The 121,896-nt window shown below is 43.3% G+C and overlaps 1 long non-coding RNA gene and 1 pseudogene across 2 annotated transcripts; one reads left to right on the top strand and one right to left on the bottom strand.

Moving 5' to 3' along the window:
- Positions 1 to 643: 643 nt before the first annotated feature.
- Positions 644 to 4,314, bottom strand: LOC131277401 (thyroid receptor-interacting protein 11 pseudogene; annotated as a pseudogene).
- Positions 4,315 to 70,116: 65,802 nt separating this feature from the next.
- LOC131277396 (uncharacterized) lies at positions 70,117 to 120,844 on the top strand. 2 transcript variants are annotated; one of them, XR_009184572.1, is made up of 4 exons: positions 70,117 to 70,171; positions 76,196 to 76,291; positions 117,652 to 117,728; positions 120,417 to 120,844. It is a non-coding gene; the product is annotated as an uncharacterized lncRNA (long non-coding RNA). The 2 variants fall into 2 exon arrangements; XR_009184571.2 differs by lacking the exon at positions 70,117 to 70,171 and adding an exon at positions 75,556 to 75,757.
- Positions 120,845 to 121,896: the final 1,052 nt, after the last annotated feature.

Below are 121,896 nucleotides of genomic sequence, written 5' to 3' on the forward strand. Positions count from 1 at the left end.
GTGTCATGAAGTTACTGAGTATGTATCGATCAGAGTGAGAACGGTGATGTGGGGTATTCCTAGGAGAAGAAACAGGGCCCTGCCAGTAACCCCTCTCTCTCATCCCACTCTTCCATCTGTCCTCGCTGGCCTGTAGCCTGGATGTCAGCACCCTTGTCCTGCACTGGGAGCCAGGCCTAATGCATAGAATACTCAGGAGTTCTTCTTGCACTTTTAATTCAAGCAAGTAAGTCATAATAGAGGTTTATTTAGCATAAAACTTACGTTTCTGAAGATATGAACTGTGCAATTCGGTGCACCAGCCGAGGTGCTTTCTCACATTGTCAACCCCTGGTGATCCTCAGGTCCTGCCCCATGGCACAGCTGGCTGCCTGTCTCTGCCGAGATCCCTGCCTTCCCCTCCAGAGTCTACTGTGTCCTGGAGATGTGCTGTGGGCAACCAGGCATAGGGCTTGTCTCTCATAAAATAATCAGAGAAGGAAATGAAGAGCTGCTTTATGGATGTTTGCATTTCTTTTTTTTTTTTGTCAATTATGGTAAAAGAGAGACAATTAAGTTTGAAAGGGTTTAAATCAGAGGGGAAAAAGGGAGATTATATGGCACACTTGTTCTATGACACCTGCAATTTCTACAAGTATAAAGATAGATAGTTTTATTAAATATAAGGACAGTACAGGTACAAACGAACACCTGACTTCTTCTACAAGGTGACATTATGATAAAATATATACATATATACACACAATTGTTAAGGGTGGCTTGCCTGTTTCACAGTGGTATAGTTATTTCTGGCTTGATTGCCTTTTGCTTCAGAGTCTTTCAGTATAATTGCAGCGGTGTTGTCAGGTAGCATGGCAGAGCTGTAAATGTGGGCAGCACATCTGAGACGGGTTTCAAAAGAAGATTCCCAGGCCCACCAGTCCCGAGTCTAGCAAGGCTGATTAGAGGCACCGCTGCAGAGCAGGGAGCTAAGAATGGATTCTCAGGTGCTCTTGTACTGGTTCTGGACGCTGCTGTATATTTACAATGTGGTGGTACATTTGTGGCTCGTTGGGTCCTTCCTGGTGGATCTTGGAGATTCATATCATGAGCAGAAAGTTTTGGTGGTGGCACAGATGGATGAGACTCTGTTTGTAGAAATTTCAGAAAATGTTCTGAGAAAGAACTATGAAGTACACGCTGTCGACTAGGTTTCAGAGATGTATTGGGAACACTTTTTGATCCTCCTCCAAGCCAACCACTCATCCACCTGGTAACTGCACCCTGGCCATCAGTGAACAACTCTTCCATTTCCTCCTTTTTCATACCCAGACTGCTTCCCATTAATCTTAATACCTCAGAACGCTTGGTTTTTGGTGCCTGAAAGTATCTAATAAAGAGCTTTCTCATTAGGGCTTTGTCCACTTTTCCTTCCGTGCTCTTTAGTACTTTCGTCAATTTCTTTTGTACCTCATCCAGCCTTTCTTCTTGGTATGCATTTTGTGTTTTAAGATTTTTAACTTGTTCTTCCTTCAGAGTTAACTGTTCTCTCAGTCTTGTTGCTGAGTCCAATGCAGCATTCGCCTCATCCAAACGTTCCTGTAATGATGAAAGTTTTCCTCCCAGATTTTCTGCCTTTGTCTTCCATTCCCCCAGAAGGTTGTTTTGCTTTGCTAGTTTGGCAGAATACATGGCTTTTTCCTCTTGCTGGAAACGGTCTAGTACCCCCTGCAGGTTGGCTAAGGAGAGAGCATACTGCTTTACTTGTTCTTGTGAGATGGAAAGCTGCTGTGCAGTTTCATCCCTCTGTGCAGAGACTGCATTCAGTTGGAGCTGCAATGATGCTACCTGCAAACTGGCTTGACGCCTTGCGTCCGTCATTGCATCAGAGGATGAAAGTAGCTTGTCTTCCAGTGCTGTGACTTTCTTTCTTAGGCTGTTCTCCCTGTCTTCTGCAGCCAAAGCTTCACGAGTAGAAGAGTCTTGTGATTCTAAAACATGCTTATGCAGGCTCGCTAGCTCCCAGTTTAAGTGTAATTCCTTGTTATGTAAATGTTGTAGCTCATTCTGCAGGGCACTGTTTTCCATTTGTTTCTGTTTCAGGGCCAACAGGACTTGATCTCTCTCCTGTTGAAACACAGCTGCCTTCTCCTGCATGGATTTCACTGCATTTAAAAGCTGATCTAACTCCCCAGTCTTGTCGTGTTCCTTTCCTTTGAGTAGTTGTTCCAAAACAAGAGCCTTCTCCTTCATTGCCTGGCACTCAAACTCCCTTTCTTGCAGCATGATTGAAATCATGGTATTAGCCTCTTGTAATGCTTGATGTTCTGTTTCCTTTACCCTGGATGTTTCTGCTATTTTTTCATTTTCCTCTTTCAGTTTAGAAATGTCCATTTCTAAAATTAATATTCTCTCCTTCAGGTTTGTCACTGCCTGCCTTAAAAGTTCATTTTCCTTCACTTTGTTAGTGAAATTCTCATTTAACGAAAGGAACTTGGCACTGTTGGCTTCGATTAAGAGGTCTTTTTCCTTAAGTAACTTTTTAAAAACATCTTGTTTGTCCGTTATCTCCTTAACTTCTGGATCATTTTGTTCATGTTCTTTTCCTTCTAGCTCTGGGGTGGCAGCAATTAAATGACATAATCTGTGATTCTTTTCCTGTAGAGTTCTGATTGTTCCATCTTTTTCCTGCAGTGATTTTCTTAACTCTTGTAACTCTTGTTGAAGTAATTTAGAAGGCTCCCTCAGTACATCAGATTTAGTGTCCCTAAGAGATTCTGCTGACTGTGAAACAGGTGATGGTCCAGAGGAGAGCTGTGGTAAAATGATATCAAGTTTTCCTAAAAGAAGATCCTTGGTGTTGCAAAGCTGCCCTAGGCTGTGCTGAACTTGTGCTAATTTCTTCCCAAAATTTTTGAGTTTGCTTTCGTTCTGCTTGTACCGTTGGATTAGTTCAGTACGCTCTCCTTGGAATCTACAGTTATTTTCACTGTCAACCAAAACCTGAGCCTGAATTTGATGAAATTCCTCCTGTACTTGGGTTGACTCACAGTGTATGTTTTGTACTGTGGTCATCACTTGCTGTTTCCACCCTTCCATTTCCTTTACTTGTTGCTTTAATTTATCCCGTTCCTGCAGTATCTCCTCAAAGTGATGACTGTTAACACCTCCGTCCTCGTTACCAGTGCTGGATGCATGTAAAACAGTCAGTAAAGTCTGACATTTCTGACTCAATGCATCTATTTCAATGTCTTTTTCTCGAATGATATATGATAAATTATGCACAGTTTCTCTAAACATATTCTGGTCACTACTTTCAAATCGAGTGCACAAGGTTTTATTTTCTTCTTGCAGCTTCCTAAGGACTGCTTCTTTGTCAGAGACTATGTCCACCATTTTGTGGTATTCTCTTTTTAGGTGGCTATTTTCCCTAGTCCTCTCACTGAGAACAGCTAATACGTGTTCTCTCTCCAGGACAAAGGCCTGCATTTGCTGTTGGAGATAAGCAGCATCCTGGGTGTAGGGAGCTGAAGAGGTTCTTGCATGAAGAGCTTGTATTTCCGAATCTTTCTGCTGGATTATGTGAGTTAGTTTCACAAGCTCCTCTTTGGACAGCTGATCAATCTGCTTTCTTAAAGATATATTCTTTTCATTTAGAATTTTAATCTCTAATTCCCTTTCTTTTATCCCCTTTACTAACATTTTAATTTCACCTTTAGATAAATCAAGCCTTTCCCTTCCATATTCTATTTTAAGGCTCTCAACTTTCTTTTCAACAGAAATATCCAAATTTTCTGTTTGAAGTCCCTGTCTTCCTTCCTGCATCTGGGTTCTGGCTTGTTCAATAGTGTCTTGCAAATTCCTTGTTTCCTCATCCTTCTCTAAGCAAAGCTGGGTCTGTGAGGTATTCATTTGCTCATGCTGGTATTGAAACTCATCCCTTTCCTTTTTGTGCTCCTCTAAAAACTGAAGCACTTGAATCTCACTCTGGTTTTGATCTTCAGTTGTCTTCTGATGATGTTGTGTTTCCTCTTGAAGATCACCCTTTACCATATACAGTTGAGATACGTCAGACTCAGTGGCTGGCTGCCGATTCTGCACCTGCTCCTGTAGCACAATCTGTCCTACTCTAAGATGACTGATGTCTACATCTTCCTCTTGTAATTCATTTTGGTAACTTGTAGATCGCTGCTTGACTTGAAGCTGTGAGGCTTCATGCTGCTCTTCTAGGTCTGCACAGTGTTTAAGTCTCTCATTCGCTGATTTTAAGGTTGAATGGATGGATTCGCTCTCCTCTCTGCTTGAGTTAGGTAAAGCTGCTTCCACGTCCTCCATGCCTTCCATTAGCAATCCTGTTGTCAAGTTTGACCTCTGTCCAGTGAGAAAAGCCAGGCTGCCCCTCACTCTGCCCAGAGTTTGTCCCAAGCTGGAGCCGAGGTCACCAAGCCAGGACGACATCGCTGTGGGTCAAGGACCTACACGGTCTGCTCTGAGTGAAGCAGCCAATGTGGTCAGTCTCTCCCACCAGGTGTCCTCCAACTGCTGCCTTGACGGAACTAGTCCAAATCTAAGCACTCAGGATTCCACAGCACAGTGAGGGGTTGCTGGGCAACACCAGCTTCAGGGGCTCCCCCCAGCTGCCCGGCTCTGCCCAGAAACACCAAGACCTGGCCTGGGACTTGACCACAGGCCTCCACCAGTGACTCAGTCAGGTCCACGGAGCCTCCGCTCCTTCCCACACCTTCCCCCCACCCGAATGGGCTTTTTCTTCCTCTGCTTTCCTGACTTTCCCCGGTTCCACGGGCAATTCCTGCCGCCTCCACCCCAGTGCAGGGACACCTGCCCTGAGAGCAGCAGTGGCTTATTGGAGTCCAATTTTATGACAGTTGATTTTTAGTTTGTTTTCTCTACATTTTAATCTGTTTAGGGCAAGAATATGCCTCGTACTTATTTCTCTTAGAAGTATATTTTTTATTCAAAAATAAATATTTTGTAATACTTGGAAAGGAAAAAGTGAAAAAATAGAAAAAATGGAATTCATTTCAAATTTTTAAAATGTGTGTTCACCTCTTTTAGAAATGCGCAGTCTCGGGCAACATCCCAGATCTGCTGATTCAGAAACAACGTTTAAGAAGATAAGCAGGTGTTGTGCTCATTAATGTGTGAGAAGCTCAAAATTGTAACGATTTTAAGATGCAGCATTTTAATTATGGTATTTATTGACTGTCTTATTTTAGTACAAGTGCTGGACACTTTGCCTAGTGCTTCGTATGCATTTTCTCATTTAATTCTCACACGGGCTGTTCTAGCTCTCTTACCTTTTCTTACCAATTTTAAAATAAACTTGTCAATTTCTCCAAAAAATCAGTGCAATTTTCATTGCAGCCGTTCAGTTTATAGATTAATTCAGAATAAACTGACATAACATTAAGGTTTCTAGCCCATCAAAAAGGTCTATCTCAGGCAGCGGACTTGGCCAAGTGGTTAGGGCATCCTTCTACCACATGGGATGTCCGTGGTTCAAACCCCGGACCTCCTGGACTCGTGTGGAGCTGGCCCATGCGCAGTGCTGATGCGCGCAAGGAGTGCCCTGCCACACAGGGCTGTCCCCCTCGTAGGAGTGTCCCCCGCATAGGGGAGCCCCATGCGCAAGGAGTGCGCCCCGTAAGGAGAGCCGCCCAGCACCAAAGAAAGTGCAGTCTGCGTAGGAATGGTGCCGCACATCCGGAGAGCTGACACAGCAAGGTGACAGAAACACGGATTCCAGCCCCTCTGTCAACAAGAGGAGCGGACAAAGAAGATGCAGCAAACAGACACAGAGGAGCAGGGTGGGCGGGAGAAGGAGAGAGAAATAAATAAATGAATAAATCTTTTAAAGAATTTTTTTAAAAAGAGAAAGTTATATCTCTCTGTTCATCTAGGTAGTCTATATTTTTCATTTAGGTTCTCTTTTATTTCTCATAGAGATACTTTATAGTTTGTAATTTTTTGAAAAAATATTTCCATTAGAAATTTGTGGTTTTACAGGACAGTCTTACATAAAATTAAGGATTTCCAAGTACTACCTCATCACCAAGCCATTGTGTTGGTATAGAAGTTTTGTTAGAATTCATGATAGTTACAATTAAGGAAAGAGTAATGAATTAATACATCTCCTTCAGTAAATCAGACTGAGATAAATTTATAGTTTTTTCACACATCGTCTTCAGCCCCTATTATTTTTGAGATATTCAGATAGTTGTGCGTGATATTGTAATGACATATACAAGCCATTGTACAGTTGTCAAAACATAGGTAATTGTGTGGTCCAAAATGTAAAGCGTAACGTAAACTATACACCACTCTTAGCAGCAATGCTTCAATCTGTGTTTATTTATTTATTTTTTAATTTTTTAAAAATTGATTTTGTAAAAATATTACATTAAAAAAATATGAGGTCCCATTCAACCCTGCCACCCCCACCGCACCCCTCCCCCCCCCCAGCAACACTCACTCCCATCATCCTGACACATCCATTGCATTTGGTAAGTTCAATCTGTGTTTATTAATTGCAACCAATATACCATATTGATGAAAGATGTTAATGGGTAAAAGTGTAGAAGCAGGAAGTTTGGGGTATATGGGAATCCCTGATATTTTTGATGTACCATTTATATAATCTAAAGCCCCTTTTATTTTCTTGTTACAATGTCTATAACCCATCATGTACCATAAGGTTCACTGTGTTGACATACAAGCCTTTGTGCAAAATGTCCACTTTCCTAGGATTCTCATGATGAACCTTCTTTAAAGCCTTTACCCCAGTGAAAACACTATTATTTTAGAATTCCCTGTTCATGTTTCACTCTTTGCTGCCACTGGACCTTTGCACATGTCATAGAACCTACCTGTCATATTCTTTATCCGGTCATATCTTGTGTTGTTTTTCTTTATTGATCTCTGTCCCTTTATGTTTCCTATCTCACTTGGAATCCCCTTCCTTTCCAGAACTTGCTCTTCCAGAAAAGCAACTCTCCTTCCAACTCTGACCATTCCCTTGCAGTTTGATCCCCTTAACAATTTATTCAATTTATAACATTCATAGATCTTGTATAATATATGAATCTTAATTCAGCAGTCCTGTCATCATATAGTGATTCCATTAACAAAAATGTTGTAGGTTGTACGTAAATGTAATATTTCTTTAAAAGGTTTGCATTATGCATTGGCAGTGATTCAACTCAATGAATTTGGATTTTTTTCCATGCTATATTTTAAGGAACATTATTATGCAAGTTGAGTTACATCTATAATTTGTTGGCAGTCAGGATGTTCTGGTGGATTCCTAAGAATGGTTCCCTAGACTGGTTTGGGTATGTTACTTTGGCCCTATTTCTATTCTTCCTTAGTATCATGTATTAGGTACAACAATCAATAAATGCTAAGAGTGGTCAACCATGTGTAAGATCAGATGCCTTTGATTTAAAGATTGTGTGCCTTTGATTTTCCTGGTTTAGATTCCTGTTTTTAAAATACTTTAGATCGTTTTGAAGAGAAGCTGTATCCATTTTCATGGTTGGCATCTAATTCAATGCGTAGTCAAAGAGTGACTCATTCTCGTTGCATATTTCCTGTTAAATCAATGTATATATGCCAGTCTTCCACTCACTAACCAAATATTTCTTCCCATTAGATGTATATTTTCATGTCGTTGGACTCAAAGCTTGGTACAATCACAGAATATTAGATATGGCATCAAGTCGTGGCTTTGCTACTCAGTAGCTGGGTGAACTTGACCATGCCATTTAATTTCTGCATTCCTGTTATTTTATCTGTGAAATGGGGGTGATATTTATTTCGCCACCTGCCACATATGATTATTGTAAGGATCAAAATGAAACTGAAGTTAATGTGACCTGAAGAGACTTGAGTGACTGAATCCTGAGGTTGCACAGCCAGGAGAGCAATAAAGCCAGGACTGAGCTGAGGGCTGCTTGTGCCTTGGTGACTGTTTCAACACAACTTTGTTCTGTACCTTGGTAGATAGTCTCTGTGTGAGTTTGTTGACATAAGCTTTGTGAAAGTGCTTTGTAAACTAGAAAGGACACAACCAATCCACGGTTCACAGGATGGAGGAATAGAATATGGATTAGAGTGGACTTACTGATATTCTATTCATGAACTATTGTGATTAGTAATGGAAGAAAATGTGGCATTGGTGTGGAGAAAGTGGCCATGGTGGCTGCTGGGTGTGGGGAATGAGAGGAAGAGATGAGATGTGGAGGTGTTTTAGGGACTTGGAGTTGTCCTGGGTGGTGCTTCAGGGACAATTACCGGAGATTGTATGTCCTCCCATGGCCCACTGGATGGAACGTGGGAGAGTGTGGGCTATGATGTGGACCATTGACCATGAGGGGCAGCGATGCTCAGAGATGTATTCACCAAATGCAGTGAATGTCTCATGATGACTGAGGAGAATGTTGCTATGGGGGGAGGAGGGCGGTGGGGGGTATATGGGGACCTCATATTTTTTGAATGTAACATTAAAAAATAAAGACAAAAATAAAAAATAAAAAAAGAAATAAATGTAAGTTGATAGTTTCTTATATGTCTGTCAAAGAATTTTGTTATTTTCCAAATGTTTGTCTAAATTCAATGATGTCCATCATAGAGAGGTTCTTTATTTTAATCTACTTAAAAAAAAACATACAAGTGTTTTCCCCTTCCCCTCCCTACCTTCTCCTGCCCTACTTTTTTTTTTTTTTTAAATCTGTATTCTTCTGTATCTATTTCTCTCTCTCTTTCTCTTTTTGTCTTTTCTTCTCGTTTTTTCTCCTCTAGGATTCTTTGGGATTCGCTTCTGGGGACCTCTGATGTGCAGAGAGGTTCCCTGTCAGTTGTGGCACTTCAGTTCCTGGTTTTTTCTGTGTTTCTCCTTGACTCTCCCCTCCATCTCCCTTTTTTTTCTTGTTGCATCATCATCTTGCCGTGTGACTCACCCGTGTTGCCACTGGCTCACCATGTGGGCACTTGGCTCGCCACGTGGGCACTCACATAGGCACTTGGCTCGCCACGTGGGCACTCACACAGGCACTTGGCTCGCCACGTGGGCACTCACACAGGCACTTGGCTCGCCACCTGGGCACTTGCGTGGGCACTCGACTTGCCACAGCGGCACTTGGCTCGCCACGTGGGCTCTCGTGCAATCACTCAGCTCACCACACAGGCATGCTTTCTCTTCTTTTTCACCAGGAGGCCCCAGGGATCAAACCCAGGTCCTCTCACCTGGTAGGCAGAAGTCCTATCACTTGAGCTACAACTGGTTCCCCCGAGTGTTTTTGTTAAGTTAGCAATATCTAAACAATTTATTACTTAACACATCTTGGAACTTACAAAAAATATATTCTATGCTTCCCTGAGTCTATCGAGTTTCTTATCTCAATATGTTTACCTTAAACATGGTCCCCCAAATAATGTATGTATATTCTTCCTAATTATATCATTCCTTCAGTGGAAACAGTGAAAAGATAAGTTCTTCTCAGTATGTTAACCTTAAAAGATAAATACTGTATGTATATCCTGCATATCTTCATTGGTCTTTCAGTGGAAACAATGGAAAAATAACTGGACTGGCTTAGCTTGTCTACATTCATCTTGGTAGTGAGTCTGTCTGCCTTTCTACAGATCCATTGTTATGGTGTATCCTTTTTCCCGGGTTCACTGTCAGCCAAATTTCAACACAGTCTTCTCTTTTTGGTCAGTTGTACTAGGCTGCTTGATAGTACATGTCCATTCAGTGAGTCTCAGTGGATGTCTTTTTGGGTTTTTTCCATCTACTGAAAGTAGCTCAACATTTCTACCTGATATATTCTTACCTTGTGATTTTTAGGTAGAGGATATTTCACCAAATTACAAGTCAATGACTTGTGTCTGAAGTTAGCATTTGTACTAACCATCCCATTTCCTCAAATTCTTTTAAAAAATTATTTGTATTGTGGCAACCTATGTAACATAAATTTTGTCATTTTAACCATGTTTATGCCTGCAATTCAACAGCATTAATTACACTGGCAATGTTATACTGCCGTTACCACTATCCATTACCAAAACTTTTTCATCACTTCAAACAGAAATTCTGTGTCCACTAAGCAATGACTGCCCTTTCCATCTCCCACTGGCCCCTGGTAACCTCTACTCTTCTCTTTTTCTCTATGGCTTGGTTTACTTTAGCTGTTTCATGGTAATGGACTCAGAATATTTGTCCTTTTATGCCTTGCTGCTTTCATTTAACATAATGTGTTGAAGTTCCTTCCGTGTTAGAGCATAAATCAAAACTCCTTTTTATGACTAAATAATATTCAACTGTATATGTGTACCACAGTCTGTTTACCCATTCACCTGCTGATAGACATTTGGGTCATTTTTACCCTTGGCTATTGTGAATAATGCTCTTCTGAACATTGTTGTCCAGTTATCTGAGTCCCTGTTTTCAGTTCTTTTCAATATATACCTAGGGACAGAATTTCTGGGTCATATGGTAATTGTATGTTCCACTTTTTGAAGAATGGCCAGATGGCAGCATTTTACATTCCCACTGTCAATTCAGGAGGGTTCTGTTTTAGTTTCCGTGCTGCTAAAACAAACACCTTGCCAGGGTGTGACTAACAACCGGAATTTATTGTCTAAAGACTTCGGAGCCTACAAGTCTTGCTTCTTCCTGGGGTTGGTGTCTTCTAGCTGTCCTGCAGTCTCTGTGGTTCCTTGATTTTCCATCACATGACAATGCACATAGTAACGTCTTCTGTTTTTCTGTTCCAGTTTCCTTTGATTGTTGGCTTCTGGCTGTTCCCCGGGGCTGCTTTCCGTGTGTCTAGTTTCCTTTGCCCATAAGGACTTCAGCTACATGGATCTTCATTCATTTGAGCACACCTTAACTAATAACATCTTCAGGGTTCCTGTTTACAAATGAGATCATACCCATGGGACCAGGGGTTGGGACCTGAACGTGCCTTTTGTCATAGCTATGATTCAATCCCCAACAGTCCTCCCTTGCTACCTACCACCAAAGGATATGCTCTTCACAAATGCAAAATACGTGAGTTCCTTCACAACATCCCCAAAACCTTATGCCATTTTAGAACAATGCTAAGAATAAACTCTCAAATAAACTCTCAGCAAAATCTGTCACGGGTATGGTCCATCCTGGGGCAAAATTCCCCTTTCAGATGGACGTGGAAACCTGGAAAACCACTTATCGGCATCTAATGTACAATGGTGGAGCAGGCGTAGACCAAATATTCCCATTGCAGAAAGGACAAATTAGCAGGAAAACAGAGGTCATGGGTTCCATACGATTCTAAAACCAAGCAGGGCAAACTCTATTAGCTCTCAAGATCTGAAAGCCACCTGTGGCTTGATGCTTAGTCCATTGTGCCTGATAGAGCAGCAGCCCACCTCTTCTAAGCCTTTGTGTAGAGGCCCTGCTCTCCCCAAACACTGGTTCCACACTCTCCGAGCATTGGAATGGTGGCCCGGTTCTCCATTAGTACCCAAGTCCAGCGCACAGCCCCACGATCTCCAAGCTCTGGGTGGTGGCTCTCTCCTTGAACAACATGGCACAAGACTCACCATCTCTAAGCACATCAGTTCAGGCCTTCTCTGTTCCCCTCAGTCCAGGCTGGCAGTGGTTCCACTCATACAAGATTGGAGAAAACCTTGTTGGCTTTGCGTGTGGTTCAGGGGGAGCCACACCATCAGACAATAGAACAGTCCACAGATCCTGCCTGGGCAAGTGCATTTCCAGTCCTGACCTCCACTGAAATGGCCGAGTGGACCCCTGTTCAGCCACACCTTCTTTAGCGTAGGGTGTTGGGTTTCACCCTTACCTGGACCCTGTCTTCTGGGAACTCTCTGAAAGCTCAGGAAGTCTCTGATAGAGCCATTTCTGACCCTAGTTTCAGAAACATTATCTGGATAAACTGAGAATTTTTCAAATCATCAATCACTGTTTTATTTGTTTATGTGTATGTGCTTAACAATTCAATCCTCTGTTTCTCTCTTTCCTCTCTGATTTCACTACGAGCTGCGAGGAGAAACCAGGCTGTACCTTCCACATTTAGCTGGGATATCTGTCTCCTCAGCTTAATGTCCAAGTTCATCACTCTAAAATTCTGCCTTCCATCCAACATCAGAAACTCAGTTTTACTAAGTTCTCTGCTGTTTAGCAAGGATTGGGTCTTTTCAAACTTCCAATGCCACAGTCATCATTCTCTTCGAAGGCCCTGCCGGTGGTACCTTTAACATCAGTTCTACTCACATTTTGTTCATGATGAATTACGCATTCTCCAAGATGATAACAAACTTTTTTTCCAGCTCTCACTCATTTTTTGAATGCTCACAATTCTTCTAGCCTTTACTCCATACCTATTACAAAGCTGTTCCCATATTTTTAGGTATTCGTAATAGGAGCACCTCACTTTCCGTTCCCAAAAACTCCTTTAGTGTCTTGGCTGCTAAAACAATTCCCATGAAGTCATTTGCCTGAACAGCAGGAGTTTATTGGCTAAGACTTTCAGAGACTGGAAGGCTGGCTCCTTCCTGGGGTCAGTGTCTTGTGACTGGCTGTGTTCTGTGGTTCCTCGGCTTTTCTGTCACATGACAAAATGCACAGGGTGGCATCTTCTCTTCCCTCTTCTGGACCCATTGACTTCTAGCTGCTGACTGCTCCCTGTGGCTTCTCTCCCAGTTTCCAGTTTCCTTTGCTTAGAAGGACCTCGGCCAAATTGGATTAAGGCCCACCTTCATTCAGTTTTGACACACCTTAGGTAATACCATCTGCAAAGGTCCTATTTACAAATGGGTTGACACCCGCAGGGCCCGAGATTGGGACCTGATCATGCCTTTTGGGAAGGGGAGGGCATAATTCAATTCCAACAGGAATTTCTCCACATCCCCATCCACACTTGTTATTTTCTGGAGTTTTATTTTCTTTCACTAATAATCATTGAGTATGTGTCAAGGGGTATCTCATTGTGGTTTTGATTTGCATTTCCTTAATAACTTATGATGTGGAGCATCTTTCCATGTACTTATTGACCATTTGTATGTATTCTTTGAAGAAATGTCTCTTGAAGTCCTTTGATCATTTTCTTTTGGGTTGTCTTTTTATGGTATTAAAAACTTTCTTCGTATGTTCTGGGTAATAAGCCCTTATTGGAAGTATGATTTGCAACTATTTTCTCCCATTCTGTAGTTATCATTTCATATTCTTGATAACACCCCCACATTTTTTTTTTTTTTTGGATGATGTCCAGTTATCAGTGTTTCTCTTCTGTTGTTCAGGCTTTTGGTATCATATCTAGGAATCCATTACAAAATCCAAGGTCCTGGAAAATTTCCCCTTTACTTTCTTCTAACAGTTTTATGTTTTAGCACTTGTATTAAGGTCATTGATCCATTTGGCATTAATTTTTGTGTATGATGTGAGTGCCTTAACGGTAGGCCCTATTTAGCAATTTGTCCTCCTGTGATGGAGTTAGACTCAGATATGACTTTCTACAATGCCTCTTCTGTCCCTTTTTATTGAACTTCTGGTGGATGCTGGGTTTGCTGTATGCCCAGGAGACTTCAATCTCTGGGCTGTCCAGGTTCCACCTGAGCCCTAAGTCTCAGTGGTATTGCTGCACCACCTACACTCCACTTCATTGGACTTACCCAGGTCAGCTGAGAGGGAGATGAGGATGGACAACAACCACACCAGGGAACCAAGACAGTCTATGGCTGTGGGCACGAGAGTCACATCCACCAGCCATGTGGGAAAGAAGCCCCTTCTCAATCGAGAGAAGGAGTGAGCATCGCCATCCCAGGGTCCTAGGGATAGACAAAGAAAATATGGACTAGAGTGGACTTAATGGTATTCTACAACAGAATTATTTTTACTCTAGCAATAGGAGCAATTGTATCATTGATGTGGACACAGTGGCCTCTGGAGTTGCTAAACGCAGGGAAAGGGAAAAGGAGGTGTGATGCAGAGGCATTTTCAGGACTTGGAGATGTGCTGATTGATATTGCAGGGACAGATGCAGGACATGACATATCCTACCAGAATCCACTGGATGGACTGAAGAGAGTTTAAACTACACTGTAAGTAATAGCCCATGCTGTGTAGCGGTGCTTCAAAATGTATTCATCAAATGCAATGCAAGTACCACACTAATGAAAGAAGTTCTTGATGTGGGATAAGTGTGGGGTGCGGGGTGGGGCATCGGGACCTCCTACCGCTTTTAATGTCACATTTTGTGTGATCTACGTATCTTTTGAAAGTAAATAAAAATATATATCTAGGCAAATTATGTTCAGATAGTATTAGTTTTGAAAGGATTGAAAGAAGTCAGTTAAATTAAAAAAAGGATTACCTATATAAAAACAATGAGGGCGGCGGACTTGGCCCAGTGGTTAGGGCGTCTGTCTACCACACGGGAGGTCCGCGATTCAAACCCCGGGCCTCCTTGACCCGTGTGGAGATGGCCCATGTGCAGTGCTGACACGCGCAAGGACCACCATGCTACGCAGGGGTTTCCCCGCATAGGGGAGCCCAACCCGCAAGGAGTACGCCCCGGAAGGAGAGCTGCACAGCGCAAAAGAAAGTGCAGCCTGCCCACGAATGGCACAGCACACACAGAGCACTGACACAACAAGATGATGCAACAAAAAGAAACACAGATTCCCGTGGGGCTGACAACAACAGAAGCAGACAAAGAAGAACACACAGCAAAACAGACACAGAGGACAACTGGGGTGGGGGAGGGAGGGGAGATAAATAAATAAATAAATAAATAAATAAATAAACCTTTAAAAAAAGAAGACACCAGTCACGAATTCCAAGAAGAGAGCAGAATACAAAGACATGGGACTCTTTCCTCCTCCAGAAAAGTATCTGCAGGACAGGCTGAAACAGACTGGAAAAAGATCTCTAGGCTTTAGGACAGCAGGTGAAGGCTGAACCCCACCCAGAACAGAGACGGACAAAGGAGGGGAATCGCGGCAGAAGAACTGTGACTGGAAAGCAGCAGCTACTGCTCCTGGCACCCTCCCTGACTCTAAGGACTTCACAATACTCAGGCCTCTCAGCCAACTTTAGACAAAGGGGTCTCCAGGGATCCACAGCCCCTGGAAAGCGGACGGAGAGGGACACCATCTAAGGCTGCACATTCTAACCCACACAGCTGGTCTGCTGTGTCCCCACCAGCCTTTCCAGGCCAGGTGGGACCCCTCAATCTCACTCTCTTATAGCCAGGACTGAGTGTGGAGGACTCGCCTCTGCAGCAAAGAGGAGAGAGAGGGACACAGCCTAAGGCTGAAAACTTTGAACCCACAAATTTGGTCTGCGGAGTCCCAGGAGCTCTACCGGGCTGGGCAGTACCAGCCCATTGTTTGCCTTGGGAGCCTGCAAAGGACTAAGGAGATCTGACCCTCTCAATCTCCTACTCTACTAACCTGGAATGACTGTGGAGGACACAGAGGGGAGTGGAACCATTTCCTACCCAGGAAAAGAGAGGCGGTTGCTGGAGAAGTCTGACGAATTCTTTCTGAGAAAGTTTAAATTACAAGGCTCTTCATCTCCAGGCAAGAACCTCTACCACACTGTTCCAGTCTGTGTCACAGCAAAAACGCTCCAGCCAGGCACTGACCTGAAAGGGCTGCCAAAGAGTACCTTCCAGGAGCAGAACTAGGTAGAACACATGAGTAAATTAAAAATAAATTGCAGAGGCTTCTGCTAGCCTATATGGCTTCCCTCCGAAGGCCCCAGGAAGCAAGTCTGCAACCCATTACTGGGCATAGCAGTTTGATATTACTGATGAATTCCAAAAAGAAATATTGGATTAGGCTCATAAATTGGTCTTTTCCTCAGGGTATAGTACATTATCTTGGATTCAGAGGTTTATGTGATTAAATAATGATCAAGGCTTTGATGGGGCCACATCAGCAGGACGTTGTATCCCTGCCCCTTGGTGGATGGGACTCACAGAGAAAACAACATGACAAAAGAGATGGCTGGAGTTTTTGAGCTGTAGCCCAGGAAGTGAACACACAGGAGATCATCGCCAGAGGAACAGAGAGAGCTCTTTAGACACAGCTGAAGCCCAAGGGAGAGGACAGATATATTTGCCTGATACTCTACAGCTGACTTCGTAGAGAGAGGCAAAGCCTAGAGAGCCTTCTAGTCTAGAGCTGAACTTGTGGTGAACAGACAGGAGCTGGACGTGGAGAGAATTGAACCCCAGGAAGAGAGGAACCCAGGAAGCCTGAACCCTGGCACACATCGGCAGCCATCTTCCTCCAAATTGTGGCAACAGACTTTGGTGAGGGAAGTAACTTGCACTTCAGAGTGTGGTAAATAAGCTTCTACCCCAAATAAACACCTTGTATAAAGGCAACAGATTAATGATATTCTGCATCAGCACCCCTTTGGCTGACACTGGGTGCGGAGCCCTGTTTTGAGCAAAGAACAGGGACAAGACAAACCATCCAGGAGGAACACAGAATCAAAGAGCAGCAATAACACACAGCCTCCCACCACCAAAGCCCAACAACAGAGAAAGAAACTGAGCATCTGAGGAAACTGCATCCTAATCAGATGCCTAGCATCAGCAAAAATTTACAAGCCAGACTAAAAAAATGACAGACATGACCCAGGAAAAGGAATATAACAAAGCCTCAAAAGAGACACAGGATTTGAGAAAACTAATTAGATGCATACACAGTTCCAAAATCAAATTGAAAGAAAATGAAAGAAAAATATGGCTAAAGAAATGAATGAGATCAAGAAGATACTGAACAAGCACACACAAAAAACGTGAAACCCGAAATAGAAAAGTAACAGAGCTAATGGGAAGGAAAGACACGATAGACATACAGCAAACTCGAAATGAAAGAAGAAAGAATAAGTGATACCAAAGACAGAAGAGCTAAAATTACAGAGAGAAAAGACTGGGAAAAAATGAACATGGGTTCAGAGAGGTTGAATGACAACTCAAAAACCAACAACAAACATGTCATAAGATATCCAGAAGGAGAAGACAGGGGAAGGAGGGGAGGGGCTAGTATTTGAGGAAATAATAGTTGAAAATTTCCCAACTCCAGGGAAAGAAATTAACCTACATGTCTAAGAAGCCCACTGTATCCCAATCAGAATAAATCCAAATACACCTATTCCAAGACACATACTACTGAGAAAGTCAAACCTCAGAGATAAAGAGAAAATTCTGAGAGCAGTAAGAGAGAAGAGAACCATTACTTACAAGGGACACCCAGTAAGATTTAGTACAGATTCCTCATGAGAAACCATGGAGGCAAGCAGACTGCACTATGATAAAATTAGGAGACCAAAAGAGAAAAACTGCCAGCCGAGAATTCTGCATTCACCAAAATTGTCCTTCAAATACGAAGGTGGGTATATAATATTCACAAGCCAATACAAATAGAGTTCATAATAAAGAATCCATCTTGCAGGATATATTAAGGGAAGCCTTAGAACCTGAAAGAAAAAGGAGAGTGAAGCTTGGAGGAGAGAATAGGAGAATAGAAGGAGAACCAAAAAAGTAAAAAGACAGACCAAAATGTGATATGACATATGATAACCAAAGAAGAAAATGGAGGAAAGAACTAATGCATTTACAGTAATATCACTGAATATGAATAGATTAAACTGACCAATTAAGAAATACAGGCTGACAGGATGTATTTAAAAAAAGCATGAGTCAGTCGTATGCTGCGTACCAGAGACCCACCTTAGACCCACGGATACAAACTGCCTGAAAGTGAAAGGCTGGAAAAAGATACTCCATGCAAATAGTAACCAAAAACAAGCAGGCTTAGCTATACTAATATTGGAGAAAACAGACAGTAAGTGCAAAAAGTTAAGAGAGATACAGAAGGCCATTAAATATTAATAAAAGGGACAAGCAACCAGGAAGGTATAACAGACATAAATATCTATGCACCTAACCAAGGTCTCCCAAATACATGGAACAAACTCTGGGAAAATTGAACAGAGAAACAGGCATCTCTACAATAAACAAGTGGAGATTTTAAAACACCTCTCACAACATTAGACAGAACTAGACAGAAGACCAACAAGGAAAGAGAGACCTGAAACAATATGATCAATAAGTTAGACCTAACACACATATACAGAACACAGCATCCAAACTCAGTGCATTAGACATTCTTTGAACATACCCATGCATCCTTCTCAAGGACAGACCACATATCAGGGCACAATACAGCACTCAATAAATATAAACATAATCAATTTATACAAAGCATCTTCTCAGATCAGAAGGGAATCAAAATCACAATCAATGACAGAGAGAAAAAGTTAAATTCACAAATGCCTATATTAAAAAAGAAGAAAGAGCTAAAATCCAAGAATTAACTGAACAACAGAAGAAACAAGAAAAAGAAAAGCAAACCATCCTCAAAACAAGCAGGAGATAAGAAAGATTAGAATAGAATTGAAAGAAATTGAGAAAGAAAAAAAAAAACAGTCAAAACCAAAAGCCAGTTATTTGAGATGGAGATCAGTAAAATTCACAAACCCCTACCAAGATTAACAACGAAAAAAAAAATCCTAATAAATACAATTGGAAATGATAGAGGGGAAGTTATGACTGATCCCACAGAACTAAAAAGGATCATAAGAGGATATTCTGAGAAACTGTCTGCCAACAAACTAAACAACCTAGAGGAAATGAGCAAACGCCAAGAAAAGCACAACCAGCCTACATTAACGCTACAAGAAATACAAGAACTTACCAAACCAATCACATTGAAGGACACTGAAACTGTCTTTAAAAATCACCAACAATGGAAAAATCTAGGACCATGTCACTTCACAGGTGAATTCTACCAAACATTTAAAAAAGAATTAACACCAATCCTGTTTAAACTCTTCCAGAAAGTTGAAAAGGAGGGAAAATAACCCACCATTTTTTAGAAAGCCAACATCACTGTAATACCAAACCCAAATAAAGACACAGTAAAGAAAAGAAATTACCGACCAATCTCTCTAATGAACATTGATGCAAAAATTCTTACCAAAATATTTATAAATCGAATCCAGCACCATATCAAAAGTCCTATACATCACAATCAAGTGGGATTTATTCCTGATGGGCATGCCTGGTTCAATATTCGAACATCAATCGTTGTGATACACAACATTAATAAATGGAAGGAAAAAAAGACACATGATCATCTCAATCAAGGAGAAAAGGCATTCGATTAAAACCAGTATCATTTCTTATAAAAACATTTCAAAACAGAAGAGTAGAAGGATTATTCCTGAATATGATAAAAACCACACATGAAAAAGCCACACCTGACATCGCACCAACTGGGGAAAGGTTGAAAGCTTTCCCTCTAGTACTGGGAACTAAACAAGGATGCCCACCAGCACCATTGTTATTCAGCATTGTAACAGAAGCTCTAGGTAGAGCAATTAGAGAAGAAAAAATAATTGAAGACGTATAAATAAGAAAGAGGAAGTCACCTTATATTATATTTAGAAAATTCTGAAATGTCTACAACAAAGCTATTTGAGCTAATAAATGAGTTCAGCACAATGGCAGGCAGCAGGATCAACACGGAGAAATTAGTTATATTTTTGTACACTAGTATTCCACATTTTGAGGAGAAAAAAAGGGGAAAATTTCATTTACAATAGCAACAAAAACACTCAAATACCTAGCGATCAATTTAACAAAAGACGCACAGGACCTATAGGGAGAAGATTACAAAACAATGCTCAAAGAAATTTGAAAAGACCGAAACAATTGGAAAGACATTCCATGTTTGTGAACTGGAAGACCAAACACCATAAAGATGTGAATCCTACCCAGACTGATTTATAGATTCACTGCAAGACCAAGCAAAATTTCAACAGCCTACTTTAGAGAAACAGAAAAGACAATTACCAAACCACTTGGAAGGGAAGTGCATGTGAATAGCCAAAAGTATTCTAAAAAAGAACAACAACACAGAAGTAATTTCACTGGCTGACCTTGAAACATATTGCAATGCTACGCTGGACAAATTCACATGATACTGCAATAAAAAGAGAAAGAGCGATGAGTGGGATAGAACTGCGAGTACAGGAATTAACCGTCACCTCTATGGTCAAGTGGTTTTTGACAAGCCCTCCAAGCCTGTGTTAATGGGAAAAAAACAAGACTCTTCAGCAAATGCTGCTGGGAGAACAGGTTATCTGTAACCAAAAGAATGAAAGGCAACCCCTATCTCACTCTCTATATAAGAATCAACTCAAGGGAAGCAGATTTGGCTCAACTGATGGAGCATCCACCTACCAGATGGGAGGCCCAGGGTTCAGACCCAGGCTCACCTGACCCATGTGGTGAGCTAGCCAACACGGAGCGCTGATGCACGCAAAGAGTGCCGTGCCCCGCAGGGGTGTGCCCTCCGTAGGGAAACCCCGTGCCCAAGGAGCACGCCCCCACAAGGAGAGCCGCCCTGTGCGAAAAAGTTCAGCCTGCCCAGGAGTGGTGCCATGCACACGGAGAGCTGACACAGCAAGACGACACAACAAAAAGAGACACAGATTCCCGGTTCCAATGACAAGAATGCAAGCAAACTCAGAAGAACACACAATGAATGGACACAGAGAACAGACAATGGGTGTGGGGGGAAGGGAAGGGGAGAGAAGTAAAATTAAAAGCTTTCTAAAAAATTAATAAATAAATAAATGATAATAACACACAAAAAAAGAATCAACTCAAAATGGATACAAAGACCTAAATAGAAAAGCAAGTACCAAAAAACTACTAGAAGAAAACGTAGGGAAGCATCTTAAAAACCTTGTGGTAAGTGGTGGTTTCTTGGACCTTACACCCAAAGCACAAACATCAAAAGAGAAATTACATAAATTGGACCTCCTTAAAACTAAACACTTTTGCACCTCCCAGGACTTTGTCAAAAGGGGGAAAAGGCAGCCAATTCAATGGAAGAAGATACTTAGTAATCACATGTCCCATAAGGGTTTAATATCCCAGATATAGAGAGATGTTTCAACTCAACAATAAAAAGACAATTGACGCAAAAGACATGAATAGACATTTGTTGAAAGAAGAAATACAAATGTCAAAAAGCACATGAAAAAATATTCGACATCATTAATGATTAGGGAAATGCAAATCACGACGAGATATCACTTCACAGCTATCAGAAGGGCCACTATTAAAAAGTCAGAGAACTACAAGTGTTGCGGAGGATGTGGAAAGACAGGAACATTTATTCACTGTTGGTAGGAATGCAGAATGCTACATCCACTGTGCACGACTGTTTGGCAGTTCCTAGAGAAGTGGAATATAGATTCGCCACGTGATCCTGCACCACCACTATTGGGTACATTCCCGGAAGAACTGAGAACAGTGATATCAACAGGAATCTGCACACCTACATTCATAGTGGCGTTATTCACAATTGCCAAAACCTGGAAACAGCCCAGGTTTCCATCAGCCGGTGAACAGATAAACTGTGTTGTATTCACACGATGGAAGATCACGCAATGCTAAGAAGAAATAAAGTCATCAACCACACGACAACGGGAATGCACTTGGAGGACAGGATGGTGAGTGAAGCACATCCCAGGCACCAGCCAATAGATATTCGTATTTTTTTTCCAGTTGTGGCTGTCAGGCACTTGCCCTGATTAAAAAACCGTGATGTATTGACATGACAGAACATTATGCGGGCAGTAAAAAGAAATGACGTCATAAAGCATATGACAACGTGGATGAATCTACAGGACATTATATTGAGGGAAGCCAGCCAGACACAAAAGGACAAATACCATATGAGCAAGTTACCATTAACCAAATATATTGTGTAATATATTGTATGATTGAAAAAAAGTGTATATGTATGCAATATATTTTAGAAATGTATGATTTTATCCAACAGGGTTTTCTTTTTAAAATATTCTTTATATATTCAATTTTTAAATTTAAAAAATGAAGTGAAAAATAAAGTGAGGTTACACTAAAGACTTGAGCATTGGAGACTTTAAACTTTGTTACTTAAGAAAAAGATGTAACAAACAAGAGAGTGTAATCAAACGTTATTTTTCAGCATAGTAAAACCAAAGGTGGAATATGAATATAGATAAAACTGCATATATGACGGTTTTCTTTGAAATTGAACAAATGTATGTTAACACTACGAAATGTTAATATGTTAATATCACTTATGCTATCTGAAAGAAGCCTGACACAAACTACAACCTACTGCATGCTTCTATTTATATAAAATGTAAATCAGTCTATAAAGATGAAGTTACATTTGTGGTTATGTAGGCATGGGGAAGGACTGCTAAGGGGCGTGGTTTTTTCTTAAAATACTAAAAATGTTCTAAAAATTTTTATGGTGATGGATGCACAACATTGTGATTATACTAAAAGTCACTGATTATAAACTTTGGATAGATTGTGTGGTATGTGAATATATCTCAATAAAATTCCTAAATACATAAATATAATTGTGCTTCTATTTCCAGCATGGAAATCCGTTAGAGTTTTGAAGAATTTTCTTATTACTTTATTTTTCTTCTTATTGAAATAATGAAAATATTCTGATGCCGACTGAGGTAACGAATGCACATCAATGCAATTACACCAAATACCATGGGTTGTACACTTTGAATCAACTGTATGCTTTCCTTAAAATATCAATAAAACACTGATTTCCTAAAAACCTATACATGGATCAAGAAAATCATTTAAAAAAAAAAAAAACGGGACTGCCAATCCTCATCCAAAGATTTCATTGCTAAGCTTTTCTTATAAAACCTTCCTGGATTTTCCCACTGAGAGCACATTGTATTCTTCCTCGTCACACTTAGGATCTGCTGAGTGACAGGGCACTAGGAGAACAGCCTGGTCATCTGCATGGAAGTGACAGGGCCCCAGCAGCCCTGCCTGGCTCCCCTTCCAGGAGGCAACCCTGTGAAAACCACCTTCAGAACTGCAGGGGGAAGTGCAGGGGACAAGAGAAGGGGGTGGGGTGAGAACGTCCAGCCATCTGTCCTGAGTGAGAGCAGCGGCTCCACAGCCCTGAGCTGCTTCCCTAGAACGGGACCAACTCTTCTAAGAGGCCGAGAACAGTAAGCACAGAGGCGTCCTCTGCAGCCAGCCTCCTTTAAGGCCAGCTGGGTGACTGCTCTTGGCAGACAAAGCAGGGCGACAATGGTGTCCCCAAGACACCCAGGTTACCCCCCTGCCAAGGAGAGGCTCCTGGGGCTCCTGGAAATGCTCAGCACACCCCTGGGCTCCCTCAGCAGCCTCGGGCACGTGGCCTGACCAGCAGGCGCCCTTTCCCAGGCTGTGCAGAGGGTCCTAGCAGCCACCCAATTCCAGTGGCCCACTGGCCAGCTGCCCTTCTCAGGCCCTAGCAAGCTATCACCTTAGCAAGAGCTATCGAACCGTTTCCACCCGGCATTACTCCAGGAAATCACACTTCTAAGAAAACCTGTCACCACTAACACAAGGAAAGAGTGTCCTGGGACCAAGGGGATCTCTGAGGGAAACCAAGGCTGAGGCTGTCCCGGGCAGTCTGTGGGGGGGAAGGGATGGCGGGGAGCGGGGGAGGGACCCTGAAGGGGAGCAGGGACCTTGGGGGAGGAAGGAAACTTGGGGTATAGAAGAGACAGTAGGGGAGGAAGTGGGGGCCATGGGGGGACAGAAGAAATTGTGGGGAAAGGAAGAGTGGGCAACTTTGTGATCATAGGGGGGACTGGAGGGGGAAGAAGAGACTTTGGAGGGGCAGGGACGGAGGGGGAGGAGGAGGGACCATGGGGGGTACTGTGGGGGGTGATGATGGGGGGGAGAGACAAGTGGGGAAGTGACTTTGGGGGAGCAGGAGGAACCATGGGGACCGAGGAGGGACCCTGTGCGGGAGGGAGATTAGGGCAGGGAAAGGGACCTTGCTGAGGCTGGAAGGGCAGTGGGGGTCAGGAGGGATGGGCGGGGGGGGAGGACAGGAGGAAGGTTGGGGAGGGCAGGGGCCTTGCAGGGGGAGGGACCGAGGGAGCAGGAGAGACTGTGTGGGAGGAGGGGGGGGGCTGGAGAAACCTGTGGGGGGGACGGCCAGAGCACAGGAGGGACCAAGAGGGGCAGGAGGGACTGTGAGGGGGCAGTAGTGACCATGAGGGGCAGGATGGACCAAGGGGGACAGGAGGGACCGTGAGGGGAAGAATGCACCATGGTGGGGAAGACGGGCCGCCCTTCCCGTGAACCCCGGGACCCCTACTCCAACAGGGCCTCGCAGCGCAGGCCTGCCAGGTGGGCCGAGACCCCGACTAAATCTGCCCAGCCCCGACTGCACCCTGTGACCCCACGAAGTGCACCCCGAGCCCCCCCACTGCACCCTGCGACACCCCCGACTGCACCCTGAGACACCCCCCCCCATGCACCGCCTCCCCCGCCCCACGCCGCCCTGAAGCGGCGCCCCCGCCAGGCCCCGCCGGGGCCCCACCAGGCCCTGAGGGCGCGCAGGACCAGGGCCGCACACCACTTCCCGGGACCCGCGCCCCCCACGCGGCCAGAGCGGGGGGCTCCTCGCCCCCTTCTCCACGCCCCCGGTGGTGCCTGCCCGCCTGCCTTGCCCCGACGCCAAATCCATCCCAAACTTACCGCTACCCGAGGTGGGACACGGGCGGGGTCCCTGGGTGCGGGGCCGAGTGCTCCCGCAGCCCCCACGCCCGCCGACCACATGCCCTCCCGCCCTCGTGGTCCCGGGCGGCGCCCCCGGAGCACCCAGCAGGGCCTCCTGCGCCCCACACGCTGCCAGCTCTTCAAGGCGCCACCGGCCGGGGACGGGGTGGGGCTTCAGGGGCGGAGCGTCTGCATCTGCGCCAGCGCCTGGGCCAATGAGCTCCCGCCCCGCTCCGGACACCACGCCCCTACGGGGGCCTGTCCTACCCTTGACGGACAGCCACAGGCACCCAATCACCTACTACCCGGCTTGATCCCCGGACACCTGTGCAAAAATCAAACACGTACAGCAATAATGATCAATATGCGGTGGAAATCAAGAAATAAATCATCATTTATAATAATAATATAAAAACATCACATATTTAGGAATAAATTTAAATAAAGATGTAAATGACAAACACAGAAAACTACACAACACTTTAATCAAAGATGTCGTAAATAAATGGAAAAATAGTCCCTGTCCATCAATACGAAGAATAAACGTCATTACGGTGTCTATACTGCCCGAAATAATCTACAGGTTGAATGCAATCCTAATAAAAATCAACACAGCATTTTTTACTGATTTGGAAATACTCCCTATGAGATGTATTTGGAAGGGCAAGGGACCCTGAACAGTCACAGACATATTGAAAAAGGAAAATGAAATCAAGAAAGGGCACTACCTGACATTAAAACATATTACAAACCTACAGTGGTCAAAACTGCATTATACTGTCACAAGGACAGACATACTAACCAATGGAACTGGACTGAGAGTCGGGATATAGATCCTGACGTATAGAGTCACCTGATATTCGACAGGGCACCAAGCCCAATCAACTGGGAGAGTATGGCCTCGGCAACAAATGGTCCTTGGAGAACTGCATATCCATACGCAAAGGAATGAGAGATGAACACCTGATATAAAAATCAACACAAGGTGCATCAAAGATCCAAATATAAAAGCCAAGACCATAAAGACCTTGGAAGATAACCTAAGGAAGGATCTACAGGACCTTGTGATAGGAAATGGCTTCATGAACTTCACACTCAAAGCAGGAACAGAAAAAGAAAAAATAGATGAAAGGGACCTCCTCAAAATTAAAACCTTTTGTACCTCAAAGAAGTTTCTCAAGAAAGTGACAAGGCAGCCTCCCTAATGCAAGGAAATATTTGGTAACCATATACCTGAGGGAGCCTAATATCCAGCATATGGAAAGGAATCCTTTATCTCAAAATAAAGAGACAAACAACCCATTTAAAAAATGGGCAAGAGATTTGAACAGACATTTCTCCAAAGAAGAAATACAAATGGCTAAGAAGCACATGAAAAGATCCTCAACATCAATAATTAGAAGGGAAATGCAAATCAAATCTATAATGATGTACCATCTTACACCCATTACACTGGCTACTATTAAAAACGAAAGGATTTCAAGTGTTGGAGAGGATGTGGAGGAAGAGGAACCCTCATTCCCTGCTGGTGGGAATGTAGAATGGCCAGGCATTGTGGAGGACAGATTGGCACTTCCTCCAAAAACTAACTATAGGTCTGCCACATGACCCAGAAATTTCACTACTGAGTATATACCCACAACTGAAAACAAGGATGCGAACAGAACTATGCACACCAATATGCATACTGGCATTATTCACTATTGCCAAACGGAATCACCCCAAATGCCCTTCGACAGATGAAGGGATACACAAAATGTGGTATACACATACAATGGAATGCTACTCAGCTGTAAGAAGGAATACAGTGCGAACATACGGGTAACAAGGATGAATATTGAGAACCTTCTGTTGAGTGAGCAAGTCACGAGTTTGAGGACAAACATTACGTGACCTCTCAGATATGAGGTAAGCAAATCGAGCCGACTCAGAGAGCTACAGTCTGGAAGACAGGCTTACAGGAAAGAGAAGGTTGTGAGTAAGTACCCACACAGGCAAAATCTATGATAACGTGGAAATGAGTGTTTGCGCAGGGAAGGGATATGGTAGGGGTATAAGATTACCATTGGGTTGAGCAGTGCAAGCGTCACAGGTTCTAGGGTGGGATGTCCATGGAACTCAGGGGAATGTTGGGGGAAGGAGCAGATGAACACTGTGGATTCACAGGTATGTGGTTGAAACTACAGTGTTGAGTAAACACTCTGGCCATAGGACAAGGAAGGATTACTAGTTTAAGGGGCTGAATAGGAGGCATCTGGCATAGAATGCACCTGGAGCAGGCTTCTAGGGAGTGTGTGAGTGCTCATCATGTCACAGTGTGTTATATTGCTGAGTGGAGAGCCATACAATGAGTGGGAAGGGGTTGTACCCACTTCCTGGGGAGGCCTGATGTTCTCAAACAGAGGGGAGGGTGTCTCTCGAGAGCATGGGTGACAGACACCTAATGGGGGAGGACAGACTAGCGTGTCAAGCCCTCAGCATTGTTGCAAGTTATAGACGAATCTTGTCCTTCAAGTAGTGAAGCTTCGTTGTCACTGTGGTCTCCGAGGGGAGGGGAACAGGGGAATAGGATAGATGGAAGAGGGAAACTGGGGAGGCAATGGAAGTATTCTCCATGATCGTGAAATTAAGGATACAGGTCATGTTAAATTTCACTAAAAACTTATAAACCTGTACGGTCGGAAATATAAACCAAAATGTAAACTACTGACCATGGTTGGTAGCCATGTTTCAATACTTATGCATCAGTATAGCAAATGTAATATCCACATGTAAAAAGATCATTGGTGGGGAAGGGGTAAAGGGAGGATGTTGGGGTATATGGGAGTCCCTTATGTTCTGTATGTGACTTTAATGCGACCTAAAACTTCTTTGAAGACATAAAGAAGAAAATAAAGAGGTAAGACCCTGAGGTAAAAATGGAAGAGATGGCCTTGACACTGTACAGTCAAGACAACACCTATTACAGTGATGAAAGGAAAAACGTCAAAAAAAATTTTTGTAGTATTTTTCCTCTTTCAATACCCCAATTTTTTTAAGTTTTCTTACTTTTTTCTAAACTTATATGTATTTGCATTGTAATGCTTAAACAAATCAGTATTATTTCATTTTCCTCTTAACAAAATCTGGCAATATATTAGGCTTAATTTTTTAAGAAGTTTTGGATAGCAGAGGCGGTCAGCTATGGCAGGGGAGGAGCACTGGTGTGGGTGTCATTGATGGGGATGTATGGGAGGGAGCTCGCCTTGGCAAGCGTATGACTTAGATATGTTTGTATGTTCGTTGGGTATTGTCCTAGTGGGGAGAGTTTCACACTACAACTGAAGGAGGGCTGGGTTCCCATCTGCGGAACTCTGCCACATTCCCCATGGAACAGCAACAATCCCCCAAGTGCAAGGGCAATGACCAGCTAAGAAGGATGGTCCAAGGATGGGCCCTTGATACTGAGGACTATGCTTATGACCCTGTTGCGCTTCAAGTGTCAGCTGGCCTAGTGTTGCAGGGTGCCTAAGAGTTACCTCTGAAATACCTCCACGTTGCTCCAATATGGCCACTCTCTAAATAAACAGTATATAAATGCATTACATTCCCCCAAGCATAGGACATGACTCTCAGTGACGAGGCTCCCTGGCACCCAGGGATTACAACCAAGCACGAGCTGGTGATACAGCTGGAAAAAGACCTTGAATTAAAGGGGAATTGGTAAAAACAAATGAGTTTATATGGCTAAGAGACTTCAAAATGAGTCAGGAGGTCATCAGAGGGATTGTGCTTATGCACTTCTCAGCAGGATCTCATAGACAGCCAAAGATGACACAACACAACCCCAGGTAGTGGTGCTCCCAGGGGCTATGGGGACACCCTTGTCCTATGGTCATGGCAGATACATGCAGGGTTCAGTGCCTTAACGGTAGGCCCTAATTAGCAATTTGTCCTCCTGTGATGGAGTTAGACTCAGATATGACTTTCTACAATGCCTCTTCTGTCCCTTTTTATTGAACTTCTGGTGGATGCTGGGTTTGCTGTATGCCCAGGAGACTTCAATCTCTGGGCTGTCCAGGTTCCACCTGAGCCCTAAGTCTCAGTGGTGTTGCTGCACCACCTACGCTCCACTTCATTGGACTTACCCAGGTCAGCTGAGAGGGAGATGAGGATGGACAACAACCACACCAGGGAACCAAGACAGTCTACGGCTGTGGGCACGAGAGTCACATCCACCAGCCATGTGGGAAAGAAGCCCCTTCTCAATCGAGAGAAGGAGTGAGCATCGCCATCCCAGGGTCCTAGGGATAGACAAAGAAAATATGGACTAGAGTGGACTTAATGGTATTCTACAACAGAATTATTTTTACTCTAGCAATAGGAGCAATTGTATCATTGATGTGGACACAGTGGCCTCTGGAGTTGCTAAACGCAGGGAAAGGGAAAAGGAGGTGTGATGCAGAGGCATTTTCAGGACTTGGAGATGTGCTGATTGATATTGCAGGGACAGATGCAGGACATGACATATCCTACCAGAATCCACTGGATGGACTGAAGAGAGTTTAAACTACACTGTAAGTAATAGCCCATGCTGTGTAGCGGTGCTTCAAAATGTATTCATCAAATGCAATGCAAGTACCACACTAATGAAAGAAGTTCTTGATGTGGGATAAGTGTGGGGTGCGGGGTGGGGCATCGGGACCTCCTACCGCTTTTAATGTCACATTTTGTGTGATCTACGTATCTTTTGAAAGTAAATAAAAATATATATCTAGGCAAATTATGTTCAGATAGTATTAGTTTTGAAAGGATTGAAAGAAGTCAGTTAAATTAAAAAAAGGATTACCTATATAAAAACAATGAGGGCGGCGGACTTGGCCCAGTGGTTAGGGCGTCTGTCTACCACACGGGAGGTCCGCGATTCAAACCCCGGGCCTCCTTGACCCGTGTGGAGATGGCCCATGTGCAGTGCTGACACGCGCAAGGACCACCATGCTACGCAGGGGTTTCCCCGCATAGGGGAGCCCAACCCGCAAGGAGTACGCCCCGGAAGGAGAGCTGCACAGCGCAAAAGAAAGTGCAGCCTGCCCACGAATGGCACAGCACACACAGAGCACTGACACAACAAGATGATGCAACAAAAAGAAACACAGATTCCCGTGGGGCTGACAACAACAGAAGCAGACAAAGAAGAACACACAGCAAAACAGACACAGAGGACAACTGGGGTGGGGGAGGGAGGGGAGATAAATAAATAAATAAATAAATAAATAAATAAATAAACCTTTAAAAAAAGAAGACACCAGTCACGAATTCCAAGAAGAGAGCAGAATACAAAGACATGGGACTCTTTCCTCCTCCAGAAAAGTATCTGCAGGACAGGCTGAAACAGACTGGAAAAAGATCTCTAGGCTTTAGGACAGCAGGTGAAGGCTGAACCCCACCCAGAACAGAGACGGACAAAGGAGGGGAATCGCGGCAGAAGAACTGTGACTGGAAAGCAGCAGCTACTGCTCCTGGCACCCTCCCTGACTCTAAGGACTTCACAATACTCAGGCCTCTCAGCCAACTTTAGACAAAGGGGTCTCCAGGGATCCACAGCCCCTGGAAAGCGGATGGAGAGGGACACCATCTAAGGCTGCACATTCTAACCCACACAGCTGGTCTGCTGTGTCCCCACCAGCCTTTCCAGGCCAGGTGGGACCCCTCAATCTCACTCTCTTATAGCCAGGACTGAGTGTGGAGGACTCGCCTCTGCAGCAAAGAGGAGAGAGAGGGACACAGCCTAAGGCTGAAAACTTTGAACCCACAAATTTGGTCTGCGGAGTCCCAGGAGCTCTACCGGGCTGGGCAGTACCAGCCCATTGTTTGCCTTGGGAGCCTGCAAAGGACTAAGGAGATCTGACCCTCTCAATCTCCTACTCTACTAACCTGGAATGACTGTGGAGGACACAGAGGGGAGTGGAACCATTTCCTACCCAGGAAAAGAGAGGCGGTTGCTGGAGAAGTCTGACGAATTCTTTCTGAGAAAGTTTAAATTACAAGGCTCTTCATCTCCAGGCAAGAACCTCTACCACACTGTTCCAGTCTGTGTCACAGCAAAAACGCTCCAGCCAGGCACTGACCTGAAAGGGCTGCCAAAGAGTACCTTCCAGGAGCAGAACTAGGTAGAACACATGAGTAAATTAAAAATAAATTGCAGAGGCTTCTGCTAGCCTATATGGCTTCCCTCCGAAGGCCCCAGGAAGCAAGTCTGCAACCCATTACTGGGCATAGCAGTTTGATATTACTGATGAATTCCAAAAAGAAATATTGGATTAGGCTCATAAATTGGTCTTTTCCTCAGGGTATAGTACATTATCTTGGATTCAGAGGTTTATGTGATTAAATAATGATCAAGGCTTTGATGGGGCCACATCAGCAGGACGTTGTATCCCTGCCCCTTGGTGGATGGGACTCACAGAGAAAACAACATGACAAAAGAGATGGCTGGAGTTTTTGAGCTGTAGCCCAGGAAGTGAACACACAGGAGATCATCGCCAGAGGAACAGAGAGAGCTCTTTAGACACAGCTGAAGCCCAAGGGAGAGGACAGATATATTTGCCTGATACTCTACAGCTGACTTCGTAGAGAGAGGCAAAGCCTAGAGAGCCTTCTAGTCTAGAGCTGAACTTGTGGTGAACAGACAGGAGCTGGACGTGGAGAGAATTGAACCCCAGGAAGAGAGGAACCCAGGAAGCCTGAACCCTGGCACACATCGGCAGCCATCTTCCTCCAAATTGTGGCAACAGACTTTGGTGAGGGAAGTAACTTGCACTTCAGAGTGTGGTAAATAAGCTTCTACCCCAAATAAACACCTTGTATAAAGGCAACAGATTAATGATATTCTGCATCAGCACCCCTTTGGCTGACACTGGGTGCGGAGCCCTGTTTTGAGCAAAGAACAGGGACAAGACAAACCATCCAGGAGGAACACAGAATCAAAGAGCAGCAATAACACACAGCCTCCCACCACCAAAGCCCAACAACAGAGAAAGAAACTGAGCATCTGAGGAAACTGCATCCTAATCAGATGCCTAGCATCAGCAAAAATTTACAAGCCAGACTAAAAAAATGACAGACATGACCCAGGAAAAGGAATATAACAAAGCCTCAAAAGAGACACAGGATTTGAGAAAACTAATTAGATGCATACACAGTTCCAAAATCAAATTGAAAGAAAATGAAAGAAAAATATGGCTAAAGAAATGAATGAGATCAAGAAGATACTGAACAAGCACACACAAAAAACGTGAAACCCGAAATAGAAAAGTAACAGAGCTAATGGGAAGGAAAGACACGATAGACATACAGCAAACTCGAAATGAAAGAAGAAAGAATAAGTGATACCAAAGACAGAAGAGCTAAAATTACAGAGAGAAAAGACTGGGAAAAAATGAACATGGGTTCAGAGAGGTTGAATGACAACTCAAAAACCAACAACAAACATGTCATAAGATATCCAGAAGGAGAAGACAGGGGAAGGAGGGGAGGGGCTAGTATTTGAGGAAATAATAGTTGAAAATTTCCCAACTCCAGGGAAAGAAATTAACCTACATGTCTAAGAAGCCCACTGTATCCCAATCAGAATAAATCCAAATACACCTATTCCAAGACACATACTACTGAGAAAGTCAAACCTCAGAGATAAAGAGAAAATTCTGAGAGCAGTAAGAGAGAAGAGAACCATTACTTACAAGGGACACCCAGTAAGATTTAGTACAGATTCCTCATGAGAAACCATGGAGGCAAGCAGACTGCACTATGATAAAATTAGGAGACCAAAAGAGAAAAACTGCCAGCCGAGAATTCTGCATTCACCAAAATTGTCCTTCAAATATGAAGGTGGGTATATAATATTCACAAGCCAATACAAATAGAGTTCATAATAAAGAATCCATCTTGCAGGATATATTAAGGGAAGCCTTAGAACCTGAAAGAAAAAGGAGAGTGAAGCTTGGAGGAGAGAATAGGAGAATAGAAGGAGAACCAAAAAAGTAAAAAGACAGACCAAAATGTGATATGACATATGATAACCAAAGAAGAAAATGGAGGAAAGAACTAATGCATTTACAGTAATATCACTGAATATGAATAGATTAAACTGACCAATTAAGAAATACAGGCTGACAGGATGTATTTAAAAAAAGCATGAGTCAGTCGTATGCTGCGTACCAGAGACCCACCTTAGACCCACGGATACAAACTGCCTGAAAGTGAAAGGCTGGAAAAAGATACTCCATGCAAATAGTAACCAAAAACAAGCAGGCTTAGCTATACTAATATTGGAGAAAACAGACAGTAAGTGCAAAAAGTTAAGAGAGATACAGAAGGCCATTAAATATTAATAAAAGGGACAAGCAACCAGGAAGGTATAACAGACATAAATATCTATGCACCTAACCAAGGTCTCCCAAATACATGGAACAAACTCTGGGAAAATTGAACAGAGAAACAGGCATCTCTACAATAAACAAGTGGAGATTTTAAAACACCTCTCACAACATTAGACAGAACTAGACAGAAGACCAACAAGGAAAGAGAGACCTGAAACAATATGATCAATAAGTTAGACCTAACACACATATACAGAACACAGCATCCAAACTCAGTGCATTAGACATTCTTTGAACATACCCATGCATCCTTCTCAAGGACAGACCACATATCAGGGCACAATACAGCACTCAATAAATATAAACATAATCAATTTATACAAAGCATCTTCTCAGATCAGAAGGGAATCAAAATCACAATCAATGACAGAGAGAAAAAGTTAAATTCACAAATGCCTATATTAAAAAAGAAGAAAGAGCTAAAATCCAAGAATTAACTGAACAACAGAAGAAACAAGAAAAAGAAAAGCAAACCATCCTCAAAACAAGCAGGAGATAAGAAAGATTAGAATAGAATTGAAAGAAATTGAGAAAGAAAAAAAAAAACAGTCAAAACCAAAAGCCAGTTATTTGAGATGGAGATCAGTAAAATTCACAAACCCCTACCAAGATTAACAACGAAAAAAAAAATCCTAATAAATACAATTGGAAATGATAGAGGGGAAGTTATGACTGATCCCACAGAACTAAAAAGGATCATAAGAGGATATTCTGAGAAACTGTCTGCCAACAAACTAAACAACCTAGAGGAAATGAGCAAACGCCAAGAAAAGCACAACCAGCCTACATTAACGCTACAAGAAATACAAGAACTTACCAAACCAATCACATTGAAGGACACTGAAACTGTCTTTAAAAATCACCAACAATGGAAAAATCTAGGACCATGTCACTTCACAGGTGAATTCTACCAAACATTTAAAAAAGAATTAACACCAATCCTGTTTAAACTCTTCCAGAAAGTTGAAAAGGAGGGAAAATAACCCACCATTTTTTAGAAAGCCAACATCACTGTAATACCAAACCCAAATAAAGACACAGTAAAGAAAAGAAATTACCGACCAATCTCTCTAATGAACATTGATGCAAAAATTCTTACCAAAATATTTATAAATCGAATCCAGCACCATATCAAAAGTCCTATACATCACAATCAAGTGGGATTTATTCCTGATGGGCATGCCTGGTTCAATATTCGAACATCAATCGTTGTGATACACAACATTAATAAATGGAAGGAAAAAAAGACACATGATCATCTCAATCAAGGAGAAAAGGCATTCGATTAAAACCAGTATCATTTCTTATAAAAACATTTCAAAACAGAAGAGTAGAAGGATTATTCCTGAATATGATAAAAACCACACATGAAAAAGCCACACCTGACATCGCACCAACTGGGGAAAGGTTGAAAGCTTTCCCTCTAGTACTGGGAACTAAACAAGGATGCCCACCAGCACCATTGTTATTCAGCATTGTAACAGAAGCTCTAGGTAGAGCAATTAGAGAAGAAAAAATAATTGAAGACGTATAAATAAGAAAGAGGAAGTCACCTTATATTATATTTAGAAAATTCTGAAATGTCTACAACAAAGCTATTTGAGCTAATAAATGAGTTCAGCACAATGGCAGGCAGCAGGATCAACACGGAGAAATTAGTTATATTTTTGTACACTAGTATTCCACATTTTGAGGAGAAAAAAAGGGGAAAATTTCATTTACAATAGCAACAAAAACACTCAAATACCTAGCGATCAATTTAACAAAAGACGCACAGGACCTATAGGGAGAAGATTACAAAACAATGCTCAAAGAAATTTGAAAAGACCGAAACAATTGGAAAGACATTCCATGTTTGTGAACTGGAAGACCAAACACCATAAAGATGTGAATCCTACCCAGACTGATTTATAGATTCACTGCAAGACCAAGCAAAATTTCAACAGCCTACTTTAGAGAAACAGAAAAGACAATTACCAAACCACTTGGAAGGGAAGTGCATGTGAATAGCCAAAAGTATTCTAAAAAAGAACAACAACACAGAAGTAATTTCACTGGCTGACCTTGAAACATATTGCAATGCTACGCTGGACAAATTCACATGATACTGCAATAAAAAGAGAAAGAGCGATGAGTGGGATAGAACTGCGAGTACAGGAATTAACCGTCACCTCTATGGTCAAGTGGTTTTTGACAAGCCCTCCAAGCCTGTGTTAATGGGAAAAAAACAAGACTCTTCAGCAAATGCTGCTGGGAGAACAGGTTATCTGTAACCAAAAGAATGAAAGGCAACCCCTATCTCACTCTCTATATAAGAATCAACTCAAGGGAAGCAGATTTGGCTCAACTGATGGAGCATCCACCTACCAGATGGGAGGCCCAGGGTTCAGACCCAGGCTCACCTGACCCATGTGGTGAGCTAGCCAACACGGAGCGCTGATGCACGCAAAGAGTGCCGTGCCCCGCAGGGGTGTGCCCTCCGTAGGGAAACCCCGTGCCCAAGGAGCACGCCCCCACAAGGAGAGCCGCCCTGTGCGAAAAAGTTCAGCCTGCCCAGGAGTGGTGCCATGCACACGGAGAGCTGACACAGCAAGACGACACAACAAAAAGAGACACAGATTCCCGGTTCCAATGACAAGAATGCAAGCAAACTCAGAAGAACACACAATGAATGGACACAGAGAACAGACAATGGGTGTGGGGGGAAGGGAAGGGGAGAGAAGTAAAATTAAAAGCTTTCTAAAAAATTAATAAATAAATAAATGATAATAACACACAAAAAAAGAATCAACTCAAAATGGATACAAAGACCTAAATAGAAAAGCAAGTACCAAAAAACTACTAGAAGAAAACGTAGGGAAGCATCTTAAAAACCTTGTGGTAAGTGGTGGTTTCTTGGACCTTACACCCAAAGCACAAACATCAAAAGAGAAATTACATAAATTGGACCTCCTTAAAACTAAACACTTTTGCACCTCCCAGGACTTTGTCAAAAGGGGGAAAAGGCAGCCAATTCAATGGAAGAAGATACTTAGTAATCACATGTCCCATAAGGGTTTAATATCCCAGATATAGAGAGATGTTTCAACTCAACAATAAAAAGACAATTGACGCAAAAGACATGAATAGACATTTGTTGAAAGAAGAAACACAAATGTCAAAAAGCACATGAAAAAATATTCGACATCATTAATGATTAGGGAAATGCAAATCACGACGAGATATCACTTCACAGCTATCAGAAGGGCCACTATTAAAAAGTCAGAGAACTACAAGTGTTGCGGAGGATGTGGAAAGACAGGAACATTTATTCACTGTTGGTAGGAATGCAGAATGCTACATCCACTGTGCACGACTGTTTGGCAGTTCCTAGAGAAGTGGAATATAGATTCGCCACGTGATCCTGCACCACCACTATTGGGTACATTCCCGGAAGAACTGAGAACAGTGATATCAACAGGAATCTGCACACCTACATTCATAGTGGCGTTATTCACAATTGCCAAAACCTGGAAACAGCCCAGGTTTCCATCAGCCGGTGAACAGATAAACTGTGTTGTATTCACACGATGGAAGATCACGCAATGCTAAGAAGAAATAAAGTCATCAACCACACGACAACGGGAATGCACTTGGAGGACAGGATGGTGAGTGAAGCACATCCCAGGCACCAGCCAATAGATATTCGTATTTTTTTTCCAGTTGTGGCTGTCAGGCACTTGCCCTGATTAAAAAACCGTGATGTATTGACATGACAGAACATTATGCGGGCAGTAAAAAGAAATGACGTCATAAAGCATATGACAACGTGGATGAATCTACAGGACATTATATTGAGGGAAGCCAGCCAGACACAAAAGGACAAATACCATATGAGCAAGTTACCATTAACCAAATATATTGTGTAATATATTGTATGATTGAAAAAAAGTGTATATGTATGCAATATATTTTAGAAATGTATGATTTTATCCAACAGGGTTTTCTTTTTAAAATATTCTTTATATATTCAATTTTTAAATTTAAAAAATGAAGTGAAAAATAAAGTGAGGTTACACTAAAGACTTGAGCATTGGAGACTTTAAACTTTGTTACTTAAGAAAAAGATGTAACAAACAAGAGAGTGTAATCAAACGTTATTTTTCAGCATAGTAAAACCAAAGGTGGAATATGAATATAGATAAAACTGCATATATGACGGTTTTCTTTGAAATTGAACAAATGTATGTTAACACTACGAAATGTTAATATGTTAATATCACTTATGCTATCTGAAAGAAGCCTGACACAAACTACAACCTACTGCATGCTTCTATTTATATAAAATGTAAATCAGTCTATAAAGATGAAGTTACATTTGTGGTTATGTAGGCATGGGGAAGGACTGCTAAGGGGCGTGGTTTTTTCTTAAAATACTAAAAATGTTCTAAAAATTTTTATGGTGATGGATGCACAACATTGTGATTATACTAAAAGTCACTGATTATAAACTTTGGATAGATTGTGTGGTATGTGAATATATCTCAATAAAATTCCTAAATACATAAATATAATTGTGCTTCTATTTCCAGCATGGAAATCCGTTAGAGTTTTGAAGAATTTTCTTATTACTTTATTTTTCTTCTTATTGAAATAATGAAAATATTCTGATGCCGACTGAGGTAACGAATGCACATCAATGCAATTACACCAAATACCATGGGTTGTACACTTTGAATCAACTGTATGCTTTCCTTAAAATATCAATAAAACACTGATTTCCTAAAAACCTATACATGGATCAAGAAAATCATTTAAAAAAAAAAAAAACGGGACTGCCAATCCTCATCCAAAGATTTCATTGCTAAGCTTTTCTTATAAAACCTTCCTGGATTTTCCCACTGAGAGCACATTGTATTCTTCCTCGTCACACTTAGGATCTGCTGAGTGACAGGGCACTAGGAGAACAGCCTGGTCATCTGCATGGAAGTGACAGGGCCCCAGCAGCCCTGCCTGGCTCCCCTTCCAGGAGGCAACCCTGTGAAAACCACCTTCAGAACTGCAGGGGGAAGTGCAGGGGACAAGAGAAGGGGGTGGGGTGAGAACGTCCAGCCATCTGTCCTGAGTGAGAGCAGCGGCTCCACAGCCCTGAGCTGCTTCCCTAGAACGGGACCAACTCTTCTAAGAGGCCGAGAACAGTAAGCACAGAGGCGTCCTCTGCAGCCAGCCTCCTTTAAGGCCAGCTGGGTGACTGCTCTTGGCAGACAAAGCAGGGCGACAATGGTGTCCCCAAGACACCCAGGTTACCCCCCTGCCAAGGAGAGGCTCCTGGGGCTCCTGGAAATGCTCAGCACACCCCTGGGCTCCCTCAGCAGCCTCGGGCACGTGGCCTGACCAGCAGGCGCCCTTTCCCAGGCTGTGCAGAGGGTCCTAGCAGCCACCCAATTCCAGTGGCCCACTGGCCAGCTGCCCTTCTCAGGCCCTAGCAAGCTATCACCTTAGCAAGAGCTATCGAACCGTTTCCACCCGGCATTACTCCAGGAAATCACACTTCTAAGAAAACCTGTCACCACTAACACAAGGAAAGAGTGTCCTGGGACCAAGGGGATCTCTGAGGGAAACCAAGGCTGAGGCTGTCCCGGGCAGTCTGTGGGGGGGAAGGGATGGCGGGGAGCGGGGGAGGGACCCTGAAGGGGAGCAGGGACCTTGGGGGAGGAAGGAAACTTGGGGTATAGAAGAGACAGTAGGGGAGGAAGTGGGGGCCATGGGGGGACAGAAGAAATTGTGGGGAAAGGAAGAGTGGGCAACTTTGTGATCATAGGGGGGACTGGAGGGGGAAGAAGAGACTTTGGAGGGGCAGGGACGGAGGGGGAGGAGGAGGGACCATGGGGGGTACTGTGGGGGGTGATGATGGGGGGAGAGACAAGTGGGGAAGTGACTTTGGGGGAGCAGGAGGAACCATGGGGACCGAGGAGGGACCCTGTGCGGGAGGGAGATTAGGGCAGGGAAAGGGACCTTGCTGAGGCTGGAAGGGCAGTGGGGGTCAGGAGGGATGGGCGGGGGGGGGAGGACAGGAGGAAGGTTGGGGAGGGCAGGGGCCTTGCAGGGGGAGGGACCGAGGGAGCAGGAGAGACTGTGTGGGAGGAGGGGGGGGCTGGAGAAACCTGTGGGGGGGACGGCCAGAGCACAGGAGGGACCAAGAGGGGCAGGAGGGACTGTGAGGGGGCAGTAGGGACCATGAGGGGCAGGATGGACCAAGGGGGACAGGAGGGACCGTGAGGGGAAGAATGCACCATGGTGGGGAAGACGGGCCGCCCTTCCCGTGAACCCCGGGACCCCTACTCCAACAGGGCCTCGCAGCGCAGGCCTGCCAGGTGGGCCGAGACCCCGACTAAATCTGCCCAGCCCCGACTGCACCCTGTGACCCCACGAAGTGCACCCCGAGCCCCCCCACTGCACCCTGCGACACCCCCGACTGCACCCTGAGACACCCCCCCCATGCACCGCCTCCCCCGCCCCGCGCCGCCCTGAAGCGGCGCCCCCGCCAGGCCCCGCCGGGGCCCCACCAGGCCCTGAGGGCGCGCAGGACCAGGGCCGCACACCACTTCCCGGGACCCGCGCCCCCCACGCGGCCAGAGCGGGGGGCTCCTCGCCCCCTTCTCCACGCCCCCGGTGGTGCCTGCCCGCCTGCCTTGCCCCGACGCCAAATCCATCCCAAACTTACCGCTACCCGAGGTGGGACACGGGCGGGGTCCCTGGGTGCGGGGCCGAGTGCTCCCGCAGCCCCCACGCCCGCCGACCACATGCCCTCCCGCCCTCGTGGTCCCGGGCGGCGCCCCCGGAGCACCCAGCAGGGCCTCCTGCGCCCCACACGCTGCCAGCTCTTCAAGGCGCCACCGGCCGGGGACGGGGTGGGGCTTCAGGGGCGGAGCGTCTGCATCTGCGCCAGCGCCTGGGCCAATGAGCTCCCGCCCCGCTCCGGACACCACGCCCCTACGGGGGCCTGTCCTACCCTTGACGGACAGCCACAGGCACCCAATCACCTACTACCCGGCTTGATCCCCGGACACCTGTGCAAAAATCAAACACGTACAGCAATAATGATCAATATGCGGTGGAAATCAAGAAATAAATCATCATTTATAATAATAATATAAAAACATCACATATTTAGGAATAAATTTAAATAAAGATGTAAATGACAAACACAGAAAACTACACAACACTTTAATCAAAGATGTCGTAAATAAATGGAAAAATAGTCCCTGTCCATCAATACGAAGAATAAACGTCATTACGGTGTCTATACTGCCCGAAATAATCTACAGGTTGAATGCAATCCTAATAAAAATCAACACAGCATTTTTTACTGATTTGGAAATACTCCCTATGAGATGTATTTGGAAGGGCAAGGGACCCTGAACAGTCACAGACATATTGAAAAAGGAAAATGAAATCAAGAAAGGGCACTACCTGACATTAAAACATATTACAAACCTACAGTGGTCAAAACTGCATTATACTGTCACAAGGACAGACATACTAACCAATGGAACTGGACTGAGAGTCGGGATATAGATCCTGACGTATAGAGTCACCTGATATTCGACAGGGCACCAAGCCCAATCAACTGGGAGAGTATGGCCTCGGCAACAAATGGTCCTTGGAGAACTGCATATCCATACGCAAAGGAATGAGAGATGAACACCTGATATAAAAATCAACACAAGGTGCATCAAAGATCCAAATATAAAAGCCAAGACCATAAAGACCTTGGAAGATAACCTAAGGAAGGATCTACAGGACCTTGTGATAGGAAATGGCTTCATGAACTTCACACTCAAAGCAGGAACAGAAAAAGAAAAAATAGATGAAAGGGACCTCCTCAAAATTAAAACCTTTTGTACCTCAAAGAAGTTTCTCAAGAAAGTGACAAGGCAGCCTCCCTAATGCAAGGAAATATTTGGTAACCATATACCTGAGGGAGCCTAATATCCAGCATATGGAAAGGAATCCTTTATCTCAAAATAAAGAGACAAACAACCCATTTAAAAAATGGGCAAGAGATTTGAACAGACATTTCTCCAAAGAAGAAATACAAATGGCTAAGAAGCACATGAAAAGATCCTCAACATCAATAATTAGAAGGGAAATGCAAATCAAATCTATAATGATGTACCATCTTACACCCATTACACTGGCTACTATTAAAAACGAAAGGATTTCAAGTGTTGGAGAGGATGTGGAGGAAGAGGAACCCTCATTCCCTGCTGGTGGGAATGTAGAATGGCCAGGCATTGTGGAGGACAGATTGGCACTTCCTCCAAAAACTAACTATAGGTCTGCCACATGACCCAGAAATTTCACTACTGAGTATATACCCACAACTGAAAACAAGGATGCGAACAGAACTATGCACACCAATATGCATACTGGCATTATTCACTATTGCCAAACGGAATCACCCCAAATGCCCTTCGACAGATGAAGGGATACACAAAATGTGGTATACACATACAATGGAATGCTACTCAGCTGTAAGAAGGAATACAGTGCGAACATACGGGTAACAAGGATGAATATTGAGAACCTTCTGTTGAGTGAGCAAGTCACGAGTTTGAGGACAAACATTACGTGACCTCTCAGATATGAGGTAAGCAAATCGAGCCGACTCAGAGAGCTACAGTCTGGAAGACAGGCTTACAGGAAAGAGAAGGTTGTGAGTAAGTACCCACACAGGCAAAATCTATGATAACGTGGAAATGAGTGTTTGCGCAGGGAAGGGATATGGTAGGGGTATAAGATTACCATTGGGTTGAGCAGTGCAAGCGTCACAGGTTCTAGGGTGGGATGTCCATGGAACTCAGGGGAATGTTGGGGGAAGGAGCAGATGAACACTGTGGATTCACAGGTATGTGGTTGAAACTACAGTGTTGAGTAAACACTCTGGCCATAGGACAAGGAAGGATTACTAGTTTAAGGGGCTGAATAGGAGGCATCTGGCATAGAATGCACCTGGAGCAGGCTTCTAGGGAGTGTGTGAGTGCTCATCATGTCACAGTGTGTTATATTGCTGAGTGGAGAGCCATACAATGAGTGGGAAGGGGTTGTACCCACTTCCTGGGGAGGCCTGATGTTCTCAAACAGAGGGGAGGGTGTCTCTCGAGAGCATGGGTGACAGACACCTAATGGGGGAGGACAGACTAGCGTGTCAAGCCCTCAGCATTGTTGCAAGTTATAGACGAATCTTGTCCTTCAAGTAGTGAAGCTTCGTTGTCACTGTGGTCTCCGAGGGGAGGGGAACAGGGGAATAGGATAGATGGAAGAGGGAAACTGGGGAGGCAATGGAAGTATTCTCCATGATCGTGAAATTAAGGATACAGGTCATGTTAAATTTCACTAAAAACTTATAAACCTGTACGGTCGGAAATATAAACCAAAATGTAAACTACTGACCATGGTTGGTAGCCATGTTTCAATACTTATGCATCAGTATAGCAAATGTAATATCCACATGTAAAAAGATCATTGGTGGGGAAGGGGTAAAGGGAGGATGTTGGGGTATATGGGAGTCCCTTATGTTCTGTATGTGACTTTAATGCGACCTAAAACTTCTTTGAAGACATAAAGAAGAAAATAAAGAGGTAAGACCCTGAGGTAAAAATGGAAGAGATGGCCTTGACACTGTACAGTCAAGACAACACCTATTACAGTGATGAAAGGAAAAACGTCAAAAAAAATTTTTGTAGTATTTTTCCTCTTTCAATACCCCAATTTTTTTAAGTTTTCTTACTTTTTTCTAAACTTATATGTATTTGCATTGTAATGCTTAAACAAATCAGTATTATTTCATTTTCCTCTTAACAAAATCTGGCAATATATTAGGCTTAATTTTTTAAGAAGTTTTGGATAGCAGAGGCGGTCAGCTATGGCAGGGGAGGAGCACTGGTGTGGGTGTCATTGATGGGGATGTATGGGAGGGAGCTCGCCTTGGCAAGCGTATGACTTAGATATGTTTGTATGTTCGTTGGGTATTGTCCTAGTGGGGAGAGTTTCACACTACAACTGAAGGAGGGCTGGGTTCCCATCTGCGGAACTCTGCCACATTCCCCATGGAACAGCAACAATCCCCCAAGTGCAAGGGCAATGACCAGCTAAGAAGGATGGTCCAAGGATGGGCCCTTGATACTGAGGACTATGCTTATGACCCTGTTGCGCTTCAAGTGTCAGCTGGCCTAGTGTTGCAGGGTGCCTAAGAGTTACCTCTGAAATACCTCCACGTTGCTCCAATATGGCCACTCTCTAAATAAACAGTATATAAATGCATTACATTCCCCCAAGCATAGGACATGACTCTCAGTGACGAGGCTCCCTGGCACCCAGGGATTACAACCAAGCACGAGCTGGTGATACAGCTGGAAAAAGACCTTGAATTAAAGGGGAATTGGTAAAAACAAATGAGTTTATATGGCTAAGAGACTTCAAAATGAGTCAGGAGGTCATCAGAGGGATTGTGCTTATGCACTTCTCAGCAGGATCTCATAGACAGCCAAAGATGACACAACACAACCCCAGGTAGTGGTGCTCCCAGGGGCTATGGGGACACCCTTGTCCTATGGTCATGGCAGATACATGCAGGGTTCAGTGCCTTAACGGTAGGCCCTAATTAGCAATTTGTCCTCCTGTGATGGAGTTAGACTCAGATATGACTTTCTACAATGCCTCTTCTGTCCCTTTTTATTGAACTTCTGGTGGATGCTGGGTTTGCTGTATGCCCAGGAGACTTCAATCTCTGGGCTGTCCAGGTTCCACCTGAGCCCTAAGTCTCAGTGGTGTTGCTGCACCACCTACGCTCCACTTCATTGGACTTACCCAGGTCAGCTGAGAGGGAGATGAGGATGGACAACAACCACACCAGGGAACCAAGACAGTCTACGGCTGTGGGCACGAGAGTCACATCCACCAGCCATGTGGGAAAGAAGCCCCTTCTCAATCGAGAGAAGGAGTGAGCATCGCCATCCCAGGGTCCTAGGGATAGACAAAGAAAATATGGACTAGAGTGGACTTAATGGTATTCTACAACAGAATTATTTTTACTCTAGCAATAGGAGCAATTGTATCATTGATGTGGACACAGTGGCCTCTGGAGTTGCTAAACGCAGGGAAAGGGAAAAGGAGGTGTGATGCAGAGGCATTTTCAGGACTTGGAGATGTGCTGATTGATATTGCAGGGACAGATGCAGGACATGACATATCCTACCAGAATCCACTGGATGGACTGAAGAGAGTTTAAACTACACTGTAAGTAATAGCCCATGCTGTGTAGCGGTGCTTCAAAATGTATTCATCAAATGCAATGCAAGTACCACACTAATGAAAGAAGTTCTTGATGTGGGATAAGTGTGGGGTGCGGGGTGGGGCATCGGGACCTCCTACCGCTTTTAATGTCACATTTTGTGTGATCTACGTATCTTTTGAAAGTAAATAAAAATATATATCTAGGCAAATTATGTTCAGATAGTATTAGTTTTGAAAGGATTGAAAGAAGTCAGTTAAATTAAAAAAAGGATTACCTATATAAAAACAATGAGGGCGGCGGACTTGGCCCAGTGGTTAGGGCGTCTGTCTACCACACGGGAGGTCCGCGATTCAAACCCCGGGCCTCCTTGACCCGTGTGGAGATGGCCCATGTGCAGTGCTGACACGCGCAAGGACCACCATGCTACGCAGGGGTTTCCCCGCATAGGGGAGCCCAACCCGCAAGGAGTACGCCCCGGAAGGAGAGCTGCACAGCGCAAAAGAAAGTGCAGCCTGCCCACGAATGGCACAGCACACACAGAGCACTGACACAACAAGATGATGCAACAAAAAGAAACACAGATTCCCGTGGGGCTGACAACAACAGAAGCAGACAAAGAAGAACACACAGCAAAACAGACACAGAGGACAACTGGGGTGGGGGAGGGAGGGGAGATAAATAAATAAATAAATAAATAAATAAATAAATAAACCTTTAAAAAAAGAAGACACCAGTCACGAATTCCAAGAAGAGAGCAGAATACAAAGACATGGGACTCTTTCCTCCTCCAGAAAAGTATCTGCAGGACAGGCTGAAACAGACTGGAAAAAGATCTCTAGGCTTTAGGACAGCAGGTGAAGGCTGAACCCCACCCAGAACAGAGACGGACAAAGGAGGGGAATCGCGGCAGAAGAACTGTGACTGGAAAGCAGCAGCTACTGCTCCTGGCACCCTCCCCGACTCTAAGGACTTCACAATACTCAGGCCTCTCAGCCAACTTTAGACAAAGGGGTCTCCAGGGATCCACAGCCCCTGGAAAGTGGATGGAGAGGGACACCATCTAAGGCTGCACATTCTAACCCACAAATCTGGTCTGCTGTGTCCCCACCAGCCTTTCCAGGCCAGGTGGCACCCCTCAATCTCACTCTCTTATAGCCAGGACTGAGTGTGGAGGACTCGCCTCTGCAGCAAAGAGGAGAGAGAGGGACACAGCCTAAGGCTGAAAACTTTGAACCCACAAATTTGGTCTGCGGAGTCCCAGGAGCTCTACCGGGCTGGGCAGTACCAGCCCATTGTTTGCCTTGGGAGCCTGCAAAGGACTAAGGAGATCTGACCCTCTCAATCTCCTACTCTACTAACCTGGAATGACTGTGGAGGACACAGAGGGGAGTGGAACCATTTCCTACCCAGGAAAAGAGAGGCGGTTGCTGGAGAAGTCTGACGAATTCTTTCTGAGAAAGTTTAAATTACAAGGCTCTTCATCTCCAGGCAAGAACCTCTACCACACTGTTCCAGTCTGTGTCACAGCAAAAACGCTCCAGCCAGGCACTGACCTGAAAGGGCTGCCAAAGAGTACCTTCCAGGAGCAGAACTAGGTAGAACACATGAGTAAATTAAAAATAAATTGCAGAGGCTTCTGCTAGCCTATATGGCTTCCCTCCGAAGGCCCCAGGAAGCAAGTCTGCAACCCATTACTGGGCATAGCAGTTTGATATTACTGATGAATTCCAAAAAGAAATATTGGATTAGGCTCATAAATTGGTCTTTTCCTCAGGGTATAGTACATTATCTTGGATTCAGAGGTTTATGTGATTAAATAATGATCAAGGCTTTGATGGGGCCACATCAGCAGGACGTTGTATCCCTGCCCCTTGGTGGATGGGACTCACAGAGAAAACAACATGACAAAAGAGATGGCTGGAGTTTTTGAGCTGTAGCCCAGGAAGTGAACACACAGGAGATCATCGCCAGAGGAACAGAGAGAGCTCTTTAGACACAGCTGAAGCCCAAGGGAGAGGACAGATATATTTGCCTGATACTCTACAGCTGACTTCGTAGAGAGAGGCAAAGCCTAGAGAGCCTTCTAGTCTAGAGCTGAACTTGTGGTGAACAGACAGGAGCTGGACGTGGAGAGAATTGAACCCCAGGAAGAGAGGAACCCAGGAAGCCTGAACCCTGGCACACATCGGCAGCCATCTTCCTCCAAATTGTGGCAACAGACTTTGGTGAGGGAAGTAACTTGCACTTCAGAGCGTGGTAAATAAGCTTCTACCCCAAATAAACACCTTGTATAAAGGCAACAGATTAATGATATTCTGCATCAGCACCCCTTTGGCTGACACTGGGTGCGGAGCCCTGTTTTGAGCAAAGAACAGGCACAAGACAAACCATCCAGGAGGAACACAGAATCAAAGAGCAGCAATAACACACAGCCTCCCACCACCAAAGCCCAACAACAGAGAAAGAAACTGAGCATCTGAGGAAACTGCATCCTAATCAGATGCCTAGCATCAGCAAAAATTTACAAGCCAGACTAAAAAAATGACAGACATGACCCAGGAAAAGGAATATAACAAAGCCTCAAAAGAGACACAGGATTTGAGAAAACTAATTAGATGCATACACAGTTCCAAAATCAAATTGAAAGAAAATGAAAGAAAAATATGGCTAAAGAAATGAATGAGATCAAGAAGATACTGAACAAGCACACACAAAAAACGTGAAACCCGAAATAGAAAAGTAACAGAGCTAATGGGAAGGAAAGACACGATAGACATACAGCAAACTCGAAATGAAAGAAGAAAGAATAAGTGATACCAAAGACAGAAGAGCTAAAATTACAGAGAGAAAAGACTGGGAAAAAATGAACATGGGTTCAGAGAGGTTGAATGACAACTCAAAAACCAACAACAAACATGTCATAAGATATCCAGAAGGAGAAGACAGGGGAAGGAGGGGAGGGGCTAGTATTTGAGGAAATAATAGTTGAAAATTTCCCAACTCCAGGGAAAGAAATTAACCTACATGTCTAAGAAGCCCACTGTATCCCAATCAGAATAAATCCAAATACACCTATTCCAAGACACATACTACTGAGAAAGTCAAACCTCAGAGATAAAGAGAAAATTCTGAGAGCAGTAAGAGAGAAGAGAACCATTACTTACAAGGGACACCCAGTAAGATTTAGTACAGATTCCTCATGAGAAACCATGGAGGCAAGCAGACTGCACTATGATAAAATTAGGAGACCAAAAGAGAAAAACTGCCAGCCGAGAATTCTGCATTCACCAAAATTGTCCTTCAAATACGAAGGTGGGTATATAATATTCACAAGCCAATACAAATAGAGTTCATAATAAAGAATCCATCTTGCAGGATATATTAAGGGAAGCCTTAGAACCTGAAAGAAAAAGGAGAGTGAAGCTTGGAGGAGAGAATAGGAGAATAGAAGGAGAACCAAAAAAGTAAAAAGACAGACCAAAATGTGATATGACATATGATAACCAAAGAAGAAAATGGAGGAAAGAACTAATGCATTTACAGTAATATCACTGAATATGAATAGATTAAACTGACCAATTAAGAAATACAGGCTGACAGGATGTATTTAAAAAAAGCATGAGTCAGTCGTATGCTGCGTACCAGAGACCCACCTTAGACCCACGGATACAAACTGCCTGAAAGTGAAAGGCTGGAAAAAGATACTCCATGCAAATAGTAACCAAAAACAAGCAGGCTTAGCTATACTAATATTGGAGAAAACAGACAGTAAGTGCAAAAAGTTAAGAGAGATACAGAAGGCCATTAAATATTAATAAAAGGGACAAGCAACCAGGAAGGTATAACAGACATAAATATCTATGCACCTAACCAAGGTCTCCCAAATACATGGAACAAACTCTGGGAAAATTGAACAGAGAAACAGGCATCTCTACAATAAACAAGTGGAGATTTTAAAACACCTCTCACAACATTAGACAGAACTAGACAGAAGACCAACAAGGAAAGAGAGACCTGAAACAATATGATCAATAAGTTAGACCTAACACACATATACAGAACACAGCATCCAAACTCAGTGCATTAGACATTCTTTGAACATACCCATGCATCCTTCTCAAGGACAGACCACATATCAGGGCACAATACAGCACTCAATAAATATAAACATAATCAATTTATACAAAGCATCTTCTCAGATCAGAAGGGAATCAAAATCACAATCAATGACAGAGAGAAAAAGTTAAATTCACAAATGCCTATATTAAAAAAGAAGAAAGAGCTAAAATCCAAGAATTAACTGAACAACAGAAGAAACAAGAAAAAGAAAAGCAAACCATCCTCAAAACAAGCAGGAGATAAGAAAGATTAGAATAGAATTGAAAGAAATTGAGAAAGAAAAAAAAAAACAGTCAAAACCAAAAGCCAGTTATTTGAGATGGAGATCAGTAAAATTCACAAACCCCTACCAAGATTAACAACGAAAAAAAAAATCCTAATAAATACAATTGGAAATGATAGAGGGGAAGTTATGACTGATCCCACAGAACTAAAAAGGATCATAAGAGGATATTCTGAGAAACTGTCTGCCAACAAACTAAACAACCTAGAGGAAATGAGCAAACGCCAAGAAAAGCACAACCAGCCTACATTAACGCTACAAGAAATACAAGAACTTACCAAACCAATCACATTGAAGGACACTGAAACTGTCTTTAAAAATCACCAACAATGGAAAAATCTAGGACCATGTCACTTCACAGGTGAATTCTACCAAACATTTAAAAAAGAATTAACACCAATCCTGTTTAAACTCTTCCAGAAAGTTGAAAAGGAGGGAAAATAACCCACCATTTTTTAGAAAGCCAACATCACTGTAATACCAAACCCAAATAAAGACACAGTAAAGAAAAGAAATTACCGACCAATCTCTCTAATGAACATTGATGCAAAAATTCTTACCAAAATATTTATAAATCGAATCCAGCACCATATCAAAAGTCCTATACATCACAATCAAGTGGGATTTATTCCTGATGGGCATGCCTGGTTCAATATTCGAACATCAATCGTTGTGATACACAACATTAATAAATGGAAGGAAAAAAAGACACATGATCATCTCAATCAAGGAGAAAAGGCATTCGATTAAAACCAGTATCATTTCTTATAAAAACATTTCAAAACAGAAGAGTAGAAGGATTATTCCTGAATATGATAAAAACCACACATGAAAAAGCCACACCTGACATCGCACCAACTGGGGAAAGGTTGAAAGCTTTCCCTCTAGTACTGGGAACTAAACAAGGATGCCCACCAGCACCATTGTTATTCAGCATTGTAACAGAAGCTCTAGGTAGAGCAATTAGAGAAGAAAAAATAATTGAAGACGTATAAAGAAGAAAGAGGAAGTCACCTTATATTATATTTAGAAAATTCTGAAATGTCTACAACAAAGCTATTTGAGCTAATAAATGAGTTCAGCACAATGGCAGGCAGCAGGATCAACACGGAGAAATTAGTTATATTTTTGTACACTAGTATTCCACATTTTGAGGAGAAAAAAAGGGGAAAATTTCATTTACAATAGCAACAAAAACACTCAAATACCTAGCGATCAATTTAACAAAAGACGCACAGGACCTATAGGGAGAAGATTACAAAACAATGCTCAAAGAAATTTGAAAAGACCGAAACAATTGGAAAGACATTCCATGTTTGTGAACTGGAAGACCAAACACCATAAAGATGTGAATCCTACCCAGACTGATTTATAGATTCACTGCAAGACCAAGCAAAATTTCAACAGCCTACTTTAGAGAAACAGAAAAGACAATTACCAAACCACTTGGAAGGGAAGTGCATGTGAATAGCCAAAAGTATTCTAAAAAAGAACAACAACACAGAAGTAATTTCACTGGCTGACCTTGAAACATATTGCAATGCTACGCTGGACAAATTCACATGATACTGCAATAAAAAGAGAAAGAGCGATGAGTGGGATAGAACTGCGAGTACAGGAATTAACCGTCACCTCTATGGTCAAGTGGTTTTTGACAAGCCCTCCAAGCCTGTGTTAATGGGAAAAAAACAAGACTCTTCAGCAAATGCTGCTGGGAGAACAGGTTATCTGTAACCAAAAGAATGAAAGGCAACCCCTATCTCACTCTCTATATAAGAATCAACTCAAGGGAAGCAGATTTGGCTCAACTGATGGAGCATCCACCTACCAGATGGGAGGCCCAGGGTTCAGACCCAGGCTCACCTGACCCATGTGGTGAGCTAGCCAACACGGAGCGCTGATGCACGCAAAGAGTGCCGTGCCCCGCAGGGGTGTGCCCTCCGTAGGGAAACCCCGTGCCCAAGGAGCACGCCCCCACAAGGAGAGCCGCCCTGTGCGAAAAAGTTCAGCCTGCCCAGGAGTGGTGCCATGCACACGGAGAGCTGACACAGCAAGACGACACAACAAAAAGAGACACAGATTCCCGGTTCCAATGACAAGAATGCAAGCAAACTCAGAAGAACACACAATGAATGGACACAGAGAACAGACAATGGGTGTGGGGGGAAGGGAAGGGGAGAGAAGTAAAATTAAAAGCTTTCTAAAAAATTAATAAATAAATAAATGATAATAACACACAAAAAAAGAATCAACTCAAAATGGATACAAAGACCTAAATAGAAAAGCAAGTACCAAAAAACTACTAGAAGAAAACGTAGGGAAGCATCTTAAAAACCTTGTGGTAAGTGGTGGTTTCTTGGACCTTACACCCAAAGCACAAACATCAAAAGAGAAATTACATAAATTGGACCTCCTTAAAACTAAACACTTTTGCACCTCCCAGGACTTTGTCAAAAGGGGGAAAAGGCAGCCAATTCAATGGAAGAAGATACTTAGTAATCACATGTCCCATAAGGGTTTAATATCCCAGATATAGAGAGATGTTTCAACTCAACAATAAAAAGACAATTGACGCAAAAGACATGAATAGACATTTGTTGAAAGAAGAAACACAAATGTCAAAAAGCACATGAAAAAATATTCGACATCATTAATGATTAGGGAAATGCAAATCACGACGAGATATCACTTCACAGCTATCAGAAGGGCCACTATTAAAAAGTCAGAGAACTACAAGTGTTGCGGAGGATGTGGAAAGACAGGAACATTTATTCACTGTTGGTAGGAATGCAGAATGCTACATCCACTGTGCACGACTGTTTGGCAGTTCCTAGAGAAGTGGAATATAGATTCGCCACGTGATCCTGCACCACCACTATTGGGTACATTCCCGGAAGAACTGAGAACAGTGATATCAACAGGAATCTGCACACCTACATTCATAGTGGCGTTATTCACAATTGCCAAAACCTGGAAACAGCCCAGGTTTCCATCAGCCGGTGAACAGATAAACTGTGTTGTATTCACACGATGGAAGATCACGCAATGCTAAGAAGAAATAAAGTCATCAACCACACGACAACGGGAATGCACTTGGAGGACAGGATGGTGAGTGAAGCACATCCCAGGCACCAGCCAATAGATATTCGTATTTTTTTTCCAGTTGTGGCTGTCAGGCACTTGCCCTGATTAAAAAACCGTGATGTATTGACATGACAGAACATTATGCGGGCAGTAAAAAGAAATGACGTCATAAAGCATATGACAACGTGGATGAATCTACAGGACATTATATTGAGGGAAGCCAGCCAGACACAAAAGGACAAATACCATATGAGCAAGTTACCATTAACCAAATATATTGTGTAATATATTGTATGATTGAAAAAAAGTGTATATGTATGCAATATATTTTAGAAATGTATGATTTTATCCAACAGGGTTTTCTTTTTAAAATATTCTTTATATATTCAATTTTTAAATTTAAAAAATGAAGTGAAAAATAAAGTGAGGTTACACTAAAGACTTGAGCATTGGAGACTTTAAACTTTGTTACTTAAGAAAAAGATGTAACAAACAAGAGAGTGTAATCAAACGTTATTTTTCAGCATAGTAAAACCAAAGGTGGAATATGAATATAGATAAAACTGCATATATGACGGTTTTCTTTGAAATTGAACAAATGTATGTTAACACTACGAAATGTTAATATGTTAATATCACTTATGCTATCTGAAAGAAGCCTGACACAAACTACAACCTACTGCATGCTTCTATTTATATAAAATGTAAATCAGTCTATAAAGATGAAGTTACATTTGTGGTTATGTAGGCATGGGGAAGGACTGCTAAGGGGCGTGGTTTTTTCTTAAAATACTAAAAATGTTCTAAAAATTTTTATGGTGATGGATGCACAACATTGTGATTATACTAAAAGTCACTGATTATAAACTTTGGATAGATTGTGTGGTATGTGAATATATCTCAATAAAATTCCTAAATACATAAATATAATTGTGCTTCTATTTCCAGCATGGAAATCCGTTAGAGTTTTGAAGAATTTTCTTATTACTTTATTTTTCTTCTTATTGAAATAATGAAAATATTCTGATGCCGACTGAGGTAACGAATGCACATCAATGCAATTACACCAAATACCATGGGTTGTACACTTTGAATCAACTGTATGCTTTCCTTAAAATATCAATAAAACACTGATTTCCTAAAAACCTATACATGGATCAAGAAAATCATTTAAAAAAAAAAAAAACGGGACTGCCAATCCTCATCCAAAGATTTCATTGCTAAGCTTTTCTTATAAAACCTTCCTGGATTTTCCCACTGAGAGCACATTGTATTCTTCCTCGTCACACTTAGGATCTGCTGAGTGACAGGGCACTAGGAGAACAGCCTGGTCATCTGCATGGAAGTGACAGGGCCCCAGCAGCCCTGCCTGGCTCCCCTTCCAGGAGGCAACCCTGTGAAAACCACCTTCAGAACTGCAGGGGGAAGTGCAGGGGACAAGAGAAGGGGGTGGGGTGAGAACGTCCAGCCATCTGTCCTGAGTGAGAGCAGCGGCTCCACAGCCCTGAGCTGCTTCCCTAGAACGGGACCAACTCTTCTAAGAGGCCGAGAACAGTAAGCACAGAGGCGTCCTCTGCAGCCAGCCTCCTTTAAGGCCAGCTGGGTGACTGCTCTTGGCAGACAAAGCAGGGCGACAATGGTGTCCCCAAGACACCCAGGTTACCCCCCTGCCAAGGAGAGGCTCCTGGGGCTCCTGGAAATGCTCAGCACACCCCTGGGCTCCCTCAGCAGCCTCGGGCACGTGGCCTGACCAGCAGGCGCCCTTTCCCAGGCTGTGCAGAGGGTCCTAGCAGCCACCCAATTCCAGTGGCCCACTGGCCAGCTGCCCTTCTCAGGCCCTAGCAAGCTATCACCTTAGCAAGAGCTATCGAACCGTTTCCACCCGGCATTACTCCAGGAAATCACACTTCTAAGAAAACCTGTCACCACTAACACAAGGAAAGAGTGTCCTGGGACCAAGGGGATCTCTGAGGGAAACCAAGGCTGAGGCTGTCCCGGGCAGTCTGTGGGGGGGAAGGGATGGCGGGGAGCGGGGGAGGGACCCTGAAGGGGAGCAGGGACCTTGGGGGAGGAAGGAAACTTGGGGTATAGAAGAGACAGTAGGGGAGGAAGTGGGGGCCATGGGGGGACAGAAGAAATTGTGGGGAAAGGAAGAGTGGGCAACTTTGTGATCATAGGGGGGACTGGAGGGGGAAGAAGAGACTTTGGAGGGGCAGGGACGGAGGGGGAGGAGGAGGGACCATGGGGGGTACTGTGGGGGGTGATGATGGGGGGAGAGACAAGTGGGGAAGTGACTTTGGGGGAGCAGGAGGAACCATGGGGACCGAGGAGGGACCCTGTGCGGGAGGGAGATTAGGGCAGGGAAAGGGACCTTGCTGAGGCTGGAAGGGCAGTGGGGGTCAGGAGGGATGGGCGGGGGGGGGAGGACAGGAGGAAGGTTGGGGAGGGCAGGGGCCTTGCAGGGGGAGGGACCGAGGGAGCAGGAGAGACTGTGTGGGAGGAGGGGGGGCTGGAGAAACCTGTGGGGGGGACGGCCAGAGCACAGGAGGGACCAAGAGGGGCAGGAGGGACTGTGAGGGGGCAGTAGTGACCATGAGGGGCAGGATGGACCAAGGGGGACAGGAGGGACCGTGAGGGGAAGAATGCACCATGGTGGGGAAGACGGGCCGCCCTTCCCGTGAACCCCGGGACCCCTACTCCAACAGGGCCTCGCAGCGCAGGCCTGCCAGGTGGGCCGAGACCCCGACTAAATCTGCCCAGCCCCGACTGCACCCTGTGACCCCACGAAGTGCACCCCGAGCCCCCCCACTGCACCCTGCGACACCCCCGACTGCACCCTGAGACACCCCCCCCATGCACCGCCTCCCCCGCCCCGCGCCGCCCTGAAGCGGCGCCCCCGCCAGGCCCCGCCGGGGCCCCACCAGGCCCTGAGGGCGCGCAGGACCAGGGCCGCACACCACTTCCCGGGACCCGCGCCCCCCACGCGGCCAGAGCGGGGGGCTCCTCGCCCCCTTCTCCACGCCCCCGGTGGTGCCTGCCCGCCTGCCTTGCCCCGACGCCAAATCCATCCCAAACTTACCGCTACCCGAGGTGGGACACGGGCGGGGTCCCTGGGTGCGGGGCCGAGTGCTCCCGCAGCCCCCACGCCCGCCGACCACATGCCCTCCCGCCCTCGTGGTCCCGGGCGGCGCCCCCGGAGCACCCAGCAGGGCCTCCTGCGCCCCACACGCTGCCAGCTCTTCAAGGCGCCACCGGCCGGGGACGGGGTGGGGCTTCAGGGGCGGAGCGTCTGCATCTGCGCCAGCGCCTGGGCCAATGAGCTCCCGCCCCGCTCCGGACACCACGCCCCTACGGGGGCCTGTCCTACCCTTGACGGACAGCCACAGGCACCCAATCACCTACTACCCGGCTTGATCCCCGGACACCTGTGCAAAAATCAAACACGTACAGCAATAATGATCAATATGCGGTGGAAATCAAGAAATAAATCATCATTTATAATAATAATATAAAAACATCACATATTTAGGAATAAATTTAAATAAAGATGTAAATGACAAACACAGAAAACTACACAACACTTTAATCAAAGATGTCGTAAATAAATGGAAAAATAGTCCCTGTCCATCAATACGAAGAATAAACGTCATTACGGTGTCTATACTGCCCGAAATAATCTACAGGTTGAATGCAATCCTAATAAAAATCAACACAGCATTTTTTACTGATTTGGAAATACTCCCTATGAGATGTATTTGGAAGGGCAAGGGACCCTGAACAGTCACAGACATATTGAAAAAGGAAAATGAAATCAAGAAAGGGCACTACCTGACATTAAAACATATTACAAACCTACAGTGGTCAAAACTGCATTATACTGTCACAAGGACAGACATACTAACCAATGGAACTGGACTGAGAGTCGGGATATAGATCCTGACGTATAGAGTCACCTGATATTCGACAGGGCACCAAGCCCAATCAACTGGGAGAGTATGGCCTCGGCAACAAATGGTCCTTGGAGAACTGCATATCCATACGCAAAGGAATGAGAGATGAACACCTGATATAAAAATCAACACAAGGTGCATCAAAGATCCAAATATAAAAGCCAAGACCATAAAGACCTTGGAAGATAACCTAAGGAAGGATCTACAGGACCTTGTGATAGGAAATGGCTTCATGAACTTCACACTCAAAGCAGGAACAGAAAAAGAAAAAATAGATGAAAGGGACCTCCTCAAATTAAAACCTTTTGTACCTCAAAGAAGTTTCTCAAGAAAGTGACAAGGCAGCCTCCCTAATGCAAGGAAATATTTGGTAACCATATACCTGAGGGAGCCTAATATCCAGCATATGGAAAGGAATCCTTTATCTCAAAATAAAGAGACAAACAACCCATTTAAAAAATGGGCAAGAGATTTGAACAGACATTTCTCCAAAGAAGAAATACAAATGGCTAAGAAGCACATGAAAAGATCCTCAACATCAATAATTAGAAGGGAAATGCAAATCAAATCTATAATGATGATACCATCTTACACCCATTACACTGGCTACTATTAAAAACGAAAGGATTTCAAGTGTTGGAGAGGATGTGGAGGAAGAGGAACCCTCATTCCCTGCTGGTGGGAATGTAGAATGGCCAGGCATTGTGGAGGACAGATTGGCACTTCCTCCAAAAACTAACTATAGGTCTGCCACATGACCCAGAAATTTCACTACTGAGTATATACCCACAACTGAAAACAAGGATGCGAACAGAACTATGCACACCAATATGCATACTGGCATTATTCACTATTGCCAAACGGAATCACCCCAAATGCCCTTCGACAGATGAAGGGATACACAAAATGTGGTATACACATACAATGGAATGCTACTCAGCTGTAAGAAGGAATACAGTGCGAACATACGGGTAACAAGGATGAATATTGAGAACCTTCTGTTGAGTGAGCAAGTCACGAGTTTGAGGACAAACATTACGTGACCTCTCAGATATGAGGTAAGCAAATCGAGCCGACTCAGAGAGCTACAGTCTGGAAGACAGGCTTACAGGAAAGAGAAGGTTGTGAGTAAGTACCCACACAGGCAAAATCTATGATAACGTGGAAATGAGTGTTTGCGCAGGGAAGGGATATGGTAGGGGTATAAGATTACCATTGGGTTGAGCAGTGCAAGCGTCACAGGTTCTAGGGTGGGATGTCCATGGAACTCAGGGGAATGTTGGGGGAAGGAGCAGATGAACACTGTGGATTCACAGGTATGTGGTTGAAACTACAGTGTTGAGTAAACACTCTGGCCATAGGACAAGGAAGGATTACTAGTTTAAGGGGCTGAATAGGAGGCATCTGGCATAGAATGCACCTGGAGCAGGCTTCTAGGGAGTGTGTGAGTGCTCATCATGTCACAGTGTGTTATATTGCTGAGTGGAGAGCCATACAATGAGTGGGAAGGGGTTGTACCCACTTCCTGGGGAGGCCTGATGTTCTCAAACAGAGGGGAGGGTGTCTCTCGAGAGCATGGGTGACAGACACCTAATGGGGGAGGACAGACTAGCGTGTCAAGCCCTCAGCATTGTTGCAAGTTATAGACGAATCTTGTCCTTCAAGTAGTGAAGCTTCGTTGTCACTGTGGTCTCCGAGGGGAGGGGAACAGGGGAATAGGATAGATGGAAGAGGGAAACTGGGGAGGCAATGGAAGTATTCTCCATGATCGTGAAATTAAGGATACAGGTCATGTTAAATTTCACTAAAAACTTATAAACCTGTACGGTCGGAAATATAAACCAAAATGTAAACTACTGACCATGGTTGGTAGCCATGTTTCAATACTTATGCATCAGTATAGCAAATGTAATATCCACATGTAAAAAGATCATTGGTGGGGAAGGGGTAAAGGGAGGATGTTGGGGTATATGGGAGTCCCTTATGTTCTGTATGTGACTTTAATGCGACCTAAAACTTCTTTGAAGACATAAAGAAGAAAATAAAGAGGTAAGACCCTGAGGTAAAAATGGAAGAGATGGCCTTGACACTGTACAGTCAAGACAACACCTATTACAGTGATGAAAGGAAAAACGTCAAAAAAAATTTTTGTAGTATTTTTCCTCTTTCAATACCCCAATTTTTTTAAGTTTTCTTACTTTTTTCTAAACTTATATGTATTTGCATTGTAATGCTTAAACAAATCAGTATTATTTCATTTTCCTCTTAACAAAATCTGGCAATATATTAGGCTTAATTTTTTAAGAAGTTTTGGATAGCAGAGGCGGTCAGCTATGGCAGGGGAGGAGCACTGGTGTGGGTGTCATTGATGGGGATGTATGGGAGGGAGCTCGCCTTGGCAAGCGTATGACTTAGATATGTTTGTATGTTCGTTGGGTATTGTCCTAGTGGGGAGAGTTTCACACTACAACTGAAGGAGGGCTGGGTTCCCATCTGCGGAACTCTGCCACATTCCCCATGGAACAGCAACAATCCCCCAAGTGCAAGGGCAATGACCAGCTAAGAAGGATGGTCCAAGGATGGGCCCTTGATACTGAGGACTATGCTTATGACCCTGTTGCGCTTCAAGTGTCAGCTGGCCTAGTGTTGCAGGGTGCCTAAGAGTTACCTCTGAAATACCTCCACGTTGCTCCAATATGGCCACTCTCTAAATAAACAGTATATAAATGCATTACATTCCCCCAAGCATAGGACATGACTCTCAGTGACGAGGCTCCCTGGCACCCAGGGATTACAACCAAGCACGAGCTGGTGATACAGCTGGAAAAAGACCTTGAATTAAAGGGGAATTGGTAAAAACAAATGAGTTTATATGGCTAAGAGACTTCAAAATGAGTCAGGAGGTCATCAGAGGGATTGTGCTTATGCACTTCTCAGCAGGATCTCATAGACAGCCAAAGATGACACAACACAACCCCAGGTAGTGGTGCTCCCAGGGGCTATGGGGACACCCTTGTCCTATGGTCATGGCAGATACATGCAGGGTTCAGTGCCTTAACGGTAGGCCCTAATTAGCAATTTGTCCTCCTGTGATGGAGTTAGACTCAGATATGACTTTCTACAATGCCTCTTCTGTCCCTTTTTATTGAACTTCTGGTGGATGCTGGGTTTGCTGTATGCCCAGGAGACTTCAATCTCTGGGCTGTCCAGGTTCCACCTGAGCCCTAAGTCTCAGTGGTGTTGCTGCACCACCTACGCTCCACTTCATTGGACTTACCCAGGTCAGCTGAGAGGGAGATGAGGATGGACAACAACCACACCAGGGAACCAAGACAGTCTACGGCTGTGGGCACGAGAGTCACATCCACCAGCCATGTGGGAAAGAAGCCCCTTCTCAATCGAGAGAAGGAGTGAGCATCGCCATCCCAGGGTCCTAGGGATAGACAAAGAAAATATGGACTAGAGTGGACTTAATGGTATTCTACAACAGAATTATTTTTACTCTAGCAATAGGAGCAATTGTATCATTGATGTGGACACAGTGGCCTCTGGAGTTGCTAAACGCAGGGAAAGGGAAAAGGAGGTGTGATGCAGAGGCATTTTCAGGACTTGGAGATGTGCTGATTGATATTGCAGGGACAGATGCAGGACATGACATATCCTACCAGAATCCACTGGATGGACTGAAGAGAGTTTAAACTACACTGTAAGTAATAGCCCATGCTGTGTAGCGGTGCTTCAAAATGTATTCATCAAATGCAATGCAAGTACCACACTAATGAAAGAAGTTCTTGATGTGGGATAAGTGTGGGGTGCGGGGTGGGGCATCGGGACCTCCTACCGCTTTTAATGTCACATTTTGTGTGATCTACGTATCTTTTGAAAGTAAATAAAAATATATATCTAGGCAAATTATGTTCAGATAGTATTAGTTTTGAAAGGATTGAAAGAAGTCAGTTAAATTAAAAAAAGGATTACCTATATAAAAACAATGAGGGCGGCGGACTTGGCCCAGTGGTTAGGGCGTCTGTCTACCACACGGGAGGTCCGCGATTCAAACCCCGGGCCTCCTTGACCCGTGTGGAGATGGCCCATGTGCAGTGCTGACACGCGCAAGGACCACCATGCTACGCAGGGGTTTCCCCGCATAGGGGAGCCCAACCCGCAAGGAGTACGCCCCGGAAGGAGAGCTGCACAGCGCAAAAGAAAGTGCAGCCTGCCCACGAATGGCACAGCACACACAGAGCACTGACACAACAAGATGATGCAACAAAAAGAAACACAGATTCCCGTGGGGCTGACAACAACAGAAGCAGACAAAGAAGAACACACAGCAAAACAGACACAGAGGACAACTGGGGTGGGGGAGGGAGGGGAGATAAATAAATAAATAAATAAATAAATAAATAAATAAACCTTTAAAAAAAGAAGACACCAGTCACGAATTCCAAGAAGAGAGCAGAATACAAAGACATGGGACTCTTTCCTCCTCCAGAAAAGTATCTGCAGGACAGGCTGAAACAGACTGGAAAAAGATCTCTAGGCTTTAGGACAGCAGGTGAAGGCTGAACCCCACCCAGAACAGAGACGGACAAAGGAGGGGAATCGCGGCAGAAGAACTGTGACTGGAAAGCAGCAGCTACTGCTCCTGGCACCCTCCCCGACTCTAAGGACTTCACAATACTCAGGCCTCTCAGCCAACTTTAGACAAAGGGGTCTCCAGGGATCCACAGCCCCTGGAAAGTGGATGGAGAGGGACACCATCTAAGGCTGCACATTCTAACCCACAAATCTGGTCTGCTGTGTCCCCACCAGCCTTTCCAGGCCAGGTGGCACCCCTCAATCTCACTCTCTTATAGCCAGGACTGAGTGTGGAGGACTCGCCTCTGCAGCAAAGAGGAGAGAGAGGGACACAGCCTAAGGCTGAAAACTTTGAACCCACAAATTTGGTCTGCGGAGTCCCAGGAGCTCTACCGGGCTGGGCAGTACCAGCCCATTGTTTGCCTTGGGAGCCTGCAAAGGACTAAGGAGATCTGACCCTCTCAATCTCCTACTCTACTAACCTGGAATGACTGTGGAGGACACAGAGGGGAGTGGAACCATTTCCTACCCAGGAAAAGAGAGGCGGTTGCTGGAGAAGTCTGACGAATTCTTTCTGAGAAAGTTTAAATTACAAGGCTCTTCATCTCCAGGCAAGAACCTCTACCACACTGTTCCAGTCTGTGTCACAGCAAAAACGCTCCAGCCAGGCACTGACCTGAAAGGGCTGCCAAAGAGTACCTTCCAGGAGCAGAACTAGGTAGAACACATGAGTAAATTAAAAATAAATTGCAGAGGCTTCTGCTAGCCTATATGGCTTCCCTCCGAAGGCCCCAGGAAGCAAGTCTGCAACCCATTACTGGGCATAGCAGTTTGATATTACTGATGAATTCCAAAAAGAAATATTGGATTAGGCTCATAAATTGGTCTTTTCCTCAGGGTATAGTACATTATCTTGGATTCAGAGGTTTATGTGATTAAATAATGATCAAGGCTTTGATGGGGCCACATCAGCAGGACGTTGTATCCCTGCCCCTTGGTGGATGGGACTCACAGAGAAAACAACATGACAAAAGAGATGGCTGGAGTTTTTGAGCTGTAGCCCAGGAAGTGAACACACAGGAGATCATCGCCAGAGGAACAGAGAGAGCTCTTTAGACACAGCTGAAGCCCAAGGGAGAGGACAGATATATTTGCCTGATACTCTACAGCTGACTTCGTAGAGAGAGGCAAAGCCTAGAGAGCCTTCTAGTCTAGAGCTGAACTTGTGGTGAACAGACAGGAGCTGGACGTGGAGAGAATTGAACCCCAGGAAGAGAGGAACCCAGGAAGCCTGAACCCTGGCACACATCGGCAGCCATCTTCCTCCAAATTGTGGCAACAGACTTTGGTGAGGGAAGTAACTTGCACTTCAGAGCGTGGTAAATAAGCTTCTACCCCAAATAAACACCTTGTATAAAGGCAACAGATTAATGATATTCTGCATCAGCACCCCTTTGGCTGACACTGGGTGCGGAGCCCTGTTTTGAGCAAAGAACAGGCACAAGACAAACCATCCAGGAGGAACACAGAATCAAAGAGCAGCAATAACACACAGCCTCCCACCACCAAAGCCCAACAACAGAGAAAGAAACTGAGCATCTGAGGAAACTGCATCCTAATCAGATGCCTAGCATCAGCAAAAATTTACAAGCCAGACTAAAAAAATGACAGACATGACCCAGGAAAAGGAATATAACAAAGCCTCAAAAGAGACACAGGATTTGAGAAAACTAATTAGATGCATACACAGTTCCAAAATCAAATTGAAAGAAAATGAAAGAAAAATATGGCTAAAGAAATGAATGAGATCAAGAAGATACTGAACAAGCACACACAAAAAACGTGAAACCCGAAATAGAAAAGTAACAGAGCTAATGGGAAGGAAAGACACGATAGACATACAGCAAACTCGAAATGAAAGAAGAAAGAATAAGTGATACCAAAGACAGAAGAGCTAAAATTACAGAGAGAAAAGACTGGGAAAAAATGAACATGGGTTCAGAGAGGTTGAATGACAACTCAAAAACCAACAACAAACATGTCATAAGATATCCAGAAGGAGAAGACAGGGGAAGGAGGGGAGGGGCTAGTATTTGAGGAAATAATAGTTGAAAATTTCCCAACTCCAGGGAAAGAAATTAACCTACATGTCTAAGAAGCCCACTGTATCCCAATCAGAATAAATCCAAATACACCTATTCCAAGACACATACTACTGAGAAAGTCAAACCTCAGAGATAAAGAGAAAATTCTGAGAGCAGTAAGAGAGAAGAGAACCATTACTTACAAGGGACACCCAGTAAGATTTAGTACAGATTCCTCATGAGAAACCATGGAGGCAAGCAGACTGCACTATGATAAAATTAGGAGACCAAAAGAGAAAAACTGCCAGCCGAGAATTCTGCATTCACCAAAATTGTCCTTCAAATACGAAGGTGGGTATATAATATTCACAAGCCAATACAAATAGAGTTCATAATAAAGAATCCATCTTGCAGGATATATTAAGGGAAGCCTTAGAACCTGAAAGAAAAAGGAGAGTGAAGCTTGGAGGAGAGAATAGGAGAATAGAAGGAGAACCAAAAAAGTAAAAAGACAGACCAAAATGTGATATGACATATGATAACCAAAGAAGAAAATGGAGGAAAGAACTAATGCATTTACAGTAATATCACTGAATATGAATAGATTAAACTGACCAATTAAGAAATACAGGCTGACAGGATGTATTTAAAAAAAGCATGAGTCAGTCGTATGCTGCGTACCAGAGACCCACCTTAGACCCACGGATACAAACTGCCTGAAAGTGAAAGGCTGGAAAAAGATACTCCATGCAAATAGTAACCAAAAACAAGCAGGCTTAGCTATACTAATATTGGAGAAAACAGACAGTAAGTGCAAAAAGTTAAGAGAGATACAGAAGGCCATTAAATATTAATAAAAGGGACAAGCAACCAGGAAGGTATAACAGACATAAATATCTATGCACCTAACCAAGGTCTCCCAAATACATGGAACAAACTCTGGGAAAATTGAACAGAGAAACAGGCATCTCTACAATAAACAAGTGGAGATTTTAAAACACCTCTCACAACATTAGACAGAACTAGACAGAAGACCAACAAGGAAAGAGAGACCTGAAACAATATGATCAATAAGTTAGACCTAACACACATATACAGAACACAGCATCCAAACTCAGTGCATTAGACATTCTTTGAACATACCCATGCATCCTTCTCAAGGACAGACCACATATCAGGGCACAATACAGCACTCAATAAATATAAACATAATCAATTTATACAAAGCATCTTCTCAGATCAGAAGGGAATCAAAATCACAATCAATGACAGAGAGAAAAAGTTAAATTCACAAATGCCTATATTAAAAAAGAAGAAAGAGCTAAAATCCAAGAATTAACTGAACAACAGAAGAAACAAGAAAAAGAAAAGCAAACCATCCTCAAAACAAGCAGGAGATAAGAAAGATTAGAATAGAATTGAAAGAAATTGAGAAAGAAAAAAAAAAACAGTCAAAACCAAAAGCCAGTTATTTGAGATGGAGATCAGTAAAATTCACAAACCCCTACCAAGATTAACAACGAAAAAAAAAATCCTAATAAATACAATTGGAAATGATAGAGGGGAAGTTATGACTGATCCCACAGAACTAAAAAGGATCATAAGAGGATATTCTGAGAAACTGTCTGCCAACAAACTAAACAACCTAGAGGAAATGAGCAAACGCCAAGAAAAGCACAACCAGCCTACATTAACGCTACAAGAAATACAAGAACTTACCAAACCAATCACATTGAAGGACACTGAAACTGTCTTTAAAAATCACCAACAATGGAAAAATCTAGGACCATGTCACTTCACAGGTGAATTCTACCAAACATTTAAAAAAGAATTAACACCAATCCTGTTTAAACTCTTCCAGAAAGTTGAAAAGGAGGGAAAATAACCCACCATTTTTTAGAAAGCCAACATCACTGTAATACCAAACCCAAATAAAGACACAGTAAAGAAAAGAAATTACCGACCAATCTCTCTAATGAACATTGATGCAAAAATTCTTACCAAAATATTTATAAATCGAATCCAGCACCATATCAAAAGTCCTATACATCACAATCAAGTGGGATTTATTCCTGATGGGCATGCCTGGTTCAATATTCGAACATCAATCGTTGTGATACACAACATTAATAAATGGAAGGAAAAAAAGACACATGATCATCTCAATCAAGGAGAAAAGGCATTCGATTAAAACCAGTATCATTTCTTATAAAAACATTTCAAAACAGAAGAGTAGAAGGATTATTCCTGAATATGATAAAAACCACACATGAAAAAGCCACACCTGACATCGCACCAACTGGGGAAAGGTTGAAAGCTTTCCCTCTAGTACTGGGAACTAAACAAGGATGCCCACCAGCACCATTGTTATTCAGCATTGTAACAGAAGCTCTAGGTAGAGCAATTAGAGAAGAAAAAATAATTGAAGACGTATAAAGAAGAAAGAGGAAGTCACCTTATATTATATTTAGAAAATTCTGAAATGTCTACAACAAAGCTATTTGAGCTAATAAATGAGTTCAGCACAATGGCAGGCAGCAGGATCAACACGGAGAAATTAGTTATATTTTTGTACACTAGTATTCCACATTTTGAGGAGAAAAAAAGGGGAAAATTTCATTTACAATAGCAACAAAAACACTCAAATACCTAGCGATCAATTTAACAAAAGACGCACAGGACCTATAGGGAGAAGATTACAAAACAATGCTCAAAGAAATTTGAAAAGACCGAAACAATTGGAAAGACATTCCATGTTTGTGAACTGGAAGACCAAACACCATAAAGATGTGAATCCTACCCAAACTGATTTATAGATTCACTGCAAGACCAAGCAAAATTTCAACAGCCTACTTTAGAGAAACAGAAAAGACAATTACCAAACCACTTGGAAGGGAAGTGCATGTGAATAGCCAAAAGTATTCTAAAAAAGAACAACAACACAGAAGTAATTTCACTGGCTGACCTTGAAACATATTACAAAGCTACGCTGGACAAATTCGCATGATACTGCAATAAAAAGATACAGAGGGAGCGATGTGTGGAATAGAACTGCGAGTGCAGGAATTAACCGTCACCTCTATGGTCAAGTGGTTTTTGACAAGCCCTCCAAGCCTGTGTTAATGGGGAAAAAACAAGACTCTTCAGCAAATGCTGCTGGGAGAACAGGTTATCTATAACCAAAAGAATGAAAGGCAACCCCTATCTCACTCTCTATATAAGAATCAACTCAAGGGAAGCAGATTTGGCTCAACTGATGGAGCATCCACCTACCAGATGGGAGGCCCAGGGTTCAGACCCAGGCTCACCTGACCCATGTGGTGAGCTAGCCAACACGGAGCGCTGATGCACGCAAAGAGTGCCGTGCCCCGCAGGGGTGTGCCCTCCGTAGGGAAACCCCGTGCCCAAGGAGCACGCCCCCACAAGGAGAGCCGCCCTGTGCGAAAAAGTTCAGCCTGCCCAGGAGTGGTGCCATGCACACGGAGAGCTGACACAGCAAGACGACACAACAAAAAGAGACACAGATTCCCGGTTCCAATGACAAGAATGCAAGCAAACTCAGAAGAACACACAATGAATGGACACAGAGAACAGACAATGGGTGTGGGGGGAAGGGAAGGGAAGAGAAGTATATCTAAAAGCTTTCTAAATATTAATAAATAAATAAATGATAATAACATAAAAAAAAAGAATCAACTCAAAATGGATACAAAGACCTAAATATAAAAGCAAGTACCAATAAACTACTAGAAGAAAATGTAGGGAAGCATCTTAAAAACCTTGTGTTATGTGGTGGTTTCTTGGACCTTACACCCAAAGCACAAACATCAAAAGAGAAATTACATAAATTGGACCTCCTTAAAACTAAACACTTTTGCACCTCCCAGGACTTTGTCAGAAGAAGGAAAAGGCAGCCAATTCAATGGAAGAAAATACTTAGTAATCACATGTCGGATAAGGGTTTAATATCCCAGATATAGAGAGAGATGTTTCAACTCAACAATAAAAAGACAAATGACGCAAAAGACATGAATAGACATTTGTTGAAAGAAGAAATACAAATGTCAAAAAGCACATGAAAAAATATTCAACATCATTAATGATTAGGGAAATGCAAATCACGACGAGATATCATTTCACAGCTATCAGAAAGGCCACTATTAAAAAGTCAGAGAACTACAAGTGTTGCGGAGGATGTGGAAAGACAGGAACATTTATTCACTGTTGGTAGGAATGCAGAATGCTACAGCCACTGTGCAGGACTGTTTGGCAGTTCCTAGAGAAGTGGAATATAGATTCGCCACGTGATCCTGCACCACCACTACTGGGTACATTCCCGGAAGAACTGAGAACAGTGATATCAACAGAAATCTGCACACCTACCTTCATAGCGGCGTTATTCACAATTGCCAAAACCTGGAAACAGCCCAGGTGTCCAACAGCTGATGAACAGATAAACTGTGTTGTATTCACACGACGGAAGATCATGCAGTGCTAAGAAGGAATAAAGTCATCAACCACACGACAACGGGAATGCACCTGGAGGACAGGATGGTGAGTGAAGCACATCCCAGGCACCAGCCAATAGATATTTGTATTTTTTTTCCAGTTGTGGCTGTCAGGCACTTGCCCTGATTAAAAAAACTGTGGTGTATTGACATGACGGAACATTATGCGGGCAGTAAGAAGAAAGGACGTCATAAAGCATATGACAACGTGGATGAATCTGGAGGACGTTATGTTGAGGGAAGCCAGCCAGACACAAAAGGACAAATACCATATGAGCAAGTTACCATTAACCAAATATATTGTGTAATATATTGTATGATTGAAAAAAAGTGTATATGTATGCAATATATTTTAGAAATGTATGATTTTATCCAACAGGGTTTTCTTTTTAAAATATTCTTTATATATTCAATTTTTAAATTTAAAAAATGAAGTGAAAAATAAAGTGAGGTTACACTAAAGACTTGAGCACTGGAGACTTTAAACTTTGTTACTTAAGAAAAAGATGTAACAAACAAGAGAGTGTAATCAAACGTTATTTTTCAGCATAGTAAAACCAAGTGTGAAATATGACTATGGATAAAACTGCAGATATGACTGTTCTCTTTGAAATTGAACAAATGTATGTTAACACTACAAAATGCTAATATTTTATTATCACTTCTGGTATCTGAAAGAAACCTGACAGAAACTACAACCTACTGCATGCTTCTATTTATATAAAATGTAAATCAGTCTATAAAGATGAAGTTACATTTGTGGTTATGTAGGGATGGGGAAGGACTGCTAAGGGGCGTGGTTTTTCCTTAAAGTACTAAAAATGTTCTAAAAATTTTTATGGTGATGAATGCACAACATTGTGATTATAATAAATGTCATTGATTATAAACTTTGGATAAATTGTGTGGTATGTGAATATATCTCAATAAAATTCCTGAATACATAAATTTAATTGTGCTCCTATTTCCAGCATGGAAATCCGTTAGAGTTTTGAAGAATTTTCTTATTAGTTTATTTTTCTTCTTATTGAAATAATGAAAATATTCTGATGCTGACTGAGGTAACGATTCACATCAACGCGATTACACCAAATACCATGGGTTGTACACTTTGAATGAACTGTATGCTTCTCTTAAAACATCAATAAAACACTGATTTCCTAAAAACATATACATGGATCAATAAAATCAATTTATTAAAATAAAAAAGAAAAGAAAAGGACTGCTAATCCTCATCCAAAGATTTCATTGCTAAGCTTTTCTTGTAAAACCTTCCTGGATTTTCCCACTGAGAGCACATTGTATTCTTCCTGGTCACACTTAGGATCTGCTGAGTGACAGGGCTCTAGGAGAACAGCGTGGTCACCTGCATGGAAGTGACAGGGCCCCAGCAGCCCTGCCTGGCTCCCCTTCCAGGAGGCAACCCTGTGAAAACCACCTTCAGAACTGCAGGGGGAAGTGCAGGGGACAAGAGAAGGGGGTGGGGTGAGAACGTCCAGCCATCTGTCCTGAGTGAGAGCAGCGGCTCCACAGCCCTGAGCTGCTTCCCTAGAACGGGACCAACTCTTCTAAGAGGCCCAGAACAGTAAGCACAGAGGAACTGCCAATCTGTCCTCCACAATGCCTGGCCATTGTATATTCCCACAAGCAGGCAATGAGGGTTCCCCTTCCTCCACATCCTCTCCAACACTTGAAGTCCTTTCGTTTTTATAGTAGCCAGTCTAATGGGTGTAAGATGGTATCTCACTATAGATTTGATTTGCATTTCCCTTCTAATTATTGATGTTGAGGATCTTTTCATGTGCTTCTTAGCCATTTGTATTTCTTCTTTGGAAAAATGTCTGTTCAAATCTCGTGCCCATTTTTTAAAATGGGTTGTTTGTCTCCTTATTTTGAGATCAAGGATTCCTTTCCATATGCTCGATATTAGGCTCCCTCAGGTATCTGGTTACCAAATATTTCCTTGCATTAGGGAGGCTGTCTTGTCAGTTTCTTGAGAAACTTCTTTGAAGTACAAAAGGTTTTAATTTTGAGGAGGTCCCTTTCATCTATTTTTTCTTTTTCTGCTCCTGCTTTGAGTGTGAAGTTCATGAAGCCATTTCCTGTCACAAGGTCTTGTAGATTCTTCCTTAGGGTATATTCCTAAGTCTTGGCTTTTCTATTTGGATCTTTGATGCACCTTGTGTTGATTTTTATATCAGGTGTTCATCTGTCATTCCTTTGCATATGGATATGCAGTACTCCAAGGACCATTTGTTGCCGAGGCCATACTCTCCCAGTTGATTGGGCTTGGTGCCCTGTCGGACATCAGGTGACTCTATACATCAGGATCTATATCCCGACTCTCAGTCCAGTTCCATTGGTTAGTATGTCTGTCCTTGTGACAGTACAATGCAGTTTTGACCACTGTAGGTTTGTAGTATGATTTAACGTCAGGTAGTGCCCTTCCTTGATTTCATTTTCCTTTTTCAATATGTCTGTGACTGTTCAGGGTACCTTGCCCTTCCAAATACATTTCACAGGGAGTATTTCCAAATCAGTAAAAAATGCTGTGTTTATTTTTATTAGGATTGCATTCACCCTGTAGATTATTTCGGGCAGTTTAGACACCTTAATGACGTTTATTCTTCCTATTGATGGACAGGGAGTATTTTTCCATTTGTTTACGTCTTCTTTGATTAAAGTGTTGTGTAGATTTCTGTGTTTGTCATTTACATCTTTATTTAAATTTATTCCTAAGTATGTGATGTTTTTATATTATTATTATAAATGACGGTTTATTTCTTGATTTCCTCCTTCTATTGGTCATTATTGGTGTAGGTGTTTGGTTTTTGCACAGGTGTCCGGAGATCAAGCCGGGTAGTAGGTGATTGGGTGCCTTTGGCTGTCCATCAAGGGTAGGACAGGCCCCCGTAGGGGCGTGGCGTCCCGGAGCGGGGCGATAGCTCATTGGCTCAAGCTCTGGCGCAGACGCAGACGCTCCGCCCCTGAAGCCCCGCCCCGTCCCGGGCTGGCGGCGCTTTGAAGAGCTGGCGGCATGTGGGGCGCACGAGGCCCTGCTGGGTGTTCCGGGGGCGCCGCCCGGGACCCCGAGGGCGGGAGGGCGTGTGGTCGGCGGGTGTGGGGGCTGCGGGAGCTGTCGGCCCTTGCCCAGGGACCCCGCCCGTGTCCCGCCCGGGTAGCGGTAAGTTTGGGAAGGACTTGGCGTCGGGGCGGGGCAGGCGGGCGGGGACCCCCGGGGCGCGGAGAAGGGGGCGAGGAGCTCCCCGCTGGTGGCGTCGGGGGCGCGGGTCCCGGAAAGTCGTGCGGGGCCCGGTTCCTGCGCGCCCTCAGGGCCTGGTGGGGCCCGGGCGGGGCCTGGCGGGGGCGCTGCTTCCGGGGCGGCGCGGGGCCGGGGGCGGGGGTGCAGTCGAGGGGGCGCGGGGTGCAGTCGGGGTGGGGCGGGGTGCACTCGGGGGGGGCGCGCAGGGTGCAGTGGGGGGGGCGCAGGTTGCTGTCGGGGTCCTGGCCGTGCGGGACTGTGGTGCCGGGCCCGCGGCACAGTAAGGTCCCGGGGGTTCACGGGAAGGGTGGCCCGCCCTCATCCCCGCCCCTCCTGCGCCCCCCATGGTCCTGAACACCCCACCGTCCCCCGTGTCCCCCCCAGGGCCCCTCTGGCCCCTGAATGTTGCCCCCAGTGTTCCTCCAGTCCCACAGCGCTTCCTCCTCCCACTTAGTCCCCCCTCTTCCTCACAGTCCCCCTTCCTGCAAGGTCCTACCCCTCCCAACGCTCCCTGTCTCCCCCACTCCCGCCTGTCCCCCCCCACTCCCTCCCCCTCACTCTCCCTCCTAACCCCCGCTGTCCCTCTCCACACCAGGTCCCTCCTTGGCTCCCATGGTCCTTCCTGCCCTCACCCCAAAGTCCCTCTTCCCCGTCTACTGTCCCTCCCCCCAAGACCACCCCTCTGTTGTCCCTCCCCGAACAGGCCGTGCAGCCCCCCCCTTGGTCCCTGACCCTCCAAAGTCCCCTCCTTTATCCCCCCCATGAACCAGCCCCCATCCACGGTCCCTCCCCCACACAATGTTTTCTGCCCCCCCAAGGCTCCTGTCCCCCATGGCTCCTCCTGTCCCCCCACTCTCCCTCCTCCCCCCGCAGTCCCTCCTGTCCCCTCCCAGGTCCCTCTTCTTCCCCGCACAGTACCTCCTGTTTCCTGATGGTCCCTCCTGGTGCCCCACGCTCCCTCCATCCTCATGGTTACTCCCACCTCACCAAGGTCCCTCACCCTCAAGGTCTCTCCTGCCCCTTCACAGTCACTCCTGCACCCCTACCTTCCCTTCTCCCCCACAGTCCCTTCCCCCAAGGTCCCTTTAGCCCCCTCACGGCCTCTACTACCCCCCACGAACCCTCCTGCCCCCCCACAGTATCTCCTCCCCCGCCAAGGTTCCTCCTGTCCCCCCCAGGTCCCTCCTATCCCCCCATGGTCCCTCCTTCCCGCTTATTGTCTCCCCATTGTCCCTCCCCAAACAGGCCATCCTGCCCCTCCCATGAATCACCCCCACACACAGTCCATCCTCCCCACAATCCTTTCTACCCCCACATGGCTCCTCCTGCCCCCCCCTTCCTGCCTCCCCCATGGCCCCTCCTCCCCGGCCAAGGTCCCTCCTATCCCCCCCATGATCCCTCCTCCCCCACCAAGGTCCCTTCTATCCCCCCATGGTCCCTCTTATTCCTCCATGGTCCCTCCTGCTCCCCCCATGCACCTCCTGTTGTGCCATTCTCCCTCCACTCCCACGGCTCCTCCCTCCTCCCCAGGGTTCTTCCCCACCCCCATGGTCCTCCTTGCCCGCCCCCGCGATCCCTCCTACCACCTCCACACTCCCTCGTGCCCCCCACAGTATCACCTCCCCTCGCAGTCCCTGCCTCCCCACAGTTCCTCCCCCACATGGTCCCTCATCCCCCCCACGGTCCCTCCTGCCCTTCCACAGTTCCTCCTCCTCTCCTACGGTCCCTCCTCCCCGTGATTGTCCCCCCACCCACTGTGTCCCCCCCAAAGTCCATCCTCCTCCATGTTCCCTCCTTCCCATGATCCTCCCCAACCCCGGTCCCCCCACATGGTCCCTCCTGTCCCCCCACCGTCTTCCCTTCCTCCAACTTTCCTTCCAGCACTCCCACGGTCCTCCTGTCACCCCACAGTTCCTCCTGTCCTCCCAAAGTCCCTCTTTCTCTCTCCCCCCATGATTCCCCACCCTCAGTGTCCCCTCAAAGTTTGTCCTCCTCATTGGTCCCTCCCGCCTATGGTCTTCCCTGCCCATGGTCCCCTCCAAGGTCCTTTATCCCCCCACTGTCCCAGCTGCCCACCCCCACATTCCCTCCTTCCCCCTCAGTCCCTCCTGCCTCCCCTTGGTCTCTCCTGCCCCCCACAGCCCTTCCTGCCCCCCATGATCCCTCCTCCACCCCTGTGGTCCCCCCTCCCCTCCATGGTCCCTTCTCCCTCTCCACAGTTCCCCCTCCCTCCCTGCACTGCCCAGGGTCCCCCATGGTCCACCCCTTGGCCCTGCCCTGCACCCTCCTGGCCCTCCCAGGTCCCTGGGTGCTTCCCCTTTCAGTGCCCCCTTGCCAAGGCCCTACACTTCAGATGGCCCCTGGAGCCAGGCGGAGGCTGCTTCTCCCTCTTCTCCTCCCACCTGGAAAGGCCAGGCTCAGGGACTGGCCTGCAGCAGTGGCTCTTCCAGGGGTCACTGCTGAGGGGGAATTGGGGGCTCCTGGGGAAGGGCTCCTGGGAGGCCCAGGGGGAGCGTGAGTGACCCCTGGTGTGTGCCTGCAGGGAGCACAGTGATTGGGGCCCTCGCGGGAGGGGCCTCTGGGTGCAGGTTTGTGCCCGGCCTGGGAGCTTTGTAGGGACCACCACAGTTTGCGTCTAAAAGTGTGTATCTGGCCCCAGAGGTCTGCAGGTGTGGTTCCTCCTGCTCTCAGGCATTTGTGTTCTTTGGGTCACAACCCTGGTGAGTTTCTTGAGCCTTTCCTTGTCTGTGTGTCCTGTTTTACTGCTTTCTGCTTTCTGGATTCCACAGGGCAGGTGAGGGCTGGGTTCTAGGGCCCACACCGCTGTGTCCCCTTCTGGCTGTGGCTGCACTGGAGCCCCTGGACAGCCTCAGGCTTGGCTTTCCTCAGGGCTCCCCTTGGTCCCAGGACACTCTTTCCTTTTGGTAGTGGTGACAAGTTTTCTTAGAAGTGTGGTTTCCTGGAGTAACGCTGAGTTCGTGAGCTCTTTCTAAGGTGATAGCTTGCTAGGGCTGGAGGAGGGCAGCTGGCCAGTGGGGGCCACTGGATTTGGGTGCCTGCTAGGACCCTCTGCACAGCCTGGGAAAGGGCGCCTGCTGGTCAGGCCGCCTGCCCGAGGCTGCTGTGGGAGCCCAGGGGTGTGCTGAGCATTTCCAGGATCTCCAGGAGCCTCTCCTTGGTGGGGGGGGGGGGATGACCTGGGTGCCTTGGGGACACCATTGTCGCCCTGCTTTGTCTGCCAGGAGCAGTCAGCCAGCTGGCCTTAAAGGAGGCTGGCTGCAGAGGACGCCTCTGTGCTTACTGTTCTCGGCCTCTTAGAAGAGTTGGGCCCATTCTAGGGAAGCAGCTCAGGGCTGTGGAGCCTCTGCTCTCACTCAGGACAGATGGCTGGACCTTCTCAGCCCACCCCCTTCTCTTGTCCCCTGCAGTTCCCCCTGCACTTCTGAAGGTGGTTTTCACAGGGTTGCCTCCTGGAAGGGGAGCCAGGCAGGGCTGCTGGGGCCCTGTCACTTCCATGCAGATGACCACGCTGTTCTCCTAGTGCCCTGTCGCTCAGCAGATCCTAAGTGTGATGAGGAAGAATACAGTGTGCTCTCAGTGGGAAAATCCAGGAAGGTTTTACAAGAAAAGCTTAGCAATGAAATCTTTGGATGAGGATTAGCAGTCCTTTCTTTTTTTTTAACAAATTAATTTTATTGATACATGTATGTTTTTAACAATTCAGTTTTATTGATATTAATAAAGCATAGAATTCATTCAGAGTGTACAATGCATGGTATTTAGTATAATCACATGGATGTGCATTCATTGCCTCTGTCATCATTAGAATATTTTCGTTATTTCAGTAGTAAGAAATATAAACTAATGAGAAAATTCTTCACACCTCTCTATCTGTTTCCCTGCTGGATATAGCTTCCATTTTTGGCTGCTCTAGCACAATTATTTATGTATTAAGCAGTTTTATTGAGATATATTCACATACAAATATAAACCATCCAAAGTGTGTAATCAGTGGCTTTTAGTATAATCACAGTGTTGTGCATTCATCATTATAAATTTTTTTAGAATCTTTTTCAGTACTTTAAAAAGAAAAACCTCAAGCCCATGATATATTAATATTTTGTAGTGTTAACATACATTTGTTCATTTTCAAAGATTACAGTGATATATGCAGTTTTATCCACATTCATATTTCACACGTGATTTTTACTATCCTAAAAAATAACCTTTTGGTTACTCTATCTCTATTTTGTTACCTCTTTTTCTTGAGCAACAGATCACATTTTAAAGTCCCCAAACTCAACTCTTCAGTGTAACCTCATCTATTTTCTTTTTCTTTTGTGCATTTAATAATTGAATATATAAACAACTTAAAGAGAAGAAAACACTTGAGTAAAAACAATACAATTATAAATTGAATATATTGGGTATATGATAAATTTTTTCCAATCATACATTCTATTACACGATAGATTTGGTTCATAGTAACACAACCATATAGTATTTGATCTTTTGTGTCTGGCTTGCTTCCCTCAACATAATGTCTCCTAGATTCATCCATGGTGTCATGGGCTTTATGACTTCATTTCTTTTTACTGCTGCATAATGTTCCTTCATGTGAATACACCGCAGTACGTTTATCCATTCATCAACGGATGGACACATGGGGTGTTCCCAACTTTCGACAATAGCGAATGATACTGCTTTGAACATGGGTGTGCTGATGTCCGTTTGTGTCCCTGCTATCAGGGCTGTATACCCAGTAGTGATATTGCAGTGTCATGTGGCAAGTTTATCTTTAACTTCTTTAGTAACTGCCAAACAGTCCTCCACAGGGGCTGTACCACTCTGCTTTCCCACCCACAGTGAGTTAATGTTCCTGTCTCTCCACGTCCTCTCCAGCACTGTGGTTCTCTGTCTGTGGCAGGATCACGGGAGTGGGATGTCAGGGACGGGATAACATGGGAGGAAGCCCACCTCGCGTCCATATAAGGCACATAAATGTACGTTCGTGGGGCATCGCCACGGTGGATGGAGATTCAGACAGTAACCGAAGGAATGTCAAATTCCCATCCTGGGGAGCTCTGCCACATTCTCTAAGACGTCAGCAAGAATCCCCCTAGTACAGGGCCAATGACTAGTGGAGGAGGGTGGTCTACTGATGGACACTTGATTTCGATGACTGTGTGTGCTTATGAACTTTCACACTTGAAATTGAAACTTGGCCTTCTATTATAGGGTGCCTAAGATTTGCCTCGTGGAGCCTCCTTGTTCCTCAAATGTGGCCTCTCTCTAAGCCAAACTTAGCCTATAAATACATTATCTGTCCCCCAGTGTGGGACATGACTCCAGGGTATGAGACTCCCTGGCACGGAGGGATTACTGCCAAGCACTAACTAGCAATGCAACTGGAAAAAGACCTTGACCAAAATGAGGAAACAATAAAGACAAATCAATTATGCGGCTAAGAGACTTCAAAGGGAGGTGAGCCCAGAGGTCATCCCAGAGGTAATGCTTCTGCATGTCCCAGCAGGGTCTCTTTCACTGCCAGAGTCTATACTACCCCATGTAGCTGGTCTCCTGAGTGTTCCAGAAGCATCCAGACACTTGAGTCAGGGCAGACAGCTCAGGAGTTTGGTGCCTGTCCAGTGGTCCCTACTTTGGAATTTATGGTCCCTAGAGTGACTGAATTGGGCTCAGTTGTTGTTTCCCCACACATGGCTCTTCTGACCTTCTATTTATATCTGTAATTGGCACTGAAGTTAGTCCTGTAGAGGCCTGCGTGTCCTCCAGGTAGGTTGTAGACAGGCCTGGTGGGCTGCTTCCAAGGGCAGCGTGGTGGGGAGGTGCCTGAGATTAGATAGGTAGAGGTGCGGATCTATTTATGAATGCACCGCCTTTTGTTATCCATGCTCCAGCTCATAGATGTGTATTTTTTTTTTCCAGTTTTGGCTGCCGTACACTTGCTCTAGGAATTATTGAACGGAAACAATTTCATTTGTTTTGGAAAGACTTTTTGGAGCGGAGTCAGGATGAATTATGGTAAGTTTACATTTTTAAGAAACTGACAAAATGTTTCCCAAAGTGGCAGCACCATTTTGCATTGTCACCAGAAATGTGTGAGGGCTCCAGTTTTTCCACCTTTTCTTTAATGGTTGGTATTATGTCTCTTGATTTTAACCATTTTATTATGTATAGCAGATTTTAGCATGTATTTCCCTAGTGATGAAAAGAATCATACGTTTCTTCTTTGGTAAATGTGTATTCTCATATTTCTCCCATTTTTAAGTGCTGTTTTGTTGCACCATAACCTGAAATCTGCCCACTTCCCTAGCAACAGCTAACAGCACAAAACCACAAGTCCGCCCACAAGTTTCTGCCAATCCCCTGCCGCCCCGTAGCCCTCCCTCCTCCTGCTCTACCCCGCCCTCCTCATTCTCTATATAACCCACTGCACTTCCTTAATAAAACGGACTTGCGCACAGACCTGGTCTCCACGGCATTCTTCCTCCCCTCGCCGTGCGCCCTCCACGCCTGAGAGCCCCTCTGATGCTGTCTGCCCTAGCATCAGACGCCACTGCGGTCTAGTCTGACCCCTCCAAACCCCCCTGTCAGCATTGGGGTGCAAGCCGCCCCAGCCGCACTATTTGCCTTTTTTTTAAAAAAGCATACAGTTCATCCACAGTGCGCAGTCAGTGGTATTTGGCACAATCGCAAAGTCGTGGGTTGATCACCTCAGTCATCATTAGAGCATTTTCATTATTTCAATAATAATAATAAATGAAAAAACAACTAAGAAAAAACATCACCTCTTGATCTCTCTTTGCTTCCCCTGCTGTCCGCAGATCCCATTTCTAGGTATTTTTGCACAAATACTTTTTTTTTCCTGTATAAATTGATTTATATTTACATTTTGTATAAATGGAAACATACATTATGTTACACAATGCAATTAGGTGAGAGTAGTGCAAGCCTCCTGTATTTGTCCCGTTGTGTCTGGCTTGCTTCACTCACCATCCTGTCCTCCAGTTCATCCATGTTGTCATCGGGTTTACGACTTGACTTCTTCACACCCCGGCACGATGTTCCTCCGTGTGAATACAGCACAGTGTGTTTATCCAGTCACCGGCTGATGGACACCCGGGCTGTTTCCGGCTTCTGGCGGTTGGGATAATGCCACTAAGAATGTAGGTGTGCAGGTGTGCAGGACATGTCACTGCTCTCAGTTCTCCTGGGAATATGCTCAGTAGTGCTGTTGCAGGGTCCCGTGGCAAGTCTATATTCAGCTTCTTTAGGAACTGCCCAACAGTCCCCCACCGCGGCTGTAGCCTTCTGCATTCCCATCAACAGTGAATAAGTGTTCCTGTCTTTCCACATCCTCTCAAACACTTGTAGTCCTCTGACTTTTTCATAGTGGCCATTCTGATAGCCGTGAAATCATATCTCTTTTGATTTGCATTTCTCTAATCATTAATGATGTTGAATATTTTTTCATGTGTTTTTTTGCCTTTTGTATTTCTTCTTTGGACAAATGTCTATTCATGTCTTTTCCCATTTTGTAATTGGGTCGTTTGTCTTTTTATTGTTGAGTTGTTACATCTCTCTATATATCCTCTATATTAATCCCTAATTCGACATGTGATGTCTAAGTGTTTTCTCCCATTGAATTGGCTGCCTTTTCCCCCTTTTGACAAAGTCCTGGGACGTGCAAAAGTGTTTAATTTTCAGGAGGTCCCATTTATCTAATTTTTCTTTTGTTGTTTGTGCTTTGGGTGTAAGGTCCAAGAAACCACCACATACTACAAGGTCTTTGAGGCATTTCTCTACATTTTCTTCTAGTAGTTTTATGGTACTTGGTTTGTTTTTTTTTTACATAGACAATAAATGTATAATAGTTGTGAACTTAAAAAACAAACATATACCATCTCACTCTACCACCTATAACTTGCACTGTTTTTAAACCTTTTTAACTAATGATTAAAGAACATTGTCAAAATATTACTACTATACAAAGTATTTTTCCTCTAACCAATCCAATTATTATCTTTATATCATTTATATATGAACATACATAAACAAGTGTATAGTAAAAGTTGTGAACTTACAAAGCAAAGATGCATAACGTCATACAGGGGTCCCAAACATCAACCCTCCACCAAAACCTTGTATTGTCATGACACGTTTGTTGCAAACTGTGAAAGAACACTATCAAAATCTTACTACTAATCATAGTTCTTATCTTAAATTTGGTGTGTTTTTTTCCCAGACCACCCTATTATTTTTTAAATATGTATATTTTTATGACAAAAGTTGTAAACTTAGAAAACAATTATGCACATGTGCAGAAATCTGATTATTGCCATGTCCATAGCGTACATTTGGCTCACTTTTTCCATACTGCCGCAGTATCAACATAGTACATCTTTTGCATAGATGTAAGAATATTATATTATTACTACTAATCACAGTCCATAGGTCCCTCCAGCTGTATTTTTCCCATGCTTCTCCACATTCCCAACACCCTGCAGTGGTAATATACATTTGTTGCAGCTCACAAGGCACTCTTGCATCTGTACCATCAACCACAATTCTCACCCACCTCTTGGTTTACTGTGCTATCCAGTTCCTAGATTATTCTCAAGCATTCTGTCAGGTGGCATTTACATAACTAGACTATCATTTTCAGTCACATCCCCATTTATAAAGCAGCTGTTACTCACTGTGTGTTACCATCCACTCTATACATTTCCACACTTTTACAGCAAAGCTAAATAAAACTTCTACATACATTAAACATCAATAGTCCACTCAGTTCCTCTCTTTTCTCCTTCAAGAATCCACCAGCTACCACTAGGTCTTGAAGATATTTTCCAATAATTTCTTCTAGAAGTTTTATGGTTCTTGTTTTTATTTTTAGTTTTTTGATCCATTTTGAGTAAATTTTTGGATAAGGTATGAGATAGGTGTCCTCTTTCCTTCTTTAAGCTATAGATGTCCAATTCTTTCAACACCATTTGCTGAATGGATTGTTCTGCCCGAGGTGTGTGATTTGACAGGCTAGTCAACAATCACTTGACCATACCTGTGAGGGTCTGTTTCTGAACCAGAAATTTGGTTCCATTGGTCTATTGTGTCTGTCTTTAGGGCAGTACCATGCTGTTTTTACTACGATAGGTAGGTATTATGATTTAAAGTCTGGAGATGAGGGTTCACTTTTCCTTTTTATGGTGTTTCTGGCTATTCAAGACTCCTTTCCCTTCCATATAAATTGAATGATTGTGTTTTCAATTTTTCCTTTAATGCTGGTGGAATCATTATTGGGATTGCATTAACTCTGTATATCAATTTGAGTAGAACTGATATCTTAATGATATTTAGCCTTCTAATCCATGAGCATGGAGTATGCTTTCAGTTATTTAGGACTTTTTTGCTTTGTTTTAACTTTGAGTTGCAGTTTTCTGAATACAAGTGCTTTTCATCATTGGCTAAGTTTATTCCTATTTTAGTTTTATCTGTCGTAGATTATTTTCCCTATTTTTTTTGACACTCTTGGTTACTTTTTTTGATATAATCTTCATTTCTAGTCTCTCTTCCAGGCCTCTGTCTCCTGTCTTTCCTTTTGCACACCCTTTAGTATTTCCTGAAATTCTAGTCTCTTGCTTAGACATTCACTCAGTTTCTGTTTATCTGTGAATATTCTAATTTCACCTTCCATTTTGAAAGACAGTCTTGCTGGATATAAGATTCTTGGCTGGAAGTTTTTCTCTTGTAGTATCTTAAATATATCGGACCACTGTCTTCTTGCCTCCGTGGTTTCTGGTGAGAAATTCGTACTTAATCTTATTGACTATCCCTTATATGTTATGCATTGCTTTTCTTTTGCTGCTCTCAGCATTCTCTCCTTGTCTTTGGCCTTTTACATTCTGATGAGTATGTGTCTGAGTTGGTCTATTTGGATTTTTTGGGATGGGAGTATGTTGTACTTCTTGGACAGGGTTACCGATGTTCTTCAATAGGGTTGGGGAATTTTCTACTATTATTTGTTTAAATAGTCCTTCTGCCCCTTTTCCCTTCCCTTCTCCTTCTGGGATACCCATGACACATATGTTTGCATGCCTTTTGCTGTAATTTAGTTCCCTGAGACCTTGTTCAATTTTTTCCATTGTTTTCAACTCTTCTTTTTTATGTTCACTTTCAGAGGCCATATCTTCAAGCTCACCAGTCCTTTCTTCTGCCTCCTCAAACCTGCTATTATATGATTCCAATGTTTTTTTAATGTCACTGATTGCACCTTTCATTCCCAGCAGATCTGGTATTTTTCTGTGTATGCATTCAAAGTCTTCTTTGTGCTCCTCCAATGTCGTCTTAATAGCCTTAATCTCTTTAGCTATCTCATTGAATTTATTAAGGAGATTTGTTGGAACATGTATAATTATTTGTCTCAACTCCTTTATGTCATCTGGAGGCTTATCTTGTTCTTTTAACTGGGCCGTAGCTTCCTGTTTGTTGGTGTGGATTGTAATTTTTTGTTGGTATCTTCACATCTGGCTTCCTAGAGTATTATTCTGGGTGCAGTGTTTCTCTTTAGTTTAGGGCTTCCTATCCTTCCTCCCTTGCTGATTGTGCAGTACGAGCCAAGCATGTAGTTGGTGCTGTATGCTATAGAGGGTTAAGTCCCCTTTATTGCGCCAGGGACCAATGAAGCTTCTTCCAACTTTCTCCTTTGCCAGGGGTAGGGACAGAGCCACAGCTATGTGGAATAATCCACGTGCAGGCCTAGACTGTAGTTTCCCAGAGAGACTGATGGAGCCTCACATCCCTTTCTCCCCTTCCTGGGGCAGGGATGGAGCTGCAGGTGTGGGCAGCAGTCTTTGCAGTGCGGGTCCAAGGTGACCGCAGTGGCCCTGGTAGACTTCTGATTTTCAGTCTGTGCCAGCCAAAGTTCCCTGCAGTTACCTGTACAGGCTGGTGCAGGGCTCCTCAGTGTCCTCCCTGCCAGAGGCAGGGCTGAAGCCTAGGCAGGCTGCAGGCTGATCTGCAGGAAAGAAAGTGGTTCCTGCCCACACTGAGAGTTTCAATCAGCCCGGCTTCCCTCAGGCTGGGGGTGGAGTCAGAATGGCGCCTACTGGCCTGTTTCTGACTTGGGCTGGTTCTCAAACCCCTGTTGCCAGGGTTATCTCTTAGCCAGCCAAGTCCCCCATCAGTAGCTGAAATAGGCAGCCAACTGTCTTCTCCTTCCATGATTCTGGGAAATGGAGCTTCCAATTCCTGTCACAGAGCAGCTCCTGGGGCGGCTTGGGCCGCCAGAGTAGGATGATCACCGGCCTCCCTGGCTTGGCCGGTAATTTCCCAGAGAGCTGGCTCAGGTCCCCGCAGCTTCCTCCCTGCTGGCTGTTGGTGGCACTGGGGCCTAGACTGGAGCTGCAATGTGATCTTGGTGGGAAGAAGTCGGTCCCCGCCAGCACTGGGATCCTCAGTCCACCCCGCTTCCTCTCGTGAAATGCGTGGAGTTAAGATGGCAGCTCCCGGCCTCTTTCTGACTTGGACAGGCTCAAACTTCTTCTCAGGATTATACTGTAGCCCGCTGAATTTCCTCTTCAGCAGCTGAAGTTGGTGCCCATCCATCTCTTCCTCACCGGTTTTGGGAAGTGGAGCTTTGAATCCAGCCTCAGAGCAGCTCCCGAGGTGGCTTGTGCCTCCAGTGGAGGATGGGCACCGGCCTCCAGGGCGTGGAGCCTTTACTTACGAGTCTTCTCTGCAGATAGTCATCTCCTTCCACTCTCCCAAGGATGTTGCAGGAAGCTCTTCTGGCGTCCTGGAGCCCCCAAACGATGCTTCAGCTGGCTCAGAGAGCTCTGGGTGTTTGCTACCTGCCCTGCAGCAGGAGCGGACTGTAGGAGCTCCTTACTCCTCTGCCATCTTCCTGGTTCTCTGGTACTTATTTGATATTTGGGTGTTTGATCCATTTTGAGTTGATTCTTGTATAGAGAGTGAGATAGGGGTCTTCTTTAATTCTTTTGGTTATTTATAACCTGTTCTGTAGGAATTCGTTGAAGAGTTTGTTTTTTTCCCATTAACACAGACTTGGTAGGCTTGTCAAAAACTAGTTAACCATAGAGGTGAGGGTTTATTTCTGTACTCTCAGTCCTTTTCCACTGATTGATGTGTCTCTCTTCATGGGAGTATCATGCTGATTTGTCCACTGTAGCTTTGTAATATGTTTCAAGGTCAGTGAAATTTTTCCTTTGTTGCTCTTCTTTTTTAGAATACTTTTGGCTCCTCGTGTGCACTTTCCCTTCCAAATGATTTGGCAATTGTCTTTCCTATTTCTGTAAAGTAGACTGTTGGAATTCTCAGTGGTATGGCAGTGAATATATCAATCAATCTGGGTACGATTCACCTTTTTATGGTATTTGGTATTCTAGTCCATGAACACGGAATGTCTTTTCAATTGTTTCGGTCTTTTTAAATTTCTTTTAGCATTGTTTTGTAATTTTCTCCTTATAGGTCCTGTGCTGCTTTTGTTAAATCAATTGCTAGGTATTGGAGTCTTTTTGTTGCTATTGTACATGGAATTTCCCCGATTTCCTCCTCAGGTTGTGCAGTGCTAGTGTACCTAAACATTACTGATTTCTCCATGTCGATCTTGCTGCCTGTCACTGTGCTGAACTCAGTTATTAGCTCAAGTAGCTTCGGTGTAGACATTTCAGAATTTCCTAAATATAAGATCATGCCTTCCGAAAACAGAGTTTTCCTTCCTCTTTTCTTATTTGGATGCCTTTATTTTTTCTCTAGCTGCTTTACCTAGAGCTTCTATTGCAATGTGGAAGATCAATGGTGCTAGTGGACATCCTTGTCTTGTTCCCGGTCTCAGAGAAAAAGCTTTCAGCCATTCCCCCTGGGTACGATGTTAGCTGTGGGTTTTTTCTTATGTGCCTGTTACCATATTCAGGAATTTCCCTTCTACTCATCTGTTTTGAAATGTTTTTATAAGAAACAGTGTTGGATTTTGTCAAATGCTTTTTCTGCCTTCATTGAGACGATCATTTGGTTTTATTTTGTTCACTTTGTTAATGTGGTGTATTACACTGATTGATTTTCTTATGTTGAACCAGCTTTGCCTACCAGGAATAAATCCCATTTGGTTTTGATAGATAAGTCTTTTGATGTGCTGCTGGATTCGATTTATAAATATTTTGTTGATAATTTTTGCATTGATCTTAATTATATAGATTGGTCTGTAATTTTCTTTTCCTTCCAGTGTCTTTGTTTGCTTTGGTATTACGGTGATGTTGGCTTCCTATAATGTGTTGGGTTATTTTCCCTCCTCTTGAATTTTGGGAGGAGTTTAAACAGGATTGGTGTTAATTCTTTTGAAATGTTTGGGAGAATTCACCTGTGAAGCCATATGGTCCTGGAGTTTCCTCTGTTGGAAGATTTTTGAAGACAGATTCAGTGCCTTTAATTGTAATTGGTTTGTTAAGTTCTTATGTTTCTTGTAGTGTCAGTGTAGGTTAGGTGCATTTCTAGAACTTTCCCCATTTCATCTAGGTTGTTTAGTTTATTGGCATACAGTTTCTGAGAATATCTTCTTAGGATCCTTTCTAGTTCTTGGGTTGTCCCTTTTCATTTCAAATTGTGTTTATTAGTTTTTTTTTTTTTCTTTGTTAATCTTGCTAGGAGTTTGTGAATTTTACTAATCTTCTCAAAGAATCTGCTTTTGGTTTTTATTTTCTCTATTTTTGTTCTTCTCAATTTCATTTATTTCTTCTCTAATTGTTATTATTTCTTCTCTTTGAGGATTGGTTTGCTGTTCTTTTTCTAATTTCTCTTTTTGTTCACTTAATTCTTTGAGTTTAGTTCTTTCTTCTTTTTTAATACAGGCTTTTAGGTGTATAAATTTCCCTCTCAAGACTGCCTTTGCTGTATCCCATAAGTTTTGATAAATTGTGATCTCATTTTCATTTGTCTGATTTCACTTGCAATTTCTTCTTTCACCCACTAATTATCTTGGAGTGTGTTGTTAATCCTCCACACATTTGCCAAGTTCCCTTATTCCTGTCTGTTATTTATTTTGTTTCATTCCCCTATGATCTGAGATGATCCTTTGTATAATTTCAATCTTTTTATATTCATTGAGAGCTGTATTATGCCCTACCATGTGGTCTATCCTGGAGAAGGATCCTTGGGCACGCGTAAAGAATGTATATCCCAGTGAATTTGAATGCTGCCTTCTTTCTATGTGTGTTAGGTCTAACTCATTGATCGTATTGTTTCAGTTCCCCATTTCCTTATTGGTCTTCTGTCTAGTTCCATCTAATGATGTGAGAAGTGTTTTGAAGTCACCAATGATTATTGTAGAGATGTCTATTTCTCCCTTCAGTTTTCCCAGTGTTTCTTTCATGTATTTTGGGGACCTTGGTTAGGTGCGTAGATATTTATGCCTGTGACATCTTGCTGGTTGATTGTCCCTTTGTTAGTATTTAATGGCCGTGTGTATCTCTTCTAACTTTTTTGCATTTATATTCTGTTTTGTCCAATATTAGGATAGCTACCCCTGCTCTTTCTGGGTTACTATTTGGATGGAGTATCTTTTTCCAACCTTTCACTTTCAGGTAGTTTGTATCCCAGCATCTAAGGTGGGTCTCTGTTTTGGCATACAGTGTGTTTACGTATTGCTAGGCTGAGCAGCCTTCGTATAAATTTCCCTTGAAGAGTGACACTGATGGAGCACTGAGGGGAGGGTCTAGGACTCTGGGGTGGCAGACGTAATACCACATTTAGGACATGTGATGAGTGGGAGCTGTGAAGGAAAGAGGCTGACATAATGATTTTATGATATTATATGATTTAATGATTCATTATGACCCCTACCCTCAACACAACCAGTACCGACAGCTGCTTATGAAGAAATGGACGGCTTTCTGGTGCTCTTCCTTTTTTCTCTCTAATAACCTTTTTTTAAAAAACATTTATTTTATTTCTTTCTCTCCCCTTCCCTCCCCCCCCCCCATTGTCTCCTGTCTGTGTCCATTCGCTGTGTGTTCTTATGCAGCGGCACTGGCAAACTGCGTCTCTTTTTGTTGCATCATCTTGCTGCGTCAGCTGTCTGTGTGTGTGGTGCCACTTCTTGGTGGGATGCACTTTATTCACGCGGGGTGGCTCTCCTTGCGGGGCACACTCCTTGTGTGTGGGGCACCCCTACATGTGGCCCCCCTGCATGCCACAGCACTCTTTGCACGCGGCGGCACTGTGTGTGGGCCAGCTTACCACACTGCTCAGGATGCTCTGGTGATTGAACCCTGGACTCTCCATATGGTAGACGGATGCTCTGTCAGTTGAGACACGTCTGCTTCTTGCCATTATTTTTTCTTAAAGCCACCAGCAACCTTTACCTTTGACTTTAAATTTTAAAAATTTAAGTTTGATTTAAAAAACATACATTTTTTGAGTATATTTTGACATGAAACAGTTATAAAAAATACTCCTTCTAAAAATATAATAAAACCAGTTATTTATTTTAATTTTAATAATATAAAATAAAAAAAGGAACTTATCCATTCACTCATCCCAAGTGATCACTGCAAGTACATTTTCCTTCAGGCTTTGTTTTTATTGGTATTTTACATACATATTATTACAGAATTTTATATAACCTCAGTTTGGGACAAGGTGCCATGGGGTGACCTGGGCCCTGAACAGGCCTCCACTGGGGCAGAGGGCCCTCAGCGCTTGTGCAGCTCCCAGTCGCGCCTGCTGAGTACCCACTAGATAGAAAGCTGGGCCAGAGGAGCTCCCCTGCTTGCATGGGGGGGCACCCCAGAGCGTCTCAGTCTTTATTATGAGTTGCATCGTGGCCTCCACAATGACATGTCAGGTCCTGATCTCCTACACTATGGCTGTGAACTCATTTATGAACATGACCTTCAACGATCCCATTCACGGCAGTGAAGCCAGTCTGCATGAGGGTGGACCTTAACCCAATACGACTGGAGTGCTTATAAGTAGAGGAAATTGGAACCCACTCAGCAGTGGGAGACAGAGAAGAGATGGCCAGGTGGTGGAGGCAGGGATGCAGTTGTGCGTTGCTGGCAACCTGCCACCAGAATGCTGTTGACCATAAAAGTGATCCTGCTGACATGCCGATTTTGGACATCTAGCCTCTCACCCTGCAAGACCATAAATTCCTGTTGTTTAAGGCAGTGAGGCAGTGGTATTTGTTAGAGCAGCCCAGCAAGTGAAGAGTGTTAATGTAACCTTTCCCCTGGAAAGCTTACCCTGAGGCAGTCAAGGCCACCCCAAACTCTCCACCCCTCTCAGTACTTAACTGGTGAAACTCCTTGTTGACCTTAAGGTGATTGGGAGGGCAGGGATCAGTCCTGCAGGACTGATGTTGAACAGTTCCAAGCACACACTTCACCAGAATGCATTGGGAATGGACACGTGGCCTTACAAGCACTAGAGCCCTCTCCTCATCTCTGTTGGCTGAAAGTGACTCTAGTGGCCTGGAGAGTCTGGTACAAGTCCCCAGCTTCCTCCATGTTGGAGTCGTGGCTTGAGCCCAGCCTAGGTCAGCAGTCGCACCTGCATGGAAAGAAGCCTGTCCCTACCTTCACTGTGACTTTAAAGTAGCTCTGCTTCTCTTCCGCTGGAGGCATTGTTTAAATGAAGGCTACCAGTCTCTTTCTGAGTTGTACAGGTCCAATCTTCAGCTGTACTTCATCCAGCCAAATTTACTCATCAGTGACTGAAGTAGGCACCCAATCATTTCTTCCTCCCCTGTTTATTGGAAATGAAGCTTCCAACTCCATCCAGAAAATAGTTCCCAAAGCATCTTGCCCTGCCAGTGGGGAATGGGCACCAGGCTCTGCAGCATGTAGTGCTTTCCTCATGAATCTTCAGTGCAGATATGCAGTCTCCTCCTCCTTTTCTTCCAAGGATCTTGTAGAATGCTCTTCAGGTCTCCTGAGTCCCATAAATAGGTTAAATCACCAGGTAGCTCTGGATGATTCTTAACTGCCCTGAAGGGAACTCCCTACTCTGCCAACATCTTACCCTTCCTACAGTACACGTATTCTCCAGGTTCCCTATTAAGGAAACTAATTAGTACATTTCATGCAACCACTGATTCAGTGATTCCATGAGTGGACATAACTAATAATAGTCTGGTGGAGCATTGGAAACCATCACAGTTGCTCTTTTGTCCACAATATTTTCCTCTACCCGAGGATGGAGGGGTCAAGGGAGTTGACTTCTGCCCAGTAGCTTATCAAAAATTGGGAATGAAGCTCACTGAGTGCAGTCCGAAATGGGAGGTGAAACTTCATCATGAGGAGATTGTTGTTTTAGCCTCATCCAAGTTTAGTACTAATTTGGAGCCAGCATTGATTCAAGTATTCAGCTAAGTTTTAGGAGGTTGTCAAGGCTGGAAATACTAGAGCACCTACCCAGGTATTAGGTGCATCCTATTCATCAGACTGTGCAGATTTTTTTGTTTTTTATTTATTCATTCATTTTTACTTTTTAAAAAGATAGTTTGATTACATGAATGTTACATAAAATTATAGGGGTTTCTCACATACCCCAATCACTACACCTCCCACATTTTGTATATTAACAATATCCGTCATTTATGTGGTCTATATCTATCATTGCGATGTCATTCAGGACAATTCCCAAGTCCCAAAATTACCCCGGTATTACTCCTGATTTTCACTCTCCCTTCCCTCAGAACCTCCTGTGACCCCTGCCTCCACATCAGTCATATAAATTCTTACACTGCTAGAATCACAATAAGTCTATAGTAGATTCCCAGTAATTCTATTTTAGTCCATAGTTCACTCCCGAATCCTGAGTATTCTGGGATGGTGATGCCCAATCCACGTCTAATTGAGAGGGAGCTTTGATTCCATAGGGCAGATGTATGGGACTTCCTTGCTTGCAGTTAGTTGTAGACTCTCAGTTCCTTGGGATGTTTGTTGTCCATCATCATCTCCTTCTTTGTTGTCCTAGGTGAGTCCAATGAACTAGAGAGTAGGTGTTGCAACTCTGATGAGATTCAGGACCCAGCTGATACAGAGGCACGGAAAGATTGAAGTCTCTTGGACATATGCTATACTAATGATAGGTTCAAATAGAAGGGTCAGAAAAGCCATGTGTAGCGGAACCAAATTCTAGTCCAACTCTTTCACACTGGGGAGCATAAGCTCTAAAGTACGGCCCACTGTCAAGGCAACAAATTCCTCAGGTATCTGCCCCGAATATAGTGTCTGGTAGTATTTACTTTGGCAGTCAATGAGATCCTGCTGAAATTTGCATTAGCATAATCTCTAGAATGACCTTTTTTTTTTTTTTTAATTTTTTTATTTTTTATTGACTTTGTAATAATATTACATTAAAAATATATATGTGAGGTCCCATTCAACCCCACCCCCACACCCCCCCTCTCCCCCCCCCCAACAACACTCGTTCCCATCATCATGACACATCCATTGGATTTGGTAAGTACATCTTTGGGCACCTCTGCACCTCATATACATTGGTTCACATCATGGCCCATACTCTCCTCTATTCCATCATGTAGGCCCTGTGAGGATTTACAATGTCCGGTGATTACCTCTGAAGCACCATCCAGGGCAGCTCCATGTCCCAAAGATGCCTCCACCTCTCATCTCTTCCTGCCTTTCCCCATACCCTTTGTCCATTATGTCCACTTTTCCCAATCCAATGCCACCTCTTCTATGTGGACACTGGATTGGTTGTGTCCATTGCACCTTTATGTCAAGAGGAGGCTCAGATTCCACCTGGATGCTGGATGCAATCCTCCCATTTTCAGTTGTAATCACTCTAGGCTCCATGGTGTGGTGGTTGTCCTTCTTCACCTCCATCTTAGCTGAGTGTGGTAAGTCCAATAAATCAGATTGTAGGTGCTGGAGTCTGTTGAGGCTCAGGATCTGGCTATCACATTGTCAGTCCAGAGATTCAAATCCCCTAAATATATCTTAAACCCCAACATTAACTGCACCTCCAGCACATTAGCATGAAAGTCTTATGAAGGGAGATCCCATCTGAGTCCAGATTCATCACACATAAACACCATTTCCAAAGAGGGGCCATCTGCCCTGGTAGTTAACCCCATCGGCCATGACCATAACTCCCATGGGTCTCTTTAGCCCTCAAAGGAACCAATATCTGGGGGTTGTATCTGCTTTATCTGTCTCTCTGACTCTGCTCAGTTGTGCATGAGGGCAAACCTTCTGCCAGCCTCCAGACTCTTTTTTAGAAACTCGTAGCCATATAAACTCATTTCTCCTTTCCATTTCCCCCTTACTTTAGGTCAAACAGCATTTTAAAGTCATGGTATTTTATGTAGACATGGATATAGAATGACCTTTGACTCATTTTGAAGTCTTTAGCCACATAAACTCATTTTTCTTTAACTTTTCCCCCTTTCGATCATGGTCTTTCTCCAGTTTCATTGCCAGTTGGTGCTTGGTAGTACAGTGCCAGGGATACTCATCCCTGGAGTCATGTCCCATACTGGGGGAAGTTATCTAAGGTGTTTTATTTTTATTTTAACAATTTTTATTTATTTCTCTCCCTTTCCCCCTATCCCCCAGTTGTCTGCTCTCTGTGTCCATTCACTGTGTGTTCTTCGATGTCCAGGCTAAGGGCACTGTCTAAAATCATGGAGATTTTGGTTGGGAGCAATCAAAAAGAGACCTTTCGTAGGATTACTGTAATAAGGGAAAAGGCAGACTCACTAGAAATTTAACAGTCACAAACAAAGAAGGAAACATACATGAAGAGCACTCCATGCAATCCTCAGATATTGTCCTCAAAAATTACCACTGCAGTGGGGCCTGACATCAATTGGATAATATTGTGGAGCATTCTGTGACCCAGAATATTGTTAAAGATGATAGGGGAGCAGATATAGCTCAGAGGTTTGAGCACCTGCTTCCCATGTACGAGGGTCTTGGTTCCTGGGTCTTTTCCCTAGTACCTCCTTCATAAAACAGCAATAAGCTAGAAATTAGTGGAGTCTAACTGCAGTGCAGGAATATGAGCTATCTGATACTGATAGAAGACAAGCTAGCAGCTTAACAGAGAAATCAGGGACAGACACAGTCAAAGAAGATATGGGCTCAAACCACTGTCAGTGGTGGAGTAAGGAGACTCGGGGTGACTGAGTACCTGTAGAAGGCCCCTTAGAAGAAATATAAGGGGCTACATGCTTGAGGGAAACTCACCAGCAAGGTCACTTAGAAAATAAGCATGCAAAGGAGCAAATGCTTGTCTTCAGTGACCTAGGCCTTCAAGGCCACTTAAGAAATAAACAAGCAAACTAGTAAAGAATAGTGACAGCCTTGGGGGGAAAGGCAGGAACAATATAAGAGTTTCCACAATAAATTAAATAAAATGTCTAGATTTCAACAAAATATATGGGCAAGCAAATAAACAAGAAGGTGTAGCTCATACACAGGGAGAAAAAAAGAACAGGCAACAGAAACTGCTATTGAGAAGGCCCAGATTTTGTATTCAGCAGACAAAAAGTTAGAAGAAGCTATTGTAAATGTGTTCCCAGAGGTAAAAGAAGCCATGCTTAAAGAATTAAATGAACTTATGGTATTGATGTCCCATATAACAAAGAAGAATATCAATAAAGAAATAGAAAGTATAAAAAGAACAAATGGAAATTCTGTAGAGCAAAAGTCCAGTAAATATAATAAAGAAGTTTCTTAGAAGTTCTTTTGTTTTCTTTTTGTCTTTATTTTTTTAATGTTACATTCAAAAAATATGAGGTACCCATAAACCATCCACCCTCCTCCCCCCATAACAACAACCTCCTCAATCATCATGAAACATTCATTACATTTGGTGAATACATCTCTGAGCACCCCTGCACCTCATGGTCAATGGTCCACATCATAGCCCACACTCTCCCACAGTCCACCCAGTGTGCCATGGGAGAACATACACTGTCCGGTCAGTGTTCCTGCAGCACCACCCAGTACAACTCCAAGTCCTGGAAACACCCCCACATCACATCTCTTCCTCCCACTCCCTAACCCAGCAGCCACCATGACCACTTTCTCCACACCAATGCCACATTTTCTTCGATTACTAATCACAATAGTTCATGAATAGAGTATCTGTAATTCCACTCTAATCCATACTCTATTCCTCCATCCTGTGGACCTTAGAATGGTTGTGTCCACTTCACATCTATATTAAGAGGGGGCTTAGATTCCGCATGATGCTGGATGCAATTCTGCTTTCGGTTGTAGTCCCTCTTGGCAACCTGGTGTGGTGGTTGACCTTCTTCAACTCCATATTAGCTGAGTGGGGTATATCCAATAAACCAGAGTGTGGGAGTTGCAAGTCTTTTGAGACTCAGGGCCTAACAATCACATGGTCAGTCCAGAGATTCAGGTCCCCTGGGTATACATGAAACGCCAGCACCAACTACAGTTCCGGTAAAAGTAACAGGAGAGCCTTGTGGACAAAGATCACATCTGCATCCAGCTCCATCTATCAGAAACACAAACTCCAAAGTAGGGCCAACTGACATGGCACTGAACTCCATCTGCCATGACCATAGAATCTGTGAGTCTGTGTAGCCCTCAGCAGAACCATTACCCAGGGTTGTATCTACTTTATCTGTCTCTGGGACTCTGTTCAGGTGTGCATAAGGGCAACCGCTCTGATAACCTTCCGGCTCTTTTTGGAGACTCATAGCCATATAAACTCATTTGTCCTTTCCATTTCCCCCTTTTATTCTGGTCAGAAGCATTTTTAACTCCTGGTATTACATGTAGACCGAGATGTTCTCCTGGTCCGAGTTGACCCTTTTATTCAAGGTCATTTTCTAGTTACATCATCAGCTGATATTTGGTAGTAATCCCTTGGCACCGGTGAGGCTCATCCCTGGGAGTCATGTCCCACGCTGGGGGCAAGGCAACACATTTACATACTGAGTTTGGCTTTGAGACCGGCCACATTTGAGCAACACGGAGCCTCTCAGGAGGTAACTCTTAGACACCCTGCAGCTCTAGGCCTTTTTCTTTTTTCAGGTGCACAGGCTCATAATCATAGTCATTAGTATCAAGGGCTCATTTTTGGACCTTCCTTCCTTTTTGGTCTTTGGACTTGCACTTGGGGGATTGTTGCTGTTCCTTTAGGGACCGTGATAGAGCTCCCCTGACTAGGAAGTCAGCACTCCCTCAGTTGTTGCTTTTATTTATTTATTTATTTTAGTTGTTGCTTTTAATTGTAATCACTATGAAAATATTCAAACATTTTTATGTACCCTGGATATATGCCCTGGAGAACTCCCTGCCAACCATGTGTCCCCTGTCAATAACATCCCACACCAGTATTCCTCCCCTGCCATTGTTGAACCTCTCTGTGATCCAAAACTTCTTCAAAAGCGAAGCCCAATATATTGCCAGGTTCCATTAATAGGAAAATGGAATATAGTGATGAGTTTAAAGGTTAGATATAGAATACATATTAATTTAAAAAAATTACGGTAAAAATAAGTTGGGGTATCAAAAAATTTAAAAATGCAAAAGCTTTGTGTTTGATGTTTTGCCTTCCATCACTACAATAAGTGTTGCCCTGTATGCAAATTGGCAAAGCAACTTCTTCCATCTTTTCCTCAGTGTCTACGTCCTATCTTTTTCTTTTTTTTCTGATTATTAAGCTTATCTTCACAAAAGTTTTGCATCACAGTATTTCATATATACAATATACAGTACTCTCACGTATCCAACATAAAACCCTTTTCCCTTCCACAGCAATAATCTTTTTACATATTCATACTGTTTTTACTGAAATTAATGTACAGATATTGAGACAACAGCTTTCAAAGAAGGTAACATTTGTGTTTACATTGTGGTTTATATTTTAGAGTATGCAGTTTTCTAAAGTTTTAGCTAACTTATGTTTTACATTATGATTTACATTTTATCCTATCAGCCCCTATATATTTTTGGTGTAATTTAGCATGTCTTACATCCATCCTTGCGTAATCTTGTGGAACACTTCTATTGCCCACACAGGTACATTGGTTCCATCTCTTCAAGACCTCTTCCCCCCTCCCCTTAGGGCCCACAGTGACAGTGAATCTTCATTGCTTGAAGGGCCATGTTCAGAGATACTTTCAAGTAAACTCATGCTCAATTTCAAAAGACAGTTTTTTCAGATATAAGGTCCTTGTCTGGACATTTTTCTCTTGCAGTATCTTAAATATATCATAGCACTGTCTTTTTGTTTCCATGGTTTCTGATGAGAAATTGGCACGTAATCTTATTGGGTGTCCCTTATATGTTATGCATTGCTTTTCTCTTGCTTCTCTTGAAGACAGAGAATTCTTTGTCATTTGTCATTCCGATTAATATGTGTTTTCAGGCTTGGTCTATTCAGATTCAATCAGATGACAGTACATTATGCTTCCTGAACATGGATATCCTTGTCCTTCAGTAGGGTTGGGAAATTTTCTACCATTATTTCTTCCAATATTCCTTGTGCCCCTTTTCCCTTCCCTTCCATTCTCCTGGGACACCCATGACACGTATGTTTGCACATCACTTGTTTTCATTTACTTCCCCAGTACCTTGTCCAAAATTTTCCATGCCTTTTTCCATATGTTTTTTGTATGTTTCCTTTCATAGGGCATTTCTTCAAGCTCACCAGTCCTTTTTTCTGCCTTCTCAAATATGCTCTGATATGACTCAAGTGTATTTTAAATTTCATTTATTGTGCCTTTCATTCCCATAACATCTGCTATTTTTCTATAGATGCTTTCAAATTCTTCTCTGTGCTCATCCAATGTCTTCTTAATATCCTGAATCTCTTTAGCCATCTTATTGAATTTGTTAAGGATATTTGTTGGAACATCTATGATTAGTTGTCTAAACTCCTTTATATCATCTGGAGGTTTATCTAGTTCCTGTAACTGGGCCCTATCTTCCTGTTTCTTGGGATGGATTGCAGTTTTTGCTGGTGTCTTGGCATCTTACATGATTTATTTATTCTGGTTGCAGTTTCGCTCTTTACTTTAGGGCTTTCTTGCCGTTTCTCCCTTGCTGGTTTGAGTAGGACCCAAGGATGTAGTTGGTGCTGGAAGCTGTGGGGTCTCAAGCTGCCCTCATTACCGCAGGGACTGAAGCTCCTCCCATCTTTCTCCTTTGATTGGGTAGAGATAGTGCCACAGCTGTGTGTAATAATTGAAGGCGTGCAGACCTAGTCTGTGGTCCCCCAGAGAGACTGATAAAGCTTCAATCCCTTTCTCCCCTGCCTGGGGTGGGGATGGAGCTGCAGGTGTGGGTAACAAGCTTTCCTGCGCCTGTGCAAAGTGATAGTAGTTGCCGCGGTAGACTTCCCACGATTCAGGCTGCCAGCTGAATGTACCTGCGGCTACCTGGAGAGGTGGTGCAGGGCTCACCAGCTTCCTCTCTGCTAGAGATGGTGCTGAAGCCTCGGCTAGGGCTGCAGGCCAATCTCACTGAAGAATGCGGTCCCCACCATTACTATGATTTTCAGCCAGCCCAGCTTCCCTCACGCTGGGGCAGAGTCAAAAATGGTGTCTACTGGCCTCGCTCAGATTTGGACGGGTTCAAACCTCAGCTGTTCTTAAGGGTATAGTTTAGGCCATGAAATGTTCAAATTAGTGGCTCAAATCGATGCCAACTATCTCTTCCTTCCCTGTTTTTGGAAATGCAGCTTCCAATTCCAGAATAGCTCCTGAGGCAGCCAGAGTAGGATCATCACTGGCCTCCATGGCATGGCCTGTGTTTCCAGGAGAGGCTGGTGCAGGCCCCCCAGCTTCCTCCCTGCTGGAGGGGGGCTGGGGCTTAGGCTAGAGCTGCAGTCCAGTCTGGATGGAAGGAAGCCTGTCCCTACCACCACTGTGAATTTCCCCTCGTACCAGGGGCAGAGTTAAAATGATGGCTACCAGCCTCTTTCTGACTAGGACAGGTTCAAATTTTAGCCGTTCTAGGGATTATTCTTTAGCCCACTGAATTTACTAATCAGTGGCTGAAGCTGGTGCCCCATCTTTTCTTCCTCCCCCTTTTTTGGGAAGTGGAGCTTCCAATTCTTGCTGCAGAATAGCTCCTGAGACAGCTTGTGCTGCCAGTGGAGGATGGGCGCCCGCCTCCAGGACATGGAGAGCTTTACTTAGGAATCTTCTCTGCAGATGGGCAGTGGCCTCCTTCCATGCTTTCAGGGGTGTTGCAGGATGCTCTTCTGGTCTCCCGGAGCCCCCACACGGGTGCTGTAGATAGCTCTATGGGATTACTAGCTGTCCTGCAGCGTGAGCTGACTTTAGCAGCTCCTTACTCTGCCACCGTCTTGCTGGTTGTCCTTGAATTTGAGATGTTTTATATGTAGGTCTAAAGTTTCTTTTTATGTCTTTTCATTGTTTATGTTTCTTTGTTCAGAACTATCTTTTCTTTCCTTCCAAGAGGACTGACCTTTCTCATTGAGCAGACACTTAATAACTGCTTTGGCTAAGAATTCCTCCTGTGGTTCATTTGGGGCCGAATCTGCTGATTGTTTTCTCCCCTGGAGAACAGATCAGGTTTTTCTAGTTCTTTATATGTTATGCTGTATAACATGTGATGATATCCTGATTTCGTGTGCTTGTTATAGAGTTGTTCGACTTCTGAAAGATTGATTTTGCTATTTGGGGCCTCCTGCTATTCCATATGAATGTGAGGATCAACTCTTCCCATTTCTACAAAAAACAAAACAAAACCAGAAAACAGACTGCAGAGATTTTGATAGGCATTGCATTTAATCTGCAGATCACTTGGTGTTAATTCTTTTGGGAATGTTTGGTAGAATTCACCTGTGAAATGACTTGGTCCTGGATTTTTTCATTGTTGGGAGATTTTTAAAGACCGTTTCAGTGTCCTTAAATGAGATTGGTTTGGTAAGTTCTTCTATTTCTTGTAGTGTTAATGGAGGTTAGTTGTGCTTTTCTTGGAGTTTGCTCATTTCATCTAGGTTGTTTATATTGTTGGCATACAGTTTCTGAGAATATCCTCTCATGATCCTTTTTGGTTCTGTGGGATCAGTCATAACTTCCCCTCTTTCATTTCCAATTGTATTTATTAGGTTCTTTTTTTTTCATTGTTAATCTTGGTAGGGGTTTGTGAGTTTTCCTGATCTCCATCTTAAATAACTGGCTTTTGGTTTTGTCTATTTTTTTTTCTTAATTTCCTTCAATTCTTTTCTAATCTTTCTTACCTCTTCTGCTTGCTTTGCGGATGGTTTGCTCTTCTTTTTCTAGTTTCTTCTGTTGTTCAGTTAATTCTTGGATTTCAGCTCTTTCTTCTTTTTTTAATATAGGCTTTTAAGTCTTCAGATTTCCATATCAGGACTGCCTTTCCCGTATCCCATAAGTTCTTATAAGTTGTAATCTCGCTTTCATTTGTCTGAATACCTTTACTGATTTCACTTGCAATTTCTTATTTGACCCGCTGATTATTTAGGCCTGTGTTGTTTAGAGTACATACATTTATGTATTTACCATTTTCTCTCTGTCATTGAGTTTGATTTTGACGCTTATGATCTGAGAAGATGCTTTCCATAAATTGATTATGTTTATATTTATTGAGTGCTGTATTGTGCCCTGATATGTGGTCTATCCTTGGGAAGGATGCATGGGTATGTTCAAAGAATGTATAATGCACTGTGTTTGGATGCTGTGTTCTGTATATGTGTGTTAGGTCTAACTTATTGATCATACTGTTTCAGATCTCTATTTCCTTGTTGGTCTTCTCTCTAGTTCTATTTAATGATGTGAGAGATTTATTAAATTCTCCGTTGATTATTGTAGAGATGCCTGTTTCTCTGTTCAATTTTCTGAGAGTTTGTTGCATGTGTTTTGGGGGACCTTGGTTAGGTGCATAGATATTTATGTCTGTTATACCTTCCCGATTGCTTGTCCCTTTTATTAATATTTAATGGCCTTCTGCATTTCTCTTAACTTTTTTGCACTTATAGTCTGTTTTCTCCAATATTAGCGTAGCTAATCCTGCTTGTTTTTGGTTACTATTTGCATGGAGTATCTTTTTCCAACCTTTCACTTTCAGGCAGTTTGTATGCCTGAGTCTAAGGTGGGTCTCTGTTACGCAGCATACGACTGACTCATTTTTTTTTTTAATACATCCTGTCACCCTATATCTCTTAATTGGTGAGTTTAACCTATTCATATTCAGTGATATTACTGTAAGTGCATTATTTCTTTCCACCATTTTCTTCTTTGGTTATCATATGTCATATAACATTTTGGTCTGTCTTTTTAGTTTTTTCATTCTCCTTCTCTTCTTCCCTTCCCTCCTCCAAGCTTCACTCTCCATTTTCTTTCAAGTTCTAAAGCTTCCCTTAATATATCCTGCAAGATGGATTCTTTATTGTGAACTGTATTTTTCTTGGCTTGTGAATATTATATACCCACCTTCATATTTGAAGGACAGTTTTGCTGAATGCAGAATTCTTGGCTGGCAGTTTTTCTCTTTTGGTCTCCTAATTTTATCATAGTGCTGTCTGCTTGCCTCCATGGTTTCTTATGAGGAATCTGTACTAAATCTTACTGGGTGTCCCTTGTAAATAATGGTTCCCTTCTGTCTTACTGCTCTCAGAATTTTCTCTTTATCTCTTACGTTTGACTTTCTCAGTAGTATGTGTCTGGAATAAGTCAATTTGGATTTATTATGATTGAGATACACTGGGGTTCTTAGACATGTAGGTTAATTTCTTTCAACAGAGTTGGGAAAGTTTCAACTAGTATTTTCTCAAATATTCCTTCCCCCCCCCTCCCCTCTCTTCTCCTTCTGGATCTCTTATGAGATGTTTGTTGTTACTTTTTGAGTTGTCATTCAGCTTCTCTGAACCCGTGTTCATTTTTCCCCATTCTTTTCTCTCTGCAATTTCAGCTCTTCTGTCTTTTGGTATCACTTATTCTTTCTGGTTTATTTCAAGTTTGCTGTATGTCTTTAATGTGATTTTGATCTTACCTATTGTGTCTTTAATTCCTATTAGCTCTGTTACTTTTCTATTTCGGGTTTCATATTTTCATTTGTGCTTGTTCAGTTTCTTCTTGATCTCGTTCATTTCTTTCGCCATATTTTTCTTTCATCTCAATTAGATTTTGGAACTGTGTATGCATCTCATTAATTAGTTTTCTCAAATCCTGTGTTTCTTTTGAGGTTTTATTATATTCCTTTTCCTGGGCCATGTGTTACATTTTTTTTTTGCTGTCTTGTAAATTTTTGCTGATGTTAGGCAACTGATTAGGATGCAGTTTCCTCAGATGCTCAGTTTGTTTCTTTTTGTTGGACTTTGGTGGTGGGAGGCTGTGTGTTATTTCTCCTCTTTGATCCTATGTTAATCCTGGATTGTTAGTCTTTTCCCTGTTGTTGTTTAAAAACTGGGCTCTGAACCCAGTGTCAGCCAAAGGGGTGCTGGTGCAAAATACCGTAAATCTGTTGGTCTTTATAAAAGCTATTTATTTGGGGTAGAAGTTTATTTACCACACTCTAAAGTGCAAGTTACTTCCCTCACCAAAGTCTGTTGCCACAAGCTGGAGGAAGATCGCTGCCGATGTGTGCCTGGGTTCAGGCTTCCTGGGTTCCTCTCTTCCCGGGGTTCATTTCTCTCCACGTCCAGCCCCTGTGTGTTCACCAGAAGGTCAGCTCTAGACTAGAAGGCTCTCTAGGCTTTGCCTCTCTCTATGAGGTCAGCTGTAGAGTATCAGGCAAACATCTCTGTCCTCTCCCTCGGGCTTCTGCTGTGTCTACGGAGCTCTCTCTGTTCCTCTGGCCATGATCTCCTGTGTGTTCACTTCCTGGGCTCCAGCTCAAAAATTCTAACCATGTCTTTTGTCATGTTGTTTTCTCTGTGAGTCCCACCCACCAAGGGGCAGGGATGCAACGTCCTGCTGATGTGGCCCCATCCAAGTCTTGATCATTATTTAATCATGTAAACTTCTGAATCCTAGATAATGTAATATACCCTGAGGAAAAGACCAATTTATGAGCATAATCCAATATTTCTTTTTGGAATTGATCAGTAATAGCAAACTGCTATAAGCAGAGTCATGTGGGCTTTCTTTTAGTTTTGGACGTCAGGAACTAATGCCAGAGTCTGAAGTTGTGTGCACAGCTAGCTTCCCTAGGCCCTGAGATCTGGAGGCCACCTCATAAAGGTGGATAGTTTGATCTCTCTGTAGACTCAGGTAATTGTAAACACATGCACAGAGGGAGGAATTCCCTTGTGGTTTCTTTTTTTGTTCTTGTGGTGGATGTTTTTCTTTCCTTTTTGTTGTTTTTTTAAAGACTTATTTTCATTGCCTTTTTTCTCTCTATGCCCTCATTGTTTAAACGTGCTGTGTCTGCTCTTATTTCTACAGGAGGCACTGGGAACTGAACTCGGGACCTCTGACGTGAGAGGGATTTGCCTAATCACTTAAGCCACCTCTGTTTCCAGTCTTTGTTGTTTCTGTCATCATAGTTTTCCTCTCGTGTCTCTTGTTGCATTATCTCGTTGTGTCAGCTTGCTGTGGCTGCCCACTGTGCCAGCTTGCTGACGTCTTCAGGAGGCACCGGGAAGCTCTTATCCCTGCTTTGTTGTGTATCTTGTTACGTATTTTCCTCTTGTGTCTCATTGCATCATCTTGTTGTGTCAGTTTCCCAAGCCTGCCTTTCATGCAAGCTTCCTGGAACCATACCAGGAACCTCACATATGGTAGGCAGGAGCTGAATCTCTTGAGGCACATCTGCTTCCCTGCATGGTTTCTAATGTTCCCATGACTGAGTGATGCCTGCAGGTCTGTAGTGCAGAGCTTTGGAGCCACACGCCTGGGGTCACATTAAGGCCCTGCCCCTTGGAGCACTAGAGCCTGAGCAGTCCATCTCACCTGGGGAAATGCACACAGAGACCCCCACAAGCTCACACATAGTCTCACAGTCACACCACAGAGACTCACATGATTCCCTTAAGCCTCCCCACAGCATATCCCGTAACCCTGAAAGCAGACAGATCCATTCCTGGAGACTCTGCAAAGAAGGACAGTTCCTGAATGGGAAGTCTTTCATCATGTCCACATCCTCCTTTGAGGCTGTGACCAGGCTAGGTCTCCAGCCTACAGCTTGCAGGAAGCCCCCTATTTTATCTCAGTTATTCTCAGCATACTTTGATGAGCCAGAATAGCTGCCATTTTCATTTGCTTTCTTTCCTTTTTGAGGTTTTTATTTCTTTATTTAAGAGTATGCACTTTGTCAGTAATACCACAGAAAGAACATTATGTCCTTCTTAGATGCTTCACATTAGGGGGCACCTCATGTCAGTCTGTGTAGTTGCTGATGAAGTGGATTTTGAGCACTTGGTTCAGGTGGAGTGTGCCAAGTTTCTCCATTGCAAACTCACCAATTTTCTTTCTGTAATTTATAAGTCACCTATGGAAAGATTTTTTGAGACAATACATAACTTTGTCTTTATAAACCATTTATTTCAAGGTTTTTACATAAATGATTTCATTAGCTTTCAAGGTCACCTGCAATGGCAGAAAAGAAAACATGAGGAGGAGAGGACCATGTTGTGTTGTATTTGCTCATGGCTTGGTGATTTTAAAACACAGAAGGGAAACAGTGGTAAAGTGAAAGACCCCCTGAGGAAGCAGGGCAGACACCTTAGGGTAGTCTACATATTAGAACCATATGAGTTTTACCATCCATGAAAAGTAGATGTATTGGTATATATTTAGGTCTTGCTAAAATTTTATTGGGCTATGTTTGCTAGTTGTTCAACTGCTTCACCCTTTCATTAAATTCATCCTTAGGTATTTTATTTGTTAGAGAGCAAATGAATGGATTTTCTTTAAAAAATTCATATTATTTTCTGCTATATACACAAAACTGGCTTTTGAGTGTATATCTCATACAATGCAAGTTTACTTAATGTCTTTATTTGTTGCAGTAGTGTTGTGGGATTGTGTTTTAAAACACTGTGTCATTTGTGTATGAGGAGAGTTATTTTTTCCATTCCAATTTGGATGATTTTATGTATTTTCTTGCCCATTTTCTCTGGCTGTAACTTCCATTATGATGTTGAATAGCAGTGATGAACGTGAGCTGACAGATCTTGTTCCGGCCCTCATGGGAAGACTTTCAGGCTTTCCCTTTTGAGTATAATGTTAGCAGTGGGTCATGTCGATGCAGCTGTGCACAGAGTGGAATGAGTTCCACCAGTGACCGTCCCCTCAGAGAGCAGCAAAAAGTCCCCAGGATGTGGGGTGCCTGTGAGTGCATTTCTGAAATCCGAGGATATGAGCTAATATTTGAAGAAATCCGTTTTTATGGTTTTGAATTACTTATTTCTTACTAAGGTACATGTGTTCAAGTTTTAATAATAAGATCATGACCATATGCCTGGCATGTTTATGTGTTCTTAAACTTTAAAAATTGAGAAAACCCCATTAAATGAATATTTCTTCCTAGAGGTTATTTATAAAATAGTACTTTTAACTTTAACAATGAGAGTATTAACCATTATCCTTGAGGACCATGGGAAACAGAAAGATTATTTTGAACATATTGGTTTATATTCCTGAAGACAGATGTAATGCCATATGGTGGTAATTGTATAGTCCAGATATAAATGATACTGAACCTATGTGATTGTGAATCTAAAGCAATAGACAGTTTTTTAAAATTTGCTGAATATGAACTGCCATTGCTAACACCCAGTATGTTTGAGCAAAAAAAAACGTATGACAAGATTGATACAAAATTGTAGAGAAGGAAAGCCGACTTGACCCAGTGGATAGGGCATCCACCTACCACATGGGAGGTCCATGGTTCAAACCCTGGGCCTCCTGGACCCGTGTGGAGCTGACCCCTGCGCAGTGCTGATGTGCACAAGCAGTGCCATGCCACGCAGGCGTGTCTCCGGCATAGGGGAGCCCCTCACTCAAGGAGTGCACCCTGTAAGGAGAGCTGCCCAGCATGAAAGAAAGTGCAGCCTGCCCAAGAATGGCACCGCCCACATGGAGAGCTGGCACAACAGGATGATGCAACAAAAAGAAACACAGATTCCCGGTGCGGTTGATAAGGATAGAAGCAGTCACAGAAGAACACACAGTGAATGGACACAGAGAGCAGACAGCTGGAAGGGAGGGGAATAAGTAAAAAATAAATCTTAAAAAAAAGCTGAAGAGAAAATTAATAATTGGCCAAATGACTCAAACATAAAGTATAAAGAGAAAAAATTTCATTATAACATAAATAGAAACTAAAAGCTAATGATTATAGGAATACAGTCCATTTACACATAAAACATAAGACATGAAATCCAGTGTAACTCATTTAAATAACTTACAAATAACTGATTTTCAAAATGTGCAAACATGTTTAGAAAATGACTATATTTGGCAATGTGTTAATGTTTCTCTTCAAGAGAGGAGTACATGTAAGAGGAATATTCAGTAGTCAGTGGGAGAAAGAAAATAGGTAACACAAGGTACAATAGAAGTAATGAGAGTGAGGACCCGTTTATAAGAGTGGTAGAAGTACAGAATGCAGAAATACAATGAAGAAAGCTTTCATCCTTTAAAAAATCCTATTAAAAATCTAGAAAGAAAAGTAGACCCATGTGATTAGAAAAGTTGTTTTGAATCTCACTATCATCCATAATTTTAAAAAATTCTACGAATAAAAACAAAAGAATTCATGTTATATTCAAATACGAAAGAAATAAGTGCAGTATATCCCACCACAAATGAATGAAAACTCTTCATCATGACCTACATGATGTACTGAAATATACTTTCTGAAAAGAATATGAAAGGCATTAAGAAAATGAAATAATATATGACAATACATCATAAGTGGAAAAAAAAAACCCCAAAAAAAATGAATGAGAAGAAGAAAATAAGAACAATGGGAAAAGAGTTCAAGATTGAAATGTAATCTCCATGAAGTAAGGTGACAAGATAATGCTTAAGTCTAAAGAGAAGGATAAAAAAGTAGAAAGGACTGAAAGTCTTAAATGGAGAATGGTAAAGATGAAAAACAAGGCACAGGCTGAGGAATGGTGCAGCTGGTCCAGCGTCTGTTCCCTGGGGTGCCTGAGCCAGGAGGTGGGCGGGGCCATCGCAGTCCCTCGGCCCTGGCTGTCCCTGGGTCTGGGGGGGCCTCATGTGGGTGGTCCTGGAAGCTGCCCCCTCCTCCCATGATGCTCAGCTCCGGGCTGCAGGCCTTGGCAGTTGGTGGTGTCCAGGCTTCAGCGCCAGGCCTTGGGCGACGGCTGTGGCTCCTCAGGTCTAGGCCGCCTTGAGCTCGCACCTGGGAGGATTGTGGTAGGTGTGAGTCCTGTGCACTGAGGGAGCCCCCCTTCATCTGCGCTCCTTGTCCTTTACTCCACTGGGTGTCCCGGCGGCTGGAGTGGGAGGTGGCGCGTGTGTCTGCCGTGGACCCGAGGGGACTCCAGAGCCCGGATTTGTACCTTAACGTGGTGTGTTCCCACCTGTCCAGGGCAGTCCTGGGTTATGTCTGTTGTCCTCCCTTTTCATGTCACCCGTTCCACTAAGGCTATTCTGATGTGACTTTATGTTATATTGTCCCGTTATTAGGTCTGTTATGGAAATTTACTTAAGGAAGTTTGACTTAATGCCTGAATAACTTAGTTATTTGGGTAGAAATTTTAAAATGCGCAAAAAATGGAATGTCCAGTCAACCACAGATATATATGCTTATACCTGGCTGATCTGTTCATGGAAGGAGGTGAGAGAAATTGGTAAGTGGCGTCTGGGAGCAGGGGCTGGATGAGAGAGAGGATTACCTTTAGTTGTGTACTCACTTCAGCATTTGATTTTTTGTTAATATGAGCATGTATTTTTTTCCCACCAAATACAAAATAATAAGAAAGATTGATAATAATAATAAAGATAGGTATGTACTGTCATGTGAATTTTCCTTCCAGGGACCTCTAGTCAGCCGGACATTGCCAGACAATGGGAGAAAATTTGTTTTTATGTTCATGAGACATATTGGTATGCAATTTTCCACTTTAAAAATATCTTTATGTGGTTTTAGGATTAGGGTAATGTTGGCCTCCTAGAGCGAGTTAGGAAATGTTCCCTTTGTTTTCTGAAAGAGATTGTGGAGAACTGTTTTCATTTATCCTTAAATGATTGATAGAATGAATCATCTGAACCTGGTCCTTTCTTTTTTCAAATGTCATAGATTTTTTTATTCAAAATTTTACTGGCTATAGGTCTATTCTGATTATACATTTGTTCTTGTATTAGTTTTGATGATTTGTATCTCTCAAGGAGTTTTGGGCCATTGCATCTAACTTATCAAACTATTGGATGTAGGGATGTTCATAGTCGTCTTTGAATACCCTTTTTTTTTCTCTCCCCTCTCCCCCACCCCCCAGGTGTCTGCTCTCTGTGTCCATTCGCCGTGTGTTCTTCTATGTCCACTTGCATTCTTGTCAGCAGCATCGGGAATCTGTGTCTCTTTTTTGTTGTGTCATCTTGCTGTGTTAGCTCTCCGTGTGTGCGGTGCCACTCCTGGGCAGCTCTCCTTACAGGGCACACTCCTTGTGTGTGGGGCTCCCCTACGTGGTGGACAGCCCTGCATGGCACGGCACTCCTTGTGTGCATCAGCACTGCACGTGGGCCAGGTCCCCATGGGTAAGGACCCCCCATGTGGTAGGCAGACGCCCTATCCGTTGGACCAGATCCACTTTCTAGGGTATCCTTTTAATGTCCGTGGAACCAGGAGGGATGACCTCTCTTCCATTCCTGGTATTGGTAATTTGTGTCTTCTCTATTTTATGTTTGGTTAGCGTAGAGGTTTATCAGTTTGATTAATCTTTTCAAAGAAGAAAGTCATGCTTTAGTTGGGCTTAGTTTTCATTTCTATGTGATTAACGTGCAGGAGTGCCCTTGCCAGGCTGTATGATAAGTGTATATTTAGTTTTACAAGGAACTGCTAACTAGTTTTCAGAGCGACTATACCACTTTACATCCCTTCGAGCAATACATGAGAGATCTAGCTTCTCTGCCTTCTAACCAGCATTTGGTATTGTCAGTTTATTTTTGTCTTGATTACATGTGGTTATACCTCATAATGGTGTAGTTTTCATTTTCCTGATTGCCAATTATATTGCGCATCTCTTCATGTACTTATTTTCCATCCATATATCTACTGTGGAGAAATATTTGTTCATATATTTTGTCCTTTCTAATACTAATGTTTTTATGATTGAATTTTGGAAATTCTTTTAATATATTCTAGATATGAGGGTTTTTTTAAATTTCCTAGAACAATGTCCAGGCATTGAAGCCAGGATCTCATAAGTGGGAAGGCAGCCCTCAACCCCTGAGCCAAATTGGCTCCCTTGAGTTGTCTATTTGTTTTTTTGCTGGTTCTCTGTTGTTTGTTTTTTTGTCTTAAGAGGTATCGGCATTGAAACTGTAACCTCCCATATGGGAAACAGGCTTTCTACCGCGTGAGCCACATCCACTCCCAATTTTGTACATACCTGTTCCATATATCAGCTCCAGATTTTCTAGATATCTGTTCTTTCTTTGTCATAGTTAGGTTTGTAAATATTTTTTCTGGTCAGTAGTTTGCCTTTATAGTTTATCTTTTGTGGATCAGTATTTTAAAGTTTGTTGAAGACTGATGTGTCCTCTTTGTTTTTTATGGATCTCATTCAGCGCACTCTCCCTTAGGATTCTGTGTCCATGTTTTCAAATATGAAATGGGTTTGATGATGCCTCAGTATTTCTATTGCCTATCCTGACCACTCCACTGATTCTTCTGCTTCCATGTCAGAATCAAAAAAAAAATGTTTTTTAATTTACAAAGTAGCTTTAGATGACATATATGTTCCATCAGAAATAGAGGGGACTGACATATACCCCACCCTTCCCCCTAGCACACTTTCCCTCAGGAACAACATCTTTCATTAGTGTGGTCCATTTGTTACACAGCTAGTGCTCTGTCTAATCCACCATGTCTCTTACCTGGAATACTGTGATAGCTCCTACCTGGTCTGCATTTTGGCCTGCTTCCCTCTGTGGCCCATTCTTATCTTGTAGCTAGAGTGATCCTGTGAAAGCCTAAGGCAGGTCTTGTCCCTTGTTACTCTTTACTGAACCCCATATATTCCCAGTTTACAGTAAAATCAAAAGTTCTTATACTGAACTACAAGGACCTCACAATGTGTGCACCAAGTTTTAGGAGAAGTTTTCTTGAGATATATTCACATACCAGACAATCTATGCAAAGTGTCCACAGTGACTTTTAGTATATTCAAAGAGTTGTGCATTCATCACCACAACCAAGTTTAGAACATTTTCTCACTCCAGGAAGGAAAGGCCCATAGCTCTTAGCAGTCACGTCTCAATCCCTCTATTATTCCCCAGCCTTGGCTAACAACTAATCTATTTCCATCTCTATAAATTTCTTTATCCTTACATTTTACAGTAATGAAATAATAGAATATGTAGTACTGCATGTCTGGTTTCTTTCAGTTAGCCTAATGCTTTCTTAAATTTTTGCAATTTTTAAATAATTAGCGAGGTTGTATGTTTATAGTAAAGTCATATGAAAAATACATTGTTCTCATGTATCCCTGTATTGATACTTTGCATTAGTGTGCTAACCTTTGTTAGGACTGATGAAGGAAAATAAGATATTACTGATACCTAAATCCATAGTTTACATTAGGTTTTTTTTCCCATATACCATCCTGTTATTAACAACATGTCATAGTGTCATATATTTGCTAGGATTCATGAAAGAACAGTCTTGTATTTGTATTGTTAACCCAGTCCATCATCCACAACAGCATTCAGTAAACAACCCTGTTTTGACTTCTAACTTTCCTTCTAGTAACGCATATTACCTTAAACTCCTCCTCTCAACCATATTCATAAACATAATTCTGCACAGTTAACTACATTTGCAATAATGTGCTACCACCATCACTGTCCATTTCCAAACATTTACAATCACCTGAAATAGAAATTCTGTGCAATTTAAGCATGAGCTCTCCATTCTCTACCCCCATTCTATCCCTCGGTAAAGTAGTCTAGAGTCTAAATGCATGAGTTTGCTTAGTATCATTAGTTGCTATCAGTGAGAGCATACGATGATTTTCCTTTTGTGTCTGGCTTTTTTCACTGAATATAATGTCCTCAGTGTTCATCCATGTTGTCACATGCATCTGGACTTCCTTCTTTCTTATACCTGTATAATATTCTGTCTTACGTATTTACCACATTTTGTTCATCCATTTATGTGTTGGTGGAGTTGTTTTTCTTTTTATCGTAGTTGTTACATATATATATATGTATATATGTTACATATATATAGTTGGATCAATTTCTTCTATCAAGATTGTGTCACTTAGCTACAAGGTTCCAAGTAGTTGGGCCGTTGCCTTTTACAAAGTGGTTTTCTGTGTTCTCCTAACAAGGTAACAATCACTACAACAGTTTGTGCGAATTCCATCAGAACATCACACTGTATTTTAATTACCTGTTTACCAGCCTGCCATTAGTCTGAGAAGTCTGTGGGTGCAGGGACTGGCTCACCTCCCCTTGTAGAATGCCTGGTACACATAGTTACTAGATTATTAGCTAAATGAGTAATGAATAATATTTTTATTTAAATGGTCTAAGTACATTTATCATTAAAAACCTCCAAATTTCCTAGTCTATAGTATGATTTTAAATTCTCAAGTTTAAACAATTACAACAAGGCTTTGTCCCAACTCATTTCTTACAAATTACAACTTTGAGGTATTTTATCATAAAAAGTTGGTAATCATACGCATAAATTGGTATGAAGTTAAAATTCGTCCTACATTTACTTCATTTCTTAGCCTGACCTTGTAGTAAATCTTTAGCTGCATCGATTTTGGCTGCTAAATAAGGAGATCCTCCCTTGCCTGGGTGATGTAAGAGCATAATTCGTCTATGAGCATCCCTTAGTTTTCCTTTATTGGCAGTAGGGCTTCCACCTGGTATGAATGCTGCCTCTGGTTTTGTCATTTTGGGCTGAAACCCACCTCTGTAATAGCCACCACTGAAGGCAGATGTTGGGAGACTTTGAAAAATTCGTTTTACTTGAGGCTCCATATGCTTCATGGCTTGCAAAACCTAACGGCCTGCAAATCCTGCAGCAGCAATGGTCAGTCCAGCTGCTACCGCTGTGCTGGCCTTAGCTGCAGCTTGGCTGTGCTGCCTCCAGCGGGAGCGCGGTTCATCCCAGCCCAGAGGCCGCGGCCACCCACGCCTCTACCAGACAGCGAGGCTCACCCCTCCCGCAGCTACAACCTCGGCAGCCCTTGTTGGAGGATATTTGCTTCTACCTTTTGTCTATTGTGCGGTGACCATTGGTATACAAATACTTGTCTGAATCCCTGCTTTTCCATTTGTTTTGGAAATATATGTAGAGGTGGAATTGCCAGGTCATATGTTAATTCTAAGTCTAACTTTTCAAGTTACTGCCAAACTGTTTTCCACACTGGGTGCATTTTTATATTCCTACCACCCGTGGATAAGGTTTGCTATTTATATACTTCCTCACTAGCACTTGCTCTTTTCCAATTTTTAAAATAATAGCCCTTTGAGTGGATGTGAAGTGATGAGTCATCATGCTTTTCAACTGCCTTTCCCTAATGGCTAATGGACTTGAGCATCTTTCCATATGCGTATTGGCCCTTTGTATATCTTCTTTCTAAGAAATGTCTGTTTAAATATTTGCCGGTTTACGTGTGTTTGTTTGCCATGCCCCCTCCCTTGGAGGTTAGCCAGTGACTCTTCTGCAATTGTCACTGGCTATTTCTTGGTTGTGTAAATTCCCCCTCAGGACTTGGCTGCTTCCTCCGCCTCTTCTTCTTTTTTTTTAAAGATTTATTTATTTTATTTATTTCTCTCTCCTCCCCCGCCATTGTCTGCTCTATGTGTGTATCTGCTGAGTGTTCCTCTTTGTCCACTTCTGTTGTCAGCGGCACAGGGATCTGTGTTTCTCTTTGTTGCGTCATCTTGTGTCAGCTCTCCGTGTGTGCGGCGCCATTCCTGGGCAGCTGCACTTTCCTTCATGCTGGGCAGCTGCACTTTCCTTCATGCTGGGCAGCTCTCCTTACGGGGCACACTCCTTGCACATGGGGTTCCCCTACACGGGGACACCCCTGTGTCGCAGGGCACCCCTTGCACGCATCACCACTGCGCATGGGCCAGCTCTACGCGGGTCAAGGAGGCCTGGGGTTTCAACCGCGGACCTCCCATGTGGTAGTCGGACGCCCTAACCACTAGGCCAATTCCGCTTCCCATCCTCCTCCTCTTTTGATCCCTATCTCCAGTCTTGTCTCCGCTGACTTAGGTAAATTTTTCTTTTCTCTTTTTGTGGTTGCAGGGCTGGACAGTGATCCTGGGACCTTATTGTGAGAAGCTGGCACTGATTCGCTGAGTCATATACTCAATGCCCTTGAGTTGGTTTATTCACTCGTTTTGCTAGTTTGTTTTTAGGAGCATTTGGCATGAATGTTAACTGTCCTACATGTCTCTAAGGCTCCATTAACTTTAGTTCAATCCTTTTTTCCCCATGTTCCTCATTAACTCATTTTACTCATCTAACTTCCATCTCACTGACTCTTGCCTGTTTTACCTCCATTTTCTTATTGATCGTACCCAGGGAACTTTTGAATTGTGTATTTTCTTTTCATTTTTGTTCATTTATTGAAGTATATCATTCATACCTAAAAATACATAAACTATAAGTTTATAGCAATAGTTGTGAACTTACAAAACAAACATACTTAACGTCATCCAGGGCTCTCATACCTCACCCTCCCACCAATGCCTTACATGGTTGTGAAATATTTTTAACTTGTCGTTAAAGAGTATCCTCAAAATATTACTACTAACTAAAGTATCTTATGTTTGGTGTATTTTTCCCCCAACCCACTATAATAGTAGTATTTTGTATGATTCATACGTGAACATAGGTAAACAATGTGTGTAGTAAAAGGTGTGAACTTACAATGTGAACATGCATACAGTCATACAGGGGTCCCATACAGAAATGCTCCTGCAATACCTTGCACTGTTTTGCAGCATTTGTTACAAATTATGAAAGAATGTCATCAAAATCTTACTACCAGCGATAGTCCTTATCTTACATTTGTGTGTTTTTCCTCCAATTATGCTATTGTTATTTTTTAAATATATTTTTATGACGGTAGTTATAAACCTACAAACCAATCATGCAGATATGCAGCATTCTGATTCAACACCCCTCTGTTAACACTCCACAACGTGGTAGTATATATGTTACAGGTTATGAGACGATATCATCAGGTTATTACTGCGGCCATAGTTTACAGTTGGCACACTTATTCCGTCCTCTCACATTATGAACACAGTACATCTTTGGCATTGATTCATGAATATTACATTATTATCATTAACCATAGTCCATAGGTCACTCCCTTTGTGTTTTTCCCATGCTTCTCCACATTCCCACCACCCTGCAATAGTGATCTATATTTGCACTTGATCACAAAGGACACTCTTGCATCTGTATAGTCAACCACATTTCTCATTCTCCTCTGGTTTTACTGTGCTATTCAGTTCCTAGATGATTCTCCAGCTTTCTGTTAATTGACATTTACATCCCTAGAGTACACTTTTCAGCCATATTCCGGTCCATATACCGTCTGTTACTCACTATAATGTGTTACCATCAATTCTGTACATTTCCACACTTTTTACAGTAAGGTTACTTAAAACTTCCACGTACATTAAACATCAGTAGTCCACCTCAGTCCTTCTCTAATCTCCTTTAAGAATCTACGACCCATCACCAGCTCTTGAAGATATTTTCCTACATTTTCTTTTAGAACCTTTATGGTTCTTTCTGTTATGTTTAGGTTTTTGTTCCATTTTGAGTTAATTTTTGTACAAGGTGTGAGGGAGGGGTCTGTAATAGCCAAATGCGTGCTGATGCAAAATAACAGAAATGGTTTGGTGTATTGGTCAGCCAATGGAGTGCTGCTTCAAAAAGCCAGAAATTGGTTGTTTTTTATAAAGGGTATTTATTTGGGGTAGGAGCTTACAGATACCAGGCCATGAAGCATAAGTTACTTCCCTCACCAAAGTCTATTTGGAGAGCAAATGTCTGCCAATGTCTGCTAGGGCTCAGGTTTCCTGGGTTCCTACCTTCATGGGGCTTGCTTTTCTCTGGGTTAAGGTTCCTTTCTTCCTGGGCCTGGCTTCTCTTTCCTCCGTGAGCTTACTTTCCAGGGTTCCAGCTTATGTCTTGACCATCGAACTTCAGCATCAGAAACCCTCGCATCCAAAGCTCCAACTCTGTCCTTTGTTTGGCCTTTTATCTGTTAGTCCCCACCCACCATGGTGTGGGGAATCAATGCCCCAATCAGGTGGCCTAGTCAAAGCCCTAATCATAACTCTGTCATGCCCAGATACAGATCAGATTAGAAGCATACTCCAGTATTTCTGTTTAGAATTCATCACTTATATCAAACTGCCAGAGTAAGTTTCTATAAAGGGTATTTATTTGTGGTAGGAGCTTACGGATACCAGGGCATCAAGCATAAGTTGCTTCCCTCACAAAAGTGTGTTTTCAGTTGTTGGATCAAGACGGCTGCTGACATCTGTGAGGGTTCAGGGTTCCTGAGTTCCTCCCTTATTGGGGCTTGCTTCTCTGACCTCTGTGTGCTTACTTCTTGGGCCTCCAGCATAAGGCTTCAGCATCAAGTTCCATCATCAAAACTCTAACATCAAAACCCCTCAACTCTGTCCTTTGCCATGCCTTTTATCTGTCAATCCCCACCCACCAAGGTCAGGTACTCAGTGCCCAAGTGACATAAGAGGTTTACTTGATTAACTACTCAAGTATACTGAGTGCAGTATAATCTCATATGTCCAGGGGAAAAGACCAGTTTACAAACATCATCCAATATTTCTTTTTAGAATTCATGAATAATTGCAAACTGGGGAAACGGACTTTTGGCCCAGTGGTTAGGGCGTCCGTCTACCATATGGGAGGTCCGCGCTTCAAACCCCGGGCCTCCTTGACCCGTGTGGAGCTGGCCATGCGCAGCGCTGATGCGCGCAAGGAGTGCCATGCCACGCAAGGGTGTCCCCCGCGTGGGGGAGCCCCACGCGCAAGGAGTGCGCCCGTGAGGAGAGCCGCCCAGCGTGAAAAGAGAGAGCAGCCTGCCCAGGAATGGCACCGCCCACACTTCCCGTGCCGCTGACGACAACAGAAGCGGACAAAGAAACAAGACGCAGCAAACAGACACCAAGAACAGACAACCGGGGGGGGGGGGGGGAAATTAAATAAATAAATAAATCTTAAAAAATAATAATAATAATTGCAAACTGCTACACCCCACCCTCTAAATTATAAAAAGGCATTACCAATAAAAAAAAATTTAAGTCAGTTACAATGCAAGTAGTAAATCACGTGGCAATCAATATAAAGAAATACAGTTTGTGCTGGGGCAAAGTTTTCTATAGATCTCTGAAACTTACAAAATAATTCATCTAATTCCAATACAGAAATGGACAAAGGGTAAACATTTTCCTTATATTGTAGAGAAACTGGGAGGGAAACATGAGTCATGGGTCCTCAACATTTCAGTAAAGCTGCAGGGCATCCTCCATTCAATTTCAGTCTTAGAGTTATTCTTAAGGTGATGGTTTCTTCTTCTTGGGTCCATGTGTGGAACCGCCCTTTCCACTGAATTGTCCAAAGGTTATTTTCTTGTTTCTACCCTCATCAAGCATCGTGTCGTTGACCAAGCTCCAGATCTCTCCCTCCAGGAATGTTGGGGTGATTGCCACACCTTACCCAATCTTTGGGTTAGAGTCTTCACCCCCCCTAGTAGAGTGATGTGAAAACAACATTCTCCCTAACCTATGGCATACAACCTCAGCTCTCTCAGAGTAGTGACTTGACCACCTGGTCTTCTCTAACCTTTGGGGGAGGGGTCCACCTCTCTCATACCTGTGGAGTGCTGACTTTAACTGCCCTATTCCTTGGGGAATGTGTTCTACCCTCTCTGTACCATGGGGCAGCAAAAGTCTCCCAGAACATTGGTCAGGAACATCCACCCTCTTCAACTGCTGGCAAAATCACCCTTTGTCCATATGGGTGGGGTTCCTCTCTTGTCCCAGGGTGATGTCCTAATTCCAGATCTCTGCTTCCATGATTTTTCTCTTAAAGCTGTTTCTCCTTCAATCTCTCCTTCCCCTGTCCTTTTTATTACAGGCTGAGAGTTGTTTTTTTTTTTTTTGTTCATACAGCTCTCTCATAAACCTTGTTGTTTTAGCATGTAGGAAGCAGGGGTACATGCCTACAGACAGTAAGTCTTCCCACAAGTCTTTCCTAGATAAGTATATCTTCAATCTTGATTTACCAGTTCCTAGTTTAGTTAAGTCCTCCAGTGGGGCACTTTCATCAGGGATCTTCATCTCCAGAAGCTTGGAAGTTCCGGAATCCGTTTCTGTTTTCTTTATTCCTGACAGTTCAGTCCTCAGCGTATCTCTCTCATCTAGCATTTTGCTGTAAACTGGATGCAGACGCCAAGCTGCGTTCTCCAGCTCCATTTGGAATTTTCTTCAGCTAAATGCCCAGGCTTGCATTTTCAAATTCTGCCTTCCATAAAATACCAGGAGTTAATCTTGCTAAGTGCTCTGCAACTTTAAAACATGGATTGCCTTTCCTCCAGTTTCCAATAATAATTTCATCATTTACTTTTAAGGCATCATCAAAAGTCTCTTTAGCCTCCATATTGCTATCAGTAGTCTCTTCAAGCACTATAGGTCTTTTCTTCCAAATATCTCACAATTCCTTAAAAAAATACCCCCTTGCCCTTTTTTAAAACCATTCCAGCATTTTGGTAATTACCAAAGAACTTCCCCACACCTCAGGAACAAATTCTTTATTAGTCAGCCAAGGGGGTGCTGATGCAAAATACCAGAAATTGGTTCGTTTTTAGAAAGTGTATTTATTTGGGGTAGGAGGTTACAGATAGCAGGCCCTAAAGGTTAAGGTGCTTCCCTCACCAAAGTGTATTTTCACTTGTTTGGAGCAAGGTGGCTGCCGACATCTGCTAGGGCTCAGGCTTCCTGAGTTCCTCCCTTCCTGGGGCTTGCTTCTCTTCCCTCTCTGTGCTTCCTTCTTGTGGCTCCACCTTAAGACTTCAGCATCAAACTCCAGCATCAAAACTGCAACATCAAAAACCCTCAATTCTGTCCTTGCCATACTTTTTATTGGAGAGTCCCATCCCACCATGGGGCTGGTGCTCAAGGCCCTACTGACATAAGTAGGTTAAGTTTACTGAATCAAGTAAACCTGGGAATCCAGTGTAATCTATATACCCAGAGGAAAAGACAAGTTTACAAACATAATCCAATATTTCTTTTTGAAATTTATGAGTAATATCAAACTGCTACAGGGTCCTTTTTATTTCTTTTGGGTATGGCTCTACAGATCTCCCATGTAGATTTATTGAATGGACAGTTGTGCCTGAGCTGGGTGTGTTTGACAGGTTTGTAAAAAATCTCTTGACCCTAGATGTGGTGGTCTGTTTCTGAAACCATCGTGTTGTTTCCGTTGGTCTATGTGTCTTTTTTTATGCCAGCACCATGCTGTTTTTTTTCCCCTGCAGATAGGTAATATGAGTTAAAATCCAGAGTGAGAGTGCATGGAAGTGAGAGTCGTCCAACTTTGCTTATCGTTTTTAAGATGTGATGACTATTCAAGACCCCTCCCTATTTCAAATAAATTTTGTAATCCTGCTTTCCATTTATTTTTTAAATGCTGGTGGAATTTTTATCAGATTGCACTGAATCTGTGTATCGACTAGAGTAGAATTGGCATTTAATAACATTAATGTTCCAGTCCGTGAGCATGGAATGTCCTTCCAATTATTTACATCTTTTTGAAATTAACAGTGAGTTGTAGTTTTCTTTATACACGTGCTTTGCAATGTTGGTTATGTTCATTCCTAAATATTGTGGTTTTATCTATCATCCTTTATTTTCACCACTCTTTTGATACTCTGTTACTTTTACTGATACAATCTTCATTTGTAGACTCTCTTCCAAGCCTCTCTCTCTTGTTTGTTTTTGTTTTTTTCCGCAGGAGCACACCCTTTAGTATTTCCTGCAAAGCTAGTCTCTTTGTTATAAACTCTCTCAATTTCTGTTTATCTGTGAATATTCTATATTCATCCCAATTTTGAAATACAGTCTTGCCAGATGTGAAATTCTTATTTTGAAGTTTTTCTCTTACAGTGTCTTACATACATCATTGCACTCTGTTCTTTTCTGCATGGTTTCTGATGAGAAATCTGCATTTAATCTTACTGGAAATCCCTCATGTGTCACGCATTGCTTGTCTCTTGCTGCTCTCAAACAGAGCACTGAATGAGAATGATTATAATGGCAATATATATTCTAGTCAAATAGATGGACTTTAAAGAAAAATAGAAATCCTTTGTGCATTTAGAAAAAACCAAGTGGCATAATAGTAAGAACATTAGAATCTCATCAAGGTTTTGAAAACCGTGCATCGTGTGAATGGAAAATGGAGTCATTAATTTTATACCCATGACAACTCATGTCCACGTGTAAAAGGCATGGAAGACCAAGTATTACACTTAGACCATGGGTCATGGGTCATAATGTTCCCTTGTTCCCTTCCATGTGAGTGAGCAGAGTTCAATAAAGGAAGTGTTTAGAAAGACATTGGCCTGAGGACAGATGCTAAGTATTAAATTTACCATTGCTTGTTCAGCTATGACTAAATGAGGGTTCTATGAGAGAGGGAGTGTCCTTGGTGGAAGCCACCAGGAAGACAGACTTCAGATAATCCAGGGAACTCTGTCTCTCTTTAGGGTGCTTATCTGTATATGTGTTTGTTTTATTGATCAATATTAAGAAAAAAACTAGTGAGGGTTAAATATTGTTTAATATAATACCTAATATTAAAAGTAAATCCTTATTCTAAAACTCACTTTAAATCTATTGTAGTAAAAACTTGACTTTCACTGAATTGGTTGATTAGAGAAAGTGTATAAGGGGTCCAGTCCTGAGGCATCTCCATTTGTTTGGTTTTATGTCTTCTTTCAGTCTCCAAACACCAGCTCCTCTGAGGTTCCAGCTAAGACCCTCAGTTCATGCGTGGTCTTTGTAGCTGTCAGTACTAGGATCTGCAACACAAACACTTGTTCTGGAGTCTGGGAAGGCAGAGAGAGAATGGAGGAGGAAGCTGTCCATGTTGACCCTAGAGACACCTGCCAGCCCACTTCTCCAAATTAAGGAGCCATTGGGTGGATGGCCAAGCACCCCAGGGGCTTGTATGGAAAGGGTCTCTGTTCCCTGTGTAGTTCTCAGGACACCCTTTACTTCCTGTGTCTATTTTCATCAGCTAGTTCTTTTCTTCACTTGCATGGTCACATAAAATATTAATTGCAGCTTCTGTTGTGTTCCCTTCAGTATTCCTGAATTTCCTGAAATGCCAAAAAGAAAGCTAGGAAAGCCGTGGATTCCATGTGCACTTGTTTCCCTTCTTCTCTTCTTCTGATTTCCACATTTCCTCTTCTTTCTCTTCATCTCTTTTTACTTCCCAAATCTCTTTATTTGACCCTAGTACAGGATAATTTCTAGAATCAGACTTGTTCTGGAACAGTGTTGACAGCTGGGGGAGGGAGGGGAGAAAAGATTTATGCGTGTCCACGTGACCCAGTGCAGGAAAACCCGCAGTGGCCTGAGGAACATTGTCAGGGAGGGGCATGAGTAGAGCTTGGGGGACAGGGCAGCCGTGTCTGGCTGGAGCTGTGGGTTCTGAGAGGAGCAGGGAGCCCTGGGCCCTGTGGTCCAGAGACGCTGTGGTGGGCCTGGTTCATTCCAGGAGAGCAGGTCAGCAGAGGGGGAGAGCCAGGGTGTGAAACAGGCCAGTCAGTCGCCCCTTCCCCAAGTCCTCCAGAAACCCTGCCAGGCCTTGGGCAGTGCTGAGGGGCAGCTGGACAGCGCTTTCTCTGAAATGGGAGCCAGTTCAGTTTCATTCCTAATCCTGGAATTTTGGATTTGGGTGAAATGTGGAGGCTAGGAAGTGTATTCCAGGATATGCCACCCACTGCCCCTCTCACTCACACCCCCTGCCTTGACCCCACATTCACAAGCACCCCCACAGGCTTGCACATAGACAGTCCCCAGTCCCTGTACCCAGAATCCATGCCAGCTTACGGGACCACCGATGCTTATAAGAACGGTAGTTCTTTACCTGGAATATCAGTTTCTCTAACCAAACCCCAATTCTTGTTTCTTCTAGCATATGGAACCAGAATGATTCTTCAGACAAAGCCAGCAGTCAGTCTCTGATCTTCTTATACAGATTTTTCCTCAAAAGTGAGTGATTCCAGAATATGCACTGTTTTTGCTTGCTTTTAGAGTCATGCCCAATTACAGAAATGAAAACTCTGTATCAGATCATGCTGTGTAGTGTTTGCTCAGGTCCTGTGTTCTCTTGGTGCTTTAGAAGAATAGGTGGGAAATGGTGGTTAAGTCAAAGGCCCCATAAGGAAGTATCGGGACATCTGTGGAAGGGCACAGGCTTTGCTTGGACATACATCCCTCAAGCCCATTTTGCTTTGCAATTACAAAATTCTTAATAGATGGAGGGAAAATTGTTGCTGAGGTAATGACCCCTACCATATAGTTAATAATCTGCTGCTGCCTCTTGAGAATCTCATTTTCAAAAGGGGTCAGTTTGAATAGGACCCCATTCGACACTTTCTTCTCCTACAAACTTGTTAATATCAAATACAGGTATATGCTTAGGTCTCTTTATATGAAATCACTGGAAAGATAAAGAAACAAGGTAAAATTTGTATCGTAAAATGGAATAGCAGCACCACCGCAACATTAGATGGTGCCACCTCATCTTCTTAGTCATTGAGAACCTCAACCATCATTTATTCCTTGGGAGCTGGGAGGACACAGAGTATCTCCGAGCACATTGGCATTTTAACCATGTATTACTTGGAATATTCTGGCTTTGGACAGATGGGTAGAGTGTTTGGAGTTTGTGGATTAACAAGTTCAGTGTGAGCTGCTGGTCTGGCCATCTTTCTTACTATAAGAAGAATAGCAAAGACAGTAGGAGGAAGGAAATGTGAATTAGAGTGCTTGTTTTTGTAGTTAATGGCAACGTAAACTAACTTGTGATAATTAGTGTAGAAATGGAATTAAAATTCAATGAGAACTATACAGCAAGTTGGCGGTGTAAGAAGAAGCTCCTAATGGCAGCTGCTGCTACAGGGCAGTTAGCAAACACCCAGAGCTCTCTGGAGCTAGATGAAGCACGTGTTGGAAGGCTCCAGGAGGCCAGAAGAGCATCCTGCATCATCCTTGAAGGAGTGGAAGCAGGAGATGCCCATCTGCAGAGAAGACTCGTAAGTAGAGGCTCCACGCCCAGGAGACCGGGGCCCATCCTCCTCTGGTGGCACAGCCCGCCTGAGGAGCTGTCCCGAGGCTGGAATTGAAAGCACCACTTCCCCAAAATGGGAAAATATCTTCAAGACCTGGTGGAAGGTGGTGGATTCTTAAATGGGATAAGAGAAGGACTGAGTGGAGTACTGATGTTTAATGTATGTAGATGTTTTAATTAGCTTTATTGTAATATTGTGGAAATGTATAGAGTTGATGGTAACACACAGTGAGTAACAGCTAGTTTATAAAATGGGATGTGACTGAAAATGGTAGTCCAATTATGTGGAATTGTGGTTGATGGTACAGATGCACGAGTGTCCTTTGTGAGCTCGAACAAATGTAAGTCAGTACTGCAGGGTTTTGGGAATGTGGAGAAGCATGGGAAAAATACAGCTGCAGTGACCTCTGGACTGTGGCAATAGTATATTATTCTTGAATCTATGCAAAAGATGTACTATGTTGATACTGAGGCAGTATGGAAAATGTGAGGCAAATGTACACTATGGACATGGCAATAATCAGATGATATTATTTTACCTGTAGCAGATGACACAGCACATTGTGGTGTGTTGATGGAGGAGTGTTGTTTGGGAGTTTTGCGCATGTACGTGATTGTTTTATAAGTATAACTTTTGTTATTAAAAATATATATACATATTTAAAAAATGATAGGGTGGGTTGGAGGAAAAACAGACCAAATGCAAGAGAAGAACTATGATTAGTAGTAAGATTTTTGACAGTGTTCTTTCATAGTTTGTAAGAAACGTCTTAAGGTGGAGGGTCGATGTATGGGACCCCTGTAGGATGTTATGCGTGTTTGGTTTGTAGGTTCACAACTTTATCTATACTTAATTGTTTATGTATGTTCATATATAAATGATATAAAGATGATAATCATTGGATGGTTAGGGGGAAAATACTTTGTTTATTAGTAATATTTTGACAATGCTCTTTAATCATTAGTCAAAAAGGTTTAAAAACAATGCTAGTTATTGGTGGTAGGGTGAGATGATATATATGTTTATTTGATGTTATGTATGTTCGTTTCCTAAGTTCAGAACTATTACACATTTTTCTTTTTATTTCTCTACCCTCCCCACCCCAGTTGTCGGCTCTCTGTGTCTATTCACTGTGTGTTCTTCTGTGACTGCTTCTATCCTTGTGAGCAGCAGCGGGAATCTGCATTTCTTTTTGTTGCGTTCGTGTGTGCTGCAACATTCTTGTGCAGTCTGCACTTTCTTTCGCGCTCAGTGGCTCTCCTTACAGGGCGCACTCCTCGCGCATGAGGCTCCCCTTCGCAGGGGACACCCCTGCGTGGCAGGGCACTCCTTGCACGCGTCAGCACTGCACATGGGCCAGGTCCACACGGGTCAAGGAGGCCCTGGGTTTGAACTGCAGAGCCCCCATGTGGTAGGTGGATGCCCTATCTGTTGGGCCAAGTCCCCTTCCCCTATTATAAATTTATTGTTGATGTATGTTTATGTACGAATGTTATGTTTCTACTTTTTAAAAATTCAACAACAGTGTCCCGTGGTGCCTTCTGTGTGTTCTGTAAAATATCTCGTAAATTTCCAAAATTGCCATTGTTGTTTTTACATCTTCCAGATCTTTTCAACCACATGGATCCACATATGCTGACCATGCATTTGCCATATGTTCTCTAGGAATTTCTCCTTGATGAAAAGCAACCATTTTGGTGGATTGGATTCAATTCCAGGCAACTCAAATACTGTGGTTTTGAAATCATCTACTTTTTTCCCCTCAAAGCTGAGTGATTCCATAATATGTACTCTCTTAGCTTGCTCTTGAAGCCCCCTGCAATTAGAGAAAATAAAACTCTGTGAGAGTCATGCTGTACAGTGTTTGCTCAGATCTTGGTGAATTTAGAAAACCAAATCTTGGTGATTTTAGATATAGCACTAAATTCAAAGACCGAAGAAAATTTTGGAGGGTACCTACATGAGCTGTTCCTGTCCATTTGGTGGCAATTACGAGTGCCTTAATTCAAAGAGGAAAAATTGCTTCATAGGAAAAGGCTCCCTACCATACAGCTTATAAGCTGAGGCTGCTTGTTTTATCAGGTGTCCTTTATTAGGAATCCCCTCTTCGATATGTCTCCTCCCCCAGAATGGCAGCTGGCATCTGTAGTGTACATGGTCGTGTTTTCTTGTCTGTACTCAATTGAACAAGAATGAATGCAAGAAAGGAACATATCTATTTTAGAGAAAAACAGGTGACTTTATCTTGGCATTAGATATGGCCCTTCATCTACCCTGTCAGTCAGAAGCTCCTCTAACATGTTCTCCAAGGGACCTGGGAGACAAAGATACTGTCACCTTGCTCAGGGAACTTGACTTGACTAGAACAAGGAAGGGGCTAGAGGGTATGGAAGCTCTTGGTTAACAAGCAATGTATCAGCGCTCTTATTTATTCACATTCTAGCACGTATTCTTTTCCTTTCATGGTTTTATTTTGGCTATTGTAGTATATAAGTTGTTTTCATTTGAATTTCCCTAATGAATAATGTCTTTGAATAGCTTTTCATGTCATCATTGGTAATTGTTATGTCCTCCGGAGACTTAACTATTCATGTCCTTTGCCCATTTTTAATTGTGTTGCTTTTCTTTCTTTTGTGTTCTGGGTGTTATTTTTAAGTCAGTGTCTTTTTTTTAAAGATTCAGAGATTACACAAAATGTTACATTAAAGAATAGAAGAGGTTCCCATATACCCCACTACCTACCCCCCAACTCCTCCCATATCAACAACGTCTTTCATCAGTGTGGCATATTCATTGCATTTGATGAATACATGTTCAAGCGCTGCTACACAGCATGGATTATCGTTTACATTGTAGTTTACACTGTCTCTCCATCCATTCATTGGGTTATGACAGGATATATAATGTCCCACATCTGTTCATGCAGTTTCATTCAAGACACATCCAAGTCCTGAAAATGTCCCCCCATCACACGTCTTTTTCCCTCTTCCTGCCTTCAGCAACTCCCATGTCCACCGTCTCCACATCAATGACATAGTTTCTTCCATTGCTAGAGTCACAATAATTTTATAGTAGAATACCAGTAA

Source organism: Dasypus novemcinctus (assembly GCF_030445035.2).
Source record: "Dasypus novemcinctus isolate mDasNov1 chromosome 12 unlocalized genomic scaffold, mDasNov1.1.hap2 SUPER_12_unloc_1, whole genome shotgun sequence".
Lineage (NCBI taxonomy): Eukaryota > Metazoa > Chordata > Mammalia > Cingulata > Dasypodidae > Dasypus > Dasypus novemcinctus.